Source organism: Lolium perenne, chromosome 2 (genome assembly GCF_019359855.2).
Source record: "Lolium perenne isolate Kyuss_39 chromosome 2, Kyuss_2.0, whole genome shotgun sequence".
Taxonomy (NCBI): Eukaryota; Viridiplantae; Streptophyta; class Magnoliopsida; order Poales; family Poaceae; genus Lolium; species Lolium perenne.
The window spans coordinates 160350821-160494999 of record NC_067245.2 but is presented as its reverse complement, the minus strand read 5'-3'; the positions used below and the strand labels follow the sequence as shown (position 1 = coordinate 160494999).

The following is a 144179-nucleotide window of genomic DNA, read 5'->3' as shown; positions in this document are numbered from 1 at the left end:
AATCTCTAACCAACACTTCATTGTCTTGGTATAGAACTTGTCCCGCATAGAAGATTGATACTTGGGAGAATCTTATGAGGGAGTTTATATTTCGATTCTACCCCAAGGTTAAGTCCGCCGAAACGAGAAGATTCATAACCAATTTCAAGAATCTCTGTGGCGAAAGTTTAATGAGCACCTACTTGAGATATAAAGGTACGGTTAAAAGTTGTCCCCATCATGGTTTACCACCTTGGTATGTTTTGCAAGTTTTTTATGGAGGACTTGATCAAGATAATAAAAGAGAATTAGATTTACTATCCGGTGGATCTTTTATGGAACTCACCCCTAAGAAAGCTTGGGGATGCCTACATAAAGTTCATAGAAATAGAGAATCTCGGGGATTTGATCTTGGGAGTGAGGGTGAGATAGATATTGAATATGATTGTCTAAACTCTTATAATAACACATGACAAGTAAAGGAAACGGATAATGAACTTAATCTTGATGAAATTATGGTATTAGATGTTCTTCAAGCTTTTACAGAATTTATTGAAGCACCTAAGAAGGAATGGCTTCATTATACTCCGCCACCTCAACCCGTTGGAGAAATACAATTTGTAGCTGAAGCACCTAAAGAGGTACCAATTGAAAGGATATCTTGTGAAGAACCGCTCCATTTCTCAAGGACAACGGCGAGACACATTAGAGCTCAACTCCTTTCTTTACAAAAAGAAGAAGAGGTGGAAGAGGTAAGAGCGCCGGAAGAAAAATTTAGTAATAGGGAACCCACTTATGAAGTTGCGGATGAAGAAGGTGAGGTAACTAAGGATGGGATTTTAGCTATGTATGCACATTGCAATGTAGTATAACTCGACTCCGAAGCCTCGCAATTCGTAGAAGGTATGGTTAAAACTAAAAATGTGGGTAAGCATGTTCTACCTTGCACTTTTGGTGGATCTTCTTATTATGACCTTTGTGATATTGGAACAGGCAATAATGTTATTCTTTATAGATTTTATTTCAGTATTCAAGATAAACTTGAACATTCATAATTAGAAGACACATATGACAAGAATGCCCCCCGATAAGACACTTCGAGTCCCAATTCGAATAATAAGGAATGTAGCTTTTACGATAGGACCTTACACTTACCCCATTGATTTTGTTATCATTGATATGCCAATTAATTCTCGTTGTCTAATTATTTTTGGAAGAACGTTTCTAAACACTGCATGAGCTAATATTGATTGTAGGAAGGAAACTATCTCCCTTAACTTTGGGGAGGAAGTAATGAGCTTCCATTTCTCAAAGTTCGCTCATAAACCGATTATCGAAGATTTTGAAGAAGAGGAACTTGAGGAGGAAGGTAGTCTCGCTAATCTCTCTGTAATACTTTATGATACTTCTGGAGATGATTTGGAAGTAAGTTTACTTGGAAACGAAGATGCTATGAGAGAGTTAGATCAAAATTATTGATAAATATTTAGATTCCTCTCCTATAGTTGATAGTACAACTAATGAGAATTATGAAACACCTGAAAGAAAGGGAGATGAATATTTACCACCTCCAAGAACTGAAACATCTCCCACAAGATTTAAAATATTGGTTCTTAGATGAAACAAATGAATATCCTATTATTGTGAGCACCAACCTTTCAGAAAAGGGAGAAGAACAGTTAGTGATGGTGCTTAAAATGCACAGTAAGGCCTTTGGATATTCCTTGGATGACTTGAAAGGGATCAGTCCCTCAATGGCCACTCATAGAATATTCATGGAAGATATGGAGCCCAACCTGTGGCTAATTTTCAAAGGAAACTTAAATCTGAGATGAAGGAAGTGGTAAGAAAAGAAATCATCTGCATTACTGATGCATGTATCATTTATCATGTCAAAGAAAGTGTTGGCTAAGTATTTGATGCAGCTCGACCTACGGTCTTCGCTTCATCATGTGCGTCAACGTCAAGAACCACACTCAAGGCCGAGGTCACGGAGGCATGGAAGAGAAGAAGGAAGAAGAGCGCCCGAGGTCGCCAAGAAGAGACGCCGCATGAAGCACGACGGCTCGGATTATCCGCCCCAATAAGGCCGGACAATCCGCCCCCCCTATGCGTCCAAGTCAATTCGGGCCAAGTCCCATGTACCCCCCCTTGTATGCCTAAGCTACCCCTCCTTAGTGGCTCCCTATATATAGGCCTCCACCTCCCCCTTCATTAGACTAGACATAACTTGAGTGAGAACTTGGCTTATGCCTCCACCATCCCTTTGGGATTAGGGAAACCCCCTCCTCTCTTAGACACAAATCTATGAGTTGTATCAAGGCACTCCTTATATGATTTATCTTTCGCACTTGTGATTCTACCGCGGTCTCTCACACGTGTGACTCCATAGATCGTATATCGGTCTTTCTCTCGGGGATTCTACCTCGTGTCTCTCCTTGAGGGCTTCTATTGTGATAGTGGTTCGGGCTATCGAGAGTAAACCGGAATTGTATCGGGTTGTGTTGCGTGCGTTCGCGTGTGTTCATCGTGTTCTTCGTGTTCTTCCTCTCCCCCGCCTTTCCCTCGGTCAATTCGTGAGATCGGGCAACCCACATGGCCTTAGGCCGCATCATATGGTATCAGAGCAAAGGTTGCCACGAATTTGACCCTCCAATTTCACCAATTTCGCCCAAAAAACATTCCAAAAATTTTGCCCCAAAAAATAGCTCGAAATTGGATCTCCGAATTTGTTGAGTTTTTTGTGGTTTTAGTCCACGGATCTGATGTTACTGGTGTTGATCTACAAATCCCCCATCTTTTCCTGTCCAATTTCATCGATTTATGTCTAGATTTGAGCATTTTTCGGTCCGTTTCCATGAGGAACTGAGCAAGAACAGCTCGGGCAGTTCTTGGCCCGAGCGGCCATCTTCTTCCACCTCCGCTCCACCTGCCAGCTCTCCACGCAGCGCCTAGCTCGCCACAGATCCTGCCGCCACCAGCTCGCGGCTCCCGCTCGCCAGAAGGCACCCTCGCGCAGCTTGCCTGGCCCACTCCCGCGCGCGCATCTCGCACGCCACAGCGTCGCTACCGCTTGGCTGCAGAACCAGCACGCTCGCGCGCGCTGAGCCCACGCCCCTGGCCCGCCGCCGCCTGGCCCGACCTCCCCGCGCAGGCGCAGCGCCGCCGGCCCTCAACGGCCAAGCAACCGCCCCACCGCCACCTGCTTCCGCCCCGCACCACCCGCCCTGGCCCCACCTCGCTTTGCGCCCCAGGTCGCGCGAAGCACTCCCGCCCGCGCCAAGCTCTACTCCAGCGATCGCCCTCGCCCCTTGGCCTCCGCCGCACGAGCTCACCTTGCCGGCCCTACTCCTGCGCTCCACCTTGGCCCCTGACCCGCCCGCACACCAGGGCCAAGCCTCGCTGCCCTGCTCGATTTCCTCCACATCGGGATTCCCACACTGCATCTCGCCACCAGCAGGTCGCCGCCACTACTCCACGCGCATAATCTCCAAGCCGCTGCTCTATTCTCCAGCAATCGCACGCGACGCGCAGAAAAATTCCTCTGACCGGCCCCAAACCGGGCGGCACGCCGGATAAATTTCTCGGACCGGAGCCAAACCAGGCGGCAACCGGACCGGAGCCAAACCGGGCGGCACGCCGGATGGTCCGGCCCAGGATCCGGTCAAACCGGCCCCTGACCGGATTTCGCAATTTTGACTCCACTTTTTGCCCTAAATTTTGACAACTTTCCGGAGCCCGTTTGACTCTAAACTTTTACAGCCATCTCACAATATCGTGACTCTAATTTTGACACCTTTTCCGAAATTTTTGGAGCCCAACTTTCGACCGCTCGTTTTGATCCAACTTTTCGGGCATTGAATTAATTTGCCCGGTTTCCGTTTTGGAGTGCAAGGTTTGTCTACCAAGCTTCCGCGTCTACATCAACACCGCGGCGACACCTTCGGCACCCCGGATTCCGGCGCAACTTCGACACCGCCATCGTCGACACCATCGCAAGTTCGTGTGCTTGACACCGCCTAACCTTTTCATCTAGGTATAACTTGCACCCCTCACCCCTTGTAGCCCCGTTCTTTCTTTGTGTACCTATCCCATTGACAGTGGCTTTCCGAGTGTTGCGAAGCATTGCACAAGTGTCACGACCGTGAGAGGGTGTCTGTGCGTTGTGTTGAGCAAAGCTCCGAAGCAAGCTCGGTGAGAAAGATACACAAAAGAAGAAAAAATGTGACATATACATAGAGAAAAAGAAAGCTTCTAAGCATAGAAAAAAAAGTGAAAAAAAAGAGAAAAGAAAAAAGAAATAGAAAAGAGTGTGTGTCCACCGATACCGAGAAGTGCAAAGCTTGTGCGCACTAAGAGAGAAAAGAGAAGAGTGGCATTTGTGCAAATCTTGTTGCTTCCCTCTTATGCAACCGAGCTACCATCTCTCTTGTGTTGGCGTGACACCGAGCTTATAGTCTTCGTTAGGACCATCTTGTTACTTAGCTCACTTCCTTGGTCGCGCTAACCCCATTGTTCTTCGTTGTGTGTGTTTCCGTGTTTCCTTGACATAGATCACCACTTTTGACATTTGACTTTTGATCTTACCCACATTTGACAATAGACTTTTCCGTTGATCTTTTTCGTTTGCTATCCATCCTTACCCACCACATATAGAGTTCTAGCCTTTTGCGTGTGATTTGAGTGTGTGTGTGAGTAACCCTGATACATTTTGGCTTTGCTCTTGACTTGAACCATTTTTCTGATACTTTCTTGAAAAGTGGGATACTTGTGTAGTTTTCCTTCCACCATACATATACACCTTCCTAGTGAGATACACATGATGACCCCACAAGAGCAAGCCGAGATGAGAGCATACTTCGCCGAGCTAGATGCTCGAGAAGCCAAAATGACACCCCAAGATAAAGCCGAGTGCAACGCATACTTCAAACACCTTGAGAGCAAGAGTGATACACACCATGAGCCGAGTGAGGATGTTTCGATTTCTAACAACTTAACCTCTACACCCTCTTTGCTAGGTTGCTCGGACATCGACGACGCCATTGCCATGGAGATGAGGGACTCCACTATATGTGAGATGAGCGACTCCACTATATGTGAGATGAGTGACTCCACTATATGTGAGCTTGATGAGTGCCTCCACTTCGAGAGCATGAGTGATACACCAAGTGAGATAAGAGTGGTAGTTGATAGGTCATGTGAGGCCATTTTGAATTCTAACAACTTACCCTCTACCTCTAGTGTGTTTCCTTGTGTCTCATTAGGTCCCATGGATGACGAGACGCCGATCATGGAGAAGATGTACATGGTGCATGAAGATGATGATATCACACCATGCTTGTTGCTTGAAGATGAACATGGAGGCCACATGGAGCCTACCACTTCCACAACACCTACCTCATATGAGCGGGACTACAAAGGTACGTATATGGGTGTTGATGATGCCATGATCCCACTAGTGGACATGATGATTTGTGAGTGCTTGCATGAGTTGGATGACCCTATTGCTATGTCATATGCTTCTTTCACTTTCCCTTGTCATACTTGTGATGCCACCATTCTTGATCATGTGGAAGTAGTTGCTTGTGACACATTGACCATGCCATGCTATGAGTGTTTCGATTTCTATCCTATTGCTTGCAATATGTCGAACAATTTCTCTTTCCCATGTGTTGCTTGCAATGATGATGATAATGCTTGTGTTGTGACAACTTTGATGAACAATTTCTCTTTCCATAAGTTTGTCGACAATAATGATCAAACCTTGAACATGTTTTGTGCTACATGCTTGCAATATTCTCCCATTAATGCAACCAAAATGTTGAATACTTTCTCTTTCCAATGCTTGGTTTGCCATAATGTTAATATGCTTGTAAATGAGATTGCCCCCATAGCTCTCTCACTTTTTGGAGACTTTGCATATATCCATGTTGAGCATGTTCCCATGTTTACTCCGCATATTCACCAAATATATTATGATAAATTGCTTAACGCTAATGGTGATGTGCAAAAGCAATGGAACATCATGATGGATGATGTGTTCATATACCATGCACACACGTTGTTCTTGTTGTCTAACATGTGTGTAGGTACCCAAACTCCAATGTCAACCTTGATTGAGCACGAGTTGACAAAAAGAGCTCTTGAGAGCATGATACAAGTGAGCTCCAATGAGTGGTTTTGCCCGCACACTTCCACTACACAAGATCTCTCAATGAGAGCACACCGACATCTTGCTAAGGTGACCTCTTTCTACTTGCGTCCTCTTCCTAAATACATTGAACTTTGGCTACGCTTTGATTGCTCCTTTGCTTTTCTTGTGCTATTGATAGGGCTCTTGACAAGTGAAGGGACATTCAAGCGTTGGTGTCATCTACCTCCTCTACACATTCATGAAGACTCATCGTCGAGGACGACTCTTTTTCAAGTGGGGGGAGATGATGCAGCCCGACCTACGGTCTTCGCTTCATCATGTGCGTCAACGTCAAGAACCACACTCAAGGCCGAGGTCACGGAGGCATGGAAGAGAAGAAGGAAGAAGAGCGCCCGAGGTCGCCAAGAAGAGACAGCGCATGAAGCACGACGGCTCGGATTATCCGCCCCACTAAGGCCGGACAATCCGCCCCCCCCCCCTATGCGTCCAAGTCAATTCGGGCCAAGTCCCATGTACCCCCCTTGTATGCCTAAACTACCCCTCCTTAGTGGCTCCCTATATATAGGCCCCCACCTCCCCCTTCATTAGACTAGACATAACTTGAGTGAGAACTTGGCTTATGCCTCCACCATCCCTTTGGGATTAGGGAAACCCCCTCCTCTCTTAGACACAAATCTATGAGTTGTATCAAGGCACTCCTTATATGATTTATCTTTCGCACTTGTGATTCTACCGCGGTCGCTCACACGTGTGACTCCATAGATCGTATATCGGTCTTTCTCTCGGGGATTCTACCTCGTGTCTCTCCTTGAGGGATTCTATCGTGATAGTGGTTCGGGCTATCGGGAGTAAACCGGAATTGTATCGGGTTGTGTTGCGTGCGTTCGCATGTGTTCATCGTGTTCTTCGTGTTCTTCCTCTCCCCCGCCTTTCCCTCGGTCAATTCGTGAGATCGGGCAACCCACGTGGCCTTAGGCCGCATCAGTATTGCTCATTGTGTCCCTAAGAAAGGAGGATTTATTGTTGTATCGAATAAACACAATGAAATGGTCCCTACTAGAACTGTTGTAGGATATAGAATGTGCATTGATTTCAGAAAATTAAATAAAGAGACTAGAAAGGATCATTACCCACTACCCTTTATAGATCAAACTTTGCAAAGGCTTGCTAGTCATTCTTATTTATGTTATCTTGATGGATATTCTGGATTCTCTCAAATAGTTGTTCATCCAGAAGATCTGTTGAAAACAACTTTCACTTGTCCCTTTGGACTATATGCTTATTGTAGAATGCCTTTTGGTTTGTGCAACACATCAGCTACCTTTCAGAGATGCATGACCTCCATATTTGTTGATTATATTGAGCACATAATGGAAGTATTCATGGATGAATTAATTGTCTATGGAACTTCATTTAACCATTGCTTGCGGAATTTGCATGGGGTTTTGCAGAGATGCGAAGGTACTAATCTAGTCTTGAACTGGAAAAAATGTCACTTCATGGTTTAAGAAGGGATAGTACTTGGTTACAAGATCTGGGGAAGAGGTATAGAAGTTGACAAATCAAAAATGGAAGCTATAGAGAAAATAACACCTCCACGAGATATAAAAGTTAGACTCTACACTAATCGCAATGGCTTAAAAGAAATCCTAGAAAGGATAGATGTTAAACCTAGAATGATCCATTGGATTTTTCTTTTGCAAGAAGTTGATTTGCAGATCATACAAGGAAGTGAAGAATAACTTGAAGATCGAGAGTCTGTGCACAAATTTGCCGCATAACATGTCCACAATCTTTGTACCACTAGGTATTCTTCGCTTTTATGAAGATGTCTCTCTTATTATTTGTGATGGTGCTAGCAGGTATTTGCTACCCACCATATACGGAGGAAAAGGGGGAACAATATGAGAATCAAAGAGGTAAGTAAACTTTACCAAAAACTATTGTAAGTAAGTTTGAGGTAATTTTATTCTTATCACTTTGAAGTCTCCAAATTCTCATTTGTTTGTATGCATTTTTGAGCTCTTTGCAGTTTTCTGAGTTAAAAGGAAGTTTTTCGACCCCGGTATGGGTTGGCGGTACGACCGCACGCGCCCGTACGCGTAGTCATTATTCTCTCTAGACATTTTCTGTAACTTTGTTTTTCAACTTTGATACTGGTACGGGCAGGTAGTACGACCGCACGCACCCGTACGGTTGGTCGCTATTTGCACTGGATGTTTTCCTCGAATTGGCATCCCCGACCTCATTCTACAATATGGGTGGGCAGTACGACCGCACGCACCCGTAAGGTCGGTCGCAATTTACGAAGTAACTATTCTTTAGTTTTATTCTCTCTCGATATGTTTGAAAAAAATCGCCGGCTTTTCTTAAGTCAGTAACCGGTACGACCAGTCTGTTCGGTGCAAACCCGCTCGTACCGAATTCTCGAAAGGTTTTGAACCACCTTTGTTTTTTTTGGATTTTTGGTAAGGCATCGGGTACGGGCGGACCGTACGGGCTGCGGCCGTACCGATGATTGTCATGCTATCCAGAAATTCCTTTTAAGTCTTTATCTTTCTATATTTGTTAAGATTCTTTTTCTATGCGACCATAAACTCCAATCCCACGAGATTTCGCTCTGCCTAACCCCTAATAAAGCTTCCCAAAGCTTCTCCTTCTTTACCTTTCAGATCTTCATCACCAGATGCGTTATTCAGTTCCAGGAAAATGGAAACCTCTCGGCCTCATGCGTCAGTCATGGGGTAGCTTCCAGACTTCGTCCCTTGAAGATGAAAAGTGTGAAGCTCAAGGTTTTATCCCAAGGAACCGAGAGTTGTCTTACGGCTCCTACGATGAAGACTATGAGCCCTACATGCATCAAGGTCCACGTGGCTGGAAACAGCCGGAGTACTTTTCCATGGTAACGCCAGAAGATGAATGTGTCGCCAAAACGTAAGCATATTGGTATTGATGCAGGAACTTATGAGGAGACCACCGCTCACACTTCCACAACAAAGAAGGTTATGCTAAACGATTGCATCAGCATCAAGCCCATAGAGGAGTGGGAATTCAAACTCAATGATGAACTTGCTCCACCAATCAAGCCGCTCATGGGGACTAAACAACACATTAGTCTGTTGGAGAAGCAGCAGAAGAATGAGCTCTTCCATCGGGAAATAGTGCGGCCTCCTGCACCTGGAGAACAAGAAGGAGATCAATGAAGTAGTAGAAGTAATGACTGATCCAATGAACTCCACCCGTTCTAATCTGCAGAAAGCTCTCCGTCGCATATATACTTTGGAGGAGTCAAATAGGAAGCTCCGCCTAGCTGTCTACAACACCATCCCTCCACCTTGAAGCTACAATGGTATCAAATAATCGCAAGGATTATTTGATCCCACCTGGCTTGATTCCAATCTTGGGGATATCTATAACACCTTGTAATTTCTCTTGTGTAGTTCGCATATTTACTCTCATGTATGCATTTATTTTAGATTTCGATAAGGATCGCATTAGAGCTTGATTAATTTCTCTTGGGGAGTGAAGGATTTTTATCCAATGAATTACGAGCATTTATGATATTTTAAGTATGATTGAATCATGATTATTGTATTACATGTATGAATTAGGATGATAATGATTTTAAGGTCTTCCACACCAAAGAGTTTTGATAGAATATGTGAAGAAAACTATCTATAAATCATATTATGATCATTGGTTTAATCATGTGAGAGAAAATTTTATAAGGAATTTTTTTTTGTGAAAGCATTATAATGCTATTAAGTTGTTTATGAAATGAAAAACAAATAAAATAAAATATTTGCACGTACTTCTCATACAAAATCTAATTAAGCTTCATAATCTTATGATATGTGAAGAAAGTAGTCTTCGTGTTTACTATCGAACTTGAAAGGTGTGGAGACCTCTAAGTCATTTGAGTATGAGAATAGTATGGTGTGATTCACTCTCTAGTTCTATATTAGATGTTATAATCCTTGTTCTTAAAAATTCCTCATTTATATTAACGACTCACCCTTCATAAACAAAGATGACTCTGTCCATTAAGCTTCTATCTTGCTCGGGGACGAGCAAGAGTCTATCTTGGGGAAGTTGATGAGTGCATTTTTAGCATGTTTTTACACTGTTATTTCATTAAGATGTCATTGAGTAGAAATAGGATTTTTGTATTTCACCACGCTACCGCGCCCTTTTATGCTTGTCTACGCAGGATCTCAAAATAATAAGGCAATGATAAAATATCCATAAAAACTATCATTTTATGGTATTTTTACATGATAAAAAATCATTTTGGATAAGAGGATCCCACGTGATCTTCTCGGGGTTTGCCAGATCTTTCACAGCGAGACAACCGGTAGATAGAATCTCCCAATAACGCGATGAACACAACCTGAAGAAGAGGAATGAATCCAGCATGCCACATATCGAAGAACGACACGCCTCAAAACCCTAGCTTGATAATCCTTGATAAACACAAGAACCCTCGCAGCAATCTTTATTGGAAACTGATAAACAACATCCCCGTACCCCGGAGGGATGCAACACGTGAACACACGCAATAGTTTTTAACCTAAACTTGTCTACCTCTAACCCTAGCCGGCCTAGTCCCTTATGAGGGGGTGGTTGGGGCGCCCCACTAGCGGGCTTGACCTAGTTCGGTTTGACAGGCCCAAACCAAACACACAACTTATTAAAATCCCTAATTGGCCTATATATGACCAGAAATATAAAAGACATAAAATAAGATAACTAGCTTGGCGGAGTCCTGAAATTGGGCTTCACCTCGGCCTTCATGCCCGTATCATCCTCCCCCCCCCCTTCAAGAAGCGTTGTCCCCAACGCGTGAGGATCTTCTAAAAAAGGTGATGTGATATGAACATCACACGTCTGCGCCGTCTTCAAGTCTTGTCTGCCTACCACACCACATCCTCCCTCTCGGTGTGCTTGACTTGATACAACACTTGGCACCTCCTTTTGCCTCCACATGAACTTGGACTCCGGCGCCAACATCTTCTTCTTGTGTTGCGGAAAACGACCATACACAAGATGTGTAATGCATGGGCCACATAAATGTCGAACACGTCCATCCTTGCCTTGATGCATTTGTACTATGGCTGAACTGCGGCCGGCAGTGCTGGTGTGCACCGGGCGGCAGTGTCGCTGGTTCCACTCTCCTGTGACGCGCTCGCCTCCCGCTCCTCCCTTGCGTATCTCAGCAGTGACCTCCACATGAGCAGCACAAACATAATCAGTCTGAACTCATGTATGAACATAGATTGGAACAGTAGCACATGCTGCAACATCCTCATCAACAATAGGCTTGACTTCAATCGGCTTGTCACCAACAAGTACTTGCTTGTCATCTACAGGCATGGCTGAAATATCACCAACATAAATGCTCGGAAAATCATGCACGTCATGCTGCACTTTAGGCTTGTGCAACTTCTCCTTACAAACCACTAACTCCACATCGGACTTGATATGATCATCACCTATAGGCTTCAAAATCCGTTATTTGCCACCATGCATAAAATAATATGTATTTGCTCTCCCATCATGTGTCACATTACGATCATACTGCCATGCACGCTGATACGTCTCAAACGTATCTATAATTTCTTATGTTCCATGCTAGTTATATGACAATACTCACATGTTTTATATACACTTTACATCATTTTGATGCATTTTCCAGCACTAACCTATTAACAAGATGCCAAAGCGCCAGTTCCTGTTTTCTGTTGTTTTTGGTTTCAGAAATCCTACACGGGAAATATTCTCGGAATTGGACGAAACAAAAGCCCACGGTCTTATTTTGCACGGAGCCTTCCAGAAGTCCGAAGAGGAGACGAAGAGGGGCGACGAGGCGGCCATACCCTAGGGGGGCGTGGCCCCACCCTTGGGCGCGCCGCCCTATGGGGTGGGCCCCTCGGGCGCCTCCCGACTCTGCCCCTTCGCCTATGAATTCTCTCCGTCGTGAAAACCCTATCACCGAGAGCCACGATACGAGAAAAGTTACTGTGACGCCGCCGCCGCCAATCCCATCTCGGGGGATTCAGGAGATCACCTCCGGCACCCTGCCGGAGAGGGGAATCATCACCGGAGGGCTCTACATCACCATGCCCGCCTCCGGATTGATGCGTGAGTAGTTCATCCCTGGACTATGGGTCCATAGCAGTAGCTAGATGGTTGTCTTCTCCTCTTGTGCTATCATGTTTAGATCTTATGAGCTGCCTATCGTGATCAAGATCATCTATTTGTAATGCTACATGTTGTGTTTGTTGGGATCCGATGAATATTGAATACTATGTCAAGTTGATTATCAATCTATCATATATGTGGTGTTTATGTTCTTGCATGCTCTCCGTTGCTAGTAGAGGCTCTGGCCAAGTTGATACGTGTAACTCCAAGAGGGAGTATTTATGCTCGATAGTGGGTTCATGCCTCCATTGAATGCAGGACGTGACGAGAAAGTTCTAAGGTTGTGGATGTGCTTTGTTGCCACTAGGGATAAAACATCGATGCTTTGTCTAAGGATATTTGTGTTGATTACATTACGCGCAGTACTTAATGCAATTATGCATTTGTTTGCAACTTAATACTGGAAGGGGTGCGGATGCTAACCCGAAGGTGGACTTTTTAGGCATAGATGCATGCTGGATAGCGGTCTATGTTCTTTGTCGTAATGCCCTAATTAAATCTCATAGTAGTCATCATGATATATGTATGTGCATCTCTATTTGTCAATTGCCCAACTGTAATTTGTTCACCCAACATGCTATTTATCTTATTGGAGAGACACCACTAGTGAACTGTGGACCCCGGTCCATTCTTTTACATCTGAAATACAATCTACTGCAATCTCTGTTCTTTGTTGTTCATCACAAACAAACATCATTCTCCACACCATACGTTTAATCCTTTGTTTTCAGCAAGCCGGTGAGATTGACAACCTCACTGTTAAGTTGGGGTAAAGTATTGTGATTGTGTTGTGCAGGTTCCACGTTGGCGCCGGAATCTCTGGTGTTGCGCCGCACTACACTCCTTCACCAACAACCTTCACGTGGCATTCATCTCCTACTGGTTCGATAACCTTGGTTTCTTACTGAGGGAAACTTGCTGTTGTACGCATCACACCTTCCTCTTGGGGTTCCCAACGGACGTGTGCTTCACGCGCCATCAAGCATTTTTCTGGCGCCGTTGTCGGGGAGATCAAGACACGCTGCAAGGGGAGTCTCCCACATCCAATCTTTTTTACTTTGTTTATTGTCTTGCTTTATTTTATTTTCTGTCTTGTTTGCTTTCTTTATATCAAAAACACAAAAAAAATTAGTTACTTGTTTTACTTTATTTAATTCGGTTTGCTTTATTACTGTTAAAATGGATACTCCTGAGAACACTAAGTTATGTGATTTCACTAGTTAGGCTTAATGGAAAACAACAAAAATATTAGAGATCTTTATAGTATTTATCTTGAATTAGGACATGAGGTTTTTGAAGAGAAAATTTAAAAACCTATGGAACATTATATGCATGCTAATGGCAATGTTATTAGTATGAATGCTTTGAACATCATTGTTGCTATAGCTATGGAAAATTCTAAGCTTGGGGAAGCTGGTTTTGAGGAGCATGATATTTTTAGTCCCCCAAGCATGGAGGAGAAAATTTACTTTGATGATACTTTACCTCCTATATATGATGATTATGGTGATGAGAATAATAATGATAGCTATCTTATTGAATTTGCTCCCACTACAATTAATAGTAATGACTATGCTTATGTGGAGAGTAATAATTTTATGCATGTAGCTCATGATAAGAATGTTTCATGTGATAGTTATATTGTTGAGTTTGTTCATGATGCTACTGAAAATCTTTATGAGAGAGGACAATATGATTGTAGGGATTTTCATGTTACTAAAACACCTCTCTTTTTGCTTAAAATCTTGAAGTTCCGCTTGTCTTGTTTTCCTATGCTTATTGCATTATGCTTACATGACTTGTTTATTTACAAGATTCCTTTTCATAGGAAGTGGGTTAGACTTAAAAGTGTTTCTTATTTGCTTTTGATGCTCTCTTTTGCTTCAACTCTTATTTCTTGCGAGAGCATCATTAAAATTACTGAGCCCATCTTAATGGCTATAAAGTAAGCACTTCTTGGGAGATAACCCATGTATGTTTTTATTTTACTACTGTTTTTTGTGTCTTGGAAGTTGTTACTACTGTAGCGACCTCTCCTTATCATATTGTTGTGCCAAGTAAAGTCTTTGATAGTAAAGTTGATACTAGATTTGGATTCCTGCGCAGAAACAGATTTTTACCTGTCACGAATTTGAGTAGATCTCTCTGTAGGAAACTCGTAAAATGCTGACAAAATTCATGCGTTATCCTCAGATATGTACGCAACTTTCATTCAATTTGATATTTTTCATCTGAGCCTGTTAAGTGCCACGAAAAAATTCGTCTTTACGGACTGTTCTGTTTTGACAGATTCTGCCTTTTATTTCGCATTGCCTCCTTTACTATGTTGAGTGGATTTCTTTGTCCCATTAACTTTCAGTAGCTTTAGGTAATGCCCAGAAGTGTTAGGAATGATTGTGTCCTCTCTGAACATGTGAATTTTTGATTATGCACTAACCCTCTAATGAGTTTGTTTTGAGTTTGGTGTGGAGGAAGTTTTCAAGGGTCAAGAGAGGAGGATGATATACTATGATCAAGAAGAGTGAAAAGTCTAAGCTTGGGGATGCCCCCGTGGTTCATCCCTGCATATTTCAAGAAGACTCAAGCATCTAAGCTTGGGGATGCCTAAGACATCCCCTTCTTCATCGACAACTTATCAGGTCACCTCTAGTGAAACTATATTTTTATTCCGTCACATCTTATGTGCTTTACTTGGAGCGTCTGTTTGTTTTTGTTTTTGTTTTTGTTTGAATAAAATCGGATCCTAGCATTCCTTATGTGGGAGAAAGACACGCTCCGCTTTTTCATATGAACACTGGTGTTCTTAGTTCTACTTTTAATGTTCATGGCGGAGTTGAAAACCGCTTCTTTGATTGCTATTTGGTTGGAAATAGAAAATGCTTCATGTGGTAAATGGTATATGTTCTTGAATAATTTGATACTTGGCAATTGTTTTGAGCTCTCATAGATCATGTTTAAGCTCTAGCATCATGTAGTTTAAACCTATTAGTGGAGAACTACTGTAGAGCTTGTTGAAATTTGGTTTGCATCATTGGTCTCTCTAAGGTCTAGATATTTTCTGGTAAAAGTGTTTGAGCAACAAGGAGACAGTGTAGAGTCTTATAATGTTTGCAATATGTTCTTATGTAAGTTTTGCTGTACTGGTTCATACTTGTGTTTGCTTCAAACAACCTTGCTAGCCAAAGCCTTGTACTGAGAGGAAATGCTTCTCGTGCATCCAAAAACCTTGAGCCAAAACCCATGCCATTTGTGTCCACCATAACTACCTACTATGTGGTATTTCTCTGCCATTCCAAAGTAAATTGCTTGTGTGCTACCTTTAAAATTTCATTCCTTGTCTTTGCAATACATAGCTCATGGGAAAATAGCTTAAAAACTATTGTGGTATTGAATATGTCGCTTATGTATCTTATTTCTTATAAGTTGCTTGTTGAGCGGTAACCATGTTTCTGGGGACGCCATCAACTTTTTACACCTTTGTTGAATATCATGTGAGTTGCTATGCATGTTCGTCTTGTCTGAAATAAGGGTGATTTATCTAAATGGTTTGAGTATGCATATTGTTAGAGAAGAATTAACATTGGGCCGCCAACCAAAACCATGTATCATGGTGGAAGTTTCAGTTGGACATTAATCCTCAAATCTCTTATGAGAATATTATCTGTTGTTGAATGCTTAAGCATTAAATAGGAGTCCATTATCTGTTTTCTATGTTGTCCCGGTATGGATGTCCTCAAGTTGAGATCTATCAAAACTGAGAAATCAAATGCGATCTATCTCCTTGGACCTTTGTACAGGCGGCATAGAGGTACCCCTTTGTGACACTTGGTTGAAACATATGTAATGCAATGATAATCCATGGAAATCCAAGCTAATTAGGACAAGGTGCGAGCACTATTGTATTCGATGCATGAGGCTTGCAACTTATAAGAGGTCTTATGCATAACACATATGAATTATCACTACCGTTGACAAAATTGTTTCCATGTTTTCAAAATAAAAAGCTCTAGCACATGAGTAATCCATGCTTCCCTCTGCGAAGGGCCTTTCTTTTACTTTATGTTGAGTCAGTTTACCTACTTGTTTCTATCTTAGAAGCAAACACGTCTGTCAACTGTGTGCATTGATTCTTACATGTTTACTTATTGCACTTGTTATATTGCTTTATGTTGACAATTATCCATGAGATATACATGTTACAAGTTGAAAGCAATTGCTGAAACTTAATCATCCTTTGTGTTGCTTCAAAACCTTCTATTAAGAATATATTGCTTGATGAGTTAACTCTTATGCAAGACTTATTGATACTTGTCTTGAAAGTACTATTCATGAAAAGTCTTTGCTATATGATTCAGTTGTTTAGTCATTATTTTTACCATTGCTTCGAATCACTTCATTCATCTCATATGCTTTACAATAGTATTGATCAAGATTATGATAGTAGCATGTCACTTCAGAAATTATCCTTGTTATCGTTTACCTACTCGAGGGCGAGTAGGAACTAAGCTTGGGGATGCTTGATACGTCTCAAACGTATCTATAATTTTTTATGTTCCATGCTAGTTATATGACAATACTCACATGTTTTATATACACTTTACATCATTTTGATGCATTTTCCGGCACTAACCTATTAACAAGATGCCGAAGCGCCAGTTCCTATTTTCTGTTGTTTTTGGTTTTAGAAATCCTACACATGAAATATTCTCGGAATTGGACGAAACAAAAGCCCACGGTCTTATTTTGCACGGAGCCTTCCAGAAGTCCGAAGAGGAGACGAAGAGGGGCGACGAGGCGGCCACACCCTAGGGGGGCGCGGCCCCACCCTTGGGCGCGCCGGCCTATGGGGTGGGCCCCTCGGGCGCCTCCCGACTCTGCCCCTTCGCCTATAAATTCTCTCCGTCGCGAAAACCCTATCACCGAGAGCCACGATACGAGAAAAGTTACTATGACGCTGCCGCCGCCAATCCCATCTCGGGGGATTCAGGAGATCGCCTCCGGCACCCTGCCGGAGAGGGGAATCATCACCGGACGGCTCTACATCACCATGCCCGCCTCCGGATTGATGCGTGAGTAGTTCATCCCTGGACTATGGGTCCATAGCAGTAGCTAGATGGTTGTCTTCTCCTCTTGTGCTATCATGTTTAGATCTTGTGAGCTCCCTATCATGATCAAGATCATCTAGTTGTAATGCTACATGTTGTGTTTGTTGGGATCCGATGAATATTGAATACTATGTCAAGTTGATTATCAATCTATCATATATGTGTTGTTTATGTTCTTGCATGCTCTCCGTTGCTAGTAGAGGCTCTGGCCAAGTTGATACTTGTAACTCCAAGAGGGAGTATTTATGCTAGATAGTGGGTTCATGCCTCCATTGAATCTGGGACAGTGACAGAAAGTTCTAAGGTTGTGGATGTGTTGTTGCCACTAGGGATAAAACATCGATGCTTTGTCTAAGGATATTTGTGTTGATTACACTACGCGCAGTACTTAATGCAATTGTCTGTTGTTTGCAACTTAATACTGGAAGGGGTGCGGATGTTAACCCGAAGGTGGACTTTTTAGGCATAGATGCATGCTGGATAGCGGTCTATGTTCTTTATCGTAATGCCCTAATTAAATCTCATAGTAGTCATCATGATATATGTATGTGCATATCTATTTGTCAATTGCCCAACTGTAATTTGTTCACCCAACATGCTATTTATCTTATTGGAGAGACACCACTAGTGAACTGTGGACCCCGGTCCATTCTTTTACATCTGAAATACAATCTACTGCAATCTCTGTTCTTTGTTGTTCATCGCAAACAAACATCATTCTCCACACCATACGTTTAATCCTTTGTTTTCAGCAAGCCGGTGAGATTGAAAACCTCACTGTTAAGTTGGGGAAAAGTATTGTGATTGTGTTGTGCAGGTTCCACGTTGGCGCCGGAATCCCTGGTGTTGCGCCGCACTACACTCCTTCACCAACAACCTTCACGTGGCCTTCATCTCCTACTGGTTCGATAACCTTGGTTTCTTACTGAGGGAAACTTGATGCTGTACGCATCACACCTTCCTCTTGGGGTTCCTAACGGACGTGTGCTTCACGCGCCATCACACGCCCAAATAATAATCCACATACCTCCAATGGCAATACATCGCACTCTATCTCATCAATATAATCATCAACTGTAAATGACACACACACCTTATGAGTAATCTTCAACATACCACAGCTATTCAACCACTCAAAACGCTTAGGCTCAGGAAGACGCCATGTAGACAACCCCAATGCTGCCACCATGGCCTTGCTTATTCCATTAGTACAGCTACCACCATCAATCATCAACTTGCAAGATTTGCCTTTTATCATGCACTAAGTCTGAAATAAACTCCACTGCTGACCCTTGTCAACTATCTTGCAAGCACCATCTTACCTTCTTGAGTTGCATATTCATCCAACTCAATGGTACATCCTCCTCGATGGTAGTGTTAGAGCACACCACCTTATCCTTCACCGTAGGCTTCACCAAGAATCTAGTATGCAGGAATTGTTGGAAATCTGCCCAACTAGACTTTCCACCAGCGATACCCTTGGCGGACAGATCTTCATGGTACCAATTAGCCACAACGTAATCAACACGCCGATATGCATTAACAAATTCGGTTTGGCCACCAAAAGTACTATCATATGAATGACAACGGTCGAAACCACCTGTCATGTGAGCTTCCCAACTCTGAAATTATGCCGGTGTCGCGGAACTAGACAACCTCCACTTGATGTTGGATGTATCTGATGTCAAACCTATCACAATATGGAGGTAGTCGTGGTACACATCAGCTGCTCCATCAACCACATGAACAGGTTTCGAAGCAAACTCAAAACCATCAGCTGTAACAGGAAAAACAGCAGCAACAACACCTTGGGCGGCAGTGCCAGCCTGCAGAAGGGGTGGCAATGCCGACCTGCTTGTGGCGGCAGTGCCGGCATGGCGGCAGTGTCGGACATGGTGGGGCGGCAGTGCCGGCCTCTCGACGGAAATTCCATCCTCTTCCTCGCACGCACGGCAGAAAAACCTTAAAATTTCTTCAAACAGCAGCCCTAGATAGAAGAGAAACTGCGTCCCGACAGAGAATCTATAGCACAAAACCTTCCTCCCGTTCGATCTCCACGAACCCTAGGAAAATCTCCTTCGATGCAAAACCAAACTGACAAGATCGATCAACAACTCCTCGCTGTGAGCAACCCAGAAATCGGATACCACATGATAAGAGGATCCCACGTGATCCTCTCGGGGTTTGCCCGATCTTTCACAGCGAGACAACCGGTAGATAGAATCTCCCAATAACGCGATGAACGCAACCTGGAGAAGAGGAACAAATCCAGCAAGCAACGTATCGAAGAACGACACGCCTCAAAACCCTAGCTTGATAATCATTGATGAACACAAGAACCCTCACAACAATCTTTATTGGAAACTGATAAACGACATCGCCGTACCCCGGAGGGATGCAACACGTGAACACACGCAATAGCTTTTAACCTAAACTTGTCTACCTCTAACCTTAGCCGACCTAGTCCCTTATATGAGGGGGTGGCTGGAGCGCCCTGATACGTCTCCGACGTATCGATAATTTCTTATGTTCCAAGCCACATTATTGATGTTATCTACATGTTTTATGCACACTTTATGTCATATTCGTGCATTTTCTGGAACTAACCTATTAACAAGATGCCGAAGTGCCAGTTCCTGTTTTCTGCTGTTTTTGGTTTCAGAAATCCTAGTAACGAAATATTCTCGGAATCGGACGAAATCAACGCCCAAGTTCCTATTTTACCCGGAAGCATCCAGAACACACGAGAACCGCCAGAGAAGGGGGACAGGGCCACCAAACCACACCCCGGCGCGGCCAGGGGGGGGGGCGCGCCCCCCTATGGTTTGGGCAGCCCGTGGCCCCTCCGACTCCGACTCTTCGCCTATTTAAGCCGTCGTGACCTAAAACCTCGACACCAATCGACAAAAACCACAGAAACCTTCCAGAGCCGCTGCCATCGCGACGCCAAGATCTGGGGGACAGGATCTCTGTTCCGGCACGCTGCCGGAGCGGGGAAGTGCCCCCGGAAGGCTTCTCCATCGACACCGCTGCCATCTCCACCGCCATCTTCATCACCGCTGCTGCTCCCATGAGGAGGGAGTAGTTCTCCATCGAGGCTCGGGGCTGTACCGGTAGCTATGTGGTTCATCTCTCTCCCATGTACCTCAATATAATAATCTCATGAGCTGCTTTACATGATTGAGATTCATATGAGTTTTGTATGACTACTATCTATGTGCTACTCTAGCAATGTTATTAAAGTAGTTCTATTCCTCCTGCACGTGTGTAAAGGTGACAGTGTGTGCACCGTGTTAGTACTTGGTTTATGCTATGATCATGATCTCTTGTAGATTGCGAAGTTAACTATTGCTATGATAATATTGATGTGATCTATTCCTCCTACATATGCATGAAGGTGACAGTGTGCATGCTATGTTAGTACTTGGTTTAGTCTTTTGATCTATATTACACTAAAGGTTACTAAAATATGAGCATTATTGTGGAGCTTGTTAACTCCGGCATTGAGGGTTCGTGTAATCCTACGCAATGTGTTCATCATCCAACAAGAGTGTAGAGTATGCATTTATCTATTCTGTTATGTGATCAATGTTGAGAGTGTCCACTAGTGAAAGTGTAATCCCTAGGCCTTGTTCCCAAATACTGCTATCGCTGCTTGTTTACTGTTTTACTGCGTTACTACTGCTGCAATACTACCACCATCAACTATACGCCAGCAAGCTATTTTCTGACACCGTTGCTACTGCTACTATATATTTACACCACCTGTATTTCACTATCTCTTCGCCGAACTAGTGCACCTATTAGGTGTGTTGGGGACACAAGAGACTTCTTGCTTTGTGGTTGCAGGGTTGCATGAGAGGGATATCTTTGACCTCTTCCTCCCTGAGTTCGATAAACCTTGGGTGATCCACTTAAGGGAAAACTTGCTGCTGTTCTACAAACCTCTGCTCTTGGAGGCCCAACACTGTCTATAGGAAAGGAGGGGGAACGTAGACATCAAGTTATTTTCTGGCGCCGTTGCCGGGGAGGAAAGGTAAAAGGTACTCACACTCCGGACCTTGGCTACTAAGCTATTTCCCGGCGTCGTAAGTACTCGAAGCTATTTCCTTTAGGTCCTGCAATTGCAACTTTTTGTTTCTTGTTTACACTAGTTTGGCATAATGGACAAAAATGAGCTTCTTATTCTATTTCCTGATTTAAAACATGGATTGTTTGGTGCGAAAATTAAAAAACCTATGGAATCTTATTTGCATGCTGGTAGTAATATTAGTATGAACGCTTTGAACACCATTGTTGATAATGATATAGAAAGTTCTAAGCTTGGGGAAGCTGGTTTTCATGATCTTTTTAGTCCCCCAAGCATTGAGGAGAAAATTTTCTTTGATGATACTTTGCCTCCTATTTATGATGATTATAATGATAGTGGTCTTTTGGTGCCACCTACTATGGAGAGTAAATTTAATTATGATTATACTATGCCTCCAACACTTGATGAAAATAATAATGATAGCTACTTTGTTGAATTTGCTCCCACTACAACTACTAAAATTGATTATGCCTATGTGGAGAGTAATAATTTTATGCACGAGACTCATGATAAGAATGCTTTATGTGATAGTTATATTGTTGAGTTTGCTCATGACACTACTGAAAGTTATTATGAGAGAGGAAAATATGGTTGTAGAAATTTTCATGTTACTAAAATGCCTCTCTATGTGCTGAAATTTTTGAAGCTACACTGGTTTTATCTTCCTATGCTTGTTACCTTGCTCTTCATGAACTTGTTTATTTACAAGATTCCCATGCATAGGAAGCATGTTAGACTTAAATGTGTTTTGGATTTTCTTCTTGATGCTCTCTTTTGCCTCAAATATTATTTCTTGCGAGTGCATCATTAAAACTGCTGAGCCCATCTTAATGGCTATAAAGAAAGAACTTCTTGGGAGATAACCCATGTGTTATTTTGCTACAGTACTTTGATTTTATTTTGTGTCTTGGAAGTTGTTTACTACTGTAGCAACCTCTCCTTATCTTAGTTTTGTGTTTTGTTGTGCCAAGTAAAGCCTCTAATCGAAGGTTGATACTAGATTTGGATTTCTGCGCAGAAACAGATTTCTATCTGTCACGAATCTGGGATTTTCTCTCTGTAGAAAAATCAGAAAAATATGCCAATTTACGTGCGTGTTCCTCAGATATGTACGCAACTTTCATTAATTTTGAGTTTTCTGATCTGAGCAACGAAAGTATTTATTAGAAATTCGTCTTTACGGACTGTTCTGTTTTGACAGATTCTGCCTTTTATTTCGCATTGCTTCTTTTGCTATGTGGGATGGATTTCTTTGTTCCATTAAACTCCAGTAGCTTTGAGCAATGTCCAGAAGTGTTAATAATGATTGTGTCACCTCTGAACATGTGAGTTTTTGATTATGTACTAACCCCTCTAATGAAGTTTATGAGAAGTTGGTGTGAAGGAAGTTTTCAAGGGTCAAGAGAGGAGGATGATATACTATGATCAAGAAGAGTGAAAGCTCTAAGCTTGGGGATGCCCCGGTGGTTCATCCCTGCATATTCTAAGAAGACTCAAGCGTCTAAGCTTGGGGATGCCCAAGGCATCCCCTTCTTCATCGACACATTATCAGGTTCCTCCCCTGAAACTATATTTTTATTCCATCACATCTTATGTGCTTTACTTGGAGCGTCTGTATGCTTTTATTTTTGTTTGTGTTTGAATAAATTGGATTACATCATGCTTGTGTGGGAGAGAGACACGCTCCGCTGGTTCATATGAACATATGTGTTCTTAGCTTTACTTTTAGTATTCATGGCGAAGTTTCTTCTTCGTTAAATTGTTATATGGTTGGAATTGGAAAATGATACATGTAGTAATTGCTATTAATGTCTTGGGTAATGTGATACTTGGCAATTGTTGTGCTCATGTTTAAGCTCTTGCATCATATGCTTTGCACCCATTAATGAAGAAATACATAGAGCATGCTAAAATTTGGTTTGCATAATTGGTCTCCCTAAGGTCTAGCTATTTTCTAGTAAGATGTTTGAACAACAAGGAAGACGATGTATAGTTTTATAATGCTTGTAATATGTCTTTTATGTGAGTTTTGCTGTACTAGTTCGTGCTTGTGTTTGCTTCAAACAACCTTGCTAGCCTAAACCTTGTATCGAGAGGGAATACTTCTCATGCATCCAAATCCTGAGCCAAATAACACTATGCCATTTGTGTCCACCATACCTACCTACTACATGGTATTTTTCCGCCATTCCAAAGTAAATTGCTTGAGTGCCACCTTTAAAATTCCATCATTCACCTTTGCAATATATAGCTCATGGGACAAATAGCTTAAAAACTATTGTGGTATTGAATATGTAATTATGCACTTTATCTCTTATTAAGTTGCTTGTTGTGCGATAACCATGTTTACTGGGGACGCCATCAACTACTCTTTGTTGAATTTCATGTGAGTTGCTATGCATGTCCGTCTTGTCTGAAGTAAGAGCGATCTACCACCCTATGGTTAAGCATGCATATTGTTAGAGAAGAACATTGGGCCGCTAACTAAAGCCATGATCCATGGTGGAAGTTTCAGTTTTGGACACATATCCTCAATCTCAAATGAGAAAATTATTAATTGTTGTTACATGCTTATGCATAAAAGAGGAGTCCATTATCTGTTGTCTATGTTGTCCCGGTATGGATGTCTAAGTTGAAGAATAATCAATAGCGAGAAATCCAATGCGAGCTTTCTCCTTAGACCTTTGTACAGGCGGCATAGAGGTACCCCTTTGTGACACTTGGTCAAAACATGTGCATTGTGATGATCCGGTAGTCCAAGCTAATTAGGAAAAGGTGCGGGCACTATTAGTATACTATGCATGAGGCTTGCAACTTATAAGATATAATTTACATGATACATATGCTTTATTACTACCGTTGACAAAATTGTTTCATGTTTTCAAAATAAAAGCTCTAGCACAAATATAGCAATCGATGCTTTCCTCTTCGAAGGACCATTCTTTTACTTTTATTGTTGAGTCAGTTCACCTATCTCTCTCTACCTCAAGAAGCAAACATTTGTGTGAACTGTGCATTGATTCTTACATACTTGCTTATTGCATTTGTTATATTGCTTTGCATTGACAACTATCCATGAGATATATATGTTACAAGTTGAAAGCAACCGCTGAAACTTAATCTTCCATTGTGTTGCTTCAATGTCTCTACTATGAATTTATTGCTTTGTGAGTTAACTCTTATGCAAGACTTATTGATGCTTGTCTTGAAAGTACTATTCATGAAAAGTCTTTGCTATATGATTCAATTGTTTACTCATGTCATATACATTGTTTTGATCGCTGCATTCATTACATATGTTTACAAATAGTATGATCAAGGTTATGATGGCATGTCACTCCAGAAATTATCTGTGTTATCGTTTTACCTGCTCGGGACGAGCAGAACTAAGCTTGGGGATGCTGATACGTCTCCGACGTATCGATAATTTCTTATGTTCCATGCCACATTATTGATGTTATCTACATGTTTTATGCACACTTTATGTCATATTCGTGCATTTTCTGGAACTAACCTATTAACAAGATGCCGAAGTGCCAATTCCTGTTTTCTGCTGTTTTTGGTTTCAGAAATCCTAGTAACGAAATATTCTCGGAATCGGACGAAATCAACGCCCAAGTTCCTATTTTACCCGGAAGCATCCAGAACACACGAGAACCGCCAGAGAAGGGGGACAGGGCCACCAAACCACACCCCGGCGCGGCCAGGGGGGGCGCCCCCCTATGGTTTGGGCAGCCCGTGGCCCCTCCGACTCCGACTCTTCGCCTATTTAAGCCGTCGTGACCTAAAACCTCGACACCAATCGACGAAAACCACAGAAACCTTCCAGAGCCGCCGCCATCGCGACGCCAAGATCTGGGGGACAGGATCTCTGTTCCGGCACGCTGCCGGAGCGGGGAAGTGCCCCCGGAAGGCTTCTCCATCGACACCGCTGCCATCTCCACCGCCATCTTCATCACCGCTGCTGCTCCCATGAGGAGGGAGTAGTTCTCCATCGAGGCTCGGGGCTGTACCGGTAGCTATGTGGTTCATCTCTCTCCCATGTACCTCAATACAATAATCTCATGAGCTGCTTTACATGATTGAGATTCATATGAGTTTTGTATCACTACTATCTATGTGCTACTCTAGCAATGTTATTAAAGTAGTTCTATTCCTCCTGCACGTGTGTAAAGGTGACAGTGTGTGCACCGTGTTAGTACTTGGTTTATGCTATGATCATGATCTCTTGTAGATTGCGAAGTTAACTATTGCTATGATAATATTGATGTGATCTATTCCTCCTACATATGCATGAAGGTGACAGTGTGCATGCTATGTTAGTACTTGGTTTAGTCTTTTGATCTATCTTACACTAAAGGTTACTAAAATATGAGCATTATTGTGGAGCTTGTTAACTCCGGCATTGAGGGTTCGTGTAATCCTACGCAATGTGTTCATCATCCAACAAGAGTGTAGAGTATGCATTTATCTATTCTGTTATGTGATCAATGTTGAGAGTGTCCACTAGTGAAAGTGTAATCCCTAGGCCTTGTTACCAAATATTGCTATCGCTGCTTGTTTACTGTTTTACTGCGTTACTACTGCTGCAATACTACCACCATCAACTATACGCCAGCAAGCTATTTTCTAACACCGTTGCTACTGCTACTATATATTTACACCACCTGTATTTCACTATCTCTTCGCCGAACTAGTGCACCTATTAGGTGTGTTGGGGACACAAGAGACTTCTTGCTTTGTGGTTGCAGGGTTGCATGAGAGGAATATCTTTGACCTCTTCCTCCCTGAGTTCGATAAACCTTGGGTGATCCACTTAAGGGAAAACTTGCTGCTGTTCTACAAACCTCTACTCTTGGAGGCCCAACACTGTCTACAGGAAAGGAGGGGGAACGTAGACATCACGCCCCACTAGTGGGCTGGACCTAGTTAGGTTGGACATGCCCAAACCGAACACAGAACTTATTAAAATCCCTAATTGGCCCACATATGACCAAAAATAAAAATAAAAGACATAAAATAATATAACTAGCTTGGTGGAGTCCTGAAATTGGGCTTCACCTCGGCCTTCATGCCCGTATCAATTTTAGCACTTAATTATGCACCTGGGTGAAAGGAGGATGCAAGGACAACTTCCAGTAAGTTTAGCGGGCATTGGTACGGGGGAGCCCGCCCGTACCATCATGTTGTTGGGTGTGTCAGGAGAACCGCCTCATCAAATACTTTCATCTCGCGCAGACGGCACAGAGATCTGAGACACACATCTTTGAAAAACACTGAAACACCGCCCCTGGTCAGATCTAGAGAATGAACTTTGGAGAAGACATCATCCGGGCTGCTACGCGGATCATCGGAGGACAAGACATCATCACCTTCATCATCAACCGCTGCATCTCCATCACCATCATCGATCTCATTCTCCTTCAACCATAGTTGTAATCTTGATTACTATTGTGGATTTGTATTCGAATTCATTCTACTACTTTCATCCCATCCATAAGATTATGATGATGTTCTTGATTGTTTCCATGTGTGAGTAGTTCCTTTAGTTCTTGGGGAGATGGAGAAAACCTAGCATGAATATGATATGAATCTAAGATGATCTATGATTTTAAGTATTAATGTGTGTTAGTTCTCTCTCTTGATATTATATGTTGTGCACCATGTAATATTTCCTTTATGGTCTCGAGAGGGAACTAACCTTTGAAGTGTGGTAAAATGAACGACAAGAAGTGACATTCCCGTATCAGCACTTTAACACATGGATGAGGGGATAAAGAGAGACTTACCAAGCTCATACCGATAACCATGGGGTAAAACCCTTAATAGCAATAGTCAATATGTGGCTTGCAGAAGACTAGCTGATGTGGTTATTTAGAGATGCGATGACGATAGCTTTCTGGACGCATCTTTTGAGCTCTTCCCGCACACAATATGATTAAAAGCATATTTTATCTTAATTAACATGAGTCATAATGCTAGAGGTGGATCTAATAATCACCGGGAACACTTTGTCTTATTAAGTTTCAACCCATTTCTCATAACGCTTTTTGATAATTGTTTTATTTACTTTCTTGCAACCAATTACAACGATCCTTTAAAACACCTTAACCTTGAGATTAGAGAACAATTCGTAAGTAACATTTAATATATAGTAGCAAGGGGCATTAACATCTTAACTAGTAACTCATCATGGATCCATACTCTTATTTCGAAACTAGCTACAATTAAATTGTGTACTTGTAGTCATCAGTCTTACAATTAAATTGTGTACTTGTAGTCATCAGTCTCTTTTAGACGGAAGGCTCAAGATGAGCCCGGCTTTAAATTAATGAAGCCACAACGGCAGAGTACATAAGACAGACAAACACAACTGTGCAAACATGCTCCTATCCGAGCAAAGCATCCACAGCACATACGAGAGGAGTCGCCCCAACGAGGCCTGTCAACATGCACAACGAACTAGTCCGATACAAGGGATAACAAGGTGGAAAAGAAGAAAAACTAGCTCGACACGGTCCGCCGACGAAGGTCCTCACGCCGGACGGTCCCGGATGTTGGCGTGGAGAGAGCGAAGCCTCCCGATCGCCAACTCCAACGCCTCGCGGTCCTGCCGCCTAGCCACTGGCTTCCACACCTGTAAGTACATCAGCATTTTGTATAAGGCGTCAACAGGCTGCGAAGGGAAAATCCCTTCAATAGTAAACTTGTTCCTAATGTTCCAAAGCCCCCAGCACAGGGCCGAACAGCAAATCCAGAGAACCCTTTTCGTTTGTCCTACGAGGTCATCCAGGAGCCTATAAAGCTCCGTGAAGCAAGTAGGGTTCCAGGTGCACCCGAGCAGTTCCCGAACTGCGCTCCACATGAATCTTGCCAGCGGGTAGAGGAAGAAAATGTGGGCGGTGTCTTCCAAATCCGAACAAAGGGCGCATCGCCCCGACGATGGGCCCCTTCTACGGCGGATATTATCATTCGAGGGAAGGCGATTCCGGAGTAGTTGCTAGATGAAGATGCGGATTTTCATGGGCACCGCGATCTTCCAGATGGCACTAAAGTGCTTACGCGGCGTCCCCTGACAGAGCCTCCTATATAAGGACCTAACAGAGAATTTGCCGGAGGGTTCAAGGGCCCAGGAGATGATGTCCGGGCCATCAGAGAGCTGCGTCCCAGCAGTCTCCGACAGAAGGAGCGCGAGCTCAATGCGGGCAGGGGGTCCCAGGCTTTGGCGAAAGGTTGGGATCCCACCCAACGTACCGAAGCATCTGGAGACCATGATCTGCGGGTCCGCGGTGATGGAGAAGAGTGCGGGGAACCGGGAGCATAAGGGTCCCGACCCTTGCCACCAGTCACTCCAGAAAAGGGTGGAGGATCCACTACGCACCTGGTGTCGCGCTCCCAGGCGAAACACAGACTTAATCTTTTGGATGGCGTTCCAGAATTGGGAGCCCGATTGGTGGGAGTCCACCAGGAGATCCCTGGACCTGAGATATTTGTTTCTGAGGATCTCAGCCCACAGCCCTTGCTCCCCAGCATAGAGCTTCCAAATCCATTTGGTCATGAGACAAATGTTCATGAGCCTGGTGTCGATGATACCTAGTCCCCCCAAGGACTTGGGTTTGCAGAGCGCTTCCCATCTGACCCAGTGGTATTTGCGCCTCGGGCCATTGGCCTCCCAGAAGAATCTAGCCCGGTGTTTCCTGAACGCAGCGTGGACGCCCTCGCCCAGGAGGTACACCCCCATTGCGTGAAGAGGGAGATTGGAGAGGCAGGCGTTGATGAGGGTCAAGCGTGCCGCGGAGGACATGAATTTCCCCATCCATGGTTCCGCTCTCCGACCCACCCTAGTGGTAAGAGGACCCCAGTCCGAAGCCTTTACGGCGCGGTCGGAAATGGGGAGCCCCAGGTAGGTGAAGGGGAAGGAGCCCTTCTTGCAGTTGAGCAAGTTGGCAATAGCTTCCTGCTCGAGGTCAGTGGACCCCAACACCATGACCTCACTCTTGTGGAAGTTAATGCGAAGGCCGGACATGTTCTCAAAACAGAGAAGGAGGAACTTGAGGTTCGCAAGACCAAGCGCATCTGGTTGGAGCATGATGATCGTATCATCCGCGTATTGCAGGTGGGTGATACCGCCCTCCACTAGGTGCGGGACCAACCCTGCAATATGCCCAGCCCTCGAGGCTGCCTGGAGGATGGCAGCAAGGGCCTCAACCGCAAAGTCAAAGAGGAGAGGGGAGAGAGGGTCCCCCTGGCGGACGCCGCGGCCATTGCGGAAGTAGTTCCCAACTTCCCCGTTGACCGTGATCGCCGTCTGGCCCCCCGAGACCAGACTCATGGCGCGATGGACCCACCCCGGGTCAAAGCCTTTCCTATGAAGGACTTCGCGAAGGAATTGTCAGTTGACGCGGTCAAACGCCTTCTCGAAATCAAGCTTAAGAAAAACTCCCCTGAGTTTCCTAGACTTGGTCTCATGGATGATCTCCTGAAGGGAAACTATCCCTTCAAGGATGTGTCGGCCCTTAATAAAGGCGGATTGCGCGCGACTGATGATGCGGTGAGCAATAGGGGAAACACGAATCGCGTAGGCTTTAGCAACGAACTTAAAGATTACATTAATGAGAGCAATAGGCCGAAACTGCCGAATGTCTTCAGCACCCTGGACTTTAGGAATCAGCGAGAGGACTCCAAAGTTTAGTCATCAGTCTCTCAAACGCAACTCACCGGTTTGGCTTTTGCTGTTGTACACCTCGCCGGCATGCTCACGATAGACTTGTATTCTATGACTCACCGGACACCGGTGCTCTTTTGCCGGCATGCTCACGATAGACTTGTATTCTACGACTCACCAGACACCGGTGCTCTTTTCGCCGCCATATACTTCTCTAGCATGCAGGTCGCAGGCCTCATGACAGTGCCGCGGTCCACGCCTGGCCGCTTTCTCGATCAAGGGTAACGTCTGACTTGCCGGCATGCCTGTATGTTGCAACCTTGTTCATGGTGCAGCTCTTTGCCGATGTGCTTTTTTTCCGCCATGCTGACCTCATGCTTGTGCCATTGTTATGCATTGCATCCTTCGCTCAGCTTGCCAGTGCACCGGCGCGCTACAGCTAGACCAAAGCCAAGGAAAATATGAGAAAAAGATCACATATTAGACTATTTTAGTTATTGAATGAATTGTTGAACTTAATACTACGCACCTAAATATGGAAAATAGCAGGATGAAGATGGGTGCACGTGCACCCGTTGTCTCCAATATTGGAAAAATGATATTTTAAAAAATAAAAAAAATAAAAAAAATTTATGTATATATTATGTTGATACTTACTTGTGTAAGTTTTCACGGTAAAATACGATTCTATGTGGCCTGCACGAAAATAAGAAAATGTCCAAATGATAATAATGATTGGTATTGTACCATTCGTAGAAATAGGATTTTCCATTTTCACGTTTATCTGTAGGTCGTGCATGATCATTTTGTTTATGCCAAAATACTGCTGGAAAACGGGGCTATAGGCCCGGTCCATTTGGGCATTCAGTCCTGGTTTTCAAACCGGGACCAATTAGGCGGAATTAAAGGGCCCCTTTAGTCCCGGTTCAAAGTTGCACCGGACCTAAAGGTGGCGCCACGTGGTGCGGCCAGGGAGCTCGCGGTGGATGGTCTTTGGTCCCGGTTCATGGTACGAACCGGGCCTGGGGTTCTCTGCCGCGGCACAGGTTTAGGCTGTAGCAGCGTTTCTCTGCCGCGACAGAGAAACAAAGCGTTTCTCTGTCGCGGCAGAGTTTCAGCAATGCATATATATCATTCAAGAAACCACAAAATATCGTCGTGAATATATATAGACATCGTCAACAGTACACGTAATGCATGCATATTTACAATATAAAGTCGGATCTCTTTACTAAATCTATTAGCTTCTACGAAGTTGCTCAACATATAGCTACGACCTTCGCATAGTGCTCTCCACCTGGGGCAATGACCTCGGTAAGAAAGAATCCCGCGATTTCCTCTTGAATTGCTCGTATTTGATCCTCCGTTATGAGAGTGTCCCGCAGGCGTATCATCTATATTTAAAAAAAGAGATCAATATATATATATATATGAATGGAACTCAATACAATAGATGGTACTAATTAAGATTAATTGTGAAAATTTGTTATCGTACACGAGTGTGGTGTATACGGGCATCCCCACCCTTGGGACATGACATGTCACGAATGAAGGTGCAGACGTAGTATCCACATAAGTTATTCCCGGGTTCCTGCCTCATACACTTTACGAAAAAATAGTTCGATCAAACTAATAATCAAGCATCGTATTGAAAGTAAATATCATATATAGAGTTTCACGGACATAGCTATATATATAGTACTACTTACAGGGTAATCTTGAAATGTAAGATTCGGTTTCCATTTACCCGGAACAGTATTGATGAACCGTTTCCAAGCCCTGCCCGACAAAAAATAATGAGTAAATGAGTTATTGATTAGTTGATGATATCGTCGAATTAGAACAGATGAAGATGCCAATACGAAATTGATATTGAAATTACCTCTGGAGGATGGCAGCCATGTCCGCCCATTCCGCATGTTCTTTACGTTTCGAGTCCATGACATTTACGACTCCTTTGTGAAGATCAATGATTAGGAGAATAAAGTGGAATCTGCACAAGCATAGCTCAATGATTACGAGAATAAAGTGGAAGCTGCATAAGCATAATGTATGTTATATATAACACTCACTTTAAGTTGTAGGGAAAGAATATATCCTCTTTGTTTGCTTGCTTCACTAAAAACATTACCATGTTGTCCTCTGTGTCCTTGGGGTACTTTTGAACCGTAACTTCATGAACTGTGTCTGGGTCAATGAACCCCAGCTCGAGGAGCTTGCCTCTTTTGCATTCGAGCTTCTTCATTCTGCATAATTAAATGTATAGCGTACACAAAGAATATAGTGAGGATAATTGTTAGTGCAAATAAATGAGCTGAGCTACAGACTTAATTACATAAATAAATCACTTACATGCAGTAGCAACTGATGACAGCTTTGTCGAGGGCGTCTTGATTGAATAACTGAAACAGTTCTTCTAACTCAAGGTTTATCTCCTCGTCCCCCCGGAAGTAATGCTCATCTCTAAGATACACCGTGAGGTAGCGATCACCTCTTTGACAGGCTTTTAGGTACCATTCATGCAACCTTCGCATCTGAGTCCCTAGACGCGCGAGCTTGCCAGGTTTGACGAGATCAGATCCGTATCTATACTTGTTTACCACTTGAGTCGTTGGATAGTAATCTTCGTACTCAACTGATGCTCTCTGAGCTCTAGCCTCCCGTTCGATCATCGATGCCATCTCTGGATCATCATAGGGCTGCACGACAAAGTGGGGTATGGCCTGAATGTCCTGCTGTCCAAGCTGGGATGTAAGTACTTGGGTTACCATGGTTAATTGGGCTTTCATGGTGCTAAAACCCTCCTCTAAGGACGCTATGCGGTCTGTTTCCCTTGCCTTTCTCCTCTCATGGCTTTTATCAGGAAATCTCTTCCTTTCCGCAGGAAAGTCATACTTCCACGGAACGGAGCCTTCTGTGCCTCATGTTCGTCCACCATGTTCTTTGTTCCCAAGGGCGCGTGTCAGCTCATCGTTCTCTCTTTCGGGCTGGAACCTCCCCTCCTCCACGTCCTTATGTGCTTGTTCCAGGGCTTCGATGGGAAACTTCAGATGAGCTTTCTTATAGATGCACTTCCGTTTCTGGATGCAACGTTCCCCCAATCCCGTAGAACCACTCCTTAAACCGTTCGATCCAACCGTGTGTCCCTAATCTGATCCCTTTCCTGGTCAGTTCCGCCTCAGCTGCCTGCCACTTAGGACGGTTAGCCCTGTATCCACCTGGACCCAGAATTTGGTGATATAGCTTCAACGCAGCATTTGCCTTATTTGTTTCCGAACTTTTCTTAAATTCTTCTGACTCCATGCTGTACTTCACGAATTCGTCCCAGTGATTTTTTACCTTCTCACTGTCTGGAGTCTTGTCTTTCTTGATAAAGCCGCGCAATCTTTTCTTGTGGTTCTTGAATAGTTCGACCATCTTCTTCTTGACAAAGTCGCGTAGGGCCTGCTCCATCTTGGCCTTTTCAGCGGCATCCCCCTCTGGTACTATGTTGAAATGTGACATGAGCTTGGTCAGAATGCTGTCTTTGGCTACATCATCGATATAAAGACCTTGAGCTTCTTCCTCTGCAGACAGCACTAGTCCCTTCGGCTTGTTCCATTCTCGAACGGTGATCGGGACGTGGTCCCCAACAAGCACTCCGCATTGAGCTATAAATGACTTTGCACTTTTCTCTAGAGCAATCGGTTTACCATCCTTAGCGATATGGGTGATTTCGTGCCTAACACCGTCGTCCAACTTTTTGGCCCGGCCTCGCTTCTTCGACTTTCCAGAAGAAGTGCTCGATCCGGAGGGCTAAAAAAGAAATAATTCATAGTCAGTACAATTTAATTAGTTAATGCATCTAGTCGATCAACAGCGGTTTAATTAATTTATATACATGGGTGATAACTACGGTTCTGGAGCCATTATGATGATCTTCTTCCTCACCGGAGCCATTAGGATCTTCTTCCTCAATATTCTCCACTCCCTCACCGGAGTCATTCAAAAAAGTTGCGGTGACATCGTCACCGCCATCATCTGGAATAACGTCGTCGTCGCGATCATCCAGAGTACCGTTGGCTATGAGGTCAGCCATGAAATTTTCTTGAGTTTCATCTCTCTGTCCCAACATGCTTTCTACAATGAGTTGCAAGCTATATATAGGAACCATCATATGATCAAATTAAGGATAACGCAGAAAACTGAAAATGGAGTTACATATGTAGTTCTTAACTAAGGATCGATAATATAGTGCTGAAAGCAGATAGTGCAGTTACATGCATACATAGATCGGGTTCATGTTTATTTAACCCTAATACATCAATCACTACTACAACCTCTCAACCGCGCCGACCGGGTCCTATAACGCGCCGACCGGGTCCTGAGCCGCGTCGGGTGAACCCCCAAAGCCACGGAACAGTCACGGGAGCATAGCTAACATGAGATCCCTGCATAACGCTCCATCGGTCCTATACATGTTGTCTAACGCATACATGTAACGGCGAACGTGCTCGTCCTCCGCCGCAATGCGCTGAGCTACCTCCTCCGGCGGGGCCGGCTCCCTCTGAAACGACCGTGGCCCATAAGACCTCCACCATAGAATATCCGGGTCGACGACGGGACCTGGATTCCGCACCAAGGTGCGCGACCGGGAAGCTAAGACCTCCCAGTGCCACCCCGGCGGAGCCCAGTCCCGGACCTCCCCCAGCTGCTGCATCTCCTCTAGAAGAGTCAGACCACGGCGCGGCGGCTGTCGCGGCATCGTAGCTACGAAAACAAATCATATATGTATGTACCAACGTTCACATAAATAAAAAAATAACTTCACTACTTTTATGTTAGTCGGCGCCAGCACTACCGTTTGGGGGCGCCGGCACTACATACTCTATTTTGGGGGCGCCGGCAGGGGCGTCGGCACTACCGTATTTTGGGGGCGCCATCGCGAGCGTAGTGGTTACCGGCGCGGCGGCCCTCATCAACACTAACTATTTTTCTAACACTAACACTAACTATTTTTCTAACACTAACACTAACTAACTAATTATTCACGAAATTTCTAACTATTTTCACTAACACTAACTAACTATTTTACTAACTAATCTAACAATTAACCTAACAAATTAACTAATCTAACAATTGAATAAAAAAAGGAGAAGAGCGGGGTGGGCGGCGCCAGCGCTTACCGGCGGATCGAGTTGGCGGCCGGGGGCGCGGCGGACGGCGAGGAGGCGGCCGCGGGGGCGGCAGGTGGCGTGGGCGGGCGGTGGGCGGGCGCGGTGGCGACGGCGGGAGCGGGCGCGGTGGCGACGGCGACGGCGGGCGGTGGCAAATTGGGCAGCCTGGTGGCATCGTTCGTTCGTCTCCGCGTGATTGATCTCCGCACGGAGACGAAGGAGCAGTTATATACTGCCCCCTCCCTTTGGTCCCGGTTCGTATTACAAACCAGGACCAAAGGCCCCCCTTTGGTCCCGGTATGTAATACAAACTGGGACTAAAGGCCTATTTTGCTGCGATCTTCGCTGCGCGCGCAAAATAGGCCTTTAGTCCCGGTTTGTACTACAAACCGAGACCAAAGGCCAATTTTTTTTAAAAAAAATCGTTCCCGCCTTATTTCAAATCAAAAAAAACCACGTACTGGCCACCGCCGTGCCACACGTGTCCACCGCCGCCGCCATGTACTGGCCACCGCCGCCACCGCCGTGTACTGGCCACCACCGTCACCACCATGTACTGGCCACCGCCGCCACCGCCGTGTACTGGCCACCGCCGCCACCGCCACCGCCATGTACAGGCCACCGTCGCCACCGCCGTGTACTGGCCACCACCGTCACCGCCATGTACTGGCCACCGCCGCCACCGCCGTGTACTGGCCACCACCGCCACCGCCATGTATTGGCCACCGCCACTGACGTGCCACGTGTCCCTTCCCCGTGCCACTTGTCGCCGCCGCTTCCACGTGCCTCGCCCCGCCGCCACCACCGTGTGACGTGTAGATGCCGCTTCCACGTGCCACGCCCCGCCGCTTCCCCGCGCCACCTGTCGCCGCCGCTTCCATGTGCCTCGCCTCGCCGCCGCCGGCGTGCGACGTGTAGATGTCGCTTCCACGTGCCACGCCCCGCCGCTTCCCCGCGCCACCTGTCGCCAAACTTGTCGCGTCGCTGTGCTATAAAGCGCCGCGTGCGCGCGGAACCACACGTCGCCGTCGCCTCCGTTCATTCGTCGCCGGGATGCCGCCGCGCTGTCGCGGCTCGTCCGGCTTCCGTGGCGTCCGAGCGCGTCCGAATGGTAGGTTCTACGCCGAGATGCGCGCCGGTGGCTTCCGGCTCACCCTCGGCACGAACAACACCCCGGAGCTGGCAGCGCGCGCTTACGACGCGGCCGCATGGCGATTTCGGCGGCCACGGCGCGACATGAACTTCCCAGACGTCAAATCGCTACAGGAGGCGGAGTTCCTCGCGCTGACGCCGTGCCTCGTTGACGACGAGGACCGTCGCCGCCACCGCCAGGTGCAGCGCCGGATCGCCATCGCCGAGCACGACGAGGAGTTGATGCGCCAGTTGAGGGCGCAGTTCCCCAACGACGTCGACAACACCGACACGTTCTTCGCTGACCCAACAGGCGCCACCGTCGGGCCGTCGCCGTGTTCGAGCTCGACAACCCGAATACAACTTGGGCCGACAACGACCCTCGGTGGGATGACATTTGGACCGAGACAACCTCTGACGACGAGTAGATCGATTAGACTAGTTGTTTATCTATTTTAATTGTATTTTCAATAAAGTCGTTGTGGTAGACGCTGATGATGAGAAAAGTTTCCCGCTAGATACATGGAATTAAAGTATAGAGCTCAACTGAAAATTAATTAAGATACATGGCCAGATTCGACTGTTCGAGTCATTCAGTCATACTCGTGCCTAGCCCTATAGTACTCGCCACTGTAGTCGTCATAGTCGCCATCATCATCGTCGCTGGCATCGGGGTCGCGGTAGTCGAACCTCGGCGGGAGAGCACGCGTGGGCTGGAACTGAGGGTAGCGCAGGCGGGGGCTACGGTAGGCCATGACGCCCTGGAGAGTCCGGTCGCGCCACCACAGCCGACGGCCGGCCTCGTTGAAGTTCGAAGGAAGTGGGCCGCCCTCCTCGTGCCTGGCAAGCGCCCTCTCACGCCGATTGATGAAGAAGCTTTCCCAAGTCGGGTTGTAGTCGGGATGCCACTGGGATTCATCCGCTGCTCTGGCGTGAGCTCGAAGTAATAGTGGTTCGTGATGGCCATCTCGCGCGCCACACCTAGAGGGACAGGAGGGACCGGTACGCCTCCGACGCTCAGCAACCAGCCGGTCGGGACGCGGTAGCCCGGCGGGCAGGGGTAGTTCGACGCGCAAAGTGCCTCCGCCTCCCGGAGGGTTAGAGATACGATGGAAGCCATGGGACAGAGTGATGAGGTTTGCAGATATGAGTCTAGATGTGATATGTAAATGGAGGCCAAGCCTACATATATATAGTGAAAAAATGGCGGGAGGACGGAGGTGGGAAGCAGTGGAAAGCGCGGGAAGAAAAATAGGCGGGAACGCAGTGGCGCCGAAAACATTAGTCCCAGCTGGTGGGTACAACCGGGACTAAAGATCATTTTTTGTCATCTAACAAAACTGTCGGTGGGATAAGGACGTGTGGGTAATCTTTAGTCCCGGCTGGTGGGTACAACCGGGACGAAAGATCCTTTTTTGTCATCTAACAAAACTGTCGGTGGGATAAGGACGTGTGGGTAACCTTTAGTCCCGGCTGGTGGGTACAACCGGGACTAAAGATGTCGGTAGGATAAGAACGCATGGGTGGATGCACTGCTCGATGAGATAAAGCATGTAGCGCATGACGCCCTGTCGAAGGAACAAGACAAAGTAGAAGAGGTGTCGTGCCTATAAAAGGAGCATCGATACGCCTTGCCAAGCAGATCAACAAGCCAAGCAGAGTTTCATTCCCATGGATGAAGGGAAGGGTTGGGAAATCTCCCGTGGCGCAGCTTCTCGAAGATGTAGTTGGTGCACACGCCCTACGGCATCTTCGGAAGCTGCTCCTCGGAATTTTTCCCTGCAAGCCCCTGAACGACTACATCTCCTCTAACAGTGTTGGGGAAAGGGTTGGGAAATCTCCCGTGGCGCAGTTTCTCGAAGATGTCGTTGGTGCACACGCCCTACGACATCTTCAGAAATTGCGCCTTGGAATTTTTCCCTGCAAGCCCCTGAACGACTACATCTCCTCTAACAGTGTTGGGGAAAGGGTTGGGAAATCTCCCGTGGCGCATCTCCACTTTTAATATCTTACATATAGTTAAATGATTACACAAAAATAAATGGGAAATTGATTGCCATGTTGAGATACTCATTTGTGCCATGAACATTCTTCAATTAACTTGATGATGGAGCATCTTCATCATTTAATCTTCTTCGGCCGTAACCATGGAGCATCTTCATCATTTAACTTGATGCTTGGATCAATGTTCACTCTGAAGGGTGGAATTTCATCAAACTTATTATAATCTTCTGACATGTCTGTCTAGTCCTCCACTCCCACGATGTTTCTTTTTCCAGAAAGAACTATGTGGCACTTTGGCTCATCGTTTGATGTATTTGTTTCCTTATGTTTCCGTTTTCTTGGTTTGGTAGACATATCCTTCACATAGAAAACCTAGGCCACATCCTTGGCTAGGACAAATGGTTCGTCTCTATACCCAAGATTGTTGAGATCCACTATTGTCATTCCATACAACTTGTCTACCTGAACCCCGCCTCCTGTTTTGTTGACCCATTTGCACCTAAACAAAGGGACCTTAAAAGACGGTCCATAGTCAAGTTCCCATATATCCTCTATGTAACCATAATATGTGTCATTTGGGCCTTCATTCATTATTGCATCAAATCGTACACCACTGTTTTGGTTGGTGCTCTTTTTATCTTGGGCGATCGTGTAAAATGTATTCCCATTTATCTCGTACCCTTGGAAAGTAACTACAATCGAAGATGGTGTCTAGGCCAGCAAGTACAGCTGATCTTCAATATCTTTGTTATTCGGGAGATGTTTTTGCAACCAACCGCCGAAAGTCAACATGTGTTCACGTCTAATCCAATCGTTCGACTGCCCCGGGTTCTGGGAGCGTAGAAAGTTCTTGTGGTAACCGATATATGGAGCCACCAAGGTGGAACTTTGTAGAACTGTGTAGTGTGCTTGAGTCAAAGAAATCCCGTCCCTACATATCATTGATTTCCTTCCTAGCGTGCCTTTTCCACTTAGTCTCCCCTCATGCCGCGATTCAGGAACACCAATCGGCTTAAGGTCAGGAATAAAGTCAACACAGAATTCAATGACCTCCTCTGTTCCATAGCCCTTGGAGATGCTTCCTTCTAGCCTAGCACGGTTATGAACATATTTCTTTAAGACTCCCATGAACCTCTCGAAAGGGAACATATTGTGTAGAAACACAGGACCGAGAATGGAAATCTCATCGACCAGGTGAACGAGGAGATGTGTCATAATATTGAAGAAGGATGGTGGGAACACCAGCTCAAAACTAACGAGACATTGGACCACATCATTCTGCAACCTCGGTAGAATTTCTGGATTTATTACCTTCTGAGAAATTGCATTGAGGAATGCACATAGCTTCACAATGGGCAGTCGAACATTTTCCGGTAGAATCCCCCTCAATGCAATCGGAAGCAACTGTGTCATTATCACGTGACAGTCATGAGACTTCAGGTTCTGGAATGTTTTCTTCTCCATATTTATTATTCCCTTTATATTGGAGGAGAAGCCAGACGGGACCTTGATACTGCTCAGACATTCAAAAAATATTTCCTTCTCTGCTTTTGTAAGAGCGTAGCTTGAGTAATGACGTCCTTTAACTCTCTCATGCAGTTTTTTGGGGTCTTTCCTACGTTGCTGGTCCTCCCGTGCTTCTGGTGTATCTTTTGTCTTCCCGTACACACCCAGAAAGCCTAGCAGGTTCACGCAAAGATTCTTCGTCACGTGCATCACATCGATTGAAGAGCGGACCTCTAAGACTTCCCAATAGGGTAGATCCCAAAATATAGATTTCTTCTTCCACATGGGCGCGTGTCCGGCATCGTCATTCGGAACAGACCGTCCGCCAGGACCCTTTCCAAGATCCTTGACCATACCAAATATATCAACACCATCACGATGGGGAGGCTTCCTCCGGTGATCAGCCTCACCGTTGTAATGCTTGCCTTTCTTCCTTACGGGATGGGTAGTCCTAAGAAATCAATGATGCCCCAGGTACATGACCTTCTTACATTTTTCCAAATAATCACCTTCGAGCTCATGTAAACAGTGCGTGCATGCATTGTATCCCTTGTTTGACTGTCCTGAAATGTTACCAAGAGCAGGCCAGTCATTGATAGTTACGAAAAGCAGCGCTCTTAGGTCAAATTCCTCCTGCTTGTGCTCGTCCCACACACGTACACCTGCTAGGGACCACAGCTGTAGAAGTTCTTCGACTAATGGCTTCAGGTACACATCAATGTCGTTCCCGGGTTGCTTCGGGCCTTGTATGAGCACTGGCATCATAATGAACTTCCGCTTCATGCACAACCAAGGAGGAAGGTTAGATATACAAAGAGTCGCAGGCCAGGTGCTATGGCTGCGGCTCTGCTCTCCAAAAGGATTCATGCCATCTGTACTTAGACCAAACCTTAAGTTCCTTGCATCATGTGCATAGTTTGGGAACTCTCTATCGATTTTTCTCCATTGGGAGCCATCAGCAGGGTGCCTCAACATCACGTCTTTCTTACGGTCTTCTTTGTGCCATCGCAACAACCTAGCATGCTCTTTATTTCTGAACAAGCGTTTCAGCCTTGGTATTATAGGAGCATACCACATAACGTTGGCAGGAACCCTCTTCCTGGGGCGCTCGCCCTCAACATCACCAGGGTCATCTCGTCTAATCTTATACCGCAATGCAGTGCACACCGGACATGCATCCAAATTCTCGTACTCACCGGGGTAGAGGATGCAGTCATTAATGCATGCATGTATCTTTTGCACATCTAATCCTAGAGGGCAGACAATCTTCTTCGCTTCGTACGTACTGGCGGGAAATTCGTTACCCCTTGGAAGCTTCCTCTTAATTATTGTCAGCAACTTTCCAAATCCTGAGTCAGTGACACTGTTCTCTGCCTTCCATTGCAACAATTCCAGTGTGCTGCCTAGCTTTTTATGGCCATCTTCGCAAGTTGGGTATAACAATTTATTGTGATCTTCTATCATCTTGTCGAAGGCCAACCTTTCCTTTTCAGTTTCACATTCTCTCCTTGCATCAGCAATGGCCCGAGCAAGATCATCATCAGCAGGCTCATCTGGTGCCTCTTGATCTTCTACTTCATTGTCTTCATTGCCTTCTGCAGTATCATCGTATTCAGGGAAATTGGGATAACCGTCATCATCCTCTTCCTCTTCTTCATTGTCTTCCATCATAACCCCTCTTTCTCCGTGCTTGGTCCAACAATAGTAACTGGGCATGAAACCGGATCGCAGAAGGTGGCTGTGAATGAGACTCGAGTGAGCGTAATTTACGGTATTCTTGCAGTCAACACATGGACAATACATGAAGCCACCATGTTTGTTTGCATGGACAATACATGAAGCCACCATGTTTGTTTGCCTCCGCCACGGCCATAAAATTATCCAGGCCTGAAGTGAACTCGTCAAACCGTCGGTCAATGTACATCCATTGCCGATTCATCTGCATGATATAATTAAGCTGATCAAAACCATTACAGAACATCACGATGTATATATACACATGCATTTTATCAATTACAGATGAAAAGGATAAAGTTGTTAACCTCGATGAAAAAGAAAAAAGCAAGTTAAGTGTGGCTTGATTTGTATAAACTCAAGTGGCAAATCCTCTTAAGCATTTCATCGAACACCTCTTGTGCATGTGAAGAAGAGAGGAGAGCAATACACCCCTCTTGTGAAGAAAGTGAAAAAATGGCCAAGTGTGGCTCACACTTGGGCAGGGGCAAGGTTATATAGCCAGATTGGGGACTTTGTCCCGGTTTGTAATACAAACCGGGTCCAGAGGGGGGGTCTTTGGACCCGGTTTGTATTACAAACCGGGACTAAAGGTTTCCCACGCCTGACACGGTCTGCCGCGCCCTGCCGCCGACCCTTTAGTCCCGGTTTTTAGTACAAACTGGGACCAAAGGCCACTACCGGACAGGCTCCAGCTAGTGGGATCGCCCTGGGCAAAACGAACCGGGACCAATGCCCCCCATCGGTCCCGGTTTGGTTCTGCACTGGGACATTTGCTTGGGACCAAAGGCCTCTTCTCCACTTGCACAAGTAAGTGTCAACCTAATATATACATGCGTGCATTTTTTCGAATTTTTCTAAAACTTTGAAATACTCCCTCAGATTCATATTATTTGACACTAATAAAGATGTATCTAGATATATTTTGATTACAAATATACACCTATTTTAGTGGCAAGTGATATGGATTGGAGGGAGTAGTATTTTTTGAAAATTTTCACAAATGGATGCACGGCACCCGGGTGCACCAACTTCGCTTCAACCTAAATATTTAGTACCATACACTCCGTACATGCATGCATGCAAATGTAACGTGCTAGCTGCATGCAGTAGGGAACCATACATTCATATACCAAAGCAAACATGTCTATCTTTTGAGATCAAGTCCATATGCAGTGTGGATAAAAGCAGATGCGGCTCAATACGCATCGATATCAAACTTAAGCGTTTTAGCTAAATCCTTGCTATGTACGTAGTCTAATAAGATGCGCATCATGATTCCTGACAAAAGAGAGACAGATGAGACGCAAGGTATGATGCATGGAATAGGAAAAAAAAGAATATAGAGAGGAAGATGTATGTACGATGAGCATGTAGTGATCTTCTTTTCTCTACCGAACTCTACCTCACCGTCCTGTTACTTGCACCAACCGCGGCTTTTGTATATAGCCTTCCTTCGATTGATTGTAGTTGCAGCCTTGCAGGCCATGTTCAGCCACTGCTATCAGCCACAGATGGATGCTCTGAAACTTCATGTGTGTAGGCATGATTCAAAATAATGAAGAATTCAGTTTCATTTGATGATCGATACCTTGGCATGAAAAATAATGATATGTGTAGAAGTAGAGTATCGGGGGTTATTCCTTAGTTTCAGACCGAATCGGTACGTCCAGCCAGGAGAGGATCAAGAGGCGGCTCCGCCACAAAACCAATCTAGGGTTTCGTCCTCCTCGTCGGCGATACCGCATTCAGCGGCCTTGGGGCCTTGAAGGTATGGTGGACCACGGCCTCTCGCCGGCGGGGAGTTTCTATTCTTTATGTCTGTTGTTTTTCAGTATCTTTTTCAAGATGTTGAGGCGGCGGCTACATCTCGAAGTTAAAATAAGGTCCTCTCCATCCTATCGTCGCTCCGGTGGTGCGTCTAGCACTGGCGGAGGGCGCTTGAAGTCGTGTGCCCGGCGGATCTCCAGGGACCCGGTCGGTTTTCATGTTCGTTCGTATGGTTTCATTTCAGTCTCTTCCGATCTACGGTTGTCATTATTGGCGATGGTTGCTGCTCTGGTGTGTTGTTTTTTGGGGCCTTAGCACGACGGCTTCCCCTCTGTCTACTACAATAAGCTCTATTACGATAAGCTTTGTCAGACTTCGGTGATGGAGGGGCGAGGCCGGCAGCGCGCCTTCGGCTCGTGCCAGTGTATGTAGTCGTCGCTAGGTGGTCCAAGTACCTATTTATAATTTTTATTACTTTTTGAGCTATTTCTACTACTGTTGATGATTGTTAATAGATCGGTGAATTTTTCGCAAAAAAATATTGAAAATGAAAAACAATACACTAAGATTTAGAGAAAAGTGGGAATAAAGGAGGATTAAACTCACTTAATACTCTAACACTAAACATGCATTTAAAATAAATGAGGATGTAGAGTTTGGTGAAGATTATCTCCGGCAATCCCCACTAGAATTCTAGAATCAAACAAGACCTCAGGGAGATCCGTGCGGAGAACCGGTACATATTTATCTTTAGGCCAGGGAGGTCCGTGCGGACACCAGGTACGTGTTTATCTTTTAGCGTGATCAGTGCGGAGACCAGATAGCACGCGTCCAATATCGCCACCTATATCTGTAGAGAAATTCTTCACAAGCAAACAGTTTGCACGCGGGCACGGACAAATTAACCTTGTTCAATCTTGGAACTTCAAAGTCAAGGGTATTATGCGCGCATGCATGTCCACTTGAACCCGACGTCAAGAGCGACGCAGGCAAGAAGGCAAGTAGGCCAACCAGCAGCCGGACGAAACCGACGGCGTCGGGGCGGGCGGACGTGGTTTGGGATCAGAAGAGTGCAGCGACACGGTGGAGGCGGTAATGCTAAGAGCATCCCTACTCGTTGGCGCTCCCCACGCCCAAATTCGGAGAAATTTTCGTCCGGATTGAAGGAAGATTTGGCGTGGGGAGGAGTAGTTTTCCAGCCGCGTGCTCAGGCGAAGACGACGATGCGAGTTTGAAAAACGGAAACTTGATAAACTTCGGCTAAATTCGGGCAAATATAGACTAAATTTAATGATATTTAGACTAAAACGAGCGGAGTTAATACTTAGAGGCCGAATTCGAAATAATTCGACTATATTTCGAATTCGGCTAGGGGAATTCAAATGCTAATTTTAAAACACGGCGCTCTACATGTCCATACGGCGGTAGAACACCGTGTAGTCGTCGCCGCCGTCGTCGGAGCCGTCGTCCTCGACCTTCGGCACCTTCGGCGGCGCGGCCTGGCGGCTGCTGCCCTGGCCGGCGTCTCCCCACCCCGGGGATGGCTTGTACCATTCGTCGTCCGAGGACTCGAGGTCGACGACGGGGGCAACGACGCCGGATGGAGGCGTCGCAGGACGGCGGTAGCGCGCGGCTTCGTCGGCGGCGGTTGGAGCGGTGCGCGCGGCGAGTCGGCGTGCGGCGGCCAGGTCCATCAGCCGCCGCTGCTGCTCCGCCTCCTCGCACTCCCACTCGCGCCTGGACCACGCTAGGGCGGCGTCCTCGGGGAGGGCGTTGTCGGCGGGCACCAGGTCGTTGAGCGACTTGGCGATCGCCTCCGCCACGGCGGCGTCCTCCGCGCGCTTCGCCTCCTCCTCGGCGAGCCTGTTTGCGGCGGCGGCCGCGGCGTCCTCCTTTTTCGCCGCCTTCCTCTTCCGCCCAGGCTGGGAGGGTTGGTCGCGGATGACGAGGGCGCCACTGCTGCGCCCTCTGGTCGGCGGCGGAGACGCCGGCTCCTTGTTGACGCGGACCGGCGTCGAAGGCGACGTCGCCTCCTCCCTCTTCACCGGCGCCAAGGATGACCTCGGCGCCGATCCGGAAGACGACGAGCTGGCAGCCATGCGCCGTGGCTGCCAGACGTTTCCCCGGCGGCGGCTCGCCGATGCCCTCGATGGAGGGGGCATCGTGAGCACCGGGAAGTTTCCGCCCTCGATGTGATCGAGGACGGCCTCGAGTGTCCGGCCCGGCGCGCTCCACCAACGTCGGCGGCCCGCGGCGTTGTTGCGCGGAGGCGGAGGCGGCGGGCCGTCGTAGGAGGCGAGCTCCCGCTCCCACCGCTGCAGGAAGTACGAGTTCCACGCCGTGTAGTTGTCGGGGTGGTGGCGTGGCTCGGCGCGCTCCTCATCCGTCAAGGTCATCCGCGCCTCCTCGATGGCGACGTCGAGGGCGTGGCCATGAGGCGGCGGCGGGATTGGTACGCCGCCAGCACTAAGCCGCCACCCGCCACTGGGAGGCCTCGTGTCCGGCGGGCAGGGGTACCCCGCCTGGTGGAGGAGGTGCCCCTCCCACGCGTGGAGCGACCGGCGGGGGAAGCCGTTGTTGGCTGCGCCGTCGTCGTCGTAGAACGCCATCGGGAGAGTAGAGGGAGAGTGGAGGGAGAGTGGAGCACGGGGTACGCCTCGCGGCGAGCGGACCGGCGTATATAGGCGCGGCTGGCGCTGGTGATTAATGCCGCGTGGAATGCGGCGCGTCCGCGGCGAGCTGACCGGCGGCAGCCTTTAGTGCGCGCGGAAGACGATGCGTGCGCGGAAGATGACGACATTAACTCGCCGCGTGGCCGGCGAATGCAGACCGGCGGCAGGCTTTTACAGCGCGCGGAAGACGATGCGATGAGGACGACGATTGGTTTCTCTCGCCGACAAGTTGGGGCCACCAGACGCGCGGGAAGTTTCCTCGGTGTTTCCCGCGCTTTCGTTTCGTCCGGAGTCCCCGAGCGCTCCCCGGGGGGCCGGGGATGGCGTGGGATCGCCGGATGAATTTAGGCCCAAATCCGGACGAAAACGAGGAACCGGGGGCGTGACTGGGCCAAATTACACCGTCCGGATGGAAAAAACGTCGTTCGGGGACCTCGTCGGGGAGATGAGTGGAGATGCTCTAAAGAGCTCTAAGCTCCCACGTGTTTGAGCGCCGGTGAGTGTTCCGAGCGTCGGTATGGCGGAAGCTTTGAGTTGTACTTTTCCTTCGTTTTGCTGGAACGCTTCTATCGATTGGGCTGGCCTACCTGGCGGCGTTACGTGCTTCGCTGCCCGTAGCATTGACATTGAGAGCGTCCAAAGCTGGTTCAGGATCTGCTACTTCATCTTACGACTATTATTGGGCATAGCTCAACACGTTATCCGCTAAGAAACGCAGACCTCATCGCGGTTGAAAGTAAAGCACAGAAAGTCGCACTCTGCTGGTCGGGATGTCGGCTTGACGCGGTAGCTCTAAGGAAAACGTGCACGCACTAGTGGAGAAGAGGCCTTTGGTCCCAAGCAAATGTCCCACTGCTGAACCAAACCGGGTCCAATGCCCCCATTGGACCCGGTTCGTTTCTGCCCAGGACGACCCCACCCGCTGGCGCCTGTCCTGTAGCGGCCTTTGGACCCGGTTTGTCATACAAACCGGGACTAAAGGGTCCACCGCAGGGCGCGGCAGGCCGTGTCAGTCGTGGGGAACCCTTTAGTCCCGGTTTGTATGACAAACCGAGTCCAAAGGCCCCCCTCTGGCTATATAACCTTGCCCCTGCCCAAGTGTGAGCCACACTTAGCCATTTTTTCACTATCTTCACAAGAGGGGTGTATTGCTTTCCTCTCTTCTTCACATGCACAAGAGGTGTTCGATGAAATGCTTAAGAGGATTTGCCACTTGAGTTTACACAAATCAAGCCACACTTAACTTGCTTTTTTCTTCTTCATCGAGGTTAACAACTTTATCCTTTTCATCTGCAATTGATAAAATGCATGTGTATATATACATCGTGATGTTCTGTAATGGTTTTGATCAGCTTAATTATATCATGCAGATGAATCGGCAATGAATGTACATTGACCGACGGTTTGATGAGTTCACTGCGGGCCTGGATAATTTTATGTCCGTGGCGGAGGCAAACAAACATGGTGGCTTCATGTATTGTCCATGTGTGGACTGCAAGAATAAAGTAAATTACGCTCACTCGAGTCTCATTCACAGCCACCTTCTGCGATCCGGTTTCATACCCAGTTACTATTGTTGGACCAAGCACGGAGAAAGAGGGGTTATGATGGAAGACAATGACGAAGAGGAAGAGGATGATGACGGTTATCCCAATTTCCCTGAATACGATGATACTGCAGAAGGCAATGAAGACAATGAAGTAGAAGATCAAGAGGCACCAGATGAGCCTGCTGATGATGATCTTGGCCGGGCCATTGCTGATGCAAGGAGAGAATGTGAAACTGAAAAGGAAAGGTTGGCCCTCGACAAGATGATAGAAGATCACAACAAATTGTTATACCCAACTTGCGAAGATGGCCATAAAAAGCTAGGCAGCACACTGGAATTGTTGCAATGGAAGGCAGAGAACGGTGTCACTGACTCAGGATTTGGAAAGTTGCTGACAATAATTAAGAGGAAGTTTCCAAGGGGTAACGAATTGCCCGCCAGCGAAGAAGATTGTCTGCCCTCTAGGATTAGATGTGCAAAAGATACATGCATGCATTAATGACTGCATCCTCTACCGCGATGAGTACGAGAATTTGGATGCATGTCCGGTGTGCACTGCATTGCGGTATAAGATCAGACGAGATGATCCTGGTGATGTTGAGGGCGAGCGCCCTGATGACGCGTAAAGCACACGCTCGTTGGGAACCCCAAGTGGAAGGTGTGATGCGTACAGCAGCAAGTTTCCCTCAGTAAGAAACCAAGGTTTATCGAACCAGTAGGAGTCAAGAAGCACGTTGAAGGTTGATGGCGGCGAGATGTAGTGTGGCGCAACACCAGGGATTCCGGCGCCAACGTGGAACCTGCACAACACAACCAAAGTACTTTGCCCCAACGAAACAGTGAGGTTGTCAATCTCACCGGCTTGATGTAACAAAGGATTAACCGTATTGTGTGGAAGATGATTATTTGCAGAAAACAGTAGAACAAGTATTGCAGTAGATTGTATTTCAGTAAAGAGAATTGGACCGGGGTCCACAGTTCACTAGAGGTGTCTCTCCCATAAGACAAACAGCATGTTGGGTGAACAAATTACAGTTGGGCAATTGACAAATAAAGAGAGCATGACCATGCACATACATATCATGATGAGTATAGTGAGATTTAATTGGGCATTACGACAAAGTACATAGACCGCCATCCAACTGCATCTATGCCTAAAAAGTCCACCTTCAGGTTATCATCCGAACCCCCTTCAGTATTAAGTTGCTAACAACAGACAATTGCATTAAGTATTGCGCGTAATGTAACTAGTGACTACATCCTTGAACATAGCACTAATGTTTTATCCCTAGTGGCAACAGCACATCCATAACCTTAGAGGTTCTTGTCACCCCTCCAGATTCACGGAGACATGAACCCACTATCGAGCATAAATACTCCCTCTTGGAGTTACTAGCATCAACTTGGCCAGAGCATCTACTAATAACGGAGAGCATGCAAGATCATAAACAACACATAGATATAACTTTGATAATCAACATAACAAGTATTCTCTATTCATCGGATCCCAACAAACGCAACATATAGAATTACAGATAGATGATCTTGATCATGTTAGGCAGCTCACAAGATCCGACAATGATAGCACAATGGGGAGAAGACAACCATCTAGCTACTGCTATGGACCCATAGTCCAGGGGTAGACTACTCACACATCACACCGGAGGCGACCATGGCGGCGTCTCTGGAAGGTTTTCCGTATCGTGGCTCTCGGTACTGGGGGTTTCGTCACGGAGGCTATTTGTAGGCGGAAGGGCAGGTCAAGAGGCGGCACGGGGGCCCCACACCACAGGGCCGCGCGGCCAAGGGGGGGCCGCGCCGCCCTAGGGTGTGGCCCCCTCGTGGCCCCTCTTCGTCTCTCCTTCGGACTTCTGGAAGCTTCGTGGAAAAATAGGCCCCTGGGCTTTGATTTCGTCCAATTCCGAGAATATTTTCTTACTAGGATTTCTGAAACCAAAAACAGCAGAAAACAGCAACTGGCACTTCGGCATCTTGTTAATAGGTTAGTTCCAGAAAATGAATGAATATGACATAAAGTGTGCATAAAACATGTAGATAACATCAATAATGTGGCATGGAACATAAGAAATTATCGATACGTTGGAGACGTATCAGCATCCCCAAGCTTAGTTCTGCTCGTCCCGAGCAGGTAAAACGATAACACGTATAATTTCGGAGTGACATGCCATCATAATCTTGATCATACTATTTGTAAAGCATATGTAGTGAATGCAGCGATCAAAACAATGTATATGACATGAGTAAACAAGTGAATCATAAAGCAAAGACTTTTCATGAATAGCACTTCAAGACAAGCATCAATAAGTCTTGCATAAGAGTTAACTCATAAAGCAATAATTCAAAGTAAAAGCATTGAAGCAACACAAAAGAAGATTAAGTTTCAGCGGTTGCTTTCAACTTGTAACATGTATATCTCATGGATATTGTCAACATAGAGTAATATAATAAGTGCAATAAGCAAGTATGTAGGAATCAATGCACAGTTCACACAAGTGTTTGCTTCTTGAGGTGGAGAGAAATAGGTGAACTGACTCGACATTGAAAGTAAAAGAATGGTCCTCCATAGAGGAAAAGCATCGATTGCTATATTTGTGCTAGAGCTTTGATTTTGAAAACGTGAAACAATTTTGTCAACGGTAGTAATAAAGCATATGCATCATGTAAATTATATCTTATAAGTTGCAAGCCTCATGCATAGTGTACTAATAGTGCCCGCACCTTGTCCTAATTAGCTTGGACTACCGGATCGTCACAATGCATTGTTTTCACCAAGTGTCACAAAGGGGTACCTCTATGCCGCCTGTACAAAGGTCTAAGGAGAAAGCTCGCATTGGATTTCTCGCTATTGATTATTCTTCAACTTAGACATCCATACCGGGACAACATAGACAACAGATAATGGACTCCTCTTTTATGCATAAGCATGTAACAACAATTAATAATTTTCTCATTTGAGATTGAGGATATATGTCCAGAACTGAAACTTCCACCATGGATCATGGCTTTAGTTAGCGGCCCAATGTTCTTCTCTAACATATGCATGCTTAACCATAAGGTGGTAGATCTCTCTTACTTCAGACAAGACGGACATGCATAGCAACTCACATGAAATTCAACAATGAACAGTTGATGGCGTCCCCAGTAAACATGGTTATCGCACAACAAGCAACTTAATAAGAGATAAAGTGCATAATTACATATTCAATACCACAATAGTTTTTAAGCTATTTGTCCCATGAGCTATATATTGCAAAGGTGAATGATGGAATTTTAAAGATAGCACTCAAGCAATTTACTTTGGAATGGCGGAAAATACCATGTAGTAGGTAGGTATGGTGGACACAAATGGCATAGTGGTTGGCTCAAGTATTTTGGATGCATGAGAAGTATTCCCTCTCGATACAAGGTTTAGGCTAGCAAGGCTTATTTGAAACAAACACAAGGATGAACCGGTGCAGCAAAACTCACATAAAAGACATATTGAAAACATTATAAGACTCTACACCGTCTTCCTTGTTGTTCAAACTCAATACTAGAAATTATCTAGACCTTAGAGAAACCAAATATGCAAACCAAATTTTAGCATGCTCTATGTATTTCTTCATTAATGGGTGCAAAGCATATGATGCAAGAGCTTAATCATGAGCACAACAATTGCCAAGTATCACATTACCCAAGACATTTATACCAATTACTACATATATCATTTTCCAATTCCAACCATATAACAATTTAACGAAGGAGAAACTTCGCCATGAATACTATGAGTAGAAACCAAGGACATACTTGTCCATATGCTACAGCGGAGCGTGTCTCTCTCCCATAAAGTGAATGCTAGGATCCATTTTATTCAAACAAAACAAAAAAAACAAAAACAAACCGACGCTCCAAGAAAAAGCACATAAGATGTGATGGAATAAAAATATAGTTTCAGGGGAGGAACCTGATAATGTTGTCGATGAAGAAGGGGATGCCTTGGGCATCCCCAAGCTTAGACGCTTGAGTCTTCTTGATATATGCAGGGGTGAACCACCGGGGCATCCCCAAGCTTAGAGCTTTCACTCTCCTTGATCATGTTGCATCATACTCCTCTCTTGATCCTTGAAAACTTCCTCCACACCAAACTCGAAACAACTCATTAGAGGGTTAGTGCACAATATAAATTGACATATTCAGAGGTGACACAATCATTCTTAACACTTCTGGACATTGCATAATGCTACTGGACATTAATGGATCAAAGAAATTCATCCAACATAGCAAAAGAGGCAATGCGAAATAAAAGGCAGAATCTGTCAAAACAGAACAGTTCGTATTGACGAATTTTAAAATAGCACCAGACTTGCTCAAATGAAAATGCTCAAATTGAATGAAAGTTGCGTACATATCTGAGGATTATGCACGTAAATTGGCTTAATTTTCTGAGCTACCTACAGGGAGGTGGACTCAGATTCGTGACAGAAAAGAAATCTGGAACTGCGCAGTAATCCAAATCTAGTACTTACTTTTCTATCAACGGCTTAACTTGGCACAACAAAACACAAAACTAAGATAAGGAGAGGTTGCTACAGTAGTAAACAACTTCCAAGACACAAAATAAAAACAAAGTACTGTAGGTAAAAACATGGGTTGTCTCCCATAAGCGCTTTTCTTTAACGCCTTTCAGCTAGGCGCAGAAAGTGTGTATCAAGTATTATCGAGAGACGAAGTGTCAACATCATAATTTGTTCTCATAATAGAATCAAAAGGGTACTTCATTCTATTTCTGGGGAAGTGTTCCATACCTTTCTTGAGAGGAAATTGATATTTTATATTACCTTCCTTCATATCAATAATAGCACCAACAGTTCGAAGAAAAGGTCTTCCCAATATAATGGGACAAGATGCATTGCATTCAATATCCAAGACAACAAAATCAACGGGAACAAGGTTATTGTTAACGGTAATACGAACATTATCAACTTTACCCAAAGGTTTCTTTGTAGAATGATCAGCAAGATTAACATCCAAATAACAATTTTTCAGCGGTGGCAAGTCAAGCATATTATAAATTTTCTTAGGCATAATAGAAATACTTGCACCAAGATCACATAAAGCATTACAATCAAAATCTTTAACCTTCATCTTAATGATGGGCTCCCAACCATCCTCTAGCTTTTTAGGAATAGAGGTTTCACGCTCTAGTTTCTCTTCTCTAGCTTTTATGAGAGCATTTGTAATATGATGTGTAAAAGCCAAATTTATAGCACTAGCATTAGGACTTTTAGCAAGTTTTTGCAAGAACTTTATAACTTCAGAGATGTGGCAATCATCAAAATTCAAACCATTATAATCTAAAGCAATGGGATCATCATCCCCAATGTTGGAAAAAATTTCAGCAGCTTTATCACAAGCAGTTTCAGCAGTTTTAGCAGTTTCAGGCAGTTTTTCGCGCTTTGCATTAGAAGTGAAAACATTGATAACACCAATTCTTTTATTAGTATTAGTAGGAGGTGCAGCAACATGTGTAGCATTAGCATTACTAGTGGTGGTAATAGTCCAAACTTTAGCTATATTCTTCTCTTTAGCTAGTTTTTCATTTTCTTCTCTATCCCACCTAGCACGCAGTTCAGCCATTAATCTTATATTCTCATTAATTCTAACTTGAATGGCATTTGCTGTGGTAACAATTTTATTATGATGATTCTCATTAGGCAAAACTTTTGATTTCAAAAGATCAACATCAGCAGCAAGACTATCGACTTTAGAAGCAAGTATATCAATTTTCCCAAGCTTTTCTTCAACAGATTTGTTAAAAGCAGTTTGTGTACTAATAAATTCTTTAAGCATGGCTTCAAGTCCAGGGGGTGAACTCCTATTATTGTTGTAAGAATTCCCATAAGAATTACCATAGCCGTTGCCATTATTATAAGGATATGGCCTATAGTTGTTACTAGAATTGTTCCGGTAAGCATTGTTGTTGAAATTATTATTTTTAATGAAGTTTACATCAACATGTTCTTCTTGTGCAACCAATGAAGCTAATGGAATATTATTAGGATCAATATTGGTCCTATCATTCACAAGCATAGACATAATAGCATCAATCTTATCACTCAAGGAAGAGGTTTCTTCGACAGAATTTACCTTCTTACCTTGTGGAGCTCTTTCCGTGTGCCATTCAGAGTAGTTGATCATCATATTATCAAGAAGCTTTGTTGCTTCACCAAGAGTGATGGACATAAAGGTACCTCCAGCAGCTGAATCCAATAAATTCCGCGAAGAAAAATTTAGTCCTGCATAGAAGGTTTGGATGATCATCCAAGTAGTCAGTCCATGGGTTGGGCAATTTTTAACCAGAGATTTCATTCTTTCCCAAGCTTGAGCAACATGTTCAGTATCTAATTGTTTAAAATTCATTATGCTACTCCTCAAAGATATAATTTTAGCAGGGGGATAATATCTACCAATAAAAGCATCCTTGCATTTAGTCCATGAATCAATACTATTCTTAGGCAGAGATAGCAACCAATCTTTAGCTCTTCCTCTTAATGAGAAAGGGAACAATTTTAGTTTAATAATATCACCATCTACATCTTTATATTTTTGCATTTCACATAGTTCAACAAAATTATTAAGATGGGTGATACGTCTCCGACGTATCGATAATTTCTTATGTTCCATGCCACATTATTGATGTTATCTACATGTTTTATGCACACTTTATGTCATATTCGTGCATTTTCTGGAACTAACCTATTAACAAGATGCCGAAGTGCCAGTCCCTGTTTTCTGCTGTTTTTGGTTTCAGAAATCCTAGTAACGAAATATTCTCGGAATCGGACGAAATCAACGCCAAAGATCTTAGAATCCCCGGAAGCATCCAGAACACACCAGAGAGGTCAGAGGGGGGCCACAGGCCCACCAAACTATAGGCTGGCGCGGCCAGAGGGGGGGCCGCGCCGCCCTATAGTGTGGCCCCCCTGTCAGCCCTCCTGCGCCGCCTCTTTGCCTATATAAAGCCCCTGGATCAGAAACCCTGATGCGTTCGACGAAACCCACAGAAACCTTCCAGAGCCGCCGCCATCGCGAGGCCAAGATCTGGGGGACTGGATCTCTGTTCCGGCACGCTGCCGGAGCGGGGAAGTGCCCCCGGAAGGCTTCTCCATCGACACCGCTGCCATCTCCACCGCCATCTTCATCACCGCTGCTGCTCCCATGAGGAGGGAGTAGTTCTCCATCGAGGCTCAGGGCTGTACCGGTAGCTATGTGGTTAATCTCTCCTATGTACTTCAATACAATGATCTCATGAGCTGCTTTACATGATTGAGATTCATCTGAGTTTTGTATCACTACTATCTATGTGCTACTCTAGTGATGTGTTATTAAAGTAGTTCTATTCCTCCTGCACGTGTGTAATGGTGACAGTGTGTGCACCGTGTTAGTACTTGGTTTGTGCTATGATCATGATCTCTTGTAGATTATGGAGTTAACTATTGCTATGATAATATTGATGTGATCTATTCCTCCTACATATGCATGAAGGTGACAGTGTGCATGCTATGCTAGTACTTGGTTTAGTAGCGTTGATCTATCTTACACTAAAGGTTACTTAAACATGAGCATTATTGTGGAGCTTGTTAACTCCGGCATTGAGGGTTCGTGTAATCCTACGCAATGTGTTCATCATCCAACAAAAGTGTAGAGTATGCATTTATCTGTTCTGTTATGTGATCAATGTTGAGAGTGTCCACTAGTGAAAGTGTAATCCCTAGGCCTTGTTCCTAAATACTGCTGAGTTACTACTACTTGTTTACTGTTTTACTGTGTTACTACTGCTGCAATACCACCACCATCAACTACGCGCCAAGCACTTTTCTGGCACCGTTGCTACTGCTCATACATATTTATACCACCTGTATTTCACTATCTCTTCGCCGAACTAGTGCACCTATTTGGTGTGTTGGGGACACAAGAGACTTCTTGCTTTGTGGTTGCAGGGTTGCATGAGAGGGATATCTTTGACCTCTTCCTCCCTGAGTTCGATAAACCTTGGGTATCCACTTAAGGGAAACTTGCTGCTGTTCTACAAACCTCTGCTCTTGGAGGCCCAACACTGTCTACAGGAAAGGAGGGGGAACGTAGACATCAAGCACTTTTCTGGCGCCGTTGCCGGGGAGGAAAGGTAAAAGGCTCTCATACTTCGGTTCCAGGTAAAGTACTTTTCTGGCGCCATTGTGTTTGTGCTCGAAGCTATTTCCTTTAGATCCTGCAATTGCAACTTTTTGTTTCTTGTTTACACTAGTTTGGCATAATGGACAACAATGAGCTTCTTATTCTATTTCCTGATTTAAAACATGGATGGTTTGATCCGAAAATTAAAAAACCCATGGAACATGTTAGCATGAATACTTTGAACACCGTTGTTGCTAATGATATGGAAAATTCTAAGCTTGGGGAAGCTGGCTTTGATGAGCATGATCTTTTTAGTCCCCCAAGCATTGAGGAGAAAATTTTCTTTGATGATACTTTGCCTCCTATTTATGATGATTATAATGATAGTGGTCTTTTGGTGCCACCTACTATGGAGAGTAAATTTTGTTGTGATTATACTATGCCTCCTACACTTGATGAGAATAATAATGATAGCTACTTTGTTGAATTTGCTCCCACTATTACTAATAAAATTGATTATGCTTATGTGGAGAGTAATAATTTTATGCATAATACTCATGATAAGAATGCTTTATGTGATAGTTATATTGTTGAGTTTGCTCATGATGCTACTGAAAGTTATTATGAGAGAGGAAAATATGGTTGTAGAAATTTTCATGTTACTGAAATGCCTCTCTATGTGCTGAAATCTTTCAAGCTATACTTGTTTTATCTTCCTATGCTTGTTACTTTGCTCTTCATGAACTTGTTTATTTACAAGATTCCTATGCATAGGAAGCATGTTAGGCTTAAATTTGTTTCATACTTGCCTCTTGATGCTCTCTTTTGCCTCAAATACTATTTCTTGCGAGTGCATCATTAAAACTGCTGAGCCCATCTTAATGGCTATAAAGAAAGAACTTCTTGGGAGATAACCCATGTGTTATTTTGCTACAGTACTTTGTTTTATATTTGTGTCTTGGAAGTTGTTTACTACTGTAGCAACCTCTCCTTATCTTAGTTTTGTGTTTTGTTGTGCCAAGTAAAGTCTTTGATAGTAAAGTAAGTACTAGATTTGGATTACTGCGCAGTTCCAGATTTCTTTGCTGTCACGAATCTGGGTCTACCTCCCTGTAGGTAGCTCAGAAAATTAAGCCAATTTACGTGCATGATCCTCAGATATGTACGCAACTTTCATTCAATTTGAGCATTTTCATTTGAGCAAGTCTGGTGCCATTTTAAAATTCGTCAATACGAACTGTTCTGTTTTGACAGATTCTGCCTTTTATTTCGCATTGCCTCTTTTGCTATGTTGGATGAATTTCTTTGATCCACTAATGTCCAGTAGCATTATGCAATGTCCAGAAGTGTTAAGAATGATTGTGTCACCTCTGAACATGTGAGTTTTTGATTATGCACTAACCCTCTAATGAGTTTGTTTCGAGTTTGGTGTGAAGGAAGTTTTCAAGGGTCAAGAGAGGAGGATGATATACTATGATCAAGGAGAGTGAAAGCTCTAAGCTTGGGGATGCACCCGGTGGTTCACCCCTGCATATATCAAGAAGACTCAAGCGTCTAAGCTTGGGGATGCCCAAGGCATCCCCTTCTTCATCGACAACATTATCAGGTTCCTCCCCTGAAACTATATTTTTATTCCATCACATCTTATGTGCTTTTTCTTGGAGCGTCGGTTTGTTTTTATTTTTGTTTTGTTTGAATAAAATGGATCCTAGCATTCACTTTATGGGAGAGAGACACGCTCCGCTGTAGCATATGGACAAGTATGTCCTTGGTTTCTACTCATAGTATTCATGGCGAAGTTTCTCCTTCGTTAAATTGTTATATGGTTGGAATTGGAAAATGATACATGTAGTAATTGCTATAAATGTTTTGGGTAATGTGATACTTGGCAATTGTTGTGCTCATGTTTAAGCTCTTGCATCATATGCTTTGCACCCATTAATGAAGAAATACATAGAGCATGCTAAAATTTGGTTTGCATATTTGGTTTCTCTAAGGTCTAGATAATTTCTAGTATTGAGTTTGAACAACAAGGAAGACGGTGTAGAGTCTTATAATGTTTTCAATATGTCTTTTATGTGAGTTTTGCTGCACCGGTTCATCCTTGTGTTTGTTTCAAATAAGCCTTGCTAGCCTAAACCTTGTATCGAGAGGGAATACTTCTCATGCATCCAAAATACTTGAGCCAACCACTATGCCATTTGTGTCCACCATACCTACCTATACTACATGGTATTTTCCAGCCATTCCAAAGTATATTGCTTGAGTGCTACCTTTAAAATTCCATCATTCACCTTTGCAATATATAGCTCATGGGACAAATAGGTTAAAAACTATTGTGGTATTGAATATGTAATTATGCACTTTATCTCTTATTAAGTTGCTTGTTGTGCGATAACCATGTTCACTGGGGACGCCATCAACTATTCATTGTTGAATTTCATGTGAGTTGCTATGCATGTCCGTCTTGTCTGAAGTAAGAGAGATCTACCACCCTATGGTTAAGCATGCATATTGTTAGAGAAGAACATTGGGCCGCTAACTAAAGCCATGATCCATGGTGGAAGTTTCAGTTTTGGACATATATCCTCAATCTCATATGAGAAAATTATTAATTGTTGTTACATGCTTATGCATAAAAGAGGAGTCCATTATCTGTTGTCTATGTTGTCCCGGTATGGATGTCTAAGTTGAGAATAATCAATAGCGAGAAATCCAATGCGAGCTTTCTCCTTAGACCTTTGTACAGGCGGCATAGAGGTACCCCTTTGTGACACTTGGTAAAAACATGTGCATTGTGATGATCCGGTAGTCCAAGCTAATTAGGACAAGGTGCGGGCACTATTAGTACACTATGCATGAGGCTTGCAACTTGTAAGATATAATTTACATGATACATATGCTTTATTACTACCGTTGACAAAATTGTTTCATGTTTTCAAAATCAAAGCTCTAGCACAAATATAGCAATCGATGCTTTTCCTCTATGGAGGACCATTCTTTTACTTTCAATGTTGAGTCAGTTCACCTATTTCTCTCCACCTCAAGAAGCAAACACTTGTGTGAACTGTGCATTGATTCCTACATACTTGCATATTGCATTTGTTATATTACTCTATGTTGACAATATCCATGAGATATACATGTTACAAGTTGAAAGCAACCGCTGAAACTTAATCTTCCTTTGTGTTGCTTCAATGCCTTTACTATGAATTATTGCTTTATGAGTTAACTCTTATGCAAGACTTATTGATGCTTGTCTTGAAGTGCTATTCATGAAAAGTCTTTGCTTTATGATTCAGTTGTTTACTCATGTCATTACCATTGTCTTGGATTGCTACATTCACTACATATGCTTTACAAATAGTATGATCAAGTTTATGATGGCAAGTCACTCCAGAAATTATCTGTGTTATCGTTTTACCTGCTCGGGACGAGCAGAACTAAGCTTGGGGATGCTGATACGTCTCCGACGTATCGATAATTTCTTATGTTCCATGCCACATTATTGATGTTATCTACATGTTTTATGCACACTTTATGTCATATTCGTGCATTTTCTGGAACTAACCTATTAACAAGATGCCGAAGTGCCAGTTCCTGTTTTCTGCTGTTTTTGGTTTCAGAAATCCTAGTAACGAAATATTCTCGGAATCGGACGAAATCAACGCCAAAGATCTTAGAATCCCCGGAAGCATCCAGAACACACCAGAGAGGTCAGAGGGGGGCCACAGGCCCACCAAACTATAGGCTGGCGCGGCCAGAGGGGGGGCCGCGCCGCCCTATAGTGTGGCCCCCCTGTCAGCCCTCCTGCGCCGCCTCTTCGCCTATATAAAGCCCCTGGATCAGAAACCCTGATGCGTTCGACGAAACCCACAGAAACCTTCCAGAGCCGCCGCCATCGCGAGGCCAAGATCTGGGGGACAGGAGTCTCTGTTCCGGCACGCTGCCGGAGCGGGGAAGTGCCCCCGGAAGGCTTCTCCATCGACACCGCTGCCATCTCCACCGCCATCTTCATCACCGCTGCTGCTCCCATGAGGAGGGAGTAGTTCTCCATCGAGGCTCGGGGCTGTACCGGTAGCTATGTGGTTAATCTCTCCTATGTACTTCAATACAATGATCTCATGAGCTGCTTTACATGATTGAGATTCATCTGAGTTTTGTATCACTACTATCTATGTGCTACTCTAGTGATGTGTTATTAAAGTAGTTCTATTCCTCCTGCACGTGTGTAATGGTGACAGTGTGTGCACCGTGTTAGTACTTGGTTTGTGCTATGATCATGATCTCTTGTAGATTATGGAGTTAACTATTGCTATGATAATATTGATGTGATCTATTCCTCCTACATATGCATGAAGGTGACAGTGTGCATGCTATGCTAGTACTTGGTTTAGTAGCGTTGATCTATCTTACACTAAAGGTTACTTAAACATGAGCATTATTGTGGAGCTTGTTAACTCCGGCATTGAGGGTTCGTGTAATCCTACGCAATGTGTTCATCATCCAACAAAAGTGTAGAGTATGCATTTATCTGTTCTGTTATGTGATCAATGTTGAGAGTGTCCACTAGTGAAAGTGTAATCCCTAGGCCTTGTTCCTAAATACTGCTGAGTTACTACTACTTGTTTACTGTTTTACTGTGTTACTACTGCTGCAATACCACCACCATCAACTACGCGCCAAGCACTTTTCTGGCACCGTTGCTACTGCTCATACATATTTATACCACCTGTATTTCACTATCTCTTCGCCGAACTAGTGCACCTATTTGGTGTGTTGGGGACACAAGAGACTTCTTGCTTTGTGGTTGCAGGGTTGCATGAGAGGGATATCTTTGACCTCTTCCTCCCTGAGTTCGATAAACCTTGGGTATCCACTTAAGGGAAACTTGCTGCTGTTCTACAAACCTCTGCTCTTGGAGGCCCAACACTGTCTACAGGAAAGGAGGGGGAACGTAGACATCAATGGGCAGCAGCATCATCAGAACTAACACCAGAAAATTGCTCTCGCATAACAAGATTCAGTAAAGCAGGTTTAATTTCAAAGAAATCTGCTGTAGTAGCAGGTGGAGCAATAGGTGTGCATAAGAAATCATTATTATTTGTGGTTGTGAAGTCACACAACTTAGTATTTTCAGCGTTGGCCATTTTAGCAACAGTAAATAAAGCAAACTAGATAAAGTAAATGCAAGTAACTAATTTTTTTTGTGTTTTTGATATAGCAAACAAGATAACAAGTAAAGTAAAACTAGCAACTAATTTTTTTGTATTTTGATTTAGTGCAGCAAACAAAGTAGTAAATAAAACTAAGCAAGACAAAAACAAAGTAAAGAGATTGAGAAGTGGAGACTCCCCTTGCAGCGTGTCTTGATCTCCCCGGCAACGGCGCCAGAAATTTAGCTTGATGACGCGTAAAGCACACGCTCGTTGGGAACCCCAAGTGGAAGGTGTGATGCGTACAGCAGCAAGTTTCCCTCAGTAAGAAACCAAGGTTTATCGAACCAGTAGGAGTCAAGAAGCACGTTGAAGGTTGATGGCGGCGAGATGTAGTGCGGCGCAACACCAGGGATTCCGGCGCCAACGTGGAACCTGCACAACACAACCAAAGTACTTTGCCCCAACGAAACAGTGAGGTTGTCAATCTCACCGGCTTGCTGTAACAAAGGATTAACCGTATTGTGTGGAAGATGATTATTTGCAGAAAACAGTAGAACAAGTATTGCAGTAGATTGTATTTCAGTAAAGAGAATTGGACCGGGGTCCACAGTTCACTAGAGGTGTCTCTCCCATAAGACAAACAGCATGTTGGGTGAACAAATTACAGTTGGGCAATTGACAAATAAAGAGAGCATGACCATGCACATACATATCATGATGAGTATAGTGAGATTTAATTGGGCATTACGACAAAGTACATAGACCGCCATCCAACTGCATCTATGCCTAAAAAGTCCACCTTCAGGTTATCATCCGAACCCCCTCCAGTATTAAGTTGCTAACAACAGACAATTGCATTAAGTATTGCGCGTAATGTAACTAGTGACTACATCCTTGAACATAGCACTAATGTTTTATCCCTAGTGGCAACAGCACATCCATAACCTTAGAGGTTCTTGTCACCCCTCCAGATTCACGGAGACATGAACCCACTATCGAGCATAAATACTCCCTCTTGGAGTTACTAGCATCAACTTGGCCAGAGCATCTACTAATAACGGAGAGCATGCAAGATCATAAACAACACATAGATATAACTTTGATAATCAACATAACAAGTATTCTCTATTCATCGGATCCCAACAAACGCAACATATAGAATTACAGATAGATGATCTTGATCATGTTAGGCAGCTCACAAGATCCGACAATGATAGCACAATGGGGAGAAGACAACCATCTAGCTACTGCTATGGACCCATAGTCCAGGGGTAGACTACTCACACATCACACCGGAGGCGACCATGGCGGCGTCTTTGGAAGGTTTTCCGTATCGTGGCTCTCGGTACTGGGGGTTTCGTCACGGAGGCTATTTGTAGGCGGAAGGGCAGGTCAAGAGGCGGCACGGGGGCCCCACACCACAGGGCCGCGCGGCCAAGGGGGGGGCCGCGCCGCCCTAGGGTGTGGCCCCCTCGTGGCCCCTCTTCGTCTCTCCTTCGGACTTCTGGAAGCTTCGTGGAAAAATAGGCCCCTGGGCTTTGATTTCGTCCAATTCCGAGAATATTTCCTTACTAGGATTTCTGAAACCAAAAACAGCAGAAAACAGCAACTGGCACTTCGGCATCTTGTTAATAGGTTAGTTCCAGAAAATGCACGAATATGACATAAAGTGTGCATAAAACATGTAGATAACATCAATAATGTGGCATGGAACATAAGAAATTATCGATACGTTGGAGACGTATCACGCCCCAGGAAGAGGGTTCCTGCCAAGGTTATGTGGTATGCTCCTATAATACCACGGCTGAAACGCTTGTTCAGAAATAAAGAGCATGCTAGGTTGTTGCGATGGTACAAAGAAGACCATAAGAAAGACGTGATGTTGAGGCACCCTGCTGATGGCTCCCAATGGAGGAAAATCGATAGAGAGTTCCCAAACTTTGCACAGGATGCAAGGAACTTACGGTTTGGTCTAAGTACAGATGGCATGAATCCTTTTGGAGAGCAGAGCTGCAGCCATAGCACCTGGCCTGTGACTCTTTGTATATATAACCTTCCTCCTTGGTTGTGCATGAAGCGGAAGTTCATTATGATGCCAGTGCTCATACAAGGCCCGAAGCAACCCGGGAACGACATTGATGTGTACCTGAAGCCATTAGTCGAAGAACTTCTACAGCTGTGGTCCCTAGCAGGTGTACGTGTGTGGGACGAGCACAGGCAGGAGGAATTTGACCTAAGAGCGATGCTTTTCGTAACCATCAATGACTGGCCTGCTCTTGGTAACATTTCAGGACAGTCAAACAAGGGATACAATGCATGCACACACTGTTTACATGAGCTCGAAGGTGATTATTTGGAAAAAGGTCAGAAGGTCGTGTACCTGGGGCATCGTCGATTTCTTAGGCTTACCCATCCCGTAAGAAAGAAAGGCAAGCATTACAACGGTGAGGCTGATCACCGGAGGAAGCCTCCCCATCGTGATGGTGTTGATATATTTGGTATGGTCAAGGATCTAGATGTAATATTTGGAAAGGGTCCTGGCGGACGGTCTGTTCCGAATGACGATGCCGGACACGCGCCCATGTGAAAGAAGAAATCTATATTTTGGGATCTACCCTATTGGGAAGTCTTAGAGGTCCGCTCTTCAATCGATGTGATGCACGTGACGAAGAATCTTTGCGTGAACCTGCTAGGCTTTCTGGGTGTGTACGGGAAGACAAAAGATACACCAGAAGCACGGGAGGACCAGCAATGTTGGAAAGACCCCAAAAAGCTGCATGAGAGAGTTAAAGGACGTCATTTATCCAGCTACGCTCTTACAAAAGCAGAGAAGGAAATATTTTTTGAATGTCTTAGCAGTATCAAGGTCCCGTCTGGCTTCTCCTCCAATATAAAGGGAATAATAAATATGGAGAAGAAAACATTCCAGAACCTGAAGTCTCATGACTGTCACGTGATAATGACACAGTTGCTTCCGATTGCATTGAGGGGGCTTCTACCGGAAAATGTTCGACTGCCCATTGTGAAGCTATGTGCATTCCTCAATGCAATTTCTCAGAAGGTAATAAATCCAGAAATTCTACCGAGGTTGCAGAATGATGTGGTCCAATGTCTCGTTAGTTTTGAGCTGGTGTTCCCACCATCCTTCTTCAGTATTATGACACATCTCCTCGTTCACCTGGTCGATGAGATTTCCATTCTCGGTCATGTGTTTCTACACAATATGTTCCCCTTCGAGAGGTTCATGGGAGTCTTGAAGAAATATGTTCATAACCGTGCTAGGCCAGAAGGAAGCATCTCCAAGGGCTATGGAACAGAGGAGGTCATTGAATTCTGTGTTGACTTTATTCCTGACCTTAAGCCGATTGGTGTTCCTGAATCACGGCATGAAGGGAGACTAAGTGGAAAAGGCACGCTAGGAAGGAAATCAATGATATGTAGGGACGGGATTTCTTTGACTCAAGCACACTACATAGTTCTACAAAGTTCCACCTTGGTGGCTCCGTATATCGGTGACCACAAGAACTTTCTACGCTCCCAGAACCCGGGGCAGTCGAACGATTGGATTAGACGTGAACACATGTCGACTTTCGGCGGTTGGTTGCAAAAACATCTCTGGAATAACAAACATATTGAAGATCAGTTGTACTTGCTGGCCCAGACACCATCTTCGACTGTAGTGACTTTCCAAGGGTACGAGATAAATGGGAATACATTTTACACGATCGCCCAAGATAAAAAGAGCACCAACCAAAACAGTGGTGTCCGGTTTGATGCAATAATGAATGAAGGCCCAAATGACACATATTATGGTTACATAGAGGATATATGGGAACTTGACTATGGACCTTCTTTTAAGGTCCCTTTGTTTAGGTGCAAATGGGTCAACAAAACAGGAGGCGGGGTTCAGGTAGACAAGTTGTATGGAATGACAACAGTGGATCTCAACAATCTTGGGTATAGAGACGAACCATTCGTCCTAGCCAAGGATGTGGCCCAGGTTTTCTATGTGAAGGATATGTCTACCAAACCAAGAAAAAGGAAACATAAGGAAACAAATACATCAAACGATGAGCCAAAGCGCCACATAGTTCTTTCTGGAAAAAGAAACATCGTGGGAGTGGAGGACAAGACAGACATGTCAGAAGATTATAATCAGTTTGATGAAATTCCACCCTTCAGAGTGAACATTGATCCAAGCATCAAGTTAAATGATGAAGATGCTCCATGGTTACGGCCGAAGAAGATTAATTAAATGATGAAGATGCTCCATCATCAAGTTAATTGAAGAATGTTCATGGCACAAACGAGTATCTCAACATGGCAATCAATTTCTCATTTATTTTTGTGTAATCATGTAACTGTATGTAAGATATTAAAAGTGGAGATGCGCCACGGGAGATTTCCCAACCCTTTCCCCAACACTGTTAGATGAGATGTAGTCGTTCAGGGGCTTGCAGGAAAAAATTCCAAGGCGCAGTTTCTGAAGATGCCGTAGGGCGTGTGCACCAACGACATCTTCGAGAAACTGCGCCACGGGAGATTTCCCAGCCCTTTCCCCAACACTGTTAGATGAGATGTAGTCGTTTAGGGGCTTGCAGGGAAAAATTCCGAGGAGCAGCTTCCGAAGATGTCGTAGGGCGTGTGCACCAACGACATCTTCGAGAAGCTGCTCCACGGGAGATTTCCCAACCCTTCCCTTCATCCATGGGAATGAAACTCTGCTTGGGCCGAGGGTGAGCCGGAAGCCACCGGCGCGCATCTCGGCGTAGAATCTATCGTTCGGCCGCGCTCGGACGCCACGGAAGCCGGACGAGCCGCGACGGCGCGGCGGCATCCCGGCGACGAATGAACGGAGGCGACGGCGACGTGTGGTTCCGCGCGCACGCGGCGCTTTATAGCACAGCGACGCGGCAAGTTTGGCGACAGGTGGCGCGGGGAAGCGGCGGGGCGTGGCACGTGGAAGCGGCGGCGACAGGTGGCACGGGGAAGCGGCGGGCGTGGCACGTGGAAGCGGCGGCGACAGGTGGCGCGGGGAAGCGGCGGGGCGTGGCACGTGGAAGCGGCGGCGACAGGTGGCGCGGGGAAGCGGCGGGGCGTGGCACGTGGAAGCGGGATCTACACGTCGCATGGCGGTGGCGGCGGGGCGAGGCACGTGGAAGCGGCGGTGGCGGTGGTGGCCAGTACACGGCGGTGGCGGTGGTGGCCAGTACACGGCGGTGGCGACGGTGGCCTGTACATGCATGGCGGTGGCGACGGTGGCCAGTACACGGCGGTGGCCAGGCGGTGGCGGTGGCGACGGTGGCCAGTACACGGCGGTGGCGACGGTGGCCAGTACACGGCGGTGGCCACGGTGGCCTGTACATGCATGGCGGTGGCGACGGTGGCCAGTACATGGCGGTGGCGACGGTGGCCTGTACATGCATGGCGGTGGCGACGGTGGCCAGTACACGGCGGTGGCCAGGCGGTGGCGGTGGCGACGGTGGCCAGTACACGGCGGTGGCGACGGTGGCCAGTACACGGCGGTGGCGACGGTGGCCTGTACATGCATGGCGGTGGCGACGGTGGCCAGTACACGGCGGTGGCCAGGCGGTGGCGGTGGCGACGGTGGCCAGTACACGGCGGTGGCGACGGTGGCCTGTACATGCATGGCGGTGGCGACGGTGGCCAGTACACGGCGGTGGCGACGGTGGCCAGTACACGGCGGTGGCGACGGTGGCCTGTACATGCATGGCGGTGGCGGCGGTGGACACGTGTGGCAGTGCGGTGGCTTTTTTTTCATTTGAAATAAGGCGGGAATGAAACTTTTTTAAAAAAGTGGCCTTTGGACCCGGTTTGTAATACAAACCGGGACTAAAGGCCTTTTTTGCGCGCGCAGCGAAAACGCAGCAAAAATGGCCTTTAGTCCCGGTTTGTATTACAAACCGGGACCAAAGGGGGGTCTTTGGACCCGGTTTGTAAGACGAACCGGGACCAAAGGGTAAGCCAGTATAAAATCCAACACTTCGTCTCCGCGGAGATCAATCCCGCGGAGACGAAGCATTGGACGCCGCCAGGCTGCCGAACCGCCGCGCGCCATCGCCGCCGCCACCGCGCGCCATCGCCGCCGCCCTCCCGCAAGGCCACCGCGCCCGCCGTCGCTGCCGTCGCCAGCGCGCCGCGCCGCCGTCGCCGTCCACCGATCCGTCGCCGTCCACCGCGCGCTCGCGTCGCCCGCCGCCTCGACCTCTCTGCCCGCCCGCCCGCGTCGCCCGCCGCCTCCTCCTCGACGACCGTCGGCCGCCGCCCGAGCCGCCGGCAAGGTAAGCCCCCGCCGGCCACCGGCCCTTCTTTTTTTCAAGTTTTTTTTAATTTGTTAGATTATTTGTTAATTAGTTTGTTTTCAAGTGTTAAAATTACATTAGTTAGTTTTGTTAGTGTTAGTGTTAGATAAAAAATTAGTTAATTAGTTTGTTAGTGTTAGTGTTAGATAAAAAATTAGTGCTAGTGTTAGATAAAAAATTAGTTAGTTTGTTAGTGTTAGTGTTAGTGTTAGTGAAAAAGTTAGTGTTAGATAAAAAATTAGTTAGTTTGTTAGTGTTAGTGTTAGTGTTAGTTTGCTAGTGTTAGTGTTAGTTTGTTTGTTAGTGAAAAAATTAGTTTGTTAGTGTTAGTGTTAGATAAAAAATTAGTTAGTTTGTTAGTGTTAGTGTTAGTGAAAAAGTTAGTGTTAGTGTTAGTGAAAAAGTTAGTGTTAGTGTTAGTGAAAAAGTTATTGTTAGTTTTAGTGAAAAAATAGTTAGTTAGTGTTAGTGTTAGTTAGTAAGTATGTAGTGCCACCGCGCCCCCGGCCCAAAATAAAGTATGTAGTGCCGGCGCCCCCCAAACGGTAGTGCCGGCGCCGACTAAGTAGTGAATTTATTTTTTAATTTATGTTAACGTTGGTACATATATATATGATGATTTGTTTTCGTAGCTACGATGCCGCGACAGCCGCCGCGCCGTGGTCTGACTCTTCTAGAGGAGATGGAGCAGATGGGGGAGGTCCGGGACTGGGCTCCGCCGGGGTGGCACTGGGAGGTCTTAGCTTCCGGGTCGCGCACCTTGGTGCGGAATCCGGGTCCCGTTGTCGACCCGGATATTCTTTGGTGGAGGTCTTATGGGTCACGGTCGTTTCAGAGGGAGCCGGCCCCGCCGGAGGAGGTAGCTCAGCGCATTGAAGCGGAGGACCAGCACGTTCGCCGTTACATGTACGCGTTAGACAACATGTATAGGACCGGATGGAGCGTTATGCGGGGATCTCATGTTAGCTATGCTCCCATTGTTGTTCCGTGGCTTTGGGGGTACACCCAGCGCGGCTCAGGACCCGGTCGGCGCCCTCTAGGACCCGGTCTGCGCGGTTGAGTGGTTGTAGTAGTGATTGATATGTATTAGGGTTAAATAAACATGAACCCGATCTATGTATGCATGTAACTGCAGTATCTGCTTTCAGCACTATATTATCGATCCTTAGTTAAGAACTACATATGTAACTCCATTTTCAGTTTTCTGCATTATCCTTAATTTGATCATATGATGGTTCCTATGTATAGCTTGCAGGTCGTTGTAGAAAGCATGGACAGAGATGAAATTCAAGAAAATTTCGTGGAGGAACTCATAGCAAACGGTACTCTGGATGATCGCGACGACGACGTTATTCCAGATGATGGCGGTGACGATGTCACTGCAACTTATTTGAATGACTCCGGTGAGGGAGCGGAGAATATTGAGGAAGAAGATCCTAGTGGCGCCGGTGAGGAACAAGATCATCATAATGGCTCCCGAACTGTAGTTATCACCGAGGTATATAAATTAATTAAGCCGCTGTTGATCGACTAGATGCATTAACTAATTAAATTGTACTGACTATGAACTATTTCTTTTTTAGCCCTCCGGATCGAGCATTTCTTCTGTGAAGTCGAGGAAGCGAGGCCCGGCCAAAAAGTTGGATGACGGTGTTAGGCACGACATCACCCACATCGAAAAGGATGGTAAACCGATTGCTCCAGAGAAAGGTGCAAAGTCATTTATAGCTCAATGCGGAGTGCTTGTTAGGGACCACGTCCCGATCACCGTTCGAGAATGGCACAAGCCGAAGGGACTAGTGCTGTCTGCAGAGGAAGAAGCTCAAGGTCTTTATATCGATGATGTAGCCAAAAACAGCATTATGAACAAGCTCATGTCACATTTCAACATAGTACCCGAAGAGGGGGGTGACGCTGAAAAGGCCAAGATGGAGCAGGCCCTCCGCGAGTTTGGCAAGAAGAAGATGGCCGAACTATTCAAGAGCCACAAGAAAAGATTGCGCCGCCTTATCAAGTTAAAGAAGACTCCGGACAGTGAGAAGGTAAAAAATCACTGGGACGAATTCGTGAAGTACAGCACGGAGTCAGAAGAATTTAAGAGAAGGTCGGAAATAAATAAGGCAAATGCTGCGTTGAAGCTATATCACCAAATTCTGGGTCCAGGTGGATACAGGGCTAACCGTCCTAAGTGGCAGGCAGCTGAGGCGGAACTGACCAGTAAAGGGATCAGATTAGGGACACACGGTTGGATCGAACGGTGCAAGGAGTGGTTCTACGGGATTGGGGGAACGTTGGATCCAGAAACAGGGAAGTGCATCTATAAGAAAGCTCATCTGAAGGTTTCCATTGATGCCCTGGAAAAAGCACATAGGGACGTGGAGGCGGGGTTGTTCCAGCCCGAAAGAGAGAACGATGAGCTGACACGCGCCCTTGGGAACAAAGAACACGGCGGACGAACACGAGGCACAGCAGGCTCCGTTCCGTGGAAGTATGGCTTTCCTGCGGAAAGGAAGAGATTTCCTGATAAAAGCCATGAGAGGAGGAAGGCAAGGGAAACAGACCGCCTGGCTAACTTAGAGGAGGGTATGAGCACCATGCAAGCCCAATTAACCATGGTAACCCAAGTACTTACATCTCAGATGGCTCGGGGGCAGGCTGTAGATCCTGCACTGCTCAATGCCCTCGCCCCGCTGCAATCTCAACCACACCGGAAAAGCAGCGTGGCTTCCTCTCAGCAGGTGGATAATGATGATGATGATGAACAGGTGGTCGAGCCTCCTCGCTACCCCCCCGTGGATGATCTCACTGAGAGCCGTCCTTGTGAGCTGCATGTTAAAGTTTTCAACCTATCCTTCAAGGCGGCGGTCGGCATCCTCTTACCTACAAGGTCTTACCATTGCCGTCCGGTCCAAGACGACTTTGCTGTTGTGATGGTGGATGAAGTGTTGAGAGAGTATGAGGGGTTGGTGCTTGAGCACCCTGCAGGTGAAGATGGGGAAATCAAAGAACTGGGAGAAGCCCGTAGAACCACCGTGCAATGGCGGAAGGAGAACATTGTGTTTCCAGGTGAGAAGCCAACAAGCAGGCCACCTCCGCCTCCTCCGCCACCTGTGCAGTCTCCTCCGCGTGATGATTCTCCTCTGCGCGATGATGATTCCCCTATCCATGACCAGTCTCCTCCGCGTGAAAATACTCCGCCGCCTCCTCCTCCTCGTCAGGAGACTCCGCCGCCTCCACCTAAGCAAAAGAGGAAGCGGTCCGCGGCACCTCCTACAGCTCCGAAGAGATCATCAACTCCAATGAGGGCACAGACTCCAGAGTTGTTACCACATGAGCAGACTGAAGAGCAAAAGGCGTTTCTTGCGCCGAAGAAGATGTTTATTCCACCGCAGACAGTGAAGCACTTTGCCGAGACGAGAATGAAGAGACCTGAGCTGAGAGCTGATTATGACCGCTCTCTTGGACAGTCCTCTAGAGCGAGCAAAGAAGCAAAAAAAGTCGCCCAGCTTGGACAGCAGGACATTCAGGCCGCACCCCACTTCATCGTGGAGCCATATCATGATCCAGAGACGGCATCGATGATCGAACGGGTGGCTAGAGCTCAGGGAGCATCAGTTGAGTACGAAGATTACTATCCAACGGCTCAAGTGGTAAACAAGTATAGATACTGATCTGATCTCATCAAACCTGGCGAGCTCGCGCGTCTAGGGACTCAGATGCGAAGGTTGCATGACTGGTACCTGAAAGCCTGTCGAAGATGTGAAAGCTACATCACGGTGTATCTTAGAGATGAGCATTACTTCCGGGGGGAAGACGAGATAAACCTTGAGTTAGAAGAACTGTTTCAGTTATTCAATCAAGACGCCCTCGACAAAGCTGTCATCAGTTGCTACTGCCTGTAAGTGATTTATTTGTGTAATTAAGTTTGTAGCTCATTCATTTGCACTAACAATTATCCTCATTATATTCTTTGTGTACGCTATACATTTAATTATGCAGAATGAAGAAGCTGGAATACAAAAGAGGCAAGCTCCTACCGCTGGGGTTCATAGACCCAAACACAGTTCATGAAGTTACGGTTCGACGGTACCCCAAGGACACAGAGGACAACATCGTAATGTTTTTAGAGAAGCAAGCAGACAAAGAGGATATATTCTTTCCCTACAACTTCAAGTGAGTGTTATATATAACATACATTATGCTTGTGCACCTTCCACTTTATTCTCGTAATCATTGAGCTATGCTTGTGCAGTTTCCACTTTATTCTCCTAATCATTGATCTTCACCTTGGAGTCGTAAACGTCATGGACTCGAAACGTAAAGAATATGCGGAATGGGCGGACATGGCTGCCATCCTCCAGAGGTAGTTTCAATCAATTTCGTATTGGCATCTTCATCTGCTCTAATTCGAAGATATCATCAACTAATCAATTACTGATTTACTCATTATTTTTTGCCCGGCAGGGCTTGGAAACGGTTCATCAATACTGTTCCGGGTGAATGGAAACCGGAGCTTATATTTAAAGATTACCCTATAAGTAGTACTATATATATAGCTATATCCGTGAAACTTTATATATGATATTTACTTTCAATACGATGCTTGATTATTAGTTTGATCGAACTATTTTTTCGTAAAGTGTATAAGGCAGGAACAAGGGAATAACTTATGTGGATACTACGTCTGCACCTTCATGCGTGACATGTCCTGTCCCAAGGGTGGGGATGCCCAAATACACCACACTCGTGTACGATAACAAATTTTCACAATTAATCTTAATTAGTACCATCTATTGTATTGAGTTCCATTCATATATTGATCTCCTTTTTTAAATATAGATGACACGCCTGCGGGACACTCTCATAACAGCGGATCAAATAAAAGCAATTCAAGAGAAAATCGCGGGATTCTTTATTACCGAGGTCCTTACCCCAGGTGGAGAGCACTATCGGAAGATCGTGACGGCGGAGGATATTCGTTCAGGACATGTTGTATTGTAAATATGCATGCATTACGTGTACTGTGTTGACTATGTCGTGTACTGTTGACGATGTCTATATATATTCATGACGATTTTTTGTGGTTTCTTGAATGATATATATGCATTGCTGAAACTCTGCCGCGGCAGAGAAACGCCCTGTTTCTCTGCCGCGGCAGAGAAACGCTGGTACAGCCTAAATCTGTGCCGCGGCAGAGAAATAGCAATTCTCTGCCGCGGCAGAGAAACATAGGCCCGGTTCGTACCACGAACCGGGACCAAAGCCCTTCCACCGCGAGCTCCCTGGCCGCACCACGTGTCGAGGCCTTTAGGCCCGGTTTATCTTTGAACCGGGACTAAAGGGTACCCCCTTTAGTCCCGCCTAGTTGGTCCCGGTTCGGGAACCGGGTCTAAAGGCCCAAATGGACCGGGCCTATTGCCCCGTTTTCCACTAGTGACGGCAACCGCAGTGACACCACCGCCCCGCCCAACTCTCCAGCTCTCCAGGACACCGAAGACGGCATATTGCGGCGGTGCTGGACGGGACGTCCGCCGCCTGCTTCCGTCGACGCCCATCAATGTGGTGCTCCCCTCCCACGACGCGTACCCGTCCTGGGATCTGTAGGAGGCCGCCAGGCCACTCGCCGTCGCCGACGAGGGCTTTTTGCAGCGGCTCTGGACTGGCCGGGACGTCCGCCGCCTGCTACCGTCGCCGCCCATCAATGGCATCGAGGTCATCCGTGTCGCGCTCCCCTGCCATGGCGCGGGCGTGTCCGGTGGGTCTGATTCAACGTCCCCGTCGGCATCGACCGCGCGCACCTGGATCGATTCCTTCCGCTACGGCTGCTTCTGTTCGAGTGTGCACTGTGTGCTGCCGCGGTCGCGAGCGACAGGTTATTCTCAAGTTGGACCCCGTCTGGATTGAGCGCATGCGTGTGCCCGCCGCCGGTTGCATCTACTGAGTACTGACGCATTTGTGCCTTCCTCTGGCTTGCGCTCGACAAGGTCATCCGCCGCATCCAGGGCTGCGATAAGCGGAAAACATCTCATATGATATGCAGGAGGCAAGGTAAGCAACCTGCTATCATCGGATTCCGATCGAGAGTATTGCTTATCCAGTGATAACTTATGTTGTGGCGGCCACGGTCCATGCCATAGAGGAGGAGCAACGAGCGTGCAACTGCCGCTCACCCAAGGAAGAAGCTAGCCCATGTTTTGCACAAAATCATGTGTGCATCAATTGGTTCTCAGCTTATGTGTGTTGATTAGTTCTTGAATAGTGCTATTCACTAAGTAGCAGAGGCAGATTTATTTAGCAAAGGAAAATATCTTTTTTTTTTGCGGGGGAGCAAAGGAAAATATCATCCGTACATGGGCATTGCTGGTCCGGTCATCCCTTGCAACTAGGTGCATATGATTTCGTTTAGGAGATTGATTTTTTGGAGCACGTGCGCAGTGCGCACCCTCTCTATAAACTGGCAACCATGCATTAGATTAGAGTGGATCATGCAGTCTGTGAGGGAGAAAAAATTCTCTTCTGAGAAAAGAGAGCTTTGTCTTTTCTAGAAAGATTCCTCAAAATTTTGGATCTAGGAGAGAGAATGACACACAGGAAAAATCAAAGATCTAGATTTGAGAGAAATGGATGGTGGAGATAGGCATGCACGAAGCGCACCTGCGCTACCGCAGATTTCCCTTTCGTTCAGCTACGGCCACGAAAAGTATAGGTCGGCAAACACATCTGGTTCGATTTACACCCACATTTGGTTCCAATATTGAAGATGCGTTTCAAGAACTTCACATGGACTCTTGTCGTTGTGTATTGTGCAGCCCAGAATAAGTTTAAACCTGTCTTTCTCCGTTAGTTAGTTAATCTGATGAAAGACAATCCCTATCCTATCATTATAGGAGGGGATTTCAATTTGTTGATTTTCTCACGAAATGAGTAAAGGTCGTTTCGATAAATATTGGCCTTTCTTATTTAATGATGTCATTGATAGCTTGGACATAAGAGATGTTACAATGACCGGGAGACAATTTGCTTTGCTGAACAGCCTCCCGGAGCCCACATATGAAAAGTTGGATCGCGTACTTATGGGTTCCAATTAGGAATTAAAAAACCCATGGGTTTCTGTACGGGCCCTCCCGCGCATTGAGGCTTTGTCGGATCATGCTCCTTTATTGTTAACCACTGGAATAACTAGACCTCCGAGCAAGCGCCTGTTTAAGTTCGAACTTGGATGCCTGTATCGAGAAGGTTTTCGGACTTGGTTAAATCAGTTTTGAAGAAGCCCGTCACTGGTCATTCACCCATCCAAAGCTGGTCTAATATGTTGCGTGCCACACGAAGATATCTCGATGGGTGGGCTAGACACATGTCTGAGCAGCTCAAAAATGAGAAACTTAGCCTTTCATCGATTATTGATGTTACTGAGGCAATTGCTGAGTGAGACCGTTAACTGCGCAAGAAATTGAACTTAAAAGTCAATCAAACGCGCAGCTGGCTGGTCTACTTCCCGATGAGGAACTCAAATGATACCAACGATCAAAGGCTCATTTCTTGTTGGAAGGGGATTCGAATACGATATATTTCTATAGTGTTGCAAATGGCAAACATAGAAAAAAAAACTCATTCATTCTCTCGTACAAGATGAGGGCACGATCGAAGGACATGAGCAACAGGAGGAAAACACTTTTCTCACTGCCCCTTATTCGGAGGAGGAAGTGAAGAAGGCGGTTTTCCAAATGAAACATAATAAAGCTCCTGGTCCACATGGCTTCCCTGCTGAGTTCTATCAAAACTTCTGGGGTATTATAAAGTCGGACCTCGTGGAACTTTTCAGTGCACTCCATGCTAGCCAGCTTCAGCTTTTTCGTCTCAACTTCGGTGAAAGCATTATGCTACCTAAGGTTAATGAAGCAGAACGAATTCAACAGTACTGGCCAACATGTCTCCTTAATGTTTGTTTTAAAATCTTTACTAAAGTTGCTACCATAAGGCTTAATTCAGTGGATGATTAGGTAGTACGTCCTACTCAAATGACTTTTATGCAAGGAAGACATATTTTAGATGGAGTTGTCACCTTGCATGAAACCATTCATGAGTTACATCGTAAGAAGATGAATGGCGTAATATTAAAGATTGACTTTGAAAAAACTTACGGTAAAGTTAAGTGGTCTTTCCTCCTGCAGACACTCAGGATGAAAGGTTTCTTGACTGAGTGGCGATCTCTTATCCATAACTTTATTTTCGTAGGAAGTGTTGCAATCAAAGTCAATGATGAAGTTGTAATTACTTTCAGACGAAGAAAGATTTACAGCAAGGCCACCCATTATCGCTCATGTTATTTAACATTGTGGCTGATATGCTAGCTATTATTATAGAGCATGCTAAGGCCGATGGGAAAATTGAAGGGGTGGTCCCACATCTTGTTGATGGCGGACTTTCCATTCTTCAGTATGCCGATGATACGACTCTGTTTATAGAACATGACCTTGAGAAAGCAAGAAATATGAAGTTAATATTATTAGCTTTCGAGCAATTATCCGGATTGAAAATTAACTTCCATAAAAGTGATTTTTTTTGCTTCGGTGAGTCCAATGATGACGCCAACCTATATGCTGAGTTTTTGGCTGTCGTATTGGCCAGTTTCCTATTAGCTATCTAGGAATTCCGATCCATTTTCGGAGGCTTACGAATGGTGAGTGGAAGCATGTCGAGGAGCGGCTTCGGAAGCGCCTTAGCAGTTGGAAAGGCAAATTGCTATCTCTAGGTGGAAGGTTGGTTCTAATCAATTTAGTATTAACCAACATGGTACTATATATGATATCCTTCTTCCAGCTGTCTAAAGGAGTCTTGCATCGGTTAGATTATTTTCGATCAAGATTTTTTTTGAGAAGGGAATAGCGAGAAAAAAGAAACATGTGCTAACCAAATGGAGTGTTGTCTGTCGGCCAAAATACCAAGGTGGGCTTGGTTTTCATGACCTTGAGGTTAAGAACACGGCCTTATTGGGTAAATGGTTGGAAAAACTGCTAACCGAGGACGAGGTCTAGCAGACAATACTTATGAGAAAGTATGTTGGCTCACGTGCGATTTCTCAGGTTTTTTGGAAACCTAGGGACTCACTTTTGGGCTGGCTTGATGGCAACGAAGAAGCACTTCTTCCCTTTTGCCTCTTTCTCTATTAAGGATGGCTTTGAGATTAGGTTTTGGGAGGACAAATGGTTTGGTAATACCTTGCTCCCAAAAAATCATTGTTCTTGTCAACCATTTGAACTTATGAAAACCCATCCAATTGAGTGATTGCACGGCTCTAAATCTTTTGCGATTTTAATATCTCAAAAGAGAGATTATGAATGTAAAAATACCTCAAGTAAATCATCTGTAACAATATTTTTGCATTCCTTCTTTTGGAACTGGCTTATATTTTTTTCATATCGTCCCGAATTAGTTGTAGCATTCTCAATGATAGAACTTTGTATGGTAGACGTATCCCTGCATTTCTGATGCTCAGATGTATCGCATGTAAGACCTTTGTTTGCAGTTGGAGTTGGATAGGCTAAAACGGCCAGACCGTAATTTTCAAAACTGTCAACTCTACATTAGCACTGTGGACAGCGACTTGTATAGCTTAACAAATTCCACATTCAGTATAAGATGGGTTGTATAGCCCTGATTATACGTTAACCTTTGTATCTGTATGGCAGTCCTGACACAAGTTGTATATAGTACTGGCCCGTGAGACAGGATCACTGCTTAGACGTTGCAAACTCTATCCGATCCATACGAACTATCATACAAAGTCAATATTACTATATTATCCAGCACATAGGCTCCCGTCCTCGATTTGCATAGCCACCGCGTCGAGTTCTCCTCGTTCTGGTTCGAAGTACTGCTGCTGATACTGCTCCCCTGACCCCTGTCCCGGACTCCCGGTACAGCTTCCGCTACCTGTGCCAGGAAACTTGACGTACGTCGCTGCCCACCTCTTGCAGCTGCGCTTCCCCCCACTGGTGGAAAAAAGGGCTTTGGTCGCGGTTGGCAACTGCCATTAGTCGCGGTGGCGCAACCGCGACCAAAGCTGCGCGACTAAAGGCCCCCCCCTTTAGTCGCGGTTCCTTACGAACCGCGACTAAAGGCCCGTCCACGTGGGCCGCAGGCGAGCGCCAGGGCGGAGGACCTTTAGTCGCGGTTCTTCTGGCCAGCCGCGACTAAAGGCCTCCGCAGGGTTTAGGGTTTTAGTCCCCCTCCCCCTAAATCTGGTTTCTTTTTAATTTGTATTATTTTATTTCTTTTGGGTTTTAATTCTGAAGGAGTTTCACATATTTAGGCCAACCGCGACTAAAGGCCTCCGCAGGGTTTAGGGTTTTAGCCCCCCTCCCCCTAAATCTGGTTTCTTTTTAATTTGTATTATTTTATTTCTTTTGGGTTTTAATTTTGAAGGAGTTTCACATATTCTACGGTACTGTATACATACATGCATATGAATGTACAATTTCAAACAAATTTGAAATTAGAACCAAAAAGAATTCAAGAGGAATATACAATATATATTCAATATCGGATGACCATATACAATATATATTCAATATCGGATGACCATATACAATTTTGAACAAGTTAGTTACAAATTCTGGTGCATATAAAGTTCTACGTCATCGTAATAGTGTTCTCCTTTAGGATCGATGACTTCCCTCGCCAACCATCCAGCTAGTTCCTCTTGAAGTGGTCGGAAGCGAGCTTCTGGACTAAGCGTCTTCCGGAGGTTATTCCTCAGGATGTTGTTCTCACACGTCTGGTCCCGCTCATTGCAGTATCTCCGGATCCTCTCACAAACATAGTATCCACATAGGTTGGTCCCCGGTGGCTGAGTATCCCCAGTCGTCCGCACTGCCATTTTAAAATGTAGCTCTTTTTTGAATTCACCGACCTTGGTATCTACGAACCGTCTCCAAACCCTACGAGGCAAAGAAAATTAAATAAACAAGAGAGTTATTAATTAGTTACTTGATATTAGGAAATGATGAACGAAATAGGCCGATCGATATAGAGCGCAAATGAATGAAAATAATTACTTTTGCATCATTTTTCTCATGTCGCCCCAAAGCGCCGGATCCATATTCAGAGAGTCGTGGACGAGAACTGAGGAGGTCTGAACTTTAATTACCATAAGAATCCAGTGGAACCTGCGGACACGATACATGCACAGTCATGCATAACTCATCGATTAGCCACATACCATGCATGGAGTAAACAAAAGAGAATGTGCTCAAGACAGAAACACTCACCCAAAATGGTAAGGAAATAGAATATCACTTTTCTGTTGCTGTTTTCTAATAAACCGCCACAGGTCATCCTCCACGTCGGCGGGGTGGTGTTCTAACACATGTGAATTAACGATGTGTGGGTCAATGAACCCAACATCATGGATGTTCCTTATTCGCATTTCCCGCTTCTTCATTCTGCATAATAGCGTACACAACAAGATAGTTAGGACAGTGCAGGCAATGAACGAGATGGGGTAGAAATTAATAAATCACTTACAGAACGTAGCAACTGATGATAGATTTGTCGAGGTCGCGCAGATTGAACAGCTGGAACAATTCACTCAGAGGAATTTGTACCCAGTAATGTTTGAAGTGATGCTCATATCTAACTTCCGCATAGATATAGTCTTTGGCGTTTTTATGTTTTATGTAACCCTTGTACCAATTTAGCAGACCTAGCATTTGTCGAGGTAGATCCCCTTCCTGCGCAGGCTCGACGAGAGGGCCATTCTTCACATATGTAAATACTACGTCCTTCATTGGCGCCTCATCAAGGCCTAGCAGTGCACGAAGAGTGATACCTAACTCGGCCGCTTGTTCTCTGGCACTCGTTACAGTCAATCCATGTGCTGCCGCAGCTGCTATGATATCGGGGGCATCCGGATCGGCGGCTTGCACTATGAGCGGGGCGATCGATTGTTTACTTTGTTCCCCGAGCTGGGCAACTTCTTTCCCCCTTTCTAATTTTGACTCGGCCTCGTCCTTCACGGCTTTCTTCTCCGCCAACTCTTTCCTGTTCTTGAACGCGAGTGCTTGCCTACGAAGTTCACGTAAATAGTCGTCAGGCAGATTCTTCGCGGCTTGGGACGGTGTGTTCAAAAATGACTTAGCCCACTGCTTTTCCTTGTCAGAATATACTGGCTTGGGCTCGCCCTCTATTTTCCTCTTGACGCTCGCCTTCCATTTCTCTAAATCAGCAGCCGCGCCCGCCTCGACTTCCTCGGCACTACTTTCCCAAGGCCTCGTGGGGAGAGGCTTCAGTGATACCTCCGGTACCTTTGTTTTCTTAGGTACGTAAGGGTCCGGGTTAATAACCCAGGACTGCTTCTGCTTCTTCGCCGGAGGTGGATTGGGGGGCGGTACCGGTGTCTGATCACCCGCCGGACGAGGACTGGGGGGCGGCGGCGTGGGCTGACGTGAATGAGGTGTATTAGGTGAAGCACCACCGCCACCGTCACCGCCACCGCCACCGTCACCGCCACCGCCACCGCCACCGTCACCGCCACCGCCACCACCACCACCGTACGGGGGTGGACTTGTTGGCGCCTCGCCTGGAAACTTGATAAATTTCTTCTGCCATAGAATGAACTGGCGCTTGACATCTCCAAGTCTTTTCACCCCTTCAGGTGTAGCAATGTCAATGTCCAGGTCCTCAAACCCTTGGACTATCTCCTCCACCGTCACACGAGCATAGCCATCTTGAATGGGGTTGTTGTGGTGGAGTGCTCCAGGTGGTAAAGCACTGCCGATGGCTACCTTCATGGACATGTTCCCGATAGGATAATACAGATGACATGCTTTCATCTCCTTTATATCGTCCACGGGGTAGCGAGGAGGCTCCGGTGCAGTAATTTCGACCACCAGAGGCTCCGGTGCAGTAATTTCTATCGTCGGTGCACCAGCCGGTGAGGCCTCCGTGGAAGCCACGCTGCTTCTTCTCTGCTGGCTTCCGAGATCCATTGGATGATCTTCAGCATGCTGCGCCCGAGCTGCATCTCTTTCGGCGACTAGTACACTCACGGTTTTCTTCATCACATCCATTTCAGTTACCAACTTCGCCACAACATCTGCATCCCGATCCATCTTTCTCTTACGGCTTCTGTAACCGTACGGGTCATCGTTCTGGGGGAACCCTATTTTCCACGGAATGGGCCCCATGCCTCGTATACGTCCTCCGTGTTCAGGATTCCCGAGGGCTTTTGTCAGGGCGTCGTTCTCTCTGTTGAACCTGATCCTCCCCTCTTGAGCCTCCCTCATTGCCTCAATAAGCTTTTGGGTGGGTGTAATTATTTTGCCCTGATAAACACACTCCCCTGTCTCCGGGTTCAGCGATCCCCCATGCCCGTACCACCAGCTTTTGGCCCTTGGGTCCCATCCCTCCGTACCTGGACGGATTCCTCGCGCCCTCAGCTCGTTCTCCATCTTCTCCCACTTAGGCTGCCAAAAGCGATACCCTCCTGGCCCCATTTTATGATTGTACTCCTTCTTGGCCGCATTTTCCTTATTTTTCTCGATAGTTCAAGGAACTGCTCCGATTTCTTTTGCTTCACAAATTCTGGCCAATCATGTTGCAGTTTCTCATATTGTCCTATGAAATCCGGAGTCTTGCCCTGGTTGACAAAGTCATGGGCTAGATTTTGCTTGTATTTCCGGAATGCGTTGGCCATCCTAGAAAGAGCGAACTGTTTGACTAGCTTGCGCCTCTCCTTGTTTTCCGCAATCTTGTTACCCTCCTCATCGTATTTGCGGTATTCCGGAGGTAGAACGAAATGTTCCATAAGCTTGTTGAAGCAATCTTTTTTTTCTCTCTTATCGACAAAAGTGAAACCAACACGTGCCTTCTTTGGCTCATTCCACTCCTGGCGGGTGATCGAGACGTTGTCTCTAACAACGGCTCCGCATTGGCTGACAAACTTGGTGGCGTTCTTGCTGGGCTCCAGCGGCCTGCCGGTTGCTTCATCGACAACATCGATGGTGCATGTTTCTCCTGCTTTCATCGTCTTGGTTGCGCCACGCTTTGACGACGTACTCGATTTTTTCGACGATCCGGCCGAGGGCTAAAATAAGAAAGAGAGTCGCGCGCGTTAGTACACACACATTTATTCAAATCAGACGCTCAATATGTACATATATATATATACCTCGGCGCCGGAGGTGGTTGCTACTTCCAACTGAAGATCGTCGTTTATCGACGTTTCTTCGGCACCATCTTGCTGACCATGCCCTTCATCTTCACCCTCAAGGTTCAGATAAGAAGAGATATCATCTTCTTCTTCTCCGGTCGGCACAAATGGAATATCGCCATTTATGATGCCGAACATATGGTCTTCAGCGTCCGGATCATAGTTGTCCAGAATCGGGTCAGCTCTATCGTCCGCCATATGTCAGTCCTGAAAACATGTAGTCAAAACAAATTAATTAAGTGAAGAAGGGGGGCGGTGGCGGTGGCGAAAGGGCGGTGCCAAAAGGAGGGGGCGAGGAAAGGGTGGGAGAGGGTGTCGCGGTATATGCGGGGTCGCGGTGGCGAAAGGGGGGCGGCGGAAGGTAGGCGCGCGGTGGCGGTGGCGAAAGGGCGGCGGTGGCAAAAGCGCAGTGGCGGTGCCGTGTGTTCTCCTATCCCCATTACCCCATCCCTGTTTGCTGTGGCTGTGCGGTGGTGGGATTGGCCGACTAGTCCGTCGTTAGCTTATATATGCATGATGCAACCCACCGGACTTCTTTCGTGTCATGGGATCCCGTCTCCTCTAACATGTAATTCGTTTTTTGTTGGTTCATCAAACATGTTTATTTGGTTCACCCACTTTAGTTACATATTGTGATGAAACAACAAGTTACATATTGTGATGAAACAACAAGTTTATTTGGTTCACCGGCCCACTTTAGTAGTCAAATCTTAGTATTTTAGTCAAATTTTAGTTTACAATTTTAATTAACAACAAGTTTATTTGGTTCACCGGCCCACTTTAGTCAAATTTTAGTTTTTTAGTCAAATTTTAGTTTACAATTTTAATTAACAACAAGTTTATTTGGTTCACCGGCCCACTTTAGTCAAATTTTAGTTTTTTAGTCAAATTTTAGTTTACCATTTTAATTAACAACAAGTTTATTTGGTTCACCGGCCCACTTTAGTCAAATTTTAGCTTTTTAGGCAAATTTTAGTTTACAATTTTAATTAACAACAAGTTAATTTGGTTCACCGGCCCACTTTAGTCAAATTTTAGTTTTTTAGGCAAATTTTAGTTTACAATTTTAATTAACAACAAGTTAATTCGTTTAAGTCAATTTTTAGTTTTTTTCCAAAATCTTTTGAAGTCCAATTTTAGTTTACAATTTTAGTTAGCAAAAACAAAAAAAAAACAAAAAAAAAATGAGATCGGGCCGGGCGCCGGCACGCCCCGCGCGCGCGCCCTCGATCTCTCTCTCCCGCGCGGCGGTGGGCGGCGACGTTCGAGAGGCGGCGACGTGCAGAGGCGGCGGTGGGCGGCGGCGGTTCGAGAGGCGGCGGCGTGTGCGGCGGCGGGCGGCGTGTGTGCAGCGGCGCGGCGAGTCGACGACGTACACGTACGGGGCGCCGGGGCCGGGGGCAGCGAGGTCGCTCGAGGGCGGCGGCGGCTGCGGCCGTTGATGGCGGCGGGCCGGCGAGGGCGGCGACGTGCAGAGGGCGCGGGGGCAGCCTGACGGATCGACGGAGCAGGCGAGCGAGGGCGGCGACGTGCAGAGAACTTCACAGATCGACGGAGAAGATGAAGACTGAACCGCCGTCCGCCCTCGCGGTATTTATACCGTCGGGGCTTTAGTCGCGGTTGGGGTTACCAACCGCGACTAAAGGGTACCCTTTAGTCGCGGTTGGTAACCCCAACCGCGACTAAAGCCTTTTTTCGCACCTTTTCGGTTCCCGCGGAAACTGACCTTTAGTCGCGGTTGGCCTCGCCAACCGCGACTAAAGGCTTTTTTCGAAATTATTTCGTTTCAAAAATGTTGAGAGTACATATAATATATCAAAAAATTCATAAAAATAAAACTAATTCAATTCAAAATGTTAAAAATACAAATTATATATCAAAAAATTAAGAAAAATAAAACTAATTCAATTCAAAATTTTAAAAATACAAATAATACATCAATAAATTCAGAAAAATAAAACTAATTCAATTCAAAATTTTAAAAATACAAATAATACATCAATAAATTCAGAAAAATAAAACTAATTCAATTCAAAATGTTAAAAATACAAATTATATATCAAAAAATTAAGAAAAATAAAACTAATTCATTTCAAAAATGTTTACAATACATATAATATATCAAAAAATTCATAAAAATAAAACTAATTCAATTCAAAATTTTAAAAATACAAATAATACATCAATAAATTCAGAAAAATAAAACTAATTCAATTCAAAATGTTAAAAATACAAATTATACATCAAAAAATCAAAAAGTAAAACTAATTCAATTCAAATTCTTAAAAATACAAATAATATATCAAAAAATTAAGAAAAATAAAACTAATTCAATTCAAAATTTTAAAAATACAAATAATACATCAATAAATTCATAAAAATAAAACTAATTCAATTCAAAAGTTCGTTGGCCCCCTCTTCCCGCCTTTTTCCGCCGACCCCTCTTCCCTCCTCGTCTTCCCGCCATTTCTTCCCGCCATTTCTTCCCGCCAATTGTTTCCCGCCAATTTCTTCCGGCCTCTTTCTTCCCGCCAAATTTTTTTCCCGCCAATTTCTTCCCGCCACTTTCTCCCCGCCTCTTTCTTCCCGCCTCCTGTCTTCCCGCTCCCATTTTTCCCGCCATTTGTCACTACATATAGGTAGCCCGGCTTGGCCAGCATCACATCTCTACAATCTCTCATCACTCTATCATGGCTTCCACCGCACCCACTCTAACCTACCAGCAGGTGGAGGAGCTTTGCGCCTCGAACTACCCTTGCCCTCCGGGCTACCGCGTCCCTGCCGGCTGGAGCCTAAGCGCCGGCGGCGTGCCGGTCCCTCCCGTCCCTCAGGGTACTGCGCGCCGGGCGGCCATCACGAACCACTACTACCTCGACCTCACGCCGGAGCAGCGGATGAATCCCCGCTGGCATCCCGATAACCAGCATACTTGGGACGCCTTCTCCAAATTTCATGTATCATCAGTGGTATCTCGAGTCAATTGAATCATTCGAAAATGGACACCAAACACATCACGGGTAATATAATTCACATGATTCATTCAACAAAGTTTGGTACAATAAATTATTACACATCATTTCTTCCCTTGTGTCCCTGCTTGCTTACGATTGTGCCGTATCCATGGAGCATCCTCATCATTTAACTTAATGCTTGGGTCGGTGTTCACTTTGAAGGGCGGAATTTCAGCAAACATATTATAATCTTCTGACATGTCTGTCTTGTCCTCCACTCCCACGATGTTTCTTTTCCCTGAAAGAACAATGTGGTGCTTTGGATCATCGCATGATGTACTGATCGTTTTCTTATCTTTCCGTTTCCTCGGTTTGCTACTCATGTCCTTCACATAGAAAACCTGAGCGACATCTTTCGCTAGGACGAATGGTTCGTCAAGGTAACCAAGATTGTTGAAATCCACCATTGTCATTCCGTATTGCTGGTCCACCTTTACCCCACCTCCTGTTAGCTTGAACCACTTGCACCGGAACAAAGGGACCCTAAAGGAGGGTCCATAGTCAAGTTCCCATATCTCCTCTATGTAACCATAATATGTGACCTTTTGCCCATTCTCGGTTGCTGCATCAAAGCGGACACCACTGTTTTGGTTGGTGCTCTTTTTATCTTGGGCGATCGTGTAAAATGTATTCCCATTTATCTCGTACCCTTGGAAAGTCGTTATAGTCGAAGATGGTGTCTTGGCCAACATGTACAGCTGATCTACAACCTTATTGTCACTCATTAAATGTTTTCTCAACCAACTGCCGAAAGTCTCCATGTGGGCCTTCCTAATCCAGGATTCAGGCTTCCCAGGGTTGTCCGAGCGTAAAATATTCTTGTGTTTCTCAAAGTACGGAGCAACCAAGCTGGAATTGGTCAGAACTGTGTGGTGTGCTTCAGTCAGAGAATGGCCGTCCATACATATCATTGATTTCCTTCCGATCGTGCCTTTTCCACTTAGTCTCCCCTCGTGCCGCGATTGAGGAAGACCAATCGGCTTAAGGTCAGGAACAAAGTCAACACAAAACTCAATTACCTCCTCATTTCCATAGCCCTTGGCGATGCTTCCTTCTGGCCTAGCACGGTTACGAACATATTTCTTTAATACTCCCATGAACCTCTCGAAGGGGAACATATTGTGTAGAAATACAGGACCGAGAATGGAAATCTCATCGACTAGGTGAACCAGGAGGTGCGTCATAATATTGAAGAAGGATGGCGGGAACACCAACTCGAAACTGACAAGACATTGGATCACATCGTTCTGTAACTGTGGTAGAACTTCTGGATTGATTACCTTCTGAGAGATTGCATTGAGGAATGCACATAGCTTCACAATGGGCAGTCGAACATTTTCCGGCAGGAGCCCCCTCAAAGCAATCGGAAGCAATTGCGTCATAATCACGTGGCAGTCGTGAGACTTCAGGTTTTGGAACTTTTTCTCCGCCATGTTTATTATTCCCTTTATATTGGACGAGAATCCTGACGGGACCTTCATACTGCTCAGGCATTCAAAAAAGATGACCTTCTCTTCTTTGGTCAGAGCGTAGCTGGCACGACCTTGAAACCGTTCCGGATGCCGGTCATCAGGGTCTTTCAAACTTTGCTGGTCCTGCCGTGCTTCCTTTGTATCATTTGACTTCCCATACACGCCCAAGAAGCTTAGGATGTTCACGCAAATATTCTTCGTAACGTGCATCACGTCGATTGCAGAGCGGACTTCTAGGACTTTCCAATATTCTAGCTCCCAGAATATAGATTTCTTCTTCCACATGGCTACGTGCCCGTCAGCTCCCTTCGGAACTGATTGTCCGCCAGGACCCTTTCCAAAGATGACTTTCAAACCCTTGACCATATCAAATACCTCAGCACCAGTGTGTTCCGCAGGCTTCGGCCGGTGATCTGCCTTGCCGTTGTAATGCTTGCCTTTCTTTCTTACTGGATGACCTTTCGGAAGAAATCGACGATGCCCAAGGTACACGTTCTTCTTACAATTTGGCAAATGTACACTTTCAGTCTCATGTAAGCAGTGCGTGCATGCATTGTATCCCTTATTTGACAGTCCCGAAAGGTTACTAAGAGCAGGCCAATCGTTGATGGTTACGAAAAGCAACGCTCGTAGGTCAAATTCCTCTTCTTTGTGCTCATCCCACACACGGACACCAGGTCTGCCCCACAGCTGTAAAAGTTCATCAACTAATGGCCTTAGGTACACATCGATGTCGTTGCCGGGTTGCTTCGGACCTTGGATGAGCACTCGGCATCATAATGAACTTCCGCTTCATGCACAACCAAGGAGGAAGGTTGTAGATGCATAGAGTCACGGGCCAGGTACTATGGCTGGAGCTCTGCTCGCCAAAAGGATTCATGCCATCCGTACTTAGACCAAATCTTATGTTCCTTGCGTCAGCTGCAAAATCTTTGAACTCTCTGTCGATCTTTCTCCATTGCGTTCCATCTGCGGGGTGTCTCAACTCCCCGTCCGACTTACGGTCCTCTTTGTGCCATCGCAACAACTTGGCATGCTCTTTGTTCCTGAACAGACGTTTCAACCGTGGTATTATAGGAGCATACCACATCACCTTGGCGGGAACCCTCTTCCTGGGTTTTTGGCCCTCAACATCGTCACCAGGGTCATCGCCTCCGATCTTATAACGCAATGCAGTGCATACCGGGCATTCATTCAAATTCTCGTATTCACCGCGGTAGAGGATGCAGTCGTTGATGCATGCATGTATCTTCAGAACCTCTAAACCTAGAGGGCAGACAACCTTCTTTGCTTCGTACGTAGTGGCGGGCAACTCGTTATTCTTTGGAAACATATTCTTCAACATTTTCAGCAAGTTTTCAAATGCCGAGTCAGCTACACCTGCCCGTGCCTTCCATCTCAGCAAATCCAGTGTGCAGCCCAGCTTTTTCAGACCATCATCGCATCTGGGGTACAGCGCCTTCCTGTGATCCTCTAACATGCGATCCAATTTCTCCCTCTCTTTTTCAGTTTCGCAGCGTCTCCGTGCATCAGCAATGGTCCGACCAAGATCATCAACGGGATCATCACGTGCCTCTTCTTCACCTTCCCCTTCACCTTCCCCTTCACCTTCAGCATCCTCCATGAAAGTATCACCGAAATGAGCAAGATAGCTTTCATCGATGAAATCATCCCCTTCTTCATCTTCTTCCATTATAACCCCTCTTTCTCCATGCTTGGTCCAACAATTATAGCTTGGCATGAAACCGTGCCGAAGCAGGTGCATGTGAACATCTCTTGAGGAAGAGTAACCCTTCTGATTCTTACATTTAACACATGGACAGATAACAAAACCCTCCTGCTTGTTCGCATTAGCCACTACGAGGAAATCTTTCAAACCCGCACTGAACTCGCCGGAGAGTCGGTTACCGTACATCCATTGTCGATTCATCTGCATTATTATAATATAAAATATATAATTAACCATCATGCATTTGTTAAACTAACTAGCTACAAACAATATAAATTAAACAATGAACTACACACACATGCACATTTTATCAACGACACATCAAAGGTTCAAGTTGCTAACCGCGATCGAGGAGGAAAAAATAAATGAGAAAGCTCAAGTGTGGCTCCAACACTTCATATCATGTTTGTTTCATGCTCTTGGGGCATTTCATCAAACACCTTATGTGCATAAGAGGAACCAAAAGCAAACCTAACACCCACTTGTGAGCTTGTGAAGAGAATGGCACCAAATGGCTAAGTGTTGGCTGCTGGATTGTTATATATAGGGGAGGGCCTTTAGTCCCGGTTGGCCTGGCCAACCGCGACTAAAGGCCTTCGGGCACCTTTAGTCGCGGTTGGGCTGGCCAACCGCGACTAAAGCCCACCACGTGCACCAGCTGGCCACCGTGCGCCCTGGGCCCAGGCCTTTGGTCGCGGTTCTCCTCCCGAACCGCGACTAAAGGTACCATTTGTCGCGGATCCTGCAGCATCGCGACTTATGGGGCTCACCCGAAGCCTGTTTTTCCACCAGTGCCCGCTCGAAACACTGGACTTGGACCAAGTTCCGGCACGTGCATGCCCCGAGCGCGTGCATGGCCACCGTGAGCTGACGAAAGAACAACACGAACCAGTTTGCCTGTCCCCCGCAAAAAAAAGAACCACACGTCCGGAGGCAAGAGGTGGCGTCTGGCGTTGTACACCATCGTAGTGGGCGAGCGGCGCCAGAGCCGCGTCTCCTGGCGCGAGCGAGTAGTGGCCGTCCCATAGTATCACACCGTCGGTGGGGTCAAGGAGGAGTAGATGGATCGGAACGGGTGAACGGCCATGCGCGGCCGGGAGTACGAAGCATGGATCACACGCCCCTCCTCTTTACCTGGACGGCATCCTGCCTCGTGCGTCACCGGAGGAGAGCGAAAACCTCCACACTGTCGGCATCCTTCTCCAACACCTTGCCCGCAGCTTGGCGCCCTTCCCACGCTTCAGCGCCAGCAGTCGGGAGCAGTCCCTCTCAGTCCTTGTACCGGCAGCCCGGTCACGGTAGAGTGCCACCATCAAATCCAGACGCGCCGGCGCAAGGGAAGTTTTCCTCTTACTCGCGGCGAGCGGCTTAGGTAAAGACTTACGTACGCGGCGAGCGGCCGTGATTTCCAGCGATGATCTTGGATCCCCGCAGCCGTGTCGTGCTAGACCACTCCTCGCTACGAGATCCAACAGACTCAACGTAGCCGGCGTGGCTACTTATACAGATCAGAATGACGTGTTAATTGGAAACTCTAACCTGTTTGAGTTGTACTCGGTTGTAGATCGATTGGTTGAGGTGGCCAAGTTAGAATCAATGGTAAAGGTTGGGCTGTACCGGTGCAGCGGACGACGAAAGCGCACTTCGTGATGGACCAAAACGTAAAGAGACGGACGAAACCAAGGAAACGTTAGCTCCTTTATTATTAGGTATAGATTATGCATCACAAGGGTGATACCTTAGCTAAGGTGATGGAATGTAACGTTCATGAGAGATCTTGATGGGCCCCGTCTTACGGCATGGACGAATTGCTACATCAGTTGGCTTTCGTCCATGTCACATGGGGTAGATGAGTTCCATTGGTGAATGTGCATGGATTTCCCATGTATGATTTTGGTAATTAATGACAATCCCTATGGAGTAATGTTTGCGTTGAGTTATATTTATAGGAGTTGTCCATAGGCAGTGCTTGAACCATATGTTGGCTTCAAGGTTGCAACAAGGATCAAATGAAGAATATCAAGTGTCAAGTATGTCTTGAAGAAGAAGATTGAGTGAGCTCTCATGTGTATCTTCAAGACATCAACAAGACGAAGAAATAAGAAATGGTGTGCAAGTTCAAGATGAGATATCTCGAAGATGTCATATGCTTAAAGCTTTCCATCCATATGGTGATCAAGGATATGTGAAGACGCACCGGAAGAATAAGTTCTCCTATAGTGGTGTATGGGGAGCAATCCGCAAGACTTCATCAAGCAAGCACAATCAAGAAAGGTGTTCCATCTTGTTGCGGTCAAGATCGTCATCATCAAGCTCAAGTGAAATATGCAAGGTTAAGGTTTTCTCTCGATAAGGTTTCTTTCTTACCGGTCTCGTGGTTTTGTTGGGAGACCGGTATATAGGTTAGTTGCTGTACTATCAAGAGGGCTCTCGAGTGAGTAACTCGATCGTATAGTTCTGAGAGAGCTCAAACCTTTGCATTCATGCATCATTATTATTGGTTTTTATTTGGATCCTATCCTTGTGGTGATTTAGACCTTGTGGTTATTTTCATAGCAAGCTCTGGTTCATCGAAAATGGATTCCGCATGAATCACTTGTTGCGTTTTTGATATTGGAGTTTTTCTCGGTTTCTCGTATTGAGAGGTATCACTCTAAAATCCATAAAAAAATCTACCCTACTTTTTATTAAGTTTTTCATTCTTTGTGAGGATATATCTTGTCATCCTTTTAACAACAAAATGTGTTTCACCTAAATCCGAGTTTCCTAACTCAAGTTGTTGCATTTTCCATATTGGAGGTTTTACCAGTTTGTCTTTCATAGATAGGTGAAACCTTTATTAATTTGTTTATATCCTACATTTATGTACTATGATGTTTATATGCATATTGTTGTAGAGCTCTTTGTTGTGATTTCAACGAGCCCAAGACCATCGAAGTTGGAGTCCGGACGCAAAAGTTCTTAAGGTTTTCATATCGGGTGTCTAGGTTTTCATATGAACGCCAGCACTGCTGCTGGCAGCAGGCTAGCACTGCCGCCCGAAGAGGGACGGCTTTTGAGCTCGTTTTTGCCCTCATTGTTGACATTCTTTGAGCTTGCTATCCCCTCTCCCTCCAATGAATCTTTCATACATTTGAGACAAAAGATAGAGGAGATCTAGATCTACATCGTCACCAATCAAATCCCTCTCTTTGTGAGAGGAAGCACCAAGATCTAGATCTTGGAGAAACTTGGAGTTCTTTGTGGATTTCATTTTTTCTTCCTCTCTTATTCCCCCAATAGCTTTACCAGCTTTGTTGGAATTTGAGAGTGAAGGATTGGAGCACCTTTCCATGGGAATTTGTGGAAGTGAAAGTGAGGATCTTGTTACTCTTGGGGTTTTTGAACCCTAAACGGCTTTTAGGCCTTTGTGGTGATTTGTTGGGAGCCTCCAATTAAGTTATAGATGTGTGCCCCAACCTTTGTGTAAGGCATGGTTTCCGCCTCAAAGGAAATTCCTTAGTGGAACCGTGACCTAGGCCTTTGTGGAGAGGGTCACCGGAGAATAAGGTGAGGCCTTTGTGGCGCTCGGTGTGTGGTGTGACTACCGCATATTGGGGTGAGGCCTTTGTGGTGTTGTTGTGCATCGAGCAAACACACCTCAAGGTGAGGCCTCTTGTGGCATTCGAGAGCACTAAGACACCGCACATCTCCAACGGAGATTAAAACTCGCAGGAGTGTGAACTGCGGAATAAATCATCGTCTCCCGCGTACCTCGGTTATCTCTATACCCTAGCTCTTTACTTATGCACTTTACTTTATGATAGCCTCCGTGCTTGAAGTTATATATATATATATATATATATATATATATATATATATATATATCTTGCTATCACATAGTTTCTTATCTTGTTTAGAATAAGTTGTTGGTGCACATAGGTGAACCATAGTTTATAGGTTTTTGACTTGACAAGTAAACACTAGTTTTATTCCATATTTGTTAAACCCATCTAGGAAAAGTTTTTTACCGCCTATTCACCCCTCCCCCCCCCCCCTCTAGGCGGCATGTGTGTCCTTTCAGTTGGAGCCTAACAGCGAATGGAAAATTCACTGTGAATTCTTTGTATAAATGATAATACTAGAAAATTTTGGAAGATAAAGATACAATTGAGGACAAAGGTTTTCGCATGGTACCTTCGTCGTGGGTTATCCTTACTAAGGATAATCTTGCAAAACGCAATTGACATGAAAGTAAGAAGGGATTTCTATTTTCGTGCCCTCGGTTCCTTAGTTGTGCTCAGTTTTCCCCAGCTCCTTAGTTTTTCCTCAGTTTTCCCCAAGTGCTTGTGTGAAACCCGCAGAAGCAGCTCAGACGGCAGGATTCCCGTTAAGTTGACCGTTCCGTGCTGACGTGTGGGGCCGCGTCGTGTGGGCCCGCGTCGCGTGGGGCTGGTAGAAAGGGACCGCGTGGGACACGATGAGATAGCGTTTGGTTGCACGTGAGTAGGAGCTGGGTTTTGTCTCTCTCGGCCATTGGCATTTCCCTTTTAAGAGTACATTTTCTGCCTCCTTCTCTCTGCCTTTTTTCACCTAATTAGTATCAAATCTAGAGAAGTTTGCATTTCTGTCTTTCTTCAATTATTATTTGTGCCTTTTGGCCCTCGTTGTTTGCCCAATATGGCAGCAAATCTAGTAGGGAGCCCAATCTAGTACTCCATCTGGTCCATATGTATGTAGTTAAATCTAGAAGCAAATCTACGGGGAATGTACGATAAATTCACAAGGTCATATAGTAGAATAGGGATAGATAATAGGGATCCCTCCCTAGATAATAAGCTGCATTCAGCAGCCAAACATAGTAGGGTTCGAGGTTCTTCACAGCACCATTATACTAACAACATAACAACGAGGGATCCCTAGCTAACAACAAAGGGATCCCAACAACAAAATGGAGGAGGCAGCAGCAGCACACGTCCAGGACTCCGCCTACCCCATCTGCCTCTGCCTCCACTTGTTGCTCCCCTTGGGAGCCTTGGGCTTGAGCGGAGGCATGCGCCCGTCGGAGATCTCCACCCGCTGTATGCTGCGGAGGTGCATGCCGAGCGCCAAGTGCTTGGCGCGAAAGGAGTGGGGGTTCACCGACGCGCCGACCTTGGGGTTGGTGTTGCCGATGTTCTCGACGTGCGTGAGGAGGCAGTTGAAGTCAGTGCCGCCGAGCCTCCTAATGCAGAAGGGGCACCTGTAGACACCCTTGTCGATGGCGAAGTAGGAGACGTACTTGCCGACCTGCAGCCTCCGCAGCACCTGGCGAGTCTTGATGTCATGGTGCTCGTCGTCGCTGCCGACGTCGCTGCCAGACAGCTGATCCATATCAAATGGGAACTATTAGTGAATGAGTTGCAACGATGACTAACGTGCATGATAACAAAGTTAGGAAAAACAGAGGCAGCCTCAGTTAGAGTGGACACGATTATATGTCTACAGGGACGGTGTAAGCGAACCAAAGCTCATGCACAACAGATTTGTACATAGAAATGGTTCGCTGAACCCTCCCTGTAAAAATCTGTGCCCACCGATTCATCATAGGCAAAGAAACAGATTCCAGATCTGAACTTGAACACATTCCAGATTATTTGCAAAATTAAACGGTTGATATCTTTTGATTTGTGCATAAAATAACTGATTGAGATCCTATGATTACTTGCATAAATTAACTGATTGAGATCCCATTATTACTTGCATAAATTAACCGAACGGCCGAACCCCAAATCTTAAACGAAATCAAGGAGGGATCAAAGCAAAATAGAATAAAATCGGCGCAAATATTAGCCCAATACTCATCCATCCACGGATCCATCTACACCAGCAAAAATAGGGTTCAAAAAGGAATGGGGAACAAAAAAGGAAGCAAACCGTAGTTACCTCGTTCCATGGGTCCTCCATGGAGGTGTCGTAGGGGTTCGGGGGCGGGACGTACGGCAACTGCTCGTAGGGTTCAAATCCCGGCGGGATCTGACCGCCACCGGCGGCAGCAGCCTCCGATGCACCAGCGGAGGCGGCGACGACGTCCGTTGAGGGGACGGCGTCGAAGAGGGAGGTGTCGCGCTTGGAGCCAACGGCGCCGTGGACGATGGGATTGGAATTCTCCTTGTCCATCTCGCCGGTAGAGGAGAGGGAGAGGGAGAGGGTTTTTTGCTTTGTAGAAGATGATGGGACGTGAGAGAGGCGGCGTTGCGTAGGCGAGTGAGAGTGACAGAGATAGTGGGAGGAGGCGTCTATAAAGGCAAGGGGTGGTTAATGCGACCCGCGTCCTACGCGTCCACCGCTGCACGTCTGCACGTCTTGGACTTCTGCAATGCGACACGCGTCCACGATTGCACGTCTTCCATTTCTGCACCGCAACACGCGTCCTCGAGTCTAACCCTGGAAATTTAGATATACTCAGGTATAACCTCGAGTATTATACTAGTATTTTTTGTGTGCTCAGTTTTCTCCTTGAGTGCTAATACTGGCTAGTGCAATATGCTCAGTTTTACCCTCAAGTAGCTGGTTGATGTCTACTTCCCCCTCCTTTTCCTGTAGACAGTGTTGGGCCTCCAGGAGCAGAGGTTTGTAGAACAGCTGCAAGTTTTCCCTTAAGTGGATCACCCAAGGTTTATCGAACTCAGGGAGGAAGAGGTCAAAGATATCCCTCTCATGCAACCCTGCAACCACAAAGCAAGAAGTCTCTTGTGTCCCCAACACACCTAATAGGTGCACTAGTTCGGCGAAGAGATAGTGAAATACAAGTGGTATAAATAAGTATGAGCAGTAGCAACGGTGCCAGAAAATAGCTTGCTGGCGTGTAGTTGATGGTGGTAGTATTGCAGCAGTAGTAACGCAGTAAAACAGTAAACAAGCAGCGATAGCAGTATTTAGGAACAAGGCCTAGGGATTACACTTTCACTAGTGGACACTCTCAACATTGATCACATAACAGAATAGATAAATGCATACTCTACACTCTTGTTGGATGATGAACACATTGCGTAGGATTACACGAACCCTCAATGCCGGAGTTAACAAGCTCCACAATTCAATGTTCATATTTAAATAACCTTAGAGTGTAAGATAGATCAATTCGACTAAACCAAGTACTAACATAGCATGCACACTGTCACCTTCATGCATATGTAGGAGGAATAATACACATCAATACTATCATAGCAATAATTAACTTCATAATCTACAAGAGATCATAATCATAGCATAAACCAAGTACTAACACGGATGCACACACTGTCACCATTACATCGTGTAGGAGGAATAAAACTACTTTAATAACATTGCTAGAGTAGCACATAGATAAATTGTGATACAAATACATTGCAATCATAAAGAGATATAAATAAGCACTTCACTATGCTCTTCATAACAATGAGTAAGTATTCTGTGAAATATAGCCTAAGAGACCCACACGGTGCACACACTGTCACCTTTACACACGTGGGACAAGGAGTCTCCGGAGATCACATAAGTAAAACTCACTTGACTAGCATAACGACATCTAGATTACAAGCATCATCATATGAATCTCAATCATGTAAGGCAGCTCATGAGATTATTGTATTGAAGTACATAGGAGAGAGATGAACCACATAGCTACCGGTACAGCCCCGAGCCTCGATGGAGAACTACTCCCTCCTCATGGGAGACAGCAGCGTTGATGGAGATGGCGGTGGTGTCGATGGAGGAGCCTTCCGGGGGCACTTCCCCGTCCCGGCGGCGTGCCGGAACAGAGACTCCTGTCCCCTAGATCTTGGCCTCGCGATGGCGGCGGCTCTGGAAGGTTTCTCGTACCGTGGCTTTTCCGTATCGAGATTTTAGGTCTGGGACCTTTATATAGGCGAAGAGGCGGCGTCAGAAGGTCGAAGGGGCGACGACACCATAGGGCCGCGCGGCCAGGGGGTGGGCCGCGCCACCCTATCATCTGGGGGCCCTGTGGCCCCCCTCTGGCCTCTCTCGTGTGTTCTGGATGCTTCCGGGGATTCTAAGATCTTCGGCGTTGATTTCGTCCGATTCCGAGAATATTTCTTTACTAGGATTTCTGAAACCAAAAACAGCAGAAAACAGGAACTGGCACTTCGGCATCTTGTTAATAGGTTAGTTCCAGAAAATGCACGAATATGACATAAAGTGTGCATAAAACATGTAGATAACATCAATAATGTGGCATGGAACATAAGAAATTATCGATACGTCGGAGACGTATCAGCATCCCCAAGCTTAGTTCTGCTCGTCCCGAGCAGGTAAAACGATAACAAAGATAATTTCTGGAGTGACATGCCATCATAAACTTGATCATACTATTGTAAACACATGTAATGAATGCAGCAATCCAAGACAATGCATATGACATGAGTAAACAAGTGAATCATATAGCAAAGACTTTTCATGAATAGTACTTCAAGACAAGCATCAATAAGTCTTGCATAAGAGTTATTTCATAAAGCAATAATTCAAAGTAGAGGCATTGAAGCAACACAATGGAAGATTAAGTTTCAGCGGTTGCTTTCAACTTGTAACATGTATATCTCATGGATAATTGTCAATGCAAAGCAATATAACAAATGCAATAAGCAAGTATGTAAGAATTAATGCACAGTTCACACAAGTGTTTGCTTCTTGAGGTGGAGAGAAATAGTGAACTGACTCAACATAAAAGTAAAAGAAAGGTCCTCCATAGAGGAAAAGCATCGATTGCTATATTTGTGCTAGAGCTTTGATTTTGAAAACAAGAAACAATTTTGTCAACGGTAGTAATAAAGCATATGTATCATGTAAATTATATCTTACAAGTTGCAAGCCTCATGCATAGTATACTAATAGTGCCCGCACCTTGTCCTAATTAGCTTGGACTACCGGGATCATCGCAATGCACATGTTTTAACCAAGTGTCACAAAGGGGTACCTCTATGCCGCCTGTACAAAGGTCTAAGGAGAAAGCTCGCATCGGATTTCTCGCTATTGATTATTCTCAACTTAGACATCCATACCGGGACAACATAGACAACAGATAATGGACTCCTCTTTTATGCATAAGCATGTAACAACAATTAATTTTCTCATATGAGATTGAGGATATTGTCCAAAACTGAAACTTCCACCATGGATCATGGCTTTAGTTAGCGGCCCAATATTCTTCTCTAACAATATGCATGCTCTAACCATAAGGTGGTAGATCGCTCTTACTTCAGGCAAGACGAACATGCATAGCAACTCACATGAAATTCAACAAAGAGTAATTGATGGCGTCCCCAGTGAACATGGTTATCGCACAACAAGCAACTTAATAAGAGATAAAGTGCATAAGTACATATTCAATACCACAATAGTTTTTAAGCTATTTGTCCCATGAGCTATATATTGTAAAGGTGAAGAATGGAAATTTAAAGGTAGCACTCAAGCAATTTACTTTGGAATGGCGGAGAAATACCATGTAGTAGGTAGGTATGGTGGACACAAATGGCATAGTGGTTGGATCAAGTATTTTGGATGCATGAGAAGTATTCCCTCTCGATACAAGGTTTAGGCTAGCAAGGCTATTTGAAACAAACACAAGGATGAATCGGTGCAGCAAAACTCACATAAAAGACATATTGAAAACATTATAAGACTCTACACCGTCTTCCTTGTTGTTCAAACTCAATACTAGAAATTATCTAGACCTTAGAGAGACCAAATATGCAAACCAAATTTTAGCATGCTCTATGTATTTCTTCATTAATGGGTGCAAAGCATATGATGCAAGAGCTTAAACATGAGCACAACAATTGCCAAGTATCACATTACCCAAGACATTATAGCAATTTACTACATGTATCATTTTCCAATTCCAACCATATAACAATTTAACGAAGAAGAAACTTCGCCATGAATACTATGAGTAAAGCCTAAGGACATACTTGTCCATATGCTACAGCGGAGCGTGTCTCTCTCCCACACAAGCATGATGTAATCCAATTTATTCAAACACAAACAAAAACAAAACAAACAGACGCTCCAAACAAAGCACATAAGATGTGACGGAATAAAAATATAGTTTCAGGGGAGGAACCTGATAATGTTGTCGATGAAGAAGGGGATGCCTTGGGCATCCCCAAGCTTAGATGCTTGAGTCTTCTTGAAATATGCAGGGATGAACCACCGGGGCATCCCCAAGCTTAGAGCTTTCACTCTTCTTGATCATAGTATATCATCCTCCTCTCTTGACCCTTGAAAACTTCCTTCACACCAAACTTCTCATAAACTTCATTAGAGGGGTTAGTACATAATCAAAAACTCACATGTTCAGAGGTGACATAATCATTCTTAACACTTCTGGACATTGCTCAAAGCTACTGGAAGGTAATGGAACAAAGAAATCCACCCAACACAGCGAAAGACGCAATGCGAAATAAAAGGCAGAATCTGTCAAAACAGAACAGTCCGTAAAGACGAATTTCTAATAAATACTTCCGTTGCTCAAATAAGAAAACTCAAAACTAATGAAAGTTGCATACATATCTGAGGAACACGCACGTAAATTGGCATATTTTTCTGATTTTTCTACAGATAAAACAGCCCAGATTCGTGACAGATAGAAATCTGTTTCTGCGCAGAAATCCAAATCTAGTATCAACCTTCGATTAGAGGCTTCACTTGGCACAACAAAACACAAAACTAAGATAAGGAGAGGTTGCTACAGTAGTAAACAACTTCCAAGACACAAATATAAAACAAAATACTGTAGCAAAATAATATATGGGTTATCTCCCAAGAAGTTCTTTCTTTATAGCCATTAAGATGGGCTCAGCAGTTTTGATGATGCACTCGCAAGAAATAGTATTTGAAGCAAAAGAGAGCATCAAGAGGCAAATTAAAAACACATTTAAGTCTAACATGCTTCCTATGAAAAGGAATCTTGTAAGTAAACAAGTTCAAGAAGCATAATGCAACAAGCATAGAAAGATAAAACAAGTGTAGCTTCAAAAATTTAAGCACATAGAGAGGTGTTTTAGTAACATGAAAATTTCTACAACCATATTTTCCTCTCTCATAATAACTTTCAGTAGCATCATGAGAAAACTCAAAAAAATAACTATCACATAAAGCATTCTTATCATGAGTCTCATGCATAAAATTATTACTCTCCACATAAGCATAATCAATTTTATTAGTTGTAGTGGGAGCAAATTCAACAAAGTAGCTATTATTATTATTCTCATCATCAAATATAGGAGGCATAGTATAATCATAACAAAATTTACTCTCCATAGTAGGTGGCACTAAAAGACCACTATCATTATAATCATCATAAATAGGAGGCGAAGTATCATCAAAGAAAATTTTCTCCTCAATGCTTGGGGGACTAAAAATATCATGCTCATCAAAGCCAGCTTCCCCAAGCTTAGAATTTTCCATACCATTAGCAACAATGGTATTCAAAGTGTTCATACTAATATGTTCCATGGGTTTTTTAATTTTCGCATCAAACCATCCATGTCTTAAATCAGGAAATAGAATAAGAAGCTCATTTTTGTCCATTATGCCAAACTAGTGTAAACAAGAAACAAAAAGATGCAATTGCAGGATCTAAAGGAAATAGCTTCGAGTACTTACCACGGCGAAAATAGCTTAGTAGCCGAGATCCGGAGTGTGAGTACCTTTTACCTTTCCTCCCCGGCAACGGCGCCAGAAAATAGCTTGATGTCTACTTCCCCCTCCTTTTCCTGTAGACAGTGTTGGGCCTCCAAGAGCAGAGGTTTGTAGAACAGCAGCAAGTTTTCCCTTAAGTGGATCACCCAAGGTTTATCGAACTCAGGGAGGAAGAGGTCAAAGATATCCCTCTCATGCAACCCTGCAACCACAAAGCAAGAAGTCTCTTGTGTCCCCAACACACCTAATAGGTGCACTAGTTCGGCGAAGAGATAGTGAAATACAAGTGGTATAAATAAGTATGAGCAGTAGCAACGGTGCCAGAAAATAGCTTGCTGGCGTGTAGTTGATGGTGGTAGTATTGCAGCAGTAGTAACGCAGTAAAACAGTAAACAAGCAGCGATAGCAGTATTTAGGAACAAGGCCTAGGGATTACACTTTCACTAGTGGACACTCTCAACATTGATCACATAACAGAATAGATAAATGCATACTCTACACTCTTGTTGGATGATGAACACATTGCGTAGGATTACACGAACCCTCAATGCCGGAGTTAACAAGCTCCACAATTCAATGTTCATATTTAAATAACCTTAGAGTGTAAGATAGATCAATTCGACTAAACCAAGTACTAACATAGCATGCACACTGTCACCTTCATGCATATGTAGGAGGAATAATACACATCAATACTATCATAGCAATAATTAACTTCATAATCTACAAGAGATCATAATCATAGCATAAACCAAGTACTAACACGGATGCACACACTGTCACCATTACATCGTGTAGGAGGAATAAAACTACTTTAATAACATTGCTAGAGTAGCACATAGATAAATTGTGATACAAATACATTGCAATCATAAAGAGATATAAATAAGCACTTCACTATGCTCTTCATAACAATGAATAAGTATTCTGTGAAATATAGCCTAAGAGACCCACACGGTGCACACACTGTCACCTTTACACACGTGGGACAAGGAGTCTCCGGAGATCACATAAGTAAAACTCACTTGACTAGCATAACGACATCTAGATTACAAGCATCATCATATGAATCTCAATCATGTAAGGCAGCTCATGAGATTATTGTATTGAAGTACATAGGAGAGAGATGAACCACATAGCTACCGGTACAGCCCCGAGCCTCGATGGAGAACTACTCCCTCCTCATGGGAGACAGCAGCGTTGATGGAGATGGCGGTGGTGTTGATGGAGGAGCCTTCCGGGGGCACTTCCCCGTCCCGGCGGCGTGCCGGAACAGAGACTCCTGTCCCCCAGATCTTGGCCTCGCGATGGCGGCGGCTCTGGAAGGTTTCTCGTACCGTGGCTTTTCCGTATCGAGATTTTAGGTCTGGGACCTTTATATAGGCGAAGAGGCGGCGTCAGAAGGTCGAAGGGGCGACGACACCATAGGGCCGCGCGGCCAGGGGGTGGGCCGCACCACCCTATCATCTGGGGGCCCTGTGGCCCCCCTCTGGCCTCTCTCGTGTGTTCTGGATGCTTCCGGGGATTCTAAGATCTTCGGCGTTGATTTCGTCCGATTCCGAGAATATTTCTTTACTAGGATTTCTGAAACCAAAAACAGCAGAAAACAGGAACTGGCACTTCGGCATCTTGTTAATAGGTTAGTTCCAGAAAATGCACGAATATGACATAAAGTGTGCATAAAACATGTAGATAACATCAATAATGTGGCATGGAACATAAGAAATTATCGATACGTCGGAGACGTATCACTGGTCAACAGACAGTCAACAAATGGGATTAACTAGTTAAATGAGTCATTTAATGTGCAAAAAATTCCGAAAAATAGTGGCACATACTCATGGAGTCTTTACCACAAATTGCCAGTTCTCAAAACATAGATAAGTCATAGATAAATCAAGTTTTACCACAAATTGCCACTTCTCAAAGGCCTTCTCAAATCACCTAGTAGCTATGAAGGTGCATGGTTTTCCACAATAAGCCCTTCCCAAAACAGCTTTCCACAAAACATACTTTGTCTAAATGAGGCCACAATTCTCACACTCATGTATATTTGTATTGCAAATAGTTTGAGATAGGCCAAGATGGGTTTTATTGTACAAAACACACATTTTCCATTTTTTAAATCTCATATTTGAATCCCTTAGTCTGTTTATTACACAGGTGCCCTTTGTTTCTTGATACTACTCAGTTTTGCCCTCTCCCTCCACAAATTCTCTCACACGTGCAACATTGCCCTGATTGATCTAGCCCATGTCACGCGGATCGTGCCCGCCGACCGTTGATCGTATGATCTAACGGGCAGGATAACCCCTCTCTCTCTGTCGGCGGTTACCTTCCACTCAAGTATGCTAAAGGGCGGTTTTCTGTATTAATTTTCACGCGCTAAAAATTATAAACTCTTTTAGGCATTACTTTTCACGCAAAAAATTATAAACCATCACCGATTTGTTGTAGCCATTAATTTTCACGCAAAAAATGATAAACCATCACCGATTTGTTGTAGCCATTAATTTTCATGAAAAAAATGATAAACCGTCACCGATTTGTTGTAGCCATTAATTTTCACGCAAAAAATGATAAACGAACCAATCTATCTATCTCTGTATTTGAAGTTTGGAAGGGTTCACCATCTAGTTATGTTAACATTCGAGGTTTTGACCTGAAAAGAAATGGGTATTATAAAGGGAAATAAAAGTTCAAAAAAATGTAAAAACAAAACAATCTACCTATCTTTGTATAGAAGATCGTCTGTATGATTTTTGAGGTCATTTAGAGAAGGTAGAAAAAAATCCCTTTTGAGAAGGTCGAAAAAACCTAACTTGTTACAAAAGCTGGTTTCAGTGAGACCTAACCAAATTTGGCATACATTATGCCATATCTATAACAACAAGGAATATCTAAAAGGGAAAGTTTCACAAAATTTGAAATTTATGGCGAAAATGATGCCATACATGATGCTGTTTTTCGAGGTTTTGACCTGAAAATCAATTGGTTATTATAAAGGGAAATAAAAAGTTCGAAAAATATAAAAACGAAACAATCTATCTATCTATGTATAGAAGATCGGCTATATGAAATTTGAGTTCATTTAGAGAAGGTAGAATAAATCACTTTGTTAGAAAAGTTGGTTTCAGTGAGACGAAACGGCATGCGTTTAAGCAAAGTGATTTTTTCGAACATCTTCAAATGACCCCAAATTTGCCATACATGATGCCATACGTGTAACAACGAGGAACCCTATCTAAAAAGTGTCAAAAAAGTTTGCCCAACCGTATAGCTCTATCAAAAAGAACCTCACCATGGCGCTAGTATAATTTTGGGCTTAGTTACAAACTTTCGTTACCTAACCTTCAACACAAAACTTGTTTCAAATCACTTTTGGCGTACAAGAAACAAATCCCTCCTTGATTCGAGCACCACAGCCTCCAAACTTTGCCGATGCCGATATCGGCATGGTCAGAACGGCTATGCTCGCCGCCACTGCTAGGTCACCGTCGGGATGCACCCTCAATCCCGTACCCTCATTCGATCACTGACACACCAGAGATACCACCGAGGCCAATGCCGAACGTACATGCTGATGCCAATGCCGAACATGCATCCACGCCGATGTGGGCACGGCCACGCCGCCCCGCTATGCGGGACGCCACAGACCACCGCGAGGTCTTTCCCTTCGCCACCACACTCTTCTAGCACCCATCTATACACGCCAGAAAGGAGAGGCACTAGTTTTCTCTACATTGCTCGCGTTCGTGTCGAACACGGTCAGTCAAAGTTTTGAGGTAGTCGTCGATGTCGTCGACCATTTCTTCTCTTCTTTGCATGGTTAAACGCGTCTAGTTCATATCTATCTAATGCGTCTGGTCTCGCCTCATGCAGTTCTTTGTGGACGTCGATCTCATCTCGGCACCCCGCAGGCCACCTCCTCCGTGCCATCACTGTAGAGCTCCGTTTAAAAATCTATTCCTACCCGTGTATTGCCCCTTGTATCAGCGCCATGGCCCACTTGTCATTCGATATACCGAAGCCCCACTCGTGCGCGTTTTGGTCAGGGATACAGCGATGCTTACGGTCAAACAAAGATGGATGGTCCGACGTGTCTTTGCGGGCTCTACGTGGCCCCACTAGTCAGAAGATAACGGTCAACCGTCGGGCAACCGGCCGTTACAGCACCTGTGATGGTTTCAGACAAGGTCTTGGGGAAAACTGAGGAAAAACTAAGGAGCTGTGGAAAACTGGGCACAACTAAGGAACCGGGGGCACGAAAATAGAAATCCCAAGTAAGAAATGTGTATTTTTTCATCACGATGAGACAATTAAGCACTTATTCTTCCAATGCCACTTTGCAAGATCTATATGGTCAATCATCCAAATAGGTTCTACCTTATACCCACCATGAAGTTTTGCCAGTATTTTTGGTAATTGGCTTAATGGGGTGGATCATAGTTTTAAGATACTTATTCGGGTGGGAGAGCTTGCCGTTCTTTGGTCATTTTGGCTATGTAGAAATTATAAAGTGTTTAATGATATAAATTGTTCTCTTATGCAGGTTATCTACCTATGCAGTAATTTGCTCCGTTCATGGTCGTCTCTTTAGCGTATGGAGAACCGAAGCCTATTTACGGAGGTGTCTACACGGTAGGAGGACACGACGAGGAAGTTTATTACGGAACATGGGTGGCAACATAATCTTAGGACTGGCCCATCGCCACCATAGGAGTCGATACTGCATCATGATGTTCATGTGTCGAGACTTTTTTTATACGTTTGGTTACTTGGATCATGTGCGGCTGTGTGCATCTTAGTTATTCAGAGATCGAATGTAATGCTAAATCTTTTAAGTAATAAAATACCCTTTATCGAAAAAGAAGACACCAATAGGCGTGAGTGCTATCAGTCTTAATGTTGTATTTGAAGATGCAGGTAGTTTGTTCTTCGCTACTATATATTTCTCCTATATTTTTATTAGGCAACTGATAATAAAAGACTTGGCCTTTGGTTTCTTTATTTTTGAGCGAGGCTTTAACTGTGTAATCTGACTGCTGATTTTTGGTTCGACAGAGGTTATCCTTGGTTATTTTTAATTATTGATATTTATAGTTTCAGATCTCTAGAAAACTTAAAGTAACTTCAAATAGTTGTACCAGAGCTGTCATCATTTGTTTCTTTTTAACATAGAGAGAGACTCGTGTGGTTCTGATGCAAAAGAAGAAAACATTCTCTACTTTGTAATTGCTAATATCGTAATGAAAGATAACACAAACACATCTAACCTGTATAGGTGCACGTGTTGATGACTAGTTATCAAAATTAAAGATAATAAGTAAATATGCACTTTGATACTATGCAATGTAATAGATCTTACAGGAAGACATTTTACATTATTGAGAAAAGTATCATTACATTTGTTACTAGAAATTATCGTTCAAATAAGAGAAGGATGACCAATTTTTGGATCTCTCCCATCCAACACATCAATGATCTTACGTGACAATCCTAAGATATCGGAATTGTACGTGGCCAAAGCTGAACATGTTAAAATGTTAATCTTTTATTGTTTTTTTTATCATACTATGATATGTTGATCGTGTAGGTATAGTGTGTGTGAGGCTACTTATGCTCGCTCTCCATAAAAGAAGAACCTATGGACAAAGTCTGGAGACAACTAGAAGAAATTGCAGAAATATGAACAAGCGTGGCCATAAAGTTATACCAAGCATATCAATTAACAAAGACAGGAACAATCGTGCCTGAGTCGTCAAACTCATGTCTGAGAAATTCGCCTGCATATTAGCTGGCAGCTGAATATCGTAAGTGAAACCTGAAGGTCCTATAGTACAAATAGAAACTTAAGTTCGCATCCACCAAAGATATATGTACATCCGCGCCGTCAACCAATCAACCCAGGATGAGTATAATCATCTGCGGATGAAAAAGAAACAAGTTATTCAAGAAAAACTTTAACTATATATTTTGCCAACAAAATATGAGATATATGCCACAAAAGTTATATTGTTGGATTCATATTCAAGAGAAGTTTCTAACGGTATAATTTTTGTGACATATGATTCATATTTCGTTGACTAAATTAATGATCAAAGTTTTTCATAATCTCGTGTGTGCCTGAACCGGAGAGAGTAGTTTGTGTCCAGAGTAGGCCAATTAGCTATCGACAAACTGGGTAGTACTAAATTTATGTGTAGTTTTTAGCAATTCCTCTGGTTGGTACAAACACACCGGCATCATTAATTGGAACTGATTAGATATGTAATTAAGCATGCACAACTTATTTTAAGGACCTGATTCTCGATGCTGATATGACAATTTCTATGGATTTGTCTCGACAAACTACAATCAACTTCATAAATGGAAACATTGCAAGAAAACAAGGAGGTGCAGGTATAATTCATTCTCGGCTACAATGTTAGGTACTTTTTAGGAAAAGATGAGTTGTTGTTACATACCAGACGATGGCCATCGTAGCCACAGTGGCGATGGCCCCTATGGTCCCGCAAGTGTACTTGGTGTACACATTGTCGGAAACTGTATACATAAGGGCTATGGACACTGCGGCCATGGCCGTGCTGGCCACCACCCTGACAGCAGCCTCTGCCCTCTTCTTGGAAAGGAGGCCAAGATAAGTGAATCCAGTTACAAGCCCGAGCCCCGCGCAAGTGGCAGCCTTGATGTATCCCGGAGAACCGCCATTGAGGATATTATCATCTAATAGTAAGGTGAAGCATACCGGCACAAGACCTCCGAACACCGACTGCAGGGCGCGCTGAGCGAGGTCGCCCTGCAAGAAATGGAAATGAGAGAGAGAGATGAAACTACAAAGTTCATGGAACGCTAATTTAAGACCTAACAGCTTATTTGGTTTGCTCAATGGTGTGCTTGCTTACTTGTGTTCCAGGTTCGGCTGCCAATACACCTGGATTACCTTGCTGCGGGGTGTTAATGTGAATAACGAGAAAGCGGCCACCCATTTCATCAACGAAAACAGACTCAGAACCACCGTGTCCTCTGGCTCGAGTGGTCGAACGCGGAGACGGCAGCATGTCATTCAGTTCAGCTTGAAGAGCATCGCCGCCTCCGACGGTGAACGGAGCAGACGATGGGAAGGAGACTGTGGAACGGGATCCCCCAGCTTGTAGATCTCCCCAGTTGGTGGGACGGAGATGCTCCATGAGGCGAGGAACTAGAAACGGAAATCTACCGCCTCCAGCGGCGGAATCCTCCCGGTGGCCAGCGGCACGCGAAGACCTCAGCATGTCATTCAGCTTTGTCAGCATGTCATTCAGCTCAGCTGCAAAAGCACCGCCCCCTTCGATTCCTCCTGCAGAGATAACTTCATTGAACGGATGTATTTTTCTCATTGAAGGGTAGCACGAATCTTGATGCAATATAGATGGTACGGATACGGGTGCGCGCTGAGCACCTGCTCTAGAAGTCCACTCTCGCCTGGAAGTTAAGGAGATGGCCGAACCCCAGTTGTCGGAACGGAGGTGTCCTGCAGCAGGTATGGTGTGAGCGTAGGGTCTTCCCCCAACTAGAACATGAACCAGCCCTCGATCGGAGACATGTCGACCCAGCATTGTGCCATCGTTCGGTTCAACTGGATCATCAGCCCTTCCTCCGCCTACTGAACCAGGATGAGCTTCAGATACGCCCATGGTATCATCAAAGAACAGCGGGAACAGCAATCCTGCTGAACGCATGTAGCTGGTCGGGTGGCCGGCAGAATCCAAGCGCTGCATATCAATCTTATGAAGGAATCAACAAACTTTATCAGATCGAAAATTTTGTCTAAAAATACAACAACGCTTCATATAATTGGGAGTTTGGAACCAACTTACTTGGCACCTGATCCTCCTGCTGGCATTTGCTGCCTCGCGCCAGAAGCGGCGTTCCTCCTCAATTATTAGTTCGCCGACTTGGCTGCTTTCTCCGGAGTTCATCTCCGCCAGGAATCACTTGATCTCCCTCACGCTTAGACAAGTCCCACACTTGTTAGAGCAAAACAAGAAAGAAGGTGGATTTTTTTTCTTCCGATAGAAGATTGATTGGAATGGCTAGCAAAGGGTCCACTGAAAATTTTCTGGCCGAACCACGTTTTGGCTAATGCCGGGTTTACCCCCTTGTTGGCCGGCTATGGCTCTAGAGCAACGCTGCCTTGAAATTTCATCCTACTGTTTTTGTCCTCCACCAGTACTTGATCACACTGTCAATAAGGAACCAAAGGGCGGCTGATCACTTTGCTGTAAGTCCGTCAGGATTATTTTGTACGCATGCTCGGGGCTCGATACATGCTGACAATTCAACAAATGATCTTGCACCTAGACCGTGCCAAGGTTTCTTAGTTTGTTCCGATCGAGGGGGGATCCTACTATGGAGGAGCAAGTTTTAGTTTGTTGGAGGGTATTCGACACACGATACAAACAAGGACAAACAAGCTCCACGATAACCTTTGGACGTAATCCCTTATGTCACACGATGGCTGCCGTGTCAAATTGATTCCCCGCTCGTTGGCGCATTCGCATCTCCATTATTTTCTTTCACAAGTTAGAGAGAAAAACTTACAGCCTACCTACGGTTCATTTTCGGAGCTTTCGTCCACACCTCTCCAGAAAACAGGAAAAAAAATGGAACCTTTGCTGACGGAAGGCTACCGGACTTCCGGTGAGGGAGAAGGGAAGGTGAAGCCGCCGGTGGCGCCGACCGCCTGGACACTGAGCGCTATCCCGGAAGGGATATCCATTTGCTGCATGGTAACGACTCTGATCCTCTCTGTCCCTCTACATCGATCTTTGTACTCTGCTTGCTCTTCGTCGCTTTTTTTGTTTTGTTTTTGTGTGCTTGCTCTCGATTCTCCCACTTCTGCTATCCCGGCAGATTATCAGATGTTTCGATTAACGATTCGGGAGGCCACCTCTTCTCAGATTCGAGCTCAATGCTTTCTAATATAGACCACTCACTTGATCCCCGCTCTTCAACCTGTTCTTTGTCGCTGCTGCTGCACCTAAGCTTTAACACATCCAAAATCGACCAAGATATCTGAGAACATGGGAAACATGTAGTACTAGGCAATAAGGGGCTGTTTGGAAGGTGAATTCAAGTAGAAACGGATTTAACTACAGCTTAATCCTCTGAGACTATGTTTTTTCTTGTATACCGTTTGGACAAAGAACTTGATGGGTCAACATTTCTCTTGTCATTGCAGAAAACAGCAATGGCTCTCGCGGGCGTCTATTTTGTTTTCCTTTCTTACGTTTCAGTGGCATATACACCTAGCTGGGCGGAGAAGCTGCGGTTGTCACCACTTCTCATTTTGGCGGTAATCGTCCCGTTGCTTGGAGCAGTCATGATCTGAGAGCAGCGAGATAGCTGTCGGTTAATTACACAGGCACACAATTATGCGTGTTCTGATGATTACAGTGTATTCTCATTGTACAGGCTCAGATTGGTATGTAAAAGCATGAGAAACACTGTTCTTATGTTCCTTTTTCTTGTACGTTGGTTGTGAAAATCTTTTTGTACTCTAGATCGTGCAATGTATGAATAAGGACAGAAAATATGCAAGATAAATGGCATACTTCAATGATCCAATGTCGATTGAATTTTGATGAGTGGTGGTGACTTCTGAGTTCCAGGAGTTTGACCTTTTCATATATCATATATCGAAGCACACATGTGCAGAAACCTCTCACTTTATTCTGTAGTTGCGATGATCAGTTTTAGTTTGCACTCTGTTCAGTTTGCTGACAGCAGCTTACTGCAGTAATAGCAGATCACAGAAAAAAAACTTACTGCTTTGATTGTACAGAATATAAGTTCAACGACTGGAACCAAACAAGTTATGATGATTGTACAAAAGAAGCTCACTAGCTGTTAATGCATTACATTTGAGCATCTGATAAATGTCTGATACGAACTGGCGAAAATGAATGCATTATGGTATAGAAAAGCCCAAGAGTCGCTAAACCAACCTAATAGACAAAAGTTCAGAGCCTCTTGGAAAATCAGCAGGGTCAATAGATTTGCATTATGTCTACCACAAGACAAAACAAACAGGTTCATGGTTTGCCTATATCATCTGTGCATCAGATACCACATCATATGATCCGCAATCACCAATAGGTGATAACCTGAAAACTCATCGTTTGGCACCAGGAACTGAACTACTGCTACTGGTAATATATCACATCAAACACTACAAAAGTTATCAACTGCCCATATTCTCATAGAACACGGTCATGCTCCTGTCCATTAACCACCTGCAACCAAATAATGCATGCTGTTAGGTAGAAAAATGGATGTGTGTTCAGAAGATGCTACTTGGTTAGTTGTTATTCATTCATATGGTGATGACCTAGTTCAAACATCAAACAGAGAAGAAATTTGTACCATCTAGTTAAACATCTCTAAAGATCAAACCAAAGGCTACAGCTGCGACCACTCCAATAAAGAAAGCCAAGATGATGCGACTGAAAACGAAGCATTGGACCTGCAAGAGAAATTGAGCTGTGATGAGTTACTTTTATGGCTTGGATTCAACAGCATGCCATAGTCATACACATGGACATGGTTCCCTGTCCTTGCAAATAACAAGGACCAAGCAACACCTTCAAGAATGGCGTTGGATGAAGCCCTGGTTCCCTGTCCTTGCGCGTACCGGGGGAAACCCTAGGACTACTCCGGCAGCAGTGGCGTCGTCGTCGCACCCCTTCTTGAAGGTGTTGCTTGGTACGCAGAGCTTCAAAGTGCTAGAGGAGCGTGTGGGAATTATCCGGCAGGTGCAGCGGTTGCGAGGCATCTCCATTTTCGTTGATCCGACCCTTTCGGCATTAGTTTCTATTTTCTTTCTTTTGTGTTTCTTTTGGGCTTGCTTTGTTCTGTTTGCCCCAGCAATGGATCCTATGTTGTATCGGTATTCGGTAGTGTGCTATATTAATATAACGGGGCGAGAACCTATTTGGAGAAGGAGTCATACACATGGACATGGTGAGAGTAGAATTTTGAACTTTATTATGAAGAAGACTAGAACAGACACTGAACAGCTCAACGCCAACTTGTAAAACTAGTATAAAAAAATGAGCTCACCGGTGACTGTGAGTTTGCATTGGCTCTGTGGTTCGTCCTGCAAATAAAATCCTAAACTAATCGTAATATGCATGAATTAATCGGACTTGAAGGAAATTCGTAAATAAAAACACATTAATCACAGTTCGAGAATATCAGCCGAATTTGCCCAGCATAGCCAGATACTTGCGGTTCTAGGCAGGCAGTTGGCGATGGCCGAGAGTTTGGACTCGACGGTGCCTGAGGCGGCCACGGCTCATAAGCCGGCCAGACATCACCTCCAAGGCTCCGCGCCGTGCGCCGTCACCCGCCGGCCACAGCGTCAGCGAGTCTGGGCAGTTCGAGCGGCACGACCTAAACGGACCGCCCAACCATTCACCAAATTTGGGTCACAGATGCATCAAGCCGGACAGCGCGGACATCCTCCCGGGCCCCTCCCACCAGTGGCCAGCGCGTTCTCGGCTTGCCCACCTCGGGCCCTCCTAAAAAGGCTAAAACGGACCGAATGGGTAACACCGTTGTCGAATAGCGGCCCAATTTCTATCCGCAATGCGACTCAAACGAAAAAAAAATTAAACTATTTAGATCGCTGTTTTGGGTCATCCCGCTGAGATGTTCTAACGTTGAGGTCATCCTCCCAGCACAGCAGCCGAGACACACTTGTCATCTGACTCCATCACCCACACACTAGTGGAAAACAGGCCTAATGTCGCGGGTCGTATGACCCTTTTGTCGCGGGCGGCCAGCCGCGACAAGGGAGGCGCGACAAAAGGTCACCCTTTTAAGGTCCACCACGTGGCAGCCGTGGGGCGCGCAGGGCACAGGCCCTTTTGTCGCGGGCGGTATTACCACCCGCGACAAAAGGCCCTCTACGTGACGCGCGCACAACGCTGCTGCTTTAGGGTTTGAGGGGTGCAACACCCCCCCCCCCCCCCCCCGCCACCGACCGCCTGTTATTTCATTTTTTTCATTCGAAAATAAAAGTTGCATATATTTGTACGCTACTAGAATACCAGAATTGCATGTTCGTGCGGACAGTATTTTCATGATGATTTTCAAACCGCTTATCGGATTGATGCGTATAATATACCGTTGGATTCGCACGGAAATTTCGCAACTTTTTCGTGTTCATTGTTTTCCCAAATTCTACATTGATTAAAACTAATTTGAAATATACAAAACAACGTTTTCGCGGATTTCTCTATTTTTGTACAGTTTTGGGGTTCCAGTTTTCAAACCGTTTATCGGAATGATGCGTATGATATGCCGTTGGAAAGGTGCTGACTAGGCGCACCTTTCTCATGAAGAACACTTTTCTAAATTCTTTACATTTTAAGAGCAGATTTGAAAATACGTGATTACGTTTTTCGAACTTCTCGGTTTTTCGAACTGTTTTTTGGGGCTAATTTCCGAACCACTTATCGGAATTTTCCAAATGATATTGCGTTGAAAAGATATTGATTAGGCGAATCTTTTTCATGTTGAATGTTTTTCCAAATTCTAAATGGTTTTAGTTTAATTTCAGAAATACATAAAAGTGAAGATAACGCCGACACAAGAACATTTCGAAATTGGCTCATCTAGATTGATTAGGTGTGGCATTGCGATATATTGGAGTATTAGTAGAGTTATATTAGTGCTAATTGTAAGTTGAGTTGGTCGATTTGCGCAATCGGTGGTTGTACGGACGATTTCTATGCGTATGATTTCCGTCCAGAAAAACAGAGTGTATGAGGTGCTCGAATATAGAAGTGAACTTCCTTTATATCTGTTAGTGAACTTCCGATCGCGGTATAAAAGTTTCTGGCATGTAATAAAATTATAGCGAACTTCTGTGGATGTGAACTTCTTCTCCCCTGAATCTGAACTTCCCGACGGACTTCAATATTGTACAGGGCGAACTTCCAAAACTTTGGTCTAGTTTGAAGTGAACTTCAGAAAATATAGCGAACTACCGTCGCATCTGCACTATCTGAACTTCCCCTTCTCTGCATCTGAACTTCCAGACGGACCTCAACATTGTAAGAGTGAACTTCCATTTCAAATATGAACTTCTATACGGGGAGTGAATTTCCGTATGGAGGTAAATGAACTTCCCGGTGGTGGCAAGTGAACTTCTGAAAATATTGCGAACTTCCACATGTTTGAATTGAACTTCCGAGTTGTTTTGTCTTTTGTTCGAAGTGAACTTCCCAAAATAATGTGAACTTCTATATTTTTGTGTTCGAAGTGAACTTTTCGATTTTCATGTTTAGTTATGCAGCAGTCTTCTGAACTTCTGAATTCGGCGAAGTGAACTTCACCAATCTGCGAAAGTGAACATCTAAATTTAGGCGGATGTGAACTTCCCATTTTTTGAACTGTAGAAAAAATTTCTAAACTTCTGAATTTTGCGAGTGTGAACTTCCAAGTCTTTGCAGATGTGAACTTCCTGATTTTTTGAAATCTGGAGAATTTCATAATTTTAAAAATTTCGTGTATGTGAAACATCAAGTTCCGTAGATGTGAACTACTGAGTCTTGTAGATGTGAACTTCCTGATTTTTTGTACTCTAGAGATTTTTTGTACTCTCGGTCTGGTTGGGGCGCCGCCGGAGGAGCTGGGAGCAGGGGCGGGAGGTAGACTCCCTGGGGCGACAGTGGCGCCTCCGACAGTTGGTGGGGACGGCGGGGGCTGTGCGCGTGGCAGGTGGTGGGGCGGTGGAGGTCGTGCGCGCTGCAGGTGACGGGGCGGCGGAAGCCTGCGCGCTGCAGGTGGTGGGGGCGGCGGTCGCCGAGGCGGCGCGACAGGTGGTGGGGCGGCGGTCGCCGGGGCGGCGCGGCAGTGGTGGGGACGGCGGTCGCCGGGGGCGCAGCAGTGGTGGGGGCGGCGGTCGCCGGGGGCCGCAGCAGGTGGTGGGGGCGGCGGTCGCCGGGGGCGCGGCAGGTGGTGTGGCGGCGGTCGCCGGGGCGCGCGGCGGCGGAGTGGGCGGCGGCAGCCGGGGCGCGCGGCAGGTGGTGGGAGGCGACGCGCGCGGGAGGTGGGAGGCGCGCGGGGCGGGAGGTGGGTTGCGCGTGGGGTGGGAGGTTCGCTTGCCGAGTTGGTTTGGGAGGGGGTTCTAGAATAGCTATTCTAGAACCACTCTTAAGGGGGGTTCGAGAATAGTTGGGCTCTATATATATATATATATATATATATATATATATATATATATATATATATATACATGGAGCTCACGATCGACAGACAAGCGGTACTAACGACCGTCTGTTTGGAGGTAGAGCATCTATTTGGACTAAACAAGCCTTTGTTGTTTAATACTTCTCTAACCAGAAGTCCCGCCAGTTCCTCGGCGATTCCTAGTAGGTGTTCCTTTGGTTGGAGTATGTCCCGCATGTAGTCGACCTATATACGAAAATAAGATGAGTATGACTATATCAATCTTGATAACGAAATATTGATGATAATAAATGAAGTTGTGAATGTTATTGCTTACTTCAAATTTATTTTTGTTCTGCTTCCCAGTGGTTAACATGCGAATGGACTCGCAAACGTAGTATCCACATAGATTCGTCCCTTGTGGCTGCTGGGGGCACGGTACAGGAGTAAATGTTAGCTTCTTTGCCCAGGTAATCTCCTTATGATGATTCTTCAAAGCTTGCCAAGCCCTGCCAGGCAAAAGAATGATTGAATGAGTGTATAATTAATTGATATCTCACGAAAGATAAAGCGCGGCGATGAAGGAAATTACACTTGGAGCAACTTCTGCAAGTCGTGGAACCCGTCCACGCCTCTACTCAGTGGGTCTCTTACTTCAACTATTCTCTTATCAGGTTGAATGTCTAGTAGAATCCAGTGGAAGCTGCACATGTTATGCATATACGTCAGGAATTACACTTAACATCGAGTAAGAAAAATTGAATGTGCATAAAAGATCATTAAGACTCTCACTCGTAGTTGTAAGGAAACAATATTGAATCACAGAAATATTGCCCCCCCAAAAACCTTAGTAGGTTTCCCCCCGTTTCTTCGCGTTTATGCTTTACCGTTTCAACATGTATTTTATCTGGGTCAACAAACCCAACATTGATAATATTATTACTTTTGCATTCACTGATCTTCAGTCTGCATAAGAGAACACATAAGGTATAATGAGTATATGCAATGAAAACGAACATGAACTGAATGAAAATGAACTTATATGTAGTTAACAACTTACAAGCAATAGCAACTCATGAGAGATTTGTCGAGGGCATCTAGATTGAATAACTGCCAGAGTTCATTCATCTCAATATGGATCTCCTCCTTTCGGTAGTAATATTCCCATGGTATACTCGCCAGGATGTACCTTATGTTCTCCTTGCATGCATCAAGGTACCACTGATGCAAATTCCGCATATGTGTTGGCAGTTTATGCAGCTGCTCTCTGCTGACCAAGTCGGCCCCGTAGACAAATTTAGGAGCTATATCAGCAGTGGGTAGTGCAGCATCTGCTGCAGACAGCAATTCCTCCACGGTAACTTAACAGGAAGCCGCTAGCCTTGCAGCTTCTTCCATATCGAGACCACCATGTTCCTGGTACACCTTGGGAACATTAAACACTTTGAGTGATGGGATCGATTGTTTGGGCTGATCTCCGAGGAGGGAACTTCCTTTCTCTTTTTGCCTTTTGTCGTTTGCTTGGCCTTGAGGGGTGCACTTGTTGAACTTGACTTTTTCTCGGCTGCACTTCTAGCTGATGATTTGCTCGTGCCAGCAATGGCCTTCTCCTTAGCCTTTTCATCCTTCTTATTGTCAATTACCTTCGGAAGAGTGCGTGTATAGTCATCCTTCTTCTCGTGTAAGTCATACTGCGATGGTGTGTTCAGAAAACTAGTAGCATATTCTATTTGCTTCTCTGTGTATGGCTCTGGCGCTGGAGGTTTTGGCTTATGAAAAAAATCATAATTGTATTTCTTAACAATGGCATCATTTTCCTCCTTAGTACGATCGTAAGGACGGGGGGGAGGAACCTTTGGTACTTTTGGGAGGGGCGACATCTTGCGGACAGGACTCTTGAAACGCTTCCGGCTGGGTGCATTCCGAGTCTTAGTGGGCGGAGGCGGCGGCGCTGGAGATGGAGATGGACTACAGATGTCGTGGTCGATGTCGTACCCATGGGGTGATGGTGGCGACATGTGATCAGTAGGAGGAGGTGATGGTGGCCTGCGATCACCTGGAGGAGGTGATGGTGACCTACTGGGACGACTGGTACTAGGGGCTACCCAGCCTGGCAGCCTGATGTTCTTCTTTTCCCAGAGAATGATTTCTCCCAACACCTCTCTGAGTGTAAGCCCCCCATCACCTCCAGGGATTTCGAGCTCCAATGTCTCCCACGACGGGACAACTGAATCCACCCCGACACGAGCATACCCAGCTGGAATCGGATTGCCATGCCATGTTGCCGGCTCACCTTCAGGTCCAAATGCCGGTAAGACATAGCCGACCGCCACCTTAACAGACACCTTCCTGAACACCTCATGGAGATCACAAGGTGTTTGCTCCTTGATTCCATCCAAGGGGTCGCCAGGACCGGCATCTATCATCATCCGTGTAGGAGGGGCCTCCGAGTCGGCCACGCTGTTGTCTCGTCGCTGAGATATGCCAGCGGTATTATCTGGCGGGCGCTGTCCTTTTAGTTCATTTATCTCCCGCTGCTGCTGCTGAAGCTCCCGCTGCTGCTGGTCAAGTCGGTGTTGGAACTCAGCCATCCGGTCATTCTGCACCTCCAGCTGGCGTTGTTTAGCTCTCGCTCGGCTTCTATAAGTCTCCGCGTCGGCCGGAAACCCAAGCGACCACAGAACACTAGGGCCGAAGCCTCTTGTTCGTCCTCCCTTCTCAGGATTACCGAGGACAAGCGTCGGCAAGTCTTTCTCTCTATCGGGAGCAAACTTTAGTTTTCCCGCCTTTATATCTGTCGTCACGGAAATCCATTTTTCCCTGGGTACCCTAACCCTGCTGTCACTTTCAACAATGTTCCCTGTCTTCATGTCATACTCACAACCATGCGCGAGGAACCAATTTCGAGCCCTAATGTCCCATCCTTCTCGCGTGGGTTCTGGAGTGATCCCATTCAGCTCCATCTCAGCCTCTTGTGCATCCCACTTAGGCATGGCTACTCCGTAGCCCCCTCGCCCCGTATGATGGTGATATTTCTTTTCGCTTGCATTCTTCTTGTTTTTCTTGGACAGGTTCACAGCCTCCTCTGATTCTTTGTACTTCACAGATTCTTCCCAATGATGCTCCTGCTTCGCTAGATAGTTCTCGAATAATGGAGGCTTCTTCTCGGTCTTATAAGCTTTCCATAACCGGTTCTTATACGCCCGGAAAAGTTCCCCCATCTTCTTAAGAGCCCATTTCTTCACTAGCACCCTCTGCTTAGCATTCTCAGACTCCGATCCCAAATCTGGCAAAGTGAAATGTGCCATGAGGTCGCCGAAAAGTGTGTCTTTGTACCTATCGGCAACCTGATCTTCGGACACATTCTTGGTCTTGTTCCATTCTCTGATAGTGATCGGGAGATGATCTCTAACCACAACTCCGCACTGATTTTTAAATCTCACTCCGACATTCGCGGGTACCACCGGTTGGCCTTCCAGTGATATAGCTTCAATTGCGAAGTGGTCTTTTTTGCCCAACTGCTTTGCCGGGCCTCGTTTCTCAAACTTATCTTCGGAGGCCTAAGAGAATACATATAGAATTCCATTAATGCCTCTATACTAATACCTCTATACATATGTACATATAGAATTCCATTAATGCCTCTATACTAATCGTATACCTCGTCATGACCGGAGCCGTCGGCTTCTCCGTCACCGGAGCCGTCGGCTTCTCCATCACCGGAGCCGTCGGCTTCTCCATCACCGGAGCCGCGGGCTTCTCCATCACCGGAGTCGCGGTCTTCTCGGTCGGCTTCTGCACCATCGCGGATTATGTTCGCGAAAATGTCTTCCTGTTCCAAGTCCCGTTCGAATGGATCCATTGTTTCTGCAAAAGAATTAAATCGATAAGTACATGTTCTAACCCAAACCAAACCCTAACCCTAGCTAACCAAACACTAACCAAACCCTAACCCTAATCGGCGTCGGTTCTTCACGAGAGGGAGAGGGCCGGTGTCGGCGTCGGTTGTTCGCGAGAGGGAGAGAAGAGGGGTGTTTGCGAGAGGGTGTTCGCGAGAGGGAAAGGCCGCGTGAGGGTGTCGGCGACTAGCGTCGGCGAGAGGGAGAGGAGAGGGAAGTTGCGGCATTTCCAGAGGTCTCGTCGAGGGAGAGGAGGGGAAGGCGGCGTGGAGTAGGGCGAAGAGGGCGCGAGAGGGGGAGGGCCGGTGTCGGCGTCGGGTTCGTGTTTGCAAGAGGGAGAGGGCCGGTGTCGGCGTCGGGTTCGTGTTTCGCGCTAATTAACTAAATACTAAATTAAAACTAAATAACTAACAAAACTAACTAAATACAAAATACTTACAAAAACTTAAATTAACTAACAAAATACAAAATACTTACAATAAACTTAAAGTAACTAAATACAAAATAATTAAACTAAACAGAAAAATAACCAAACTAAATAAAAAATAATTGATCTAATTACTAACTACTAATTACTAAAACTAAATACAATATAATTAAACTAATCTAACAACTAACTAAAAAAGAAAAGGAAAAAAACATGGCCGGCCGGCGCCGGCGGCTGCGCGGTTCTACCTGCGCAGAGGTGGCGGGGGCGGCGCGAGGTGGCGGCGGCCCGAGGTGGCGGATGCCCGAGGTGGCGGCGGCGCGAGGTGGTGGGGGCTGCGCGAGGTTGCCGCGCGCGGCCGGTGGTGCAGTGGAGCGGCGCAGAGGGCGGCGGAGCGGCGCAGAGGGCGGCGGGAGCGGCGCAGAGGGCGGCGGGGGCGGTGCGGGACTTGGGCAGCCTGGCGGCGTCGATTTCGTCTAGGGTTTGCCTCCGGGTGTCGTGGGTGGAGGCACCGCCCGCGGTGCAAACCTTATATACGTACCCCCCTTTTGTCGCGGGTCGTGGCACCACGCGCGATAAAAGGGGGGTCTTTTATCGCGGGCCGTGGCACGACCCGCGACAAAAGGGGGTGGGAGGGGGTGGCAGCTGATCCGCGCCAAGTGCATCCAATGGCTCCTGCCGTTTGAATCCAACGGCCTGGAGCCGTTCGACGCGGATCAGCCCCTTGGAGCCGTTGGAGCCGTTTTTTTCTGTTTTAAAAATAAACCCTCTATTTTAACTTAATAAAACTGTTATTTCAATAACTTTTAAATGGTAACTCAAATAGAAATGTTTTATATATGAAAATTGATCAAAAAAAAACAATGAACATGAATATGACATCCATATAACTATTTGCATCTCGCATCATATCAAACGTTTCACCACCGTGCCACACGTGTCGCTTACCCGTCGACGCCGTCGTGCGACGTGTAGCCACCGCTTCCACGTGCCTCGCCCCGCCGACGCCGTCGTGCGACGTGTAGCCACCGCTTCCACGTGCCTCGCCCCACCGACGCCGTCGTGCGACGTGTAGCCACCGCTTACACGTGCCTCGCCCCGTCGACGCCGTCGTGCGACGTGTAGCCACCGCTTCCACGTGCCTCACCCCGCCGACGGCGGCGTGCGACGTGTGTAGCCGTGGCTTACACGTGCCATGCCCCGCGTGCGCTATATATAGCGACGAGTGCGGGCGCAACCACACGTCGCCACCGCCTCCTCCGCTCATTCTCATCTCCGGGATGCCTCCACGTCGTCGAGGGGCGTCCGGTTTTCGTGGCGTTCGAGTGCGTCCGAGCGGTAGGTTCTACGCTGAGATACGCGCCGGTGGCTTCCGCCTCACCCTCGGCACGTACAACACGCCGGAGCTGGCGGCGCGTGCTTACGACACGGCGGCGTGGCGTTTTCGGCGGCCACGGCGCGACATGAACTTCCCGGATGTCGAATCGCTAGAGGAGGCAGAGTTCCTCGCGCCACCGCCGTGCCTCGTCGACGACGAGGACCGTCGCCGGCACCGCCAGGTGCAGCGCAGGATCGCCATCGCCGAGCACGATGAGGAGTTGATGCGCCAGTGGAGGGCGCAGTTCCCCAACGACGTCGACAACACCGACGCGTTCTTCGCTATCCTTAGGGCACAACGCAGGTCCAACAGGCGCCACCGTCGGGCCGTCGCCACCTTCGAGCTCGAGAACCCGAATACAACTTGGACCGAAAACGACCCTCGGTGGGATGACATTTGGACGGAGACAACCTCCGACGATGAGTAGAGACTAGACTAGTAATTTATCTATTTTATTGTAATTTCAATAAAGTCGTTGTTGGTTCTATTAGTTTAAATTTAGTTTATAAAGTCGTTGATGGTTGTTTTTGTTCAATAAAGTGGTTGACATGAAATTTATTACGACTGAACTGAAATTAAAGTACAGAGCTCAACTGAAAATTAAGATACATGGCCAGATTCGAATGTTGGAGCCATTCAATCATAGTCGTGCCTAGCCCTATAATAGTCGCCACTGTAGTCATCATATTCGCCGACGTCATCGTCGCTAGCATCGGGGTCGCGGTTGTCGAACCTCGGCGGGTGAGCACGCGTGGGCTGGGATTGAGGGTAGCGCAGGCGGGGGCCACGATAGGCCATGACGCTCTGGAGAGTCCGGTCGCGCCGCCACATCCGACGGCCGGCCTCGTTGAAGTTCGAAGGAGGCGGGCCGTCCTCCTCGTACCTGGCAACCGCCCTCTCACGCCGATTGATGAAGAAGATGTCCCAAGTCGGGCTGTAGTCGGGATGCCACTGGGGATTCCTCCGCTGCTCAGGCGTGAGCTCGAAATAGTAGTGGTTCGTGATGGCCATCTCGCGTGGCACACCAAGAGGGATAGGAGGGACCGGTACGCCTCCGACGCTCAGCAACCAGCCAGTCGGGACGCGGTAGCCGGGCGGGTAGGGGTAGTTCGAGGCGCAAAGCGCCTCCGCCTCCCGGGGTGTTAGATATACGATGGAAGCCATGGGAGAGAGTGATGAGGTTTGCAGATATGAGTCCAAGCCTACATATATATAGTGGAAAAATGGTGGGAATGCGGGAAGAAAATAGGCGGGAATTAATGAAGTGGTGCGCGAAACTTTCATCCCGGGTGGAGGCTCAAACCGGGACAAAAGACTGGGGGAGGCTTATCTAGGAGGGCCTTTTGTCACGGTTGGTGGCTGCAACCGCGACTAAAGCTGTCGGCAGGATAAGGATGTGTCGGTAACCTTTTGTCACGGTTGGTGGCTGCAACCGCGACTAAAGCTGTCGGCAGGATAAGGACGCGTGGGTGGACGCACTGCTCGATGAGATAAAGCATGTAGCGCACGACGCCCTGTGGAAGGAATAAGACAAAGTAGAAGCGGTGTCGTGCCTATAAAAGGAGCATCGATACGCCTTGCCAAGCAGATCAACAAGCCAAGCACAGTTTCATTCCCATGGATGAAGGAAAGGGTTGGGAAATCTCCCGTGGCGCAGCTTCTCGAAGATGTCATTGGTGCACACGCCCTACGGCATCTTCGGAAGCTGCTCCTCGGAAAAATTTCCATGCAAGCCCGTGAAAGACTCCGTCTCCTCTAACAGTGTTGGGGAAAGGGTTCTCATTATTACATAAATGTAGAGATTGTCTTGGGAACTATATATGAAGAATACATTGTTACATCGCCATCTAGTGTTGTGATCTTCTACGCCGTAGCCATGGAGAATCTTCATCATTTAGCAAGATGCTTGGGTCAATTTTCACCGTGAAGGGCGGAATTTCTTTAAACTTATTATAATCTTCTGACATGTCTGTCTTGTCATCCACTCCCACGATGTTTCTTTTCCCCGAAAGAACTATGTGGCGCTTTGGCTCCTCGGTTGATGTATTCTTTTGTTGATTTCTTTTTCTTGATTTGCTAGACATGTCCTTCACGTAGAAAACTTGAGCCACCTCGTTGGCTAGGACAAAAGGCTCATCCAGGTACGCAAGATTGTTGGGATCCACTGTTATCATACCGTACTTATCGTCAATATGTATAGCGCTGAGCTTCACTCATTTGCACCGAAACAAAGGGACCTTAAAAGTGGGACCATAGTCAAGTTCTCATATCTCCTCTATGTATCCATAATATGTGGTGGTCTGCCCATTCTCGTCTTTTGCATCGAAGCGGACACCGCTGTTTTGGTTGGTGCTCTTTTTATCTTGGTCGATCGTGTAAAATGTATTCACATTTATCTCGTACCCTTGGAATGTACATATGTTTGAAGATGGTAACCTGGCCAACAAGTACAGCTGCTCCACAACATATGGGTCATTAATGAGATGTCTTTGCAACCAACTGCCGAAGGTATTCATGTGTTGACGTGTAATCAAGGACTCGGGCTGGCCCGGGTTTATTTCTCGTAAAACATTCTTATGTTTCTCGATGTACGGAGCCACCAAGTTGGAATTGTATAGAACTGTGTAGTGTGCTTGATTGAAAGAAATCTTGTCCCTGCACACCGTTGCTTTCCTTCCTAGTGTGCCTTTTCCAGTCAGCCTCCCCTCATACCGAGATTCAGGAACACCAATCGGCTTAAGGTCAGGAAGAAAGTCAACACAAAACTCAATGACCTCCTCAGTTCCGTAGCCCTTTGAGATACTTCCTTCCGGCCTAGCTCGGTTATGAACATATTTCTTTAAGACTCCCATGAACCTCTCGAAGGGGAACATATTGTGTAGAAATACAGGACCGAGAATTCTCATCTCTTCAACTAGGTGAACGAGGAGGTGCGTCATAATATTGAAGAAGGATGGTGGGAACAACAACTCGAAGCTGACAAGACATTCGACCACATCTTCCTGTAATCCTGACAAAGTTTCTGGATCCATTACCTTCTGAGAAATTGCGTTGAGGAATGCACATATCTTCACAATGGTTAGTCGAACATTTTCTGGTAGAAGTCCCCTCAATGCAATCGGAAGCAATTGTGTCATAAGCACGTGACAGTCATGGGACTTCAGGTTCTTAAATTTTTTCTCCTTCATATTTACTATCCCCTTTATATTCGACGAGAAATCAGACGGAACCTTGATACTGAATAGGGCTTCAAAAAAGATCTCCTTCTCTTGTTTGGTAAGAGCGTAGCTGGCAGGCCCTACAAACTGCCCTGGATGATTGCCGTTTCGTCCTTTATGAAGTTCCTGGTCCTCCCGTGCTTCTGGTGTATCTTTTGTCTTTCCATACACGCCCAGAAAACCTAGAATATTCACACAAAGATTCTTGGTCAGGTGCATCACGTCGATTGCAGAGCGGACTTCCAGGACTTTCCAATATTCTAGCTCCCAAAAAATAGATTTCTTCTTCCACATGGGCGTGTGTCCGTCATCGTCTTTTGGAACAGGTCGACTGCATGGACCCTTTCCAAAGATAACATTTAAATCCTTGACCATGTCAAATATATCAGCACCACTACGGGGGACAGGCTTCGGACGGCGGTCTGCCTCGCCATCGAAATGCTTGCCTTTTTTCCTTAAGGGATGCTTGCGCGGAAGGAAACGACGATTGAACGGGTACACAACTTTTCTGCTTTTTCCCAAATATTTACTTTCAGTCTCATCTAAACAAAGGTGTGCATGCATTGTATCCTTTGTTCGTCTGTCCTGAAATGTTACTGAGAGCAGGCCAATCATTGATGGTTACGAATAGCAACGCTCGTAGGTCAAATTCTTGCTCCGTGTGCTCATCCCACACACGTACACCTGGTTTGACCCACAACTCCAAAAGTTCATCGACTAATGACCTTAGGTACACATCAATGTCGTTGCCCGGTTGCTTTGGGCCTTGGATAAGCACTGGCATCATAATGAACTTCCGCTTCATGCACAACCAAGGAGGAAGGTTGTAGATACATAGAGTCACGGGCCAGGTGCTGTGACTGCAGCTCTGCTCCCCAAAAGGATTCATGCCATCTGTACTTAGACCAGAGTATAAGTTCCTTGCCTCACCTGCAAAATCCGGGAACGCTCTCCCGATGTTTCTCCACTGCCGACCATCAGCGGGGTGCCTCAACATCGCGTCTTTCTTACGTTCTTCCATGTGCCATCGCAACAACTTGGCATGCTCTTTGTTTCTGAACAAACGTTTCAACCATGGTATTATTGGAGCATACCACATCACCTTCGCAGGAACCCTCTTCCTGGGTGGCTCGCCCTCAACATCACCAGGGTCATCTTTTCTGATCTTATACCGCAATGCACCACATATCAGACATTTATTCAAATTCTCGTACTTCTCACCGCGGTAGAGGATACAGTCATTAATGCATGCATGTATCTTTTGCACATCTAATCCTAGAGGGTAGACAAGCTTCTTTGCTTCATATGTACTGACGGGCAATTCATTATTTCTTGGAAACAGCTTCTTTAATATTATCATCAATTTCTCAAATCCCGAGTCAGTCACACCGACCTCTGCCTTCCATTTCAGCAATTCCAATATGCTACCCAGCTTTCTATGCCCATCTTCACAACCTGGGTACAACAATTTGTGGTGGTCCTCTAACATCTTGTCGAACTGCAACCTCTCCTTATCCGTGCCACAGTCTCTTCTTGCATCAGAAATGGCCCGACGAAGATCATCATCAACAGGATCATCTGATGCCTGTTCTTCACCTACTTCTTCTTCATTGTCGTCCATTGCGGTATCATCGCATTCAGAGAACATAGATCGGTACTGCTCATCATTATCTTCTTCGTCATTGCCGTCTTCCATCATAACCCCTTCTTCTCCGTGCTTGGTCCAAACATTATAGCTGGACATGAATCCAAACCGAAGCAGGTGGCTCTTAATGTCTCTTGAGCAAGAGTAATCCTTCTCGTTCTTACATTTTTGACATGGACAGCACATAAAACCTTGCTTCGACTTGTTGGCCTCGGCCACAAGCAGGAAAGAATTCACGCCCTCTCTGAAAGCGGGGGCACATCGGTTACCGTACATCCATGGATGACTCATCTGCATCATAAGTACAATTATATATGTATCAGATGCAATCACCTTGCTAAAATTAGTATTGTACGGACTATGTATATATATACGAGAAAATAGTTGCTAACCTTTTAGGATCAAAAAGATGAGAAATCTTATCAAATTAAACCAAGTGGCATCCCTCTCACAAGCATTCCATCAAACACCTCTTGTGCACATGTAGAAAAAATGAGCTAGCATACACCTCCACCTTCACCACCAAGGAAAAAATGAGGTGGGGGTGGCTGGCTGCTTGTCTATATATATAGGCATGGCCATTTTGTCGCGGGCCGTATTACGACCCGCGACAAAAGGGGTGCCGACCCCTTTTGTCGCGGGTCGTAATACGGCCCGCGACAAAAGGCCGCGACAAAAGCCTCTGCCGGATTCGGAGCGATGTGGCCACCCCATTTGTCGCGGGTGCAGGCGCGCCCGCGACAAATGGCTCCCACGGAAGCCCTATTTTCCACTAGTGACATGCTGCTTTGGTTTCAGCATACCTTGATCTATCTCTTCGCACCCTCGGCGCCAATCCCCTTGATCTGTGCAACATAGATAACAAGTAAAACTCTCACAGCAACCAGAAGGAAATCACATCGAAATAATCGTAGATAGGCGAGAGATCAGAACCCCTCAGATCCAAACTGTCCCGACTCCTTCTCCTCTCCCAACCGGGCCACACCAAGTGGCCACCAGCCGCCGGCCCTCGGCCCCCTCTCGCGTCCTCCTCCATCCGCCGCCGCCGGCATCATTGCTGGGCAAAGTCCCTGCAACGCGGCGGCAGCGAACCTCGGCGGGATTCCCTAGAACTCAGGCGGCGGTGGCCCCTCTCTGATCTCCAGCGATGGTGGCGGGCATCGGCGGCCGTTGGTGAATCTACGGGTGGTGGGGCTAGCAGGAGGCAACTGTTGGTATGCTTGATCTAGGTCATTGCCTATGATTGGTGGCCTTCTTCCAACTCTGATGCCTTTTCTCGCCATCAACCCATTTGGTTTCAGAGGGAACGATGTGAAGCTCGTTTGTTGTCATCGCGGGATATGTCTTTACTTTCATGGTTAAGTCAGTCGCGAAGAACGGCATGGAAGGCCATATCAGAGGACTGGTGATGGTTGTTCGAGTCCTAGTGGGGATGAGGTTTTGGCTTGGTGATTCTTAACTTAGAGGAGCGGCAGCGGCAAGTGGAGACGATAACAAAGAAAAAATTTAAAGTCTAAACTTGCGAGGTGAAAACTCAAGGTCTTGCCTTATTTAGTTGTGTGTGGTAATGGCTTTGTCAAAGCCACTGTTTTGTAAGCGCGAACTTTCTCCTGGGTGTAAACATGTGATCTATTATCAGGTCGATGAAAACACTTGTGCATTGTTCCCTTCTTAGAGACGTGGCTATTGGAGAAGATGGATTTCTAGTGGTGTCTTGGTAGTGTTGGTCCAATGCTAAAGGAACACATCACTGTAGCAATACTACCTCAGTTTCGATGAATAAGGTGCACGCGTATTCCAAGATGAACTTTGATCCCAAAAAATGAGCACCCAAATCTTGATTATATGATTTGAAATTAGTACCATTGGATTTCTATTAAAAACACTTTCTAATGCTATTATTTTATATCAACATTTTTTATATATTTTAAGTATTTTTTAATCAAAGAACAAATAAAACAAGAACGCCTTACTCTTTAAAATAGAGAGGTCGGGGTACTAATTATCGAGCAAGAAAGCAGCGAGAAAACCTTCGGGAGGCCGTGGGATTTTTTTTTCGAGAATTAACGGATGCCTTTAATTAAACATCAACATCCGATGCTACAAGGTTCATTACAAATTCTGGGGGTGATCCCAACCAGACTTCATTCAAATTATTTCCGCAGCCTTCCTTTAATAATCGATGTGCAACTCCATTACATGATCGTCGCGCGTGGGTGACTAAAGATTCCTCAAACTCGCCCAGAAGCAGCTTGATATCTTCAACCAGAGGACCATGAGCAGATCGGTCCAGCTCCTTATGGTTCAGCTTTGACACAGCGCCAGCACAGTTTGCGTTCCCACCTCCTTCGCTAGAAGAACCGCCTTCCGACACGCTAGTAACTCGGCTCTCTCTGGATCGTCCACGCGAGGGAAAAAATGGCAGGCACATGCAATATGTGCTCCATGGTGATCACGAACAATCACACCTCCACCTCCATTGTGGTGACCCAGCGTACCACTTCATGGTGTAGTACACAAGTCGTTGACATAACACAAGTGAAACACCGTTCCACTCATATTACATCTCTCAGAGTGGTACAACAGAAACATATGCGAGTCCAAGGTATGTCTATAGAAGTACACACGAGCTGTTTACATAAGATCAACACAACCTCCTACTTTACAGTGAGGTAAAAACTTCAAATAAAGCTCCAGAAGAACGACTCGTAGTCTAACTTGTTGCTAACTCAAGCTTAAGAGCTACTTGGCTTGCTATAGAATTCTAGCTAATTAGGTGCTAGGATTAGAGAAAGGTTCCCTTCTATTACTAGTCTAGGTTTCCATTATAACTGATGCAGAAGTTGACTCCCTTGACTTCTTTGATTGGATTCTTCATCTTGTTGCAGTTGACTCCTTTGTCTTCGAGTTCCACGGTAGTTTCTTCTTCGGTGCCTTGATCTAAGAAGGGGGTTCAAATGGGATAGAATGAGTACGAGCGTACTCACCAAGTTCATATTAGGAAATATGTGTATCATGCACTAGCTACAGCCATAGACCAGAAAGTCATAGGCCAATGCAAGTTTTCACAAACATTTCTTCAAAAGGTTTATTTTATTCTGAAAACTATGCCTGTCAGTCTTCACAGGTTGACCAGAACTTCGTGGAGTTCCTTTTCTGCCGTGTTTGCAGTTCCCTTCCCGGAATAGGGAGTGACAGCCACAATTTGATACACTCTGCAGAGGTGCGTTACTTTTCCCACAAGAGATCCCACCCTTTTTGCCATCCGCGGGGACTTGCCCCCGTTCACACTTCCTTTGGTATGAGGCCAGTGATGTCTACTTCCCCCTCCTTTCCTGTAGACAGTGTTGGGCCTCCAAGAGCAGAGGTTTGTAGAACAGCAGCAAGTTTTCCCTTAAGTGGATACCCAAGGTTTATCGAACTCAGGGAGGAAGAGGTCAAAGATATCCCTCTCATGCAACCCTGCAACCACAAAGCAAGAAGTCTCTTGTGTCCCCAACACACCAAATAGGTGCACTAGTTCGGCGAAGAGATAGTGAAATACAGGTGGTATGAATATATATGAGCAGTAGCAACGGTGCCAGAAAATAGCTTGCTGGCGTGTAGTTGATGGTGGTAGTATTGCAGCAGTAGTAACGCAGTAAAACAGTAAACAAGCAGCGATAGCAGTATTTAGGAACAAGGCCTAGGGATTACACTTTCACTAGTGGACACTCTCAACATTGATCACATAACAGAATAGATAAATGCATACTCTACACTTTTGTTGGATGATGAACACATTGCGTAGGATTACACGAACCCTCAATGCCGGAGTTAACAAGCTCCACAATAATGCTCATATTTTAGTAACCTTTAGTGTAAGATAGATCAAAAAGACTAATCCAAGTACTAGCATAGCATGCACACTGTCACCTTCATGCATATGTAGGAGGAATAGATCACATCAATATTATCATAGCAATAGTTAACTTCGCAATCTACAAGAGATCATGATCATAGCATAAACCAAGTACTAACACGGTGCACACACTGTCACCTTTACACACGTGCAGGAGGAATAGAACTACTTTAATAATATTGCTAGAGTAGCACATAGATAAATTGTGATACAAACTCATATGAATCTCAATCATGTAAAGCAGCTCATGAGATTATTGTATTGAGGTACATGGAAGAGATGAACCACATAGCTACCGGTACAGCCCTGAGCCTCGATGGAGAACTACTCCCTCCTCATGGGAGCAGCAGCGGTGATGAAGATGGCGGTGGAGATGGCAGCGGTGTCGATGGAGAAGCCTTCCGGGGGCACTTCCCCGCTCCGGCAGCGTGCCGGAACAGAGACTCCTGTCCCCCAGATCTTGGCGTCGCGATGGCGGCGGCTCTGGAAGGTTTCTGTGGTTTTCGCCAATCGTATCAGGGTTTTCGATCCAGGGGCTTTAAATAGGCGAAGAGGCGGCGCAGGAGGGCTGAAGGGGTGCCCACACCACAGGGTGGCGCGGGCCCCCCCGGCCGCGCCGCCATGTGGTTTGGTGGGCCTGTGCCCCCTCCCTGGTGGCTCTCGGGTGTTCTGGATGCTTCCGGGCAAAATAGGAACCTGGGCGTTGATTTCGTCCGATTCCGAGAATATTTCGTTACTAGGATTTCTGAAACCAAAAACAGCAGAAAACAGGAACTGGCACTTCGGCATCTTGTTAATAGGTTAGTTCCAGAAAATGCACGAATATGACATAAAGTGTGCATAAAACATGTAGATAACATCAATAATGTGGCATGGAACATAAGAAATTATCGATACGTCGGAGACGTATCAGCATCCCCAAGCTTAGTTCTGCTTGTCCCGAGCAGGTAAAACGATAACACAGATAATTTCTGGAGTGACATGCCATCATAACCTTGATCATACTATTTGTAAAGCATATGTAGTGAATGCAGCGATCAAAACAATGTATATGACATGAGTAAACAAGTGAATCATAAAGCAAAGACTTTTCATGAATAGCACTTCAAGACAAGCATCAATTAAGTCTTGCATAAGAGTTAACTCATAAAGCAATAATTCAAAGTAAAAGCATTGAAGCAACACAAAGGAAGATTAAGTTTCAGCGGTTGCTTTCAACTTGTAACATGTATATCTCATGGATATTGTCAACATAGAGTAATATAACAAGTGCAATAAGCAAATATGTAGGAATCAATGCACAGTTCACAAAAGTGTTTGCTTCTTGAGGTGGAGAGAAATAAGTGAACTGACTCAACATTGAAAGTAAAAGAATGGTCCTCCATAGAGGAAAAGCATCGATTGCTATATTTGTGCTAGAGCTTTTATTTTGAAAACATAAAGAGAGCATAAAAATAAAGTTTTGAGAGGTGTATGTTGTTGTCAACGAATGGTAGCGGGTACTCTAACCCCCTTGCCAGACAAACCTTCAAAGAGCGGCTCCCATTTTATTTTATTTTTGGGTGGCACTCCTTCCAACCTTTCTTTCACAAACCATGGCTAACCGAATCCTCGGGTGCCTGCCAACAATCTCATACCATGAAGGAGTGCCTTTTTATTTTAGTTTTATTATGATGACACTCCTCCCAACCTTTGCTTACACAAGCCATGGCTAACCGAACCTTCGGGTGCCGTCCAACAATCTCATACCATGGAGGAGTGTCTATTTAGTTTAATTAATTTGGGACTGGGAATCCCATTGCCAGCTCTTTTTGCAAAATTATTAGATAAGCGGATGAAGCCACTAGTCCATTGGTGAAAGTTGCCCAACAAGATTGAAAGATAAACACCACATACTTCCTCATGAGCTATAAAACATTGACACAAATCAGAGGTGATAAATTTTGAATTGTTTAAAGGTAGCACTCAAGCAATTTACTTTGGAATGGCAGGAAATACCATGTAGTAGGTAGGTATGGTGGACACAAATGGCATAGTGGTTGGCTCAAGTATTTTGGATGCATGAGAAGTATTCCCTCTCGATACAAGGTTTAGGCTAGCAAGGTTATTTGAAACAAACACAAGGATGAACCGGTGCAGCAAAACTCACATAAATGACATATTGTAAACATTATAAGACTCTACACCGTCTTCCTTGTTGTTCAAACTCAATACTAGAAATTATCTAGACCTTAGAGAGACCAAATATGCAAACCAAATTTTAGCATGCTCTATGTATTTCTTCATTAATGGGTGCAAAGCATATGATGCAAGAGCTTAATCATGAGCACAACAATTGCCAAGTATCACATTACCCAAGACATTTATAGCAATTACTACATGTATCATTTTCCAATTCCAACCATATAACAATTTAACGAAGAAGAAACTTCGCCATGAATATTAAAAGCTAAGAACACATGTGTTCATATGCAACAGCGGAGCGTGTCTCTCTCCCACACAAGCATGATGTAATCCAATTTATTCAAACACAAACAAAAATAAAAGCATACAGACGCTCCAAGTAAAGCACATAAGATGTGACCGAATAAAAATATAGTTTCAAGAGAAGGAACCTGATAATTTGTCGATGAAGAAGGGGATGCCTTGGGCATCCCCAAGCTTAGACGCTTGAGTCTTCTTGATATATGCAGGGGTAAACCACCGGGGCATCCCCAAGCTTAGAGCTTTCACTCCTCTTGATCATAGTATATCATCCTCCTCTCTTGACCCTTGAAAACTTCCTTCACACCAAACTTCTCATAAACTTCATTAGAGGGGTTAGTACATAATCAAAAACTCACATGTTCAGAGGTGACACAATCATTCTTAACACTTCTGGACATTGCTCAAAGCTACTGGAGTTTAATGGAACAAAGAAATCCATCCACATAGCAAAAGAGGCAATGCGAAATAAAAGGCAGAATCTGTCAAAACAGAATAGTCCGTAAAGACGAATTTCTAATAAATACTTCCGTTGCTCAGATCAGAAAACTCAAAACTAATGAAAGTTGCGTACATATCTGAGGAACACGCACATAAATTGGCATATTTTTCTGATTTTTCTACAGAGAAAACAGCCCAGATTCGTGACAGATAGAAATCTGTTTCTGCGCAGAAATCCAAATCTAGTTTCAACCTTCGATTAGATGCTTCACTTGGCACAACAAAACACAAAACTAAGATAAGGAGAGGTTGCTACAGTAGTAAACAACTTCCAAGACACAAATATAAAACAAAGTACTGTAGCAAAATAACACATGGGTTATCTCCCAAGAAGTTCTTTTCTTTATAGCCATTAAGATGGGCTCAGCAGTTTTAATGATGCACTCGCAAGAAATAGTATTTGAAGCAAAAGAGAGCATCAAGAGGCAAATACAAAACACATTTAAGTCTAACATGCTTCCTATGAAGAGGAATCTTGTACACAAATAAATTCATGAAGAGCAAAGTGACAAGATTAGGAAGATAAAACAAGTATAGCTTCAAAAATTTAAGCACATAGAGAGGCATTTTAGTAACATGAAAATTTCTACAACCATATTTTCCTCTCTCATAATAACTTTCAGTAGCAACATGAGCAAACTCAACAATATAACCATCACATAAAGCATTCTTATCATGAGTCTCATGCATAAAATTATTACTCTCCACATAAGCATAATCAATTTTATTAGTTGTAGTGGGAGCAAATTCAACAAAGTAGCTATCATTATTATTCTCATCAAGTGTAGGAGGCATATTGTAATCATAATCAAATTCACTCTCCATAGTAGGCGGCAACAAAAGACCACTATCATTATAATCATCATATATAGGAGGCAAAGTATCATCAAAGAAAATTTTCTCCTCAATGCTTGGGGGACTAAAAATATCATGCTCATCAAAGCCAGCTTCCCCAAGCTTAAAATTTTCCATATCATTAGCAACAATGGTGTTCAAAGTGTTCATACTAATATCATTGCTACTAGCATGCAAATAAGGTTCCATAGGTTTTTTAATTTTCGCATTAAACCATTCATGTCTTGACTCAGGAAATAGTACAAAGAGCTCACAGATGTTTTCCATTATGCCTTACTAGTGTAAAACAAGAAACAAAAAGATGCAATTGCAGGATCTAAAGGAAATAGCTTCGAGTACTTACAATGGCGGAAAATAGCTTGGTAGCCGAGGTCCGGAGTGTGAGTACCTTTTACCTTTCCTCCCCGGCAACGGCGCCAGAAAATAGCTTGATGTCTACTTCCCCCTCCTTTCCTGTAGACAGTGTTGGGCCTCCAAGAGCAGAGGTTTGTAGAACAGCAGCAAGTTTTCCCTTAAGTGGATACCCAAGGTTTATCGAACTCAGGGAGGAAGAGGTCAAAGATATCCCTCTCATGCAACCCTGCAACCACAAAGCAAGAAGTCTCTTGTGTCCCCAACACACCAAATAGGTGCACTAGTTCGGCGAAGAGATAGTGAAATACAGGTGGTATGAATATATATGAGCAGTAGCAACGGTGCCAGAAAATAGCTTGCTGGCGTGTAGTTGATGGTGGTAGTATTGCAGCAGTAGTAACGCAGTAAAACAGTAAACAAGCAGCGATAGCAGTATTTAGGAACAAGGCCTAGGGATTACACTTTCACTAGTGGACACTCTCAACATTGATCACATAACAGAATAGATAAATGCATACTCTACACTTTTGTTGGATGATGAACACATTGCGTAGGATTACACGAACCCTCAATGCCGGAGTTAACAAGCTCCACAATAATGCTCATATTTTAGTAACCTTTAGTGTAAGATAGATCAAAAAGACTAATCCAAGTACTAGCATAGCATGCACACTGTCACCTTCATGCATATGTAGGAGGAATAGATCACATCAATATTATCATAGCAATAGTTAACTTCGCAATCTACAAGAGATCATGATCATAGCATAAACCAAGTACTAACACGGTGCACACACTGTCACCTTTACACACGTGCAGGAGGAATAGAACTACTTTAATAATTGTTATCACCAGATTTTGGTCAAATCAGGAGGTGGGCCATAAGAGAGATGGGCTTGGAAGATTACACGTGGAAGATCTCTGAAGCGGCCTTGCACGAGGAGTCTGGGCTGGATTGCCCGCGTATCTTTAATTATGGTAGATTGTATCTTAGATTAAAAGTTAGAGTTTGTATCGTGCACGGTGGGGATTATTCCCACGTTAGAAAGTCCCCTGGACTATAAATATGTATCTAGGGTTTATGGAATAAACAACAACCAACGTTCAACCAAACAAATCAATCTCGGCGCATCGCCAACTCCTTCGTCTCGAGGGTTTCTACCGGTAAGCGACATGCTGCCTAGATCGCATCTTGCGATCTAGGCAGCACAAGCTCCACGTTGTTCATGCGTTGCTCGTACTGAAGCCTTGTTGATGGCGAGCAACGTAGTTATCATAGATGTGTTAGGGTTAGCATAGTTCTTCGCGTAACATGCTATCGTAGTGCAACCCTTGCATGTCTAGCCGCCCTCACACCTATCTTAGGTGTGGGGGCGGCACCCCGCTTGATCATTATTTAGTAGATCTGATCCGTTACGGTTGCTCCTTGTTCTACAAGGATTAGTTTAATATCTGCAATAGTTAGGCCTTACAAAGGGGGGGAGGATCCAGCGGCACGTAGGGTGTCGTTCACTAGTTCTAAACAGGATGTTCCGGGGATCAACTTCGTGTTGGTTTTTAGGCCTTGTTTAGGATCGGCTTACGATCACCGTGCGTGGCCGCGAGGCCCAACCTGGAGTAGGATAATCCGATTATGCGGTGAAAACCCTAAATCGTCGTAGATCTAATTAGCTTTATCTTGATCAAGCAGGACCACCATATATTCGTGCACCCCGTACGAATCATGGGTGGATCGGCTCCTTGAGCCGATTCACAGGATAACCTGAGAGCCGATCGAGGCTCGTATTTAATGTTTACGTGTATGCCATGCAGGAAACTAAGCGAGGCATCTCCATCACCTTCCTGACCAGGTATAGGTCAGGTGGCACGCCCTTGCAATCAGCATCGGACGTGTGACCAGAAGGCTTTGCGGGCCGTCGCTCGGAGGGACCTCAGCCAGCCGCAGCTCTAGGTTGTTCCCGGCTCTACGGTGTTGCCCGTCGCTGCCCGCCGGTGGGTTTCTGACGACAACACATTCTGGCACGCCCGGTGGGACCAGCTTCTACATCAACCACATCGCCATCTACATCTGAGATGGCGGACGGCACGCCAGTCACCTACGAGGAGCTGCCCGACGAGCTCAAGAAGAGGTATGACGAGATCAAAGTCACCCTCGAAGCCGACCTCATCGGCTCTTTTCAGAGAACCCGTTCACATGGCATCAGATGGAAGGGGTTCTCACCGCAAGGTGCACTCGACGGGATAGACCTCTCTGCCCCGTCGGAGGAACGCACCAGGTCCCTGCGGCAGGAGATCAACTACTTGGTGGCTCACTCGCTACACCGTCACTCTGAGAACCTGGTCAACACGTTGGAGCGTGTCGCTCTTCGCGTGATCCAGGAGATCATGAGGCACCAGTACTCGCCGTCAGGACCAGCTCTCGGGACGCATCAAGGAGAGTTGCCACTCCAGTCCCGTCCACCGCTGCCATATGCGTTGGCAGCACCAGAAGTGCCGGCTACACCGGCATTCGTCGTCTACAAGATTGGTGGTGACCCTAGTGACTACCAGTTCTTGCCCGAGGCGCCTAAGGAGATCCCTCACGGGTACACGTGCACGTATGTGCCAGATTGTGGCAACTGGGCACTCACAAACCAGGCCACAACATCAGGGACTTCTGGGAAAACAGGAGGGACGTCAGTGACAGAGCTTGAGAAGCAGACGTGGCTAACTAAATACGCCACCCCGACGAACCTCCAGAGCTCAGCTCCTGCAGTTGGCTCAGAGCTGGAAAAGCAAGCATGGCTGGCTAAGTACGCCACCCCGGCGAATCTTCAGAGTTCAACTCCTGCAGCCAGCACAGCGGATCAAATCAGTACCATACTGAGAGACCAGTTCGGCATGGTGCCGAAAAGGAGGGCAATCGGCTATTCCAAGCCGTACCCCGACGACTACGAGATGATCCCGCTGCCACCTAAATATCGGCTCCCTGATTTCTCCAAATTCAGTGGATCAGATGGTTCCAGCTCCATCGAGCACGTCGGTCGATATTTGGCGCAACTAGGACCGGCTTCAGTGTCGGATCAACTACGCGTGAGGCTCTTCTCACAGTCCCTCACAGGATCGGCTTTCGGATGGTACACCTCTTTGCCACCAGACTCCATCCGGACTTGGAAGCAGTTGGAAGAGCAGTTCCATATGCAGTACCATTCAGAGGCTTCCGAGTCTGGCATTGCCGATCTAGCACAACTACGTCAGAAGCGCGGAGAAACTGTGACAGAATACATCCAGCGCTTCAGGAATCTTAGGAACCGATGTTATTCGGTTCGTATAACTGAAAAGGAAGCAGTCGAGTTGGCAGTAGCAGGCCTTGCAACAAAGCTCAAGGACATGGCCTCCCAAGCAGATTATCCCTCACTGGCGCACATGGTTCAGAAACTATCGGCATATGAACAGCGCCACCAGGACCTGTACCAAGACAAGTTCAAGCGTGCAGTAGTCCTGGTCGATGCAGAGGAAGACGAAGTTCCTGCGGGAGACCAAGAGGTAGCAGTGGCTGAATGGACTCGGGGAGGAACCCCCGTGTCCTGCAAATGGGTAAAGCCACCAGGCCCACCCAGGGGATTTGATTTTGACGTGACCAAGACTGAGCAAATCTTCGACCTCCTGCTCAAGGAGAAGCAGTTGACGATTCCTGAAGGTCTCAAATTCCCCACGGTGCAAGAGCTGAACGGAAAGCCATACTGCAAATGGCACAACTCGCTCTCCCATGCCACCAACGACTGCAGGGTATGGCGTCAGCACATCCAAGCGGCGATAGAAAAAGGGCGTCTAATTTTCAACCAATACGCCATGAAGGTTGACACCCAGCCCTTCCCCGCCGTTAACATGGTGGAGTGTACTTACCCTGAAGGTTGCCAGCCAGGATCCTCGTTCAGCATCAACATGGTAGGACCTGGGAACCACTCTGGCAAAGATGGAGACGAGGGCAGCTGCTCTCGTAGCAAGGGCACAGAGGAGGCCGCTCCATGCGATCGGCTCCATCATGATGGCAAGCGCTACGTCACAGAGGGAGAGGTGAAGAACATAAGATATCAGCGACCCCTCTATGATCACCTCCTCAACAAGTATGTAAGTCAGTATGACCAACGCCGACGGTCCAGCTATGATGATGAAGGAGATCGTCTGGCTAGAGAAGCCAGAAGATATCGTCGGCATGATCATGAGGAGGAGGAGCACGAGCGCCGTGCCATAGAAAAATCAAGGGAGCAAGGCAGCGACAATGGCAGCCTTTGGGACTGCCCCTTCTTCAGATACTGCTGGGATTCAGGAATGAGCCGATTGCCCACAATCGGCAATTGCCCAGAATGCAACCAGAAGAAGAAGGAGGCAGCCAACGTGTCTGTGTTCAAGCGCTTAGGGCCTCTCCCGCCACAGAGCAAACGCGCTGAGTCCCCTCGCTGGGCAGATCTCGAGGATTCAGAAGACGAGGGACAAGAAGAGGAAGAAGACAGGTACCACCGTCCAAGGTGGTGCCCTGACGGACTCAGCCGTTCACAAAAGCGCAGGGTTCAGCGATTGCGCGGCCTGGAGGAAGCCGAAAGGTTATACCTGCATACTTTAAGGAAGGCACGACCTGGTCTGGCTGCGAAAGTTCAGCGGACCCTGGATGAAGAGGGTCGTCCACGGAAAATGGAGTGGCGTCCCAAGCAAAGGAAAGCCGATGATGAAACATCGGCTGGTACAAACATGGTGCTCGTCCTTCCGACGGAACTTAGTGCCCCACGATTCTACGATGCACTCAAGGTGGACGACAGCAGGCGCATCAAGTCAGAGGTTGGGCTGGTTTTATCCACCAGCCTGACCGAGTAGCAAGATTAAACCAATGAGCAAACGGGGCGAGGCTGATCCTTGTGATCGGCCCCATAAATAATGAAGGAACATTACAGAACCTTCAGTCAGCGCTCCAATGGATATGGAGGCCGATTCCAGCAATCGGCCAAAATTATCTTCACCACGTGTTCTGCTTGTGTTCAGCATCGATCCACTGGGCAGCGGCCACGTCGGCAGATGAAAGTCAGCACGAATCCTTGCGGAGCCGATGTGCAAGTGCAGTGCCCTGGCTAACCATAGAAGCCGATATCTGCAGTCATTTGGCAGATTCGGCTCGGGGGGCATACAGTCAGATGAACATGTGCAGATAAACGTGTGTAAACATGCGTGCAGTGGAACATTGGGGGCCGATTAAGAAAAATCGGCCGAATAAAAAAAAAATTTGCGCAAGAAGCGAAGCCGATGCGCAGCCATCGACTCTAGTACAGTTACACAAGACCAAGGCCTACTGGCTATGTGCTCAAAGTTTACATCAACATCGACGTTCAGTAGAAGAAAGCTGATCAGCGACCTGTGCATCCTCGCCGGTATTCTCGCCTTGATTAAGGCTCGGGGGGCAGCTCGCCCTAAAATATCTTTAGAGAGCCGATTTTGATGGAATCGGCTGTTTCTGCATTACAACGTGGAAACCAATGGCGACGCAGTTGGCTCGCTTTGGATGGGGCTCGGAGGGCGACTCGCCCGAGAGGTTCTTGGCTTTGGGAGCCGATTTTGTTGGAATCAGCTGGTTCTGCGTTGTAGCTGTTCTGCAGAATGATGCTTGATTACAGTCATCAGTTTCAGCATCCAAGCTGATTCAGCAACAGTTCCGGGACTCTCTTGGGAACGTCCGCTCAAAATCAAAGGAAGCCTGTCTGCTGCGATCGGCTGCACCCAGTGCTATCGTCATCGGCAGGGCCAGTTAACTTGGAAGTTAACTTGGAAGGGTGACTGAATTAGCTTGTCTCGCTGGTCATTAAGCATTGGTTAGCAACCGTCAAGGTCAGATGAGGAAAATCGGCTGAGTCGGCATAAAGAACATCGGCAGAATCAAAAGAAATTTTTCATTGATAATAAGATTTCTTACAAAGAGGAGCTGATTGTTCAGCAAAGGGGACAGATTGCTACTGCTAATCTTATGCTAGTAGGTCCTTATTCTAAGGACTGTTGCCGTCTTCGCCGTCGCTGAGGTAGCTGCCCTCACTGCTGCTGTCGACGAATCCCTCGGTGCTGCTACTGTGACCTTCAGCAGAGGCTTCTTCCTCGTCATCATCATCGTCCTCGTCTGACCAAGCCCAGCCCCTGATGCGTTTCGCCGGCGGTTCGTCGGAGGAGGTGTCGTCCTCCTGTTCCTTCTTCATGTCGGAGGAGATGTCTTCGTCTTCGACATCCTCTTCTTCTCTTTTGGTGACGGATGTGAATTTACCCCGGAAGGGAGGGTCGTCGTCGCCGCTCTCCGCCTCCAGTGCTCCGTCAACCAGGTACCGGAGGTCATCTTCCCCGTCGGTTAGGGGCATGGCCCCATCTGACCAGACGAGGTCCTCACCCTCCGGCACGAAGTCGAAGTCCCACTCCTGCTTGTCCCAATGTTTGGGAGCCCGGCGGTTGTACGCCTCCATCTTGTCGTGCTCTGGGACCAACTCGCTTGAGGAAGAGGATTGGAGAGAGACGGAAGACGAGGAAGAAGACGACATGGATGAGGGAGAAGAGGGTTTTTTTTGTGCCGATGGCCGGAACAGAGAAAGGGGATAAAGAGGGTTAATCAGTCGGCGCGGTTAAATAATGAGAAGCCTGGTGGGAATTAATGCCATTGCAGTTTCCGAGGAGGTGATGCCAAAGCTATCGAATTTCGCAGAGAAACTAGAAAGACAAGGCATCATGATGAGAATACTGCGACAGGTCTGCTCTGCCACGACATGACCCTTCGAAGGAAAAACAGAGTGGTTTTGAAATTATCATTGCCAAAACCAGGGGGCATGTGTTATCACCAGATTTTGGTCAAATCAGGAGGTGGGCCATAAGAGAGATGGGCTTGGAAGATTACACGTGGAAGATCTCTGAAGCGGCCTTGCACGAGGAGTCTGGGCTGGATTGCCCGTGTATCTTTAATTATGGTAGATTGTATCTTAGATTAAAAGTTAGAGTTTGTATCGTGCACGGTGGGGATTATTCCCACGTTAGAAAGTCCCCTGGACTATAAATATGTATCTAGGGTTTATGGAATAAACAACAACCAACGTTCAACCAAACAAATCAATCTCGGCGCATCGCCAACTCCTTCGTCTCGAGGGTTTCTACCGGTAAGCGACATGCTGCCTAGATCGCATCTTGCGATCTAGGCAGCACAAGCTCCACGTTGTTCATGCGTTGCTAAATCGAAGCCTTGTTGATGGCGAGCAACGTAGTTATCATAGATGTGTTAGGGTTAGCATAGTTCTTCGCGTAACATGCTATCGTAGTGCAACCCTTGCATGTCTAGCCGCCCTCACACCTATCTTAGGTGTGGGGGCGGCACCCCGCTTGATCATTATTTAGTAGATCTGATCCGTTACGGTTGCTCCTTGTTCTACAAGGATTAGTTTAATATCTGCAATAGTTAGGCCTTACAAAGGGGGGGAGGATCCAGCGGCACGTAGGGTGTCGTTCGCTAGTTCTAAACAGGATGTTCCGGGGATCAACTTCGTGTTGGTTTTTAGGCCTTGTTTAGGATCGGCTTACGATCACCGTGCGTGGCCGCGAGGCCCAACCTGGAGTAGGATGATCCGATTATGCGGTGAAAACCCTAAATCGTCGTAGATCTAATTAGCTTTATCTTGATCAAGCAGGACCACCATATATTCGTGCACCCCGTACGAATCATGGGTGGATCGGCTCCTTGAGCCGATTCACAGGATAACCTGAGAGCCGATCGAGGCTCGTATTTAATGTTTACGTGTATGCCATGCAGGAAACTAAGCGAGGCATCTCCATCACCTTCCTGACCAGGTATAGGTCAGGTGGCACGCCCTTGCAATCAGCATCGGACGTGTGACCAGAAGGCTTTGCGGGCCGTCGCTCGGAGGGACCTCAGCCAGCCGCAGCTCTAGGTTGTTCCCGGCTCTACGGCGTTGCCCGTCGCTGCCCGCCGGTGGGTTTCTGACGACAACAATAATATTGCTAGAGTAGCACATAGATAAATTGTGATACAAACTCATATGAATCTCAATCATGTAAAGCAGCTCATGAGATTATTGTATTGAGGTACATGGAAGAGATGAACCACATAGCTACCGGTACAGCCCCGAGCCTCGATGGAGAACTACTCCCTCCTCATGGGAGCAGCAGCGGTGATGAAGATGGCGGTGGAGATGGCAGCGGTGTCGATGGAGAAGCCTTCCGGGGGCACTTCCCCGCTCCGGCAGCATGCCGGAACAGAGACTCCTGTCCCCCAGATCTTGGCGTCGCGATGGCGGCGGCTCTGGAAGGTTTCTGTGGTTTTCGCCAATCGTATCAGGGTTTTCGATCCAGGGGCTTTAAATAGGCGAAGAGGCGGCGCAGGAGGGCTGAAGGGGTGCCCACACCATAGGGTGGCGCGGCCCCCCCTGGCCGCGCCGCCATGTGGTTTGGTGGGCCTGTGCCCCCTCCCTGGTGGCTCTCGGGTGTTCTGGATGCTTCCGGGCAAAATAGGAACCTGGGCGTTGATTTCGTCCGATTCCGAGAATATTTCGTTACTAGGATTTCTGAAACCAAAAACAGCAACTGGCACTTCGGCATCTTGTTAATAGGTTAGTTCCAGAAAATGCACGAATATGACATAAAGTGTGCATAAAACATGTAGATAACATCAATAATGTGGCATGGAACATAAGAAATTATCGATACGTCGGAGACGTATCAGCCAGGTATAAAGGTCCAAGCCCACACCGCCTTCTCCGCGACTGCAAACCCACCCTTTTGTCCACCCGTACACCCCCAATAGCTCCCGATTAATACGGCTTTACTCACGGTGTACTTTGGACAATCCATCATAGACCGTAGAGCTCAACATCACTAATGGATGGGGATTTAAAAGGCTATCCCAACCTACGGCAGTGCCTCCAACACCCCGCAGCTCTACCAGTCCGTTGGCGTGCAAAAGGGAAAAGATATGGCTGGCTTCACTAGAGCCATTATAGATCTCATGGTTAACGCGATTTGTACGGCGCTAGAATCATTGGACGGCATTGGTAATTAATCCTAGGTTAATATAACCCATGCAATGGAACCTCCACCATATCAACACATACCATGGTTCCATTGCCCACCACATAGTCATATTCATAATTGTAAAATAATACTTTGCTTTTCAATGCATGAGTGATAAGTATAGTACTTTGCATATAGTTTGATACAAATAATCAAATGACATGAGCAAGCGATGAACTTGCCTTTCTTGACTGCAAGATTATGCAGGCAAAAGCTTCGATACGTGATAACTCCAAATTCTGAAATACCATCATCGTCCGGTAAGGACAATGTTTAAATAACTAGCAAAGATGCTATAATGCATAGTATGAGATGCAATCGTCCCGAGCGTAACTTAACCTCGATGATTTAGGATGTATGAGTTGTAAAGATTTCTTTAGGGTTGGTTGTACTTTTAGAATGGTTCTCAAACAAGGTTCTTATTAGGGTTTAGTTAGATTAGCATCATAACCAAGTGATATAAGACATCATAACAATCATACACATAAAGATTAATGATGGAATAGTATGTAAGGACAGTAGTCAATTTTAAGTTAACATGGTTGATGAGTACTTATACTATACTTCAAAAGAATAACTTTTGAAGAACATGTTGTTTAAGAAATAATGAGTATTTCAAAGAAGAATTAGGGCTTCTAAGGTTTGATTGACATTTGTACTTCAAAGAATAACTTTTGAAGAATAGGTTAAATAAGAATATAAACTACTATACATAGGAGCTATGGCTTTCTAGGGTTTACTATTGGATTCATTTAGTTCTCTAATAGGAACTAGTTGGGTTCTTAAGTTGAATGGTTTCTATATAACAAGTATTGGTAGGTTTATTGTTGTGGTTTCTTCTAAGCATCATATCAAAGGATGGTTATCAAGATGGTTCTATAAATTAGCTATTAGGGCTTACTATGGTTTCACAATTGCTTCACTAAGTAATTTCTAATTGCTTCTAAACTAAATGGTTTATTATTTCTTTAATAGGGTTTAGTTGGATAGAAGCAGGTGTTGTGAATTGCTACATAAGGTTGGTACTAGGGTTTATCATTATAGTTCTACTAGGGTTTGATGGTTGAGGTTGATCCTAATGGTGTGGTATATAGAAGTGGTGATCAATGGTACTAATTCAAATAACAAGTTAGGGTTTATACCTAGGTGATACTAATTGGTTATACCAAGTTTATTCAAAAATAAAGACATGGAATGATGACTCATGTGAATTGGTTCTATGTTGGTGGATCATGACTTGTATTTGTTGGTCATATATTAAGGTTCTCTATGTAAAGTGAAATTCACATGATCACATTTGATAAGCAACTAGGGTTTTAGAGTTGCTTCTAAAGTGGAATGATCACAAGAACTAATGGAATCAAGGTCTTACTCAAATTGAAACTAGGGTTTCTAAATTATGATCCAATTCTTAAAATAATAATTGACAATAGAGATGTGGTCACTAATTATTTTGAAACAACATTAGTAATGGTTTGACATTTATTAATTTTCACAAGAATTATTAATTAGAGTAACTCCTAATTAGGTTTAATTCAGACATCAGTGTTTAATAAGTGCTATAAAGTTTTAAAATATTTAACTTGTTAACTAAAGGTGTTTAAGTAAACAAGTTTTGAATTACCAGAATAATATTATCCTTTGGTATTTTCTTGATTTATTATTATTTAAGAAAGTAGTAAATTAGAATTTTCAAATTGTATTTTAAATAATTGAAATGGCATAATTAATAAGGTTAAAAATAAGTGAATTTTATTTTGACACACATTTTTGTTTTATATTTTATTTTAATAGAGTTTATTTTTGTGAACATTTAGATATATTATTTATATTTTTCTGAGTTGAAATGGATTTTATATAATTTTGCAAAGTTTCAGTATTTTACTGGAATTTGAAATTAAAAAAAAATACTAAAGATACCGGCTCGCTGCCTAGCCTGAGACACTGACTGGTGGGGTCATTGACTAGTCATCTGCCTCATTGGCACCTGACCAAGTCAACACGACCAGCGGGTCCATCTCCATGTCACCCTACCGGCGGCTCAACACCGGCGAGGCAGGGCACGACGGAGACGCCGATTTAAGGCCTCCCGGGATGTGCGAGTATATATTTCTGGATCCCCTCGACCTACTGAACACGTTGGTGGTGGCAGTTTTCCGAGAAACTCGCCGGAGCATCGCCGGCAACCATGTGTTGCGGCGGCGCACTCCGGCCAAACTTCGAAATGGAGCTACAGACGATTCTAGGAAACGAAAGTATGCTCTACTAACGCGCAAACTCACCGTGAGTACGATGGTATGCTCAGCTTCGGCGGTGGTCGACGGAGATGATGGCGATTGGCGTTCTCCCGGCGAACCCGACGGAAAGGGAACGCCAAAATTGAGCCGATTCCTTGCTCCCCTTGATGCTCTGCTCCTCCAGCGTGCTTCTGAAGTCCAGGCGCTCCTCCTGGACTGCTCAATTGAGCTCGGGGTGGCCTCCTCCGTCGAACTCGTGATGAACTCCGGCGACAGAGAGTAGAAGATAGTGAGGAATAGAGGGCCACTGAGAGGAATTGGATGGGCGGCGAGGTATTAGGGTTTCCTGGAGAAGCTCTTAGCCTATTTATAGAGCTTGGCGAGGTCAAATGAGGAAGTTAACCGCCGGCGACGACCGAGATGTGGCGGTGACATTGTTACTGCAAATGAGCACGAATCGGGACGCATTTAGGATCATACGGACGTGAAGAGGGTTGGACGCGGTTCTGAGATAATGGGCGATGTCCAGG

The 144179-nt window shown here is 45.6% G+C and overlaps 1 protein-coding gene, 1 long non-coding RNA gene and 2 pseudogenes across 2 annotated transcripts; 2 read left to right on the top strand and 2 right to left on the bottom strand.

Moving 5' to 3' along the window:
* Positions 1 to 35355: 35355 nt before the first annotated feature.
* LOC139835647 (uncharacterized) lies at positions 35356 to 42024 on the bottom strand (annotated as a pseudogene).
* A 5528-nt stretch (positions 42025 to 47552) lies between these two features.
* Positions 47553 to 68907, top strand: LOC139835646 (uncharacterized; annotated as a pseudogene).
* An 8869-nt stretch (positions 68908 to 77776) lies between these two features.
* Positions 77777 to 107416, bottom strand: LOC139835645 (uncharacterized). The gene is made up of 13 exons (XM_071825504.1): positions 107315 to 107416; positions 106897 to 107221; positions 106361 to 106794; positions 105919 to 106254; positions 86936 to 87998; positions 86300 to 86823; positions 85402 to 86185; positions 84691 to 85275; positions 82782 to 83124; positions 78900 to 80144; positions 78644 to 78817; positions 78431 to 78541; positions 77777 to 78313 (listed from the first exon to the last, which is right to left on the bottom strand). Exons 1-13 carry the CDS (start codon positions 107414 to 107416, stop codon positions 77980 to 77982), a joined length of 6360 nt encoding a protein of 2119 aa, XP_071681605.1. The 3' UTR covers positions 77777 to 77979.
* A 596-nt stretch (positions 107417 to 108012) lies between these two features.
* On the top strand, positions 108013 to 109064 carry LOC127323430 (uncharacterized). The gene is made up of 2 exons (XR_007865706.2): positions 108013 to 108226; positions 108679 to 109064. It is a non-coding gene; the product is annotated as an uncharacterized lncRNA (long non-coding RNA).
* Positions 109065 to 144179: the final 35115 nt, after the last annotated feature.

Bases quoted from the DNA above. Each gene is read 5' to 3' on its own strand.
- LOC139835645 (XM_071825504.1), bottom strand. From the start codon at position 107,416: ATGAACTCCGGAGAAAGCAGCCAAGTCGGCGAACTAATAATTGAGGAG. The intron at 106,795-106,896 runs GTGCTCAGCGCG...TTATCTCTGCAG, and splicing joins AGAGTGGACTTCTAGAGCAG to GAGGAATCGAAGGGGGCGGT. The intron at 78,542-78,643 runs GTGAGTGTTTCT...TCGTGTCCGCAG, and splicing joins CTATTTCCTTACCATTTTGG to GTTCCACTGGATTCTTATGG.